Source organism: Pholcus phalangioides, unplaced genomic scaffold, assembly GCF_987345545.1.
Source record: "Pholcus phalangioides strain wild (caught in Gottingen) unplaced genomic scaffold, Ppha-v1.0 ptg000004l_1, whole genome shotgun sequence".
NCBI classification, from domain to species: domain Eukaryota; kingdom Metazoa; phylum Arthropoda; class Arachnida; order Araneae; family Pholcidae; genus Pholcus; species Pholcus phalangioides.
In genome coordinates, this window is record NW_028301597.1 from 22,483,926 (window position 1) to 22,610,501 (window position 126,576).

At 35.5% G+C, this 126,576-nt stretch overlaps 4 protein-coding genes across 4 annotated transcripts; 1 reads left to right on the forward strand and 3 right to left on the reverse strand.

The window, feature by feature from the left end:
• Window positions 1-1,320: 1,320 nt before the first annotated feature.
• Window positions 1,321-31,783, forward strand: Sec8 (exocyst complex component secretory 8). The gene is made up of 27 exons (XM_089231136.1): window positions 1,321-1,452; window positions 2,599-2,639; window positions 2,781-2,869; window positions 5,252-5,314; window positions 6,928-7,066; window positions 9,457-9,545; window positions 9,914-9,990; window positions 11,743-11,845; window positions 12,627-12,757; window positions 12,950-13,183; window positions 13,400-13,468; window positions 14,268-14,408; window positions 17,952-18,038; window positions 19,473-19,542; window positions 19,807-19,870; window positions 20,107-20,207; window positions 21,108-21,181; window positions 22,050-22,188; window positions 23,371-23,452; window positions 24,447-24,645; window positions 24,792-24,890; window positions 26,385-26,422; window positions 26,619-26,733; window positions 27,901-28,019; window positions 29,461-29,556; window positions 29,740-29,851; window positions 31,486-31,783. Exons 1-27 carry the CDS (start codon window positions 1,393-1,395, stop codon window positions 31,651-31,653), a joined length of 2,799 nt encoding a protein of 932 aa, XP_089087262.1. The 5' UTR covers window positions 1,321-1,392; the 3' UTR covers window positions 31,654-31,783.
• A 2,511-nt stretch (window positions 31,784-34,294) lies between these two features.
• Window positions 34,295-45,105, reverse strand: LOC149086766 (EEIG family member 2). The gene is made up of 9 exons (XM_089231138.1): window positions 44,781-45,105; window positions 41,568-41,722; window positions 41,340-41,460; window positions 41,028-41,218; window positions 38,662-38,825; window positions 38,062-38,245; window positions 37,653-37,734; window positions 36,922-37,030; window positions 34,295-34,742 (listed from the first exon to the last, which is right to left on the reverse strand). The coding sequence occupies exons 2-9, from the start codon at window positions 41,711-41,713 to the stop codon at window positions 34,621-34,623; spliced, it is 1,119 nt and encodes a 372-aa protein (XP_089087264.1). The 5' UTR covers window positions 41,714-41,722; window positions 44,781-45,105; the 3' UTR covers window positions 34,295-34,620.
• Window positions 45,106-48,102: 2,997 nt separating this feature from the next.
• LOC149086767 (negative elongation factor A-like) lies at window positions 48,103-69,640 on the reverse strand. Its single transcript, XM_089231139.1, has 11 exons — window positions 69,398-69,640; window positions 67,692-67,863; window positions 62,216-62,377; window positions 60,728-60,820; window positions 59,410-59,543; window positions 56,958-57,024; window positions 56,019-56,122; window positions 54,967-55,072; window positions 52,369-52,751; window positions 49,645-49,744; window positions 48,103-48,413 (listed from the first exon to the last, which is right to left on the reverse strand). Exons 1-11 carry the CDS (start codon window positions 69,605-69,607, stop codon window positions 48,250-48,252), a joined length of 1,695 nt encoding a protein of 564 aa, XP_089087265.1. The 5' UTR covers window positions 69,608-69,640; the 3' UTR covers window positions 48,103-48,249.
• A 5,915-nt stretch (window positions 69,641-75,555) lies between these two features.
• Window positions 75,556-96,326, reverse strand: lqfR (clathrin interactor lqfR). Its single transcript, XM_089231140.1, has 11 exons — window positions 95,969-96,326; window positions 87,676-87,874; window positions 87,261-87,399; window positions 86,861-86,987; window positions 84,382-84,486; window positions 83,780-83,942; window positions 82,346-82,451; window positions 81,065-81,116; window positions 78,770-79,121; window positions 77,661-77,784; window positions 75,556-75,903 (listed from the first exon to the last, which is right to left on the reverse strand). Exons 1-11 carry the CDS (start codon window positions 95,998-96,000, stop codon window positions 75,812-75,814), a joined length of 1,491 nt encoding a protein of 496 aa, XP_089087266.1. The 5' UTR covers window positions 96,001-96,326; the 3' UTR covers window positions 75,556-75,811.
• Window positions 96,327-126,576: the final 30,250 nt, after the last annotated feature.

Genomic DNA, 126,576 nt, shown 5'->3' on the forward strand with positions numbered 1-126,576 from the left:
AGTAACGTTTGTTTTGTTTCTGGACCTTTATTTGCCGGAGCTGGCATTATCCTTAATTTATGGACATGAGTGTATATAAAGAACTTGTTAAAAAAAAAAGAATTGTGGAAAACCTGAATTGAAATATTGTCTGAGGCTTTCATGGCCGGCATTAAATGAATTGCAAACGGTTTCCGGGTTATTAGGCCATGGTCTAGGAGATTTTCTTCCTGACGTTTCGCCCACATTTGTGGCAAGCATCATCTGAGGTTATTTGGACGTAAGTCTCCGCGGCAAGCGAGAAAGGCCTCGTACATCTACTGTCATCGACTTGTTCTCTATATGCATTTCTGAGACTTGATCGGCCGCAGGAGAACCGCATTGGTTGGCTTGTGTGGATGTGTTGTGCGCCGATTGGCTGCAAGTGGTGTCTAGCGACGATTTTTCTCTCAGACCAAATGACCATGACGTTTGCAAGTAATGTAACCTGAATTGAATTTTCTATTTTCGAAATATTGACTTCTCTTAGAGCAGTGATTCCCAACGTGGGCGTTAACACCCCCTGGGAGGCAATGGAATGTTCCAGAGGGGCGGTAGAAGCTACGGGTATAGCATAGGATTCTATGGGTTAGATTGCGTTGGGGGGCGCTGGGAGAAAAAAATTTCTTAAGAGGGGGGGCGATGGGACAAAAAAGGTAGGGGAACTATGTCTTAGAGCTTGGAAGCGCAGAAAATTAAACATAAAATAATTAGCCAGACCTATTTTTGAATTGGGTATGTATATATGTAATAACATTGATTTTAACTTTTTATTTATATAGTTTTATTCATAGTGTGAGCGTGCATCGTCTCATCTTTTCGGAGTTTCCGATTCCTGGTGACTACAATTCCCACTGCTGTACTATAGCAGTACGTTCCTGCTGCCATCTATGACACAAAATGTCAAACACGCAATCAACTAACTTCTATTTCTCGTTCTTATAAAAGACAAAACAAACGGGCTTTTTAGTGCAACAGAGAGTGAAAAATTTGAAAAAAAGAGATGCCACAATATTTTTTTTCCACTCTGTATACTATCGATTCGAAAAGAAATGCTCTTCGTTCTCAAATGATGGCAGCAGTTGCCCTCTTCGTCCACACAGTGAAACAACAACAAAATTTAATTTAAAATTTTCAAGCCTTTTCGTTTTGTTTTGATGGCAGTGAATTTAAATAATTGAGGAAAGAGAAATCATACATCCTTTGACAAAACTGTTTGACATTCTTTTATGAAATGCATTTCTTAACAACAACAACTACTACTACGAAGTTTTTGTTTATCTCTCCTCGGTGGTCCACGCCGTCTTGACTTGACATTGAATCGAGAATGTAAACAAAGCGAGGGTGTTGCGTGTTTGCATCTGTCATTCGATCATGAGAGCCCACAGTAAGCCGACTCGTCCCCCTCGGACTGCGAGGACCCCTAAAGAAACCGTAAGCGTTTCGTTTCTTCTCTTATAATGTGTCTGTTTTTGTCGCTTACTGTTTATTTACAAATCGTAGAGGGCGGGTCTGATCTGTGACCCGATTTCTGTAAGACAAGATGAACAGGGCCTGATAATTGGGGGGGGGGGGAAATTTGCAATTGGGTTTGCCAACCAATCAAACATTTTGAGAATTACGCCTTAGTGCAGTATTTTTCAACCTATGGTCCATGGGCTTTGCTGGGGGGAGGGGGGGATATAATCGATCGTCGATCACTTGAGTGGTCAACGATCGATTATGAAATCTCTTCAGTGGCTCGCTGCGCATTTCTGACTCGTTTGAGCTGCCAATGGCTCATATCCAGATCACTTGGGCGACCCCTCAAGCACATTTCCCAAAATCCCTAATATAAAAGAAGTGACTCGCGGCGCACCTCCAGTTCAATAAGGGGGGGGGGGCACATGGTACATTCGCCGATTACTTAACTGGCTGGCACATTTCCAAATTACCTAAGTGAATTGTGGCACATTTCCAGGCAACTCAAGTTGCCCGCTGCACATTTTCGAATCACCTGAGGAGCTTGAGACACATTTCCATGTAACTCAAGTGACCCGTTGAACATTATCACGTCATCTGAGTGACTTTAGGTACATGTCCACATAACTCAAGTGGAAATGTACCACCAAATGTACCTCAACTCCACGGGGGCGGATTATCAGATCACCTTAGTGACTTGCTGCATATTTACAAATAACTCAAGTTTCCCACGACACTTTTCAATAGCAATAATTGGAGAGTGCAGTCCCACTGCACTCTACAAAAAGACCACCCTTGTTGTAGGGGGTACTGTAGGGTCTGTTGATGAATTACACATTGATACGTTATGAATAGGAGGGAAGGGGTGCTTGTAATTGACCTTTGGTACAGGGTGTCCACAGAGCATTGACCTTCACCACAGGAGGGGGGAAGAGTTCGCTGTGTATAGAATTTCACTAAAGGTGGCCAACAGCATCAAAAAAGTTGAACGCTTATTCCTCATCAGTGGGTTTTACAAAAAGTTTTATGTTGACGATTTTGAGCTTTTTTCCACCATTATTTATCATGATCTACTGATTAATTCTGTTTTCATAAAAATGGCCATATTCTATTTTGCAGACTGGACATTTGATGAAAATTATCAGTACTTTATCCAACAGGTAAACTTTACTTTTTTGTAAAATTTATGTTGGCACTGCATGACAAATCAATCAATTTTGCTCTTACTGTTGATCACTGAATACCTTGTTCCGAAAAAAATGCTAATGTATCTATCGCGTTGTATGTTTTCCTGATTCTAGCCAAGACAATGTGGACAGAGACAAGGAAATGGAAAAATTGGGACGAAGTTATGTCGAAAGTGACAAGAAACTTGCCCATTTGGTCAAAGGTTATTATATTGTTACATATTTTTATTAATTCCTTTTTCTTTTTTCAGTGCTTATACAGGGTGCGTAGCAGATATGGCATTTTACTGGCAACCGTTGATCCTAGAGGTACACTTCCAATTAGAAAAAGTTTCCGAATAATGTGTAGTACTCAGCTATGTCATTCATGTTTCAAGGTTTCATGTAGTTATTAAAATAAATATATTTACTTTATACCATCCTTGTGTGCTCACAAAATACAATTATAAAGTTGTTGCCCAATCTCTCCTGATGCCAAAAATATATATATTTAATGTTTCTAAGTGCACTGCTACTGAGATATACCAGTTAGACAAACAGAGGAAAGTTTAGGAAAAGAAAAACCATCTCTAAATGTGAAAAAACTCAGCAGTTACCCACATTTTACGCTTCCCCCCCCCCCAAATTTCCTCTGTTTTTCGAATTTAAATATCTCAGTGAATGAACGTGGAAACATTGAATTTTTTTTTTTTTTTTTTTTTTGCTGCCATCAAGAGAGACAGGGCAACAAATTTCTAATTGGGTTTTAGGGCACACTGGGACTGTACGAAAAGTTATTTTTTTCATTTTAATAACTTCACAACCCCTTGAAATATGAATGGCATAACTGAGTACTACACGTTATTCAGAAACTGTTTCTAATTGGAAGTATAACTCTAGGATCAATAGTTTGCCAGTGAAATGCCATACTCCATGTTTGCTATGCATCCTGTAGGTATTTGGCTGCTTTGATAAACACTTCAACCAAAACTATTTACAAGAAAATCATTTTAAAGTATGATTATATTAATAGTAGTTCAAGAATATGATTTTTTTTTTAGTTTGAAACAACATTCAAACTGTGTGTGAATGCAAGTCAGTCTTCCATTCGAATAAGTCTCTCCACAGAAAACAAGCAGATATTCGAACACCATACTTACATAAACATGAAAATACTGGTGATTGGGACTTTAATTTCTAATACAGAAAACGGATAGGCCTATTAATATTTCTCTATCACAAAACATGCATATCTCTTCACATCTTAAATTTGTTAGGGCGACACGAACAAAATTTTTCGGTGTGCATCAGTTGTTCATAAATTCTTCAGAGGAATGTTTATGCAGAGCATATTCAGTTTAGTCATGGTAGTTGGAGCCAACTGTACTTGCCAGATATCAAGATAACCATTTGTGTGCTTTTTCTCTAATTGGTGCAATTTAGAATGAATAATGGAAATGTGGTTGAGAATGGGGTTCCTATTTGTGGTTTTGATTAAAACTGAAACTTTTTTTTTTTTAACTTTAAATTTTTAACTCTTCCTGAGTAGTGGGAACTGAAATCTGTGGTATATTGTACAAGAAAAATGATTGTTTTCTTTCCATAAAGGCCAGAATGACACTTCTAATGGATACAGTATGAGATTTCTCTAGATATTATAAAGATGAGCATTTTGATATGTAATGTGTGTGAGGTCTCTATATAGAGGGTGTCTCTGTAAATAGAGGTACAAACTTTAATGGGAGGTAGAAAACACCAAAAGAGGATTGAGAATTGCTTAGGAATCTATGACCAAACATGTCATTGTACGTGGCTGGACTGCTGTTCGTGTGACATTGCTGAAGGGGAAATATGAAGTTTTTCCTCTTTTTTTTTCTTTTCTGCCAACTCCCTGTTTGTATATCATTGCATGCTTTTCCTACGGCGAATAATGCTAGAATGATAAAAATTCACACATTTCCACTCCAGTGCTGTCATGAACAGCACTGCTTAACTATGTACGATGACGTTTCCGGTCATGGGTTCCTATGCAATTCTCAGTCCTTTTGGTATTCTTTACCTTCCTTCAAAGTTTGTATCTCTATTTACTAGATGCCCTTTATATAAAAAAAATCAGAGTTGTACAATTTTAAGATAATTGTATAGTTAGTCCAGCCATCTTCATCCTGTTGCTCCTTAAAGAACCAATAATGAGCACTTCATCAGCACCTTGTGAAAATTGCATTCATTTCAATTATGCAGATTTCAGACATAAGTATATAATAGTTGCTGTGAGGGGTGCTCTTCGTTTGATGATAGGCAGTGCTTGCAACCCGAGAAAGGTAGAAATTAGACTATGATGCTATATTCAACTGCCACCCCTCCTGTTACATATCAAATTGCTCGTCTCAATGATCTCTTTCTCAGAATCTGAAGAAATCTGACCATGTTTATCCATTGGGACCTCTTATAGTTATTTTATCTAAAATTTTGTGGGTTTTTATGAAATAACTATTTTGTAACCTTTTAAGATGAGTGGGCCGCATATAGGCCCTCTTATAACCCCTACCTCTGTGTATGTATCTTTTGATAATCTTTCATCAGAGAGATTTTGTTTGTTCTTACAGCTCATCAGAATGACCTTATGCAGACAATGCAAGATTTTAGCAAGATATCGTTGAAAGTAAAATGTAATTATTTCCTCAATTTTTCCTCCAGTTCTGCTGTTTTCAGAAAAGTTCTATTCATAGAGATATAAAAAAGGGCAACGCTAATATGCAGGGTGAATGTGACCTAATCTGTCAAAAGAAAGGGGTGATAAACGAGCCTAAGTGAAACATAAAACATCCTGCCAACACCCTATCCTTTCTCGAACCTTTTCAAGTTACGGTGGTTAATGGATTATGGGGATAAAATGTTTTAAGTCTGAAAAAGCCATAATTTGTTGAGTTTCTAAAAGACATACTCCCAAACTAAGCACATATTTGGAAAGAGCAGAAAAAATCCTATGAGGCGACACCATTTTCATCAAAATAGTTGGATTTATTGGTGAGCTACAGGGGGATGAAAGATTTTCAAAGTCCAAAATTGAATTTTTATCAAATTCTGTAACTTCCCATTCCACAGACACCCTCCCAGCTAAAATCTGTAAAATTTATGAAAAACTTCTCCATTGCAACAGCTTTTGGAAGAGCCTGCCATAAACCATATCATAGTTCAAAGAAAATGTAGCCTTTTGTTCGTAGTACATCACTGAAATTGGTGTTCATTGAAGTAGATGTTCGACGAAAAATCAGAATTGGTGGTTACAGATTTTTGTCACAATATGATTTTGCAGAAAAAATCATTTAAGGTAACACCACCTCTATTATGATTTCTGGATTTAGTGGCTGACTACAATACATTGGTAAAGTGCAAAATAAATTGTCTCCAAAATATGTACTTTGATGAACCCTGATTTCAGTGATGTATTGCGAATAAAATGCTAAATTTCTCCTGAACTGTAACACCGATATAGCTCATTGTAGGCCATAGGTGGAGATAGACTTGGAAGTCTGTGGGGCACGATGATGATAATGTCAATTCATATATAGATTCGATTAGTCGACTCCACCTTTGATGCTGGGGGGCCCTGTATCTCTGTCCATGTCGTAGGCTCTTTCAAAATTGCAATGGATAAGTTTTTGATAAATTTGACCAATTGTAGCGAGTAGGGTGTTTGCAAAATTGGTAGCGACAGAATTTGGCAACAATTTGATTTTGAATTTTGCCAGTTTTTCAGCACTTATACCTCACCAATAAATCCAAATATTTTGATGAAAATGGTGTCACCTTATAGGATTTTTCTGCTCTTTCCAACTATGTGCTTAGTTTGGGTGTAGGTTCTTCAGAAACGTCACAAATTAGGGTTATTCAGACTTGACACATTATTCTTCCACAATCCATTATCCACCATAATTTGAAAATAGTTTGAGATAGAACAAGGCTGGTAGGGTGTTTTATAAACACCTTAGGCTTGTGTCAATCACCCCCTTTTGTTTGGCAGAATAGGTCACATCCGTGGTGTATATATAATATTTATGTATCTTTCGTATACATAGTCATGTCAAATAATACTGATGTAATGTGGAATTGCAGTTAGGTTTTTTCTGTTCATTAATGATTGAAAACGTGAGAAATCCTGATTTTTGTATTAAAAATTAAACTTAAAACTCAATCCCGCCTCCATGGACTTCTCTGCTTAATCTTTATTATTATCTACCGGTCTTTTAGTTTATATTTCGGTTTTTTTATTCATTTGTAGCTTCAAAAGAGGAGTGTGAAGATATTGAAGATAAGCTGGTGAAATGCAAGGCTTTGTTGCATTGTAGAAGAGATGAGCTGAAAAGATTGTGGATGGAGGTTTTCGAGCATAAAAGAGTTTTACACATGCTGAAAGAAATGTGAGTTTTTTAATGCTCTCACATTGAAAAATATATTTTTTCATAGCAGCTCCATAAACCTACTCTCACATTCCTACCTCCTGAACATGGGCATGTCTCTTCCGCGCCCCCCCCCCCCCCCCCTCCATTTCTATCAGAATAATACTTGAAAAAGCTCATTAGTTTTGAAAAATTTGAAGTCCTCGAAACTCCCAGGTACACCTCACAGTCTGAAACTATTCATCAATATTTTGAATAAAACTTCTGTTTATTCTGTGGCCAAAAACAAAATGAGCAAAGAAACTGATTGAATAACTCTGTGCCTCTTGCCGAACCACAGTGAATCCACATTATAACGATATGCTGTGGACCAAGAAAAAATACTGTAGAGGGATTATCGTTATATCGAGATGCAACATTATCATCATGTGTCATCAAATTTATGCTATTGTTGTCAGCTTTCTAAATCAGCATTATTAGTACCACCAGAAAATGTGCTTTTATGTGTTTATTCATCGTGAAAAATTATGATTGATTAGTTGATCAATAAAATTCAGATAGATGCATTGCTACTTTAAAGTTGTTTACCATATTGTACTTTTGTGTCTTATACGGAAAGTAGCAACAACAATAATTTCCTTAATGCTTTTGGTGATCCTGTGGTGCAAATTGCCAATGTTATTAGATTGCCTTCAGAAGAACAGAAACAAGTGACGATTAATTAAGTTCAAAACAAATTTGAAAAATATAAGAAAATGTTGTTTTAGTCGTTTTTCATAATTCTCCTAAAAATATTATCATAGAGGATTATGATAAGAATATCATGGTATCAAGAGGAGTTTAACATTAGACTATGGGCAATGCCAAATCAGGTTTGAAAAAATATCATTGTGTGTAAATGTATTTATTGTTACATTGAGGTTTCACTGTATATTTGTCTATATTCACAAATGTTCTTCGTGAGACATCATATCGAGTCCACAAGGACTAATCATCACAAAAAAGCTCCTGATAAGGCAAAACATTAAGTATGTGCTCTGCAATAGTTAGAATTCAGTCAGCCTGGTGTTGAAAATTCTTAGACTTATAGCTAGCAACAAATCTAATTTAGTAGTCAGTTATATAACTTACACACCTGCTAAAGATGCTGACCGCTGATGTTGTGCTCAGCTGAAGTTGGTATTCTGTGATTTCCAACTTTGAGGCGTGGATGGGAGTCGATCTCCCCATTAAAAGTCTCGGGACAAAGAGTAACAGGCTTACAACAATACAATTATTCAATCATTACACTTCACTCATAGTTAGAAAAATCCATGGCAGATGGAAGCACTATACTCAACAAGCATTACACAGAAACAAACTTCACGTCAGGTTCACTACACACATTCCAACATGCATTGGCGTACGCAAAGGGGGGTTTGAGATTCTAATCCCCCCAAGCCGAGATTATAGTGTTATTTTGCAGGAAAGACATAACCCCCCCCCCCTTCCTTGCAAAGAAAAAAACTTGAACCCCCCCCCCCCCCTCCCCCAAGAAAATTCTGCGTACGCCTATGCCAACATGTACCAATTCATTAGAAGTTCCACAGAGGAATATGGACTAGGTGCATGTGGAGTCCAGTAATAGTGGTGTTGTGGAAACATTGAGAAGAAAATTAACTACTACTACTAATGGCAGCCTTATGCCCAATTTATGACAACCACAAAAACCTCATTTATGCCTGTTTACATGAGTTAAGTGATTAAGTTGTTAACTAAATTCAAGTTGTCAAGCTTTTTAGATTGTATGACAACATTAATGCTTGTTTAGTGGTTGAGTAGATATAAGTAGAATTTTTAATAACCCCATTCTATTTTTTTGATCATGTAGGCACTATGCTCATGCGTCAGTAGCCTCACATATCATGTAATGATCATTCACTACTACTTGATTACTTACGTTGGGACAGATTTTAGAATAGTTGGTTACTTAAAATTTAGTTGACTATTTACTTATTTGACTCTTGTAAACAAGCCTTTCTTTAGATGCAACAGTATTTTATGGACACGGTAGCCCAGGTTGATAAGATACCCGGTTCGTCCTTGTCAGAAAACTTTCCAGACATAGGGGTACAACAGAAACGGCAACATGACCGCAGAAAAAATTGCTACCTAAGGGAGTCCCCATCAATTGGGGTTAGAACATCAACCTCTCGACAAGTGTAAAAAAAAAAGCCTGCCATTCGGATTTGGCAATAAATTGTAGGTCCCAGTCTAATTAGCCCTCATGTGCAGAAAAATGGCCGTGGTGTGACAAAAATGATCAATGATCACAGTATTTTATTTCTATACAAGTTGTGATGGGGGTTTTTAGAGCATTATGTTTTATAAATACATATAAGTATCAATGTATATTAATTTTTTTTTTACAGAGAAAATTTAGTTGAAGCTCTTGAAAAAATTGAATTGTTTCTCAAAGAAGGAAAATACCTGGATGCGACAAGTCTTCTTGTGTCATCAAGTTGGTCTTTTCTTTTATTCTAATCTTACTATGAGTGAATTTTTTAATTTTTCCTGTGTATACCAATATACTGTAGATCGGGGAGTTCTCAACTTTTTTCACCCACCAAACCCTTTTTCCTCTAATCAACTCTTATCTGCAGCTCCTCAAAGCAGTTTAACAAAGAATCATTCTGAGAAACCTTTTTGCCTCTGTGGAATGGCACCTCAGACAAAGGCTGATGGTGCACAGTTTGAGAACCCCTGGTATAGATAGATAATAATTATCATAAAGCCGTTGTTCACATTTTTTAATTAGCCTATTATTATGGTCGTCTTCTGACATTTTTGTGAAGTCACTTCATTGTGACATTGTGTTTTTTTTTGCAGTTGAACTTCTAGAAGGTAGTTTAGATGGAATCGATGCTTTGAAAGAATTGAAAGGAGAGCTTTATACAAAAAGACAGGTAATACTTTCTTTTCTGCTCTATGTACAGCTAAACATTTATTATGGGGTTGCAGGGCTACTATGAGCATTTTTAAAATCATAAAATTTTGTTTTGTTTGCCATTTCATTGCATTACGAATTTCATGTATTTTATGAACAGTCATATAAGAAAATTTGGGTAGAAGTTTACAAGCACTAAAATCTAAAACATAATAATAAACAATAAAAAACCAGTGATTTTTTTTCTCAAAAAGTTTTATGTTAGGTATATACTAGGGTATATACTCTTAATACAAATACAAATACAACGCCACAACAGGCGAAATGCCCAACGATGTGGCTGAGAAAAAGATGCCCCTAAAAATATGGATGTCATATATTTAAAAAAAAAACAGCAACCCAATTAAAAATGCAATTCACAAAAATTATAAACAATATATACACATGATAAAATATTATACAATGCCCATAAAGAATACTTATGGTTGTCTTATTCTAAGAATGGATAGCTTCTCAATTTACCCCAACATGTTTATCGTATTTCTTTTTAAACGTGTCAATTGTGTTACAATTTACTACCTCCGGGGGTAAGCTATTCCATTTATTAACAACCCTATTAGAGAAAAATTCCCTGCGACACCATAACCTTGCATTGTCCCTCACCAATCGATACTGGTGTCCCCTTGTAAAGGCAGTCGATTGGCGGTGTACTAAAAGTTCATGGTCCATCCTATCCATCCCATTGAAAATTTTGAACAATTCGATCATATCTCCTCGACACCTGCGTTCATCCAATGTAAACATATTCAAAAAATGAAGTCTCTCTTCATAACTCAAGCCCTGTGTGCCAATAAGGACACGCATGGCTCTTATCTGCACCCCTTCAACCAAGTCTATGTCCCTCTGTAGGTATGGTCTCCAAAACCTTACAGCATACTCCAGTCCAGGACGAACTAAGCCTCGAAAAAGCAGAAGAATGACTTTAGGAGAAATGACTTAGGAGAATACATTAATTATACCTTTTATACTTTTGTTTTCTTCAAAATTTGGTTTGTGATATGATTGTTAAGAGGCTGCCCAAGCTTTATTTGAAACTTTGCAACAGGCAAAAGAGAACCTAAACATCAATGCATGATTATTATAAAAATTGCTGTTCCTCAATATATTTGGGAACAAACCAGTTTTGCTGGTAAAAGGGAAGGCACGTCTTCTAGCAATACTGTATCACATAGTGCAGGGGTCCTCAATTCACTTGCTGTACAACCAAGATGGTCTTCGGTGTGCACTAATTGTCAAATATATTACATTACCGTATAGTTTCATAAAAATCGGGGGACACTGTGTTAGAGTGGTTTATAATTTAGCTATTTCCAATTAACACAATGTTACTTATTAATTTTGTCATGGACATAATGAGTCATGCTTAATACAAGTAAATGCTTGGTTTTTTTCACTGCTGGTATTAATGAAGTTCAATTGAGATTTCTTCATTGGTTATTATGATCACTTGATGTTTTGTCATTTATTCACAAATATTTAAGTGGATATAAAATCTCAATTTCCTTATTCATGTGTCATTGTGTATGTTAAATCTAAGTAAACCGAGTAATGTTTGCACTGAGATTATGTATACTTCTTTTTATAAACATAAATGGTAACTTTATGTACATAATGGAAAACTGTTTTGTGTGAATGTCTATACTAAATAAGTTGTGACAGTATATGTAATTATTTTTTAACCCTAATTTTGATTTAAGAAACTTTTTTCCAGGAATTGCATAATATTTTAGTGAAGGAACTTCTCAAACTATTGTATCTATTCACGTGCCATGACTTACTAGAAGGGTTGGATGACACAAATACAGAAGTAGTTGGTGAGCTCAACTTTTCACACTCATCAATTAAGATTTTATGTACTGTGTGGCAAAAACAAAATTGTGATATATTGTACTGTACCAATTTTCAAATGATGTTGTTAGGAACCATTGAGTTGATTCCGACTTCTAGTGACTCTATAGATCATGGCTCTCCAAGCTGGTCCAAATGATACAAGCCTAAAAAAAGAATGCCATGGTCTGGGACAGTTTCTGTTGGGCTGATCTAGTGTTGGGGATATTGTGCAGAAACGAAGTCACAGACTGAGTGTCTAAGGATATTCAGCAACTTTGTTGATGAATGATTATTTGATTTTTGGAGATGATAGCATGTTTAAAATTGATTTATTGATCTCTAGTTGTTAAATATTGACTGGAAGAGTAATTGGGATACTTGGTTTGACCACTGCCAAGTCCATACCTATATCCAGTTTAGAGTCTTTGGGACTTGTTTGAGAGGAATCAGGATTATGTCTGTCTTGCACCACAAGATTATTAGTGAAATATTGATGCATATTTGGCTAAAAATAAATGTTGAGGAATTTCATGATCTCATTATATTATTCTCATGACTAATTTGTGCTGAAAGTGATTCAACAAAGATTTAGAATATGATGCCCTATTTAATTATATTAATTGCATTGCTGTTACTCTTCTTCTCTTCAGATTAATATTTTGTATTAATTTTTTTTACTTGGATATTTTGCTAAACTAGCCTTAAAATATCCTGTTCCTTCGTGTTTATTTGATGGCTCACTTTTTAAAAATTTCTGCTCTGTAGGCAATGTATCCAGAAACACTACCCAGAAATATTGGGACAACTTGACAATGGATGAAAGTAGTTTACTAAAGAAAGAAAAAGATCTGGTTGAATGTGTGGCTCTCTTGAATTGCATTCCTGAAACTGTTGAAGTAAGTCTTTGTCTAATCGGTTTAAATATACCCGTGTAGACATTTGAATAGAAACGTTAGGAATAGGACATGCTATAATGTGAAGTCACTATAATTTAATCCTATCTGTGCCATTGTGCATCATCAAATTTAATGTCTCAAAACTACTTTTTACTAATCATTTAGCGTTTCTATTTTTTTTATTGCATTCAGATTTTAAAAGAGACCTGTCATCAAGAGCTAATGAATATTATGAAACGCTGTGCAAAGCACATTGCTGACCGTTCACAGAATATGCTGTATTCTTCACAGCAGTCATACTTGGGCTTCACACAGAACAAAGAGCAGCAAAGCCTGCTACTTGGTTTGTTGCAATTGATCTTCCAGCAATTCAAAAATGTCATACATAGACATAAAGCTTTGCTGCAAAATCTAAACATGAGAAAGGTAAATTTCAGATGGTTCTGTTTTAAATTTGATTTTTTTTTACCATACATACTTATATAATCTGTATATTTCTATGCTGTTTCAGAAGTGTGCATGTAAATTTAAATGATTTTGGGAGATGTACGAGATCAAACTGGTTGAATGTAGTTTTAATGCTATGCACTTGTAATTTTCATTGCTTTCCATAACATAATTTTTATGATTGTCATGTTGCAGCCAAAGGAAGATGAAGAGCCTATCAGAACTTATGAGATAGCAGACATATGGTCAAAAATGCAAGGTGTGGTATGTATCTATCAGCATTTTGAATTTTTAAACTATAATATTTGATATGGAATAATATTTTGAATTCCAAATGATGCATAAAACACTATTTTTCCTAGCATGTGTCATCATAAGTGGTAAAAAATATCTTGAAAATGAATCAAAGTATGAATAATCTTATGTATTATTAAACTATCATCTATTAAATAATAATCGATATATCTATTAAACTATTAATAGTTTTTTGTGTCTTTATAAAAAAATGGCAGTCACTGAAATATTACTTTATATTAGATCAATTTTTCCAATTCATATCTCTTCCAAGTTGAAGAAAGTCTTAACCTGGGTGTAAAAGTTTTATTACAGTTCTTTTACAAAACTTGAAAAATGTAACCAATAGCTGATTGCTTGTATTTGCTCAAATGCAATCAGCTTATTGGTTGTATTTTCAAAATTTTATAAAATAACTTTTACAAAAACTTTTATAGTATGATCCCAGTCTTATACAAGTGGTTAAAAAGTTATCCATAATCCTGACTACAATTTAAAAAAATTGAAAAAAAATCATTCAGTTTTCTTCTAGTGGAGAACCAAACTGGCCAATACCTTTCTTTCTAAAAAAAATTTTGAATACACATGTGTACAGTTGTTAAGTTAAAAACAATTCATAAATATATTAATATTTAATTTTTCTGTGACAAGTTTCTATGATTAATAATGGCATAGTTAGAATTGAAATTTCCATTCCTTTTAACTCATGTTTTTTGTAATAAGAAAACTTGTTGTTATTAATAACATCATTTTTCCTCCATGTGATTAGTTGGAGGTCTTTGTTGGAGAGTATGTGGACATACATAACACATCAACCAATCAACCCCCTGCACCATCTTTCACAAAGATACCTTCTTCTATTGATATATCCAGTTTTTTCCTCAGAAAGCGCAATCCAAAACCAAAGAATGTGAGTATTTTAAATTCAGTATTAGGAGTTATAGTAGAATAAGCTATATTAACCTTTTACCAGTGAAGAGACTAATGAGAAGGTTCCTTCAAATTTTCGTAAAAATTATTTCATTAAATTAACAGTTATATGTCGCTCTTAGATTCATTTATATGAAACAATTCTCTTCCATTTTTGTTCTTTTTGAATTTGGTTTCAATTTTTCCCTCTCAGTGGGTGAGTGTAATTTTATGATATTATAAGTACAGTAGACTCTGTTACTCAACACGTGGATAACTCGACATCTATTATTCCCTTGGTTAGCACAATACTAATTTCAATGTAAGGAAACCTCTCTAACTCGACACATGTTTGGCTTAACTCCGCTTAAGTCGACTCTACGATTTTTGTCCCTTCACCACGACTGGTTTTTACAATTGGCCTTCTGTTACCAGTTCTAAGGATTTTTTGACATTGTTCATGGGTACTTTGACAATCCTTTGTTTCTTTGTTCTCTATGATGGGTCCCCTTTTTTGCATTGGGGGCGGGGCGTGTATGTGAAGAATAAATGTTTGAAACCTGTTGGCCGGCTTATCATTTTAGTGGAGTTTCCAAAAAAGCTCTCATTCTTTTCATGGTCAAAAAAAGTGTGGATATTGTCAACATCCAATAGGGATAAAAATCTTATCTATTGTGAGTTTTGATATCATCTGTTGTAAAGAATGTTTTCGGTGGAACTCAGTTTTACGATTTTTTGGAAAAGGAGTAAAAGAAAAAGGGCTAAAGCCTGGTTAGACGCTGAATATGTCATTTGGTTTTCATCTTAAGTATCGACGGCCGTGAATACAATGGCTCCACGCAAACTTCACACTTTAAGTTTAAAATCAAAAGTTTAAATTTTGAAAAAACTAGAATCGGTTAAAACTCAGAGTGAACTCGCCAAAGAATATGGAGTTGCACGGAACACTGTTTCAACATTTGCCAAAAATAAGGAAAAAATTTTGTCAGCATTTGAATCTTCTTATGAACTAAGCAGAAAACGCATAAGAAAATCAGACTTCAGTGACGTAGCAGAAGCAACTCTTTTGTGGTTCAAATTCGCTCGATCTCACTCAATCCCATTATCATGACAAATAATTCAAGAGAAAGCAAAGGATTTTGCAAAAAGTTTCGATCAAGCTGATTTTACTGCGAGCAGTGGATGGTTGACCCGATTCAAAGAGCGCCATGACATTGTTTTTAGGAAAGTTTGTGGAGAGAGCATATCTGCATCTCAAGAAACTGTTGAAAATTGAAGGAATGATATTCTGAGACCAATGATAGAAGGGTATAAAGATGCAGATGTGTTTAATTGTGATGAAACAGGCTTATTTTTTCGCCTTTTACCTAACCAAACGCTTGCCTTCAAAGGCGAAAAATGTGAAGGAGGTAAAAAACACAAAGATCGTTTGACAGTTCTTTTGGCTGCAAACTCAGACGGTTCTGAAAAATGGAAACCGTTAGTTATCGGAAAATCAAAAAACCCGCAGTGCTTTAAAAAAGTTAAAACTCTTCCTGTGGACTATGATGGCAACAAAAAGGCATGGATGACATCAGATATTTTCGAATAATGGTTGAGGAAGTTAGATAGAAAATTTTCAAGTGAGAGAGAAAAGAAAGCTTTTATTTATTTTGGATAATTGCACCTCTCATCCAAAAATAACGGACCTTTCTGCAATAAAATTATGCTTTTTACCACCTAATTCAACAGCAATTTCACAACCACTGGATCAAGGAATTATCCTAAGTATGAAAACTTTTTACAGAAAATTACAGACCAAAAAAATTTGTGGATGTTGGAATAGACACAAAAATTTCTGTTTTAGATGCTATTGAAATGATTGATTCTGCGTGGAAGTTAGTCACGAGTGCCACGATTCGGAACTGCTTTCGTCATGTTGGTTTTTGTTCCGAGTCGTTGGAAAACGAAAATTTAACCGAAGATTCCTCTCAAATTACGTGAATAATGCTACGGGTGATTTCATGGAGGATGAATTTGTGAACATTGACTCTGATCTTGTAACTTCAGGACTTTTAGAAGACGACGATATTCTAGAATCAATCAATCAAAGAGGAAGTGCTTCATGTTCCGAAGAAATAGAATCAGAAAGTTCAGATGAAGAAGTATCTGCACCATCTCGCCATGATGCATTAAACGCTGTAGATGTGATACGTCGATTCCTACGCGCTCAGGAAAAAGCCGAACAATTGCGGGATAAACTGAACAGTATAGAAGAATTTTTGTTTTCTCTGCAGAAAGAAAAACAAACATATATACTTGATTATTTTTCATGAGGTAAATTTTTTTATATGTTTTGATTCTATTATGAAACAACCCTGAATTAAAATTAATGAGAGAATTAGCATTTTATTTAATCGAATTGTTTAAATGTATATAATTAAGTACACAATAACGATCAGACAAAAATTTAGAGCGAAACCCTGCTAACTCGACATCCGCTTAAGTCGACATGTTTGTCTATACTTTTAGGGTGTCGAGTTACCGAGAGTCTACTGTATTTAAAAATTGTTGTGTTTTTGGCCATACTCACTTTTGATTCTCATCAAGTTTTTACAATTTTTTATAATTTTAATAAATATTTTTGGGCGTACACAAAATTGTCAATAGAAGGCATTTCTTTGCAAAGTTGCCAAAATGTTGATTCACACATAGTTTAAATTGTTACTCAGCACGATTTGGATAGAAGTTTCTGGAAAATCGTTGGAAGGAAGAAAAGGATAAGATAAAAAATTTTATGAAAAACTATGTTTTAAATTTAAGCAGTGATGTAAATTTCTTTTGATTATTTCTCAAAAATACTTGTGCTTTCCTCAGATTTTGTAGCGAGAAATTGTTTAATAAATTAAACAATGTTTTCTGTTTACTTACACTGTTAAATGTTCCTGTTTAATTACAATGTTTGTTTATTCAGGAATTGTTTTTTTTTTCATCCCTGTTTTAAACCTCTAAAAATGTTGATTCTGTTCAGATTAAAATCTGCAAAAATGTCATGAATTTTAAGCAAAATGTCACCTTTCTGTGATGTATTATTGATTGATTATGATTTTATACATATATATATAAATCAATTTATTAAAAAATTTTTTATAAACTATTTGTAAAAGTGGGTAAGTTTTTACATCTTAATTTCTCATTCTGTATATGATATTTATTACTGTTTCACTTCAAAATAACAATAAGATTGAATTCTCTCAGCTTTCTCATGCACAAGTTTTTTCATTCATTTATTCAAATTATATTGAAGCATCATATATTTATTGCACCAACTTCTGATGTTTCAAACAGTTTCCAGAACTGATTTGGTGTTGTTGGGTCAGGAGAACATGCAAACATAACTTTTAATTATGCCTTAATAATTGTTATCAAAGAAATTTTATGTCCTAACATGAAGATGACGTGCATGTCAGGGTTAATAGGACTTTTTTTATTCCTCAAGATATTCTACTACAAACGTTTTTAGCTTCTTGTTTTGTGGCATTAATGTTACATAAAACTGTTTCAGTTTGCTCTGTTCAAGTTTGATAGTTCATCTCATGCTATGAGTATGAAAACATATTTGCAAGAACAAAAAGAAGCTCTAAGAGAAAAGGTATGTCTTCAATACTATATTTTTGAGAGCAACTGTACTTTTGATTATTTTGTTTCGGTATTTTATTTAAAGGCTTTTGAACTTGACGTGATAGAAAACAAGCACATGTGATCACTCTTTTTATCATGATGGAAGTTTTTTATTGTTAATGTTTTCAGAGACGTATGCATGGGTTGGGGGGAGGGGAAGGTTGATGCTGCATATGCCCCCCCCCACCCTCCCCCTGCTTATTTTTATGCTTGTTAGGTAGCATATCTGCATTCATAAGAAGCCTCTTGCTATTCAATATTTAAATAAAAATACAAATCTGTTTAATATTAATCCAAAAAAAGAGTAGTTATGAATATTTACAATTAATTTAACATTTGTTTCTGGATATAAAATTTTGTGTTATTCTGTTTCAATTTTCCATATTTGAAACTTTTAAAGTATCATTGTGTGCAATATTTTCCCCCTCTTGGATTCCCTTTGCCAAAAAAAAAAAAAAAATTGTTGAACATAAGTATTTCTTGGATAAGATTAAATTTTCTATGTAATTACTGTCTTCATCTTCCAAAAACAAAAAAATTTTTTTTTAATTATTAATAAATTTGTTCAAAACTAATCCTAAGTAGGTGAGATGCAATTAATTAAGTGACGTTCCAGTATCAGATAAAAATGTTCTGAACCAGTTTCTTGTCATAAAAATTAACGTTGGTGCTTCAAACCTTCAAAATTATGTTTTTAAAAATGCAGACACGGATAGATTTGTCAAAAAATACAGTGCTACTCAAAATACAGCTTTTTCCTATGCATTGTGTGCACATGCAATGTGGGCATTAAAATACCATGTTTTCCTGCGCATAATCCATGGTGGCACATAATCTGCATACTAAATTTGACGAAAAAACAATGTATTATCCATGGCAGCATATTATCACAGGATTTAAAAAGTAATACAGTTGAATCCTGTTATAACGAACTCCGAGAGACCCGAGAAATCACTTTGTTATGAAAACATTTCGTTATAAAGGAATTCCAGGTTTTTGCATTGTTCCTTTGTAAACTTATCTGAGAGATCAGAAACGTGTTCGTTAAAACGAGATTTTCATTATAACAGTATTCGTTAAAACCGGATCCGACTGTAATAATAAAAATGTGTTTCAATAATCAATCCACTGCTACACTAATTCATGAAATTTATTTATGAAACAATAGCATTATTTACACATGAAACAAAATTTTCAGTTTAATCAAAAACCTTCAAATTCAGATTCATCAGACTGATAACATTTTCTGCAGATTGTCTGGTAGATAATCCGCATTTTTTAATGTTTAACCACTTTTTTAACCGATAATCTGTGGATTATACACAGGAAAATACAGTAATTTTTTTCTATACACATTATTATGAAGTATAGTTGTAATGAATTTTTAATTACTTTTAATTTTTAGGGTGATATGGGGTCATTTGATTCTGAGAGTCACATGTTCATTTGCGTACCTGCAAACAAGAATATAACAAGTAAGAATATGGTTTGAAATTTTCAATTTATTAGTAATAATGTAATTTAATTTAGAGGACCCTGGCTCCTGTACATGCAATTAATTGTACATCATCATGGTGTGATTCAAAATCCTGACTAAAAATGCCAATCTTCAACTTATCTATTCTAAATTATTTGGAGCATTTGAAAATTCAAAATCAGCTCTTATAACTATATTTAATGTGAAACAAAAATCTATTAAAAGTTCTAAATTAATTTTGTTTTTATTTATTTACATACAGCTATATTTGAGCCTCTTGCAAAATTCATTACTGAAATGAACGAGAACTTGCAACTTGAAAACAGGTAAGATCTTGTTAAACACTTTTTTGAAGAGCATTCGTATATTCATTTAAAATTGAATTAAAGCCACGAAAATAACTATGGAAAAATGTCTTTCTCTACCATTTTTTATGAACGCATAAAGCATGTTTATGGGTTTTTAGTTTTGTGAATGCCTTTATTCACATATACCATTTAGTAACCAAACGCTCGTGTATGGATAGTGCACTTCTTATGATTTTTATGCTATTCCTTTTCAGCTCTGACTGTCCTTTGCACATGTTTCTTAATGGGTGTGTTAAAGTTTTCCTTGGACGTGTCACAATGGAAGTTAATCATGTGATAGAAGAAGCTTCTAAAAGTATGTGTGCTAATTATTTTTCTGTGTTATCGGAAGTAGCAATTGATAAAGAAATGTTTATTTTGGAAGTGAATCTCTACCCATCAAACTGGAAACATAATTTTAATTTTCATGGGCCAGACTTCTCATGCATTTTCAGCTCCACTGATAAAGATAAGATACAGTAAATTCTTGATTATTCAGCACTCATAGGACCAGAGATAGATCGGACAACGGAAGGATATGTCAGTGGCATGTTTTAAATGTGTAAATAGATTACAATAGATTAGAGTACAATAGATTTCGTCAAATACCCTTTAATTTTGCACATAATAGGCGAGAGGAGGGTGTTGGATAATCAAGATTCTACTGTATATTTAAATTGAAAAGATAATTAAGTGAAGATATGTGCATGTTACCATTTTTTTTATATTTGAATTTTTTTATTTCCTGAAGTGAAAATAAATTAATTCAAAATTTAAAAAATTTAATTCTTAATTCAAAACTAAAAAAAAAACAATTCTCTGGCCATGCAGAGAAATGGTGACATGCAGAAGTTACATAAAATATTTCTTATACTTTTTACATGCGTTTAAAATGTCCTTTAAAAAGTTTATACGAGCAAATTATTGGACAGGAGAAACTTGCATGAATGATTATTTTTCTAAATATTATTTAATATCTGTGGTGAGGTTTTAGTGTAAAATTAAACTGAATGTTGACTTGTTGAATGACTTTGTGGCTGTGAATCTTCTTTGAAGTTTTTTTTCCTGTAGCATGTTCTTTCTTTTTCATTTGTGGCAAAAAAAATTGGAAGTGAGTTAAAATTTAGAGGCTGAAAACTAAAAAACTGATAGTTCTAGTTAGGATAAATTACTGAAGCATTTCCCGATCAAAGGGTATAATTAATTTTTTTTTCAGGCTTGAAAACTTGGAGGACTGAAGTGAATCCAGAAGAATTAAAGCGAGTTAATGCTAGCACTCATATCCTTCACGTATGTTTCTTGCTGTGTTGTTGTTTTTCTCATACATAGGCTCATGGGCAGAGATACGGGGAGATTGGGGGGGTCCCCCCCCCCCATCGTCAATGATTTAGCCGACTGATCTAATGTATATGCATGTATACGAATTGGCATCATCATCATCATTGCCCCCCTCCAGCCTTTCATGTCTATCTCCGTCTATCCATAGTCTACTTATCCTAGTGATATTATCATTTCTATCTAAATGATGCATATATTATGGCCAAATCCCAAAATCAGCCAGTTCACACATTGGCAAATTTTGTTGTAAATTGACCCGGTCAATGTCCAAATTTCAGGCTTTGGCCAGCCAGTATGCAAAGTGACTGGAGATCCCTGGCCAAAATCTGAAATGAGAGGGCATGATTTGGGGTCCACACCAAGTTGGTGTATTTTTTCGTGATAATTATGTCCACGTTGGCTATGGCAACCCATCATATCCTGATCACAATGTGGTAATTTTTTTTTTCAAAGTCTGACAGAAATTTTTTTTTTTATTGTATAATTTTTTCTCTCAAATTTCTTTTTTTCCTGTTTCTCTCATCACCTGGAGCTAATCCAATAGAGCTACTATATATAGCCACGTATCACACGTTAGCTATGGAAAAAATGGATTTTGTACCTACAGGACCATCTCACATCAGCACATCGAACTTTGGCCAGGGATCTCCATCCACTGAATTGGCTGGTCAAAGCCCAAAAAAATCACTCGTTATTTATAAAAATCAAACTTTGTCACTTCGTGAACTGGCCGCACTTCAGACTTTGGTTGTAACATATACAATTTGATTATATTCATTTTGCTAGAGTTGTTCTACATTTATTTTTTATTTTTTTGTAGAGTGCTTTATGCGTATACAGTTGCATGATGGAACTTAAAGAACTAATCGAGGCACTGCCTCAATATTCCAGTCACTTTCTTCATATTATTTGCAACATGCTCCTCAACTACAGGGAATCATGCCAGAGCTCTTACAATAGTAAGTTTTCATTTTTGATTCTTGAACCATTTAGATTGATATGAATCGATGAAACCTCTATTCTTCAAGTTATCTAAATAATAGCTTTCTCTGCAAAAAATAAACTATTTTAAAATTCTCACCTTCAATTTTATTCAATTTGAGTTCATGCACACCCTCACATACATTAATTACAGTAAAAATTGGAAATATCCTAGTTGTGTAATATGCTTGATCTATCGATCTACAGGGTTATTATTTAATTCCCCTTTCTGCATTTTACAAATCATTGATTCTGATTCTGGAAGCATGCTTCCAATTACAAAAGGTATTAAAAAGTAAGGGAGTTGTACTGTGTTATTAAAATAAAAAAATAAACTTTTTATAGGGGCATCCTGTCCTCAACATCCCAATTAGAATGTTGATGCTCTCTTTCTTGCGTGCGTGCGTTCGTGTGTGTGTGGGGGGGGGGGGGCAAAAAAACTTCCTCGTTTCCAAGTGCAACATTTGTAGCGATATTTGAATTCAAAAATTAGAAGAAAGTTGGGTAAGAGAACAGCATAAACTAATATAAAGCTTCTTTCCTTGATTTATGATGTTCTTTCCCTTTATGATTTTTGAATTCAAATATCTCTACGAATATTGCACTTAAAAACATGGAATTTTTTTTTTTTTTTTGGCCTCAGGAGAGACTGAAATAATTTTCTAATTGGGTTTATGAGGACATTGTGACCGCATAAAAAAAGTTAATTTTTTTTATTTTAGTAAAACTGGGGCTTGGATTTTTATACCCATAAAGATGAAATGTCATTGCTGATCAGTAAATTCAGGTTTTTTTTAACCTATCAGCACTGACGTTTCATCTTTAGGACATAAAAATCTGAGCTCTATAATAACTATATAACCCCTTCCAAAATGAACGACTTATCTGGATTCTATATGTTATTTGGATACTTTTTCTAATTGGAAGTATGCCTCTAGGATCAAATAGCAATAAAATGTGGCAAGAGAAATGAAGTAATCACCCTGTATGTAGAGACAAATATAATGGTATGAGAAATAAATTTGATTTAATGTGTTAAAAAACTTATAAAAGTTGAAATTGTACATGTAAATTTCATTGAAGTGTGTGAAATTTTTTGAATGTGTAAAATTGTAGATGGCATATATGTGAAAGTAAATGTTTATTGGTTTTCTTTAAAGTTCTGATACAACCTCATGCAGAGGATAAACGTGTGATTAGCTCATCGTGGGCAAGAGATAAGGACATCAGCAGGTTATTGAGGTTAGTTTTTCTCCCTCTGTTTTAAATTTTGCCAGGCCATATAGATGCCTCATAAAAATTCAAATGTGCTTGACGTTAAAAGACATAAGCACCAGTATAAGGAGGTTAAGTCTTGCCACAGAGAGCAACAAGCCTACAGTGGCACAAATATTGTCATTACACTTCATTCACAATTTGAAATATAGATGGCAGCTCTAAAAATTTACACACAGTACTATATACACACACTTAGACTATTAGGTACACACACACTGACACAACTCAATCGGTAATAAATTGTCCATGGCAATAGCCTGGGGTTGTGCTTGACTTGAAAGAAAGTATAAGGAAGTCATTCTTTTTTTAACTGGCAACTCTGTTGGAATTAGGCAATATATTGTTTTTATGACAGGAGATGTTTCTTTGTCCAAAGTGTTTGGTTATGGATTGTAGAAATAATTCACACTTTAATCTTAAATTAGTGCTTTGTTTAGTGCATAGTTTCCCAACCTTTTTTGTCCCATCGCCCCCTTAAGAATTTTTTTTCTCTCAGCGCCCCCCAACGCAATCTAACCCATAGGATCCTATGCTATACCCGTAGCTTCTACCGCCCCCCAGGGGGCATTAATGCCCACGTTGGGAATCACTGGTTTAGTGAGTCATTTCTATTCAACTTCATGATGTGAATAGTAAATAGTAGTCATTGTGTAGTAAAAATCATTGTAACTGAAGTCATATGCAGAAAGAACATGAAGGTGAGGGGGAAACGTGCTCACCCAAAGAGATGAATGTATTGTTTTAATCAATTTCTTTCAACTTAAAATTAAATTTTTTGAAGATTAGTAACTTAATCTTTAAGAGATTCTCTGTACTCTCTCTCCAATTTATAATTTATCAGTGTGTTCCACTCCAGAAAGATTGGTCTTGTTTGTTATGAAAGTAGAATAGTAGTCTATGAATGTTATGAAAGTAGACCTATTTAAATACATTCTCATCCATTAACTTTTTTATTTAGATCTCTACCCAACTGGACTAATCTAGAACAGAAGGGTTGTGTTGATTTTGAGGAATCACCTGAGGAAATTCGTCTTCGTAACAAACCAGAGTCAGAAATCCTGATCACTAATTTATATGGAGATACCATGATATCTCAACATGAAATTTTGTCTGATCCTGATCATCTACATGATTTGGCTCTTCTTCATGAAAGCATGGTGTGCATGTATTTGTATTTCCTCAAAAATTCAAATGTTATCAAACAACATAATATCAAAAAACAAGTTTTTATTAAGTTGATACAATCTTGATCGTAAGTATAAATATGGCTTGATTGATACTTTTTTTCCTTCACCATCATTAGGATTGGTTGAGGTCGCGAATAATGACATTGATCAACAGCCTTCCAAAGCAGCAGTTTGATAGCCATATCGTTTCTAAAGATCAAGATGCTGAGGATGGTGTAAGTCTTGTTTAATGTTGATGTGTCACAAAAGTTAAATTACTGGGTCTTTGTGTGTAAATACTCACAACAGTCATGGCCAGTCTCAGTTTAAAAAAATATATATCCTCCTTCCCTTTACTAGCTCATTTATTTACAGTCATAATGTAATTTATGACGTATTTTTAATGTATGGCGCAGTTCAGAATATTCTTTTATCCTTTGTTCAGAATGATATCCTTTATTACGATAAATCTCTCAATTTTTTTGAAAAGATTTTGCAAGTGCTACAACGGTATATTTTTAATATTTCATTCAAAATTGTCTTGAATTCAATGTTAACTTCACCACTTGTTTTTGTTCTACAATGGTATTTTATAAATTGGTATTTAGCATCATCTAATTAACTAAAGTATTTATAAACTTGTTGATATTGCTACTTTTTGTGCAAGACACAAAAGTGCAATGTGGTAAACACTTCACAAGGGTGATCCATCTAACTGAAGTTTATTAATCAACTAATCAATTATAATTTTTTGCTGTGGATAAATACTTGAAACTCATTTTCTGGTGGTACTAACAACACTGATTTAGAAAATATGTCAACAAAAACAAATTTTGTAACACATGGTGATAGGCTTTAAAATTGCCTCTCGACATAATGATAAATGATATTTTTCTTGGTCCGCAGCATATCGTTATATCAAAGTTTCATTGTACATATATACTGTATATATACATTCTTATGCCACTATATTCTAGTGGCATAAGAATGAAATCCTACACACATACAGTAAAACCTCACTATAACAGACAGCTAAAAAAGTTGTACAACTTTTATCAGTCGAGTTTAAATATTTAAAAAAGTATTAACTCGTTTTAAAAGCATTTCCAAGCAAGCAATTAAACATCGATCATTGTTTTGTGTAAACCTTGATGCGCTGTTTGACTCATCCCACTTGCCAGCTAGAAAAATTAAGATTAATGCAGTATATACATCTTTTTCAATTTTACCTATATTGAAGACTGTTTTTTAATTGACGTATAATAAACACTTTTTACTGATAACTATCGTACTTTCATTGGTGTATACAGGGCCGCAACTAGATACTTCATCACCTGGGGCAAACCGGCATTTTGGCGCCTCTTGCCATGTAGAAGATGCAGTTAAAGGGTGAATTCTGTGTCCCCTTCTGGTCCAGCGCCCGGGGCACCAGACCCGCCTGCTCCCCCTTAAAGGGTGAATTTGGTGCCCCCTTCCGGTCCAGCGCCCGGGGCACCAGACCCCGCCTGCTCCCCCCTAGTTGCGGCCCTGGGTGTATACCCTGCAGCATTACACCCCTATATATAAGAGTTATCTGTTATAAACCAGACTTTCATTATAATGGGCAACCTTCAGGCCCTATTAGTCTGTTATAATGAGGGTCTACTGTATTTCAAAATTTTTCATTTCATTTTTGGCTGCCTAATTCCACTCATTTACATTTTTCTGATAATTTCTCAAATTTGCAACAGGATGATGCTGAAGCTGGCGCTGCTGATGGTACCTCTGAGTAAGTGCATATTTTGAACGTTTGCAAAACTAATGGTTAGGTTTTATAGAAATATGAGTGTAATGAAAACTTCTTTATATTTATCTTTATTATCTTCTTTCATACTTTACATTGCAGATGTGATAATTTTAACAAAGTAGTTAATCCTCAATAATCATAGTCATATTTGTTTATACAAACTGTTTTCTTTTTGTAGGTCACTTGTGAAAATTGCTAAGGATTTGGGTAATTTGTCAGATACCTGCCTACTAGTCTTGCACCTGGAAGTCAGAGTTCACTGCTTCTATTATCTACAACCACTTACTGTCCAAGTAATATTACAATTTCGTTCAATAGCATTTAAAAATTGCTTATTATTATAGATATAATTTTTTATTAATTTTTTTTCAGAGTATATATGTTTTGGTAAAAATGTGATAAATCTCTCTTATTATACATAATAACTGGAGAAACCGCGAGACAAATAACTGGTTGACATAATAACTGGTTATTATGCATCATCACCGAGCATTTTGGTAAATTTGATAAATTTTCCTAAATTTATCACTCTTACCAGTGATTATGCATTGTACCCAAGCGTCGTTGGTAAATTTAATAAGTACTAAGAACTTATCACTTTTTTAACAGTGATTATGCATAATATCCAAATGTCGAATTTTTGGTAACCATGATAAATCATATGATGTACTATATATGCCCAAACCAAAATATATGATGAAAACTATGATTGCATAATAATTTCGGGAAAAATTTGAAGAAAAGAACTCTCCTGAATAGAAAAACACTGTAAGGGAACTTTTACTGCAGAACATTTTCAGTCAGCTTAGATCTTTTCATTGCAGAACGATGCAAAACATTCTTCTTTGAGGCTATACATGATAATTCATACATGTATCATTATATCGGTGCCTGACTATATTCATCACACATACTAGACTCATTTCGAATTTTTTTCATATTTATCAAATTCACCAATTACATTAGGGTAGGCTATTATGCATAATCACAGATAAATGTGATAAATGTATCAAACTTACCAAGATAATTGGTAAGTATGCATAATAACCTATTTATCACATTTACCGTAACTTATATATAAAATTAAAAGAAATAAAGCAATAAAATACTAAATAAAATAAAGAAATAAAATTAAAAATAATTTTTCTGTTTGCCAAAAAGTATGACAGATAAAATAAAATAAAAAAATTGACAGTTTATGTTCCATAAGGAAATAGGTTTTTACATAACATAGGAGTGGATTATTCTACTCTTTGTGATATGTGAAACTCACAATTCATTCACTTATGGATGCAAATGAATTTTCATTTGTCATGTGAGTTTGAAAATGACATAGAAACTTGATTCTATTTTAGATAATGACCTACATAATTGAAGCCGTTTTATGGCATTGCACAGTCAAATGCTGATCCTTTTACTAGAACTGTTTTTTTACTTTCTCTGTGCGTGTGTGTGTGTAGGGCAGTTACGCTACCAGGTTGGACAACCAGGAACCAGATGTTGAAATAATCAAATTGAATAATGATCTGTCAAAAGTTGATGAATCACTTCAGTCGGTATTAAAACCTTGTAACATCAAGTAAGTTTTATTGTTGGTTAATATCAATGAAATTATTGCAGCTTTTATTATATTTAAACACATTTGTTAAGCTGACAATATTCTTGAAGCATGCATATCTTGTTTTTCATGTTTATACAGTGCATGTTGCTTAAAGTGATCACGTTGGGGCTTCTGATAAAAGCTATATAACCAAAAAAAAATCTTGGTTGTAAGTGCAATGACTATGTGTCCCGTTCAACCAAACAGGACAACTACGTTTTTTTTCCAACAGGCTTTAAATTCTCTTTTTTTTAATTGTTCCAAAACTGGATTTTTTCCTTTTTCAATCTAAAATCTTTTTGTTAATTCAGAAATTGTGAAGAGTTTGTGTGTAATGGTCGAATGTATTACGAATTGCGGTACTTTTTATAATGTGTGGTACGTTCCATAGATTCCCTTGTGGAAGGTCTTTTGGTGGAGTAACTGAATGTGATCAGTTGAAACAAACTGATCTTAAGTTGAACTTTATCTTGCACTCCCCTTCACTATTGGAAAGAAATTGCAAAAGAAGCACTGCACATACATGGTTCAAAGCAGCTATTATTGCCCAATTAAGACGTGAACTGAATATGGAAATTTTTGTCAATCGGGAAGCCTTCCTACCACAGTCTTGCAGATTGGTAAGGATAACTTGGAGGGAAAAAGTGAGTCTGTTTCAACCTGAAGTTCAAAATATGCAAAAAGAAAAAACCTTAGACAAAAAGAAATGAACAACACAAAGTCCTGATAACTATAAATAAAATTTTTCCCATGTTATGAGATATGGATTCATTCCATACATAGCGAAACTAACAATACCCAAACATTTGGGTAACATTTTCCGTGATTCTGATAAGGGCCGTCTCTACTGTATAAATATAAGTACTGTAGGACCTTTTGATTATCCAACCAGCCTAACGTCAGTAAATCAATATTTCCAGATAATTGAACATTCAACTTACTTATACACAATTTTGTAACCCTTTGCTTTGTATGGAATTGTTTTTAGTTACATTATTTCTGATGGATTGCAATGTGTTCTTGCTATCCAATCATGAACAATGCCTTGTTGAGAGATGCTCAAAAGCATCGTTGTTGTTTGTTTGCATATGTAAAGTGGTGTTTGTCTCAATTAACATGTTAATTTTTATCAGTTAGAGGATTTCAGACTTTTCATCAACACTAATGAGAAAGTTATCATTGAAAAATTCTATGGCAGTTAACAGAATTCCTAATAAAAGAACTTTAGATAATGGGAGTTTTACTGTATAGGAAAAAAAATCATGTTTTTTTTTATATGCTTTTTTTCATTGTCAACCTATATGTTCAATTACATACTAATTTAATTATGGGGGAAAAAGATTCCCTTATATTTTTAAATTTTATCCTTAGGTATAAAAACTTGTCATGCTTAGGTTTTCAATATTTTTTTATTCGGTAGGTACGTGTTTGAAGGCTTAGGTGAACTCATTTCGACAATACTCATCAACAGCACCGGTAAAATAAAAAGAATAAACGAAAATGGAGTGAAGAAAATGTAAGTTTTCCTTGTGTGAAGATAACTTTAAACAAGGTTTTCTGTGCCAAAATATAACATTATATGCAGAGAGAAAATCTTTATAGTCATTTCAATTCTCCAGTACAATCTGCATTTTTTTTTTCTTTCATTTGTAAGAGATTGTTACCTTTTTGTTATTGAAATGATCATATTAATTTACAGGGTCCGAAATATATTTGCACTTCAGCAGAATCTGACAGGCATCACTATGTTCAGAGAAGTGGCTTTAGATAGAGCCAGGCAATATTTTGATCTTCTGAATCACACTCCAGAGGTAAATGATAAGCAGATTTTTAGTAATTCAGTCAACTCTTGTTATAATGACCATATAGCCCAGCCAAATTATATAGTTTTTTGCAAAAGGTATAGTATTTCTAATTTTTGGATGTGTTGTAGGGGCCAAAGCCACTAGTAAAAAACCAAGTTTGCAGAAACAAAAGCCTTGTGCAAACTGAGCTATACTGAAAAAACGTCAAAATATTTTTACTTTTTTGGTTTTTGCTCAATATATCTGTTCCTATGCACACACACATCAGAGAGCAAAAATGTAAATTACAATATTGTAGAAGATAAAATTTGCTACTACTATTGTAGAAACAAATTCTGTCTTCTACAATAATGTAATTTATATTTTTGCACTCTAATGTGAATAGAAACCAAAATATAAAGCAAAAACTGAAAAAATCCAAAAATTTGCTTTTTAATTCTGCTTTAACAAGGCTTTCGTTTCTGCAAATTTGGTTTTTATTAGTGGCCTTGTCCCTATAACATATCTAAAAAATAGAGATGCTCGACCCTTTTGCAAGGAAAGCCATTCTTTTGGTACATATTGACTAGGCTAATATATATATATATATATATATATATATATATATATATAATGTTATTCTATCATTTCATTACAATGACCAGTATGTGAAGTCCAAAATTTTTGCATATAAAGACTATCCTATATATTTTCCTTTCAATGTAACATCAGTTTTCAACTGAACGATATTATAATGAGTGCTAACTGCACTTGTTATGCAGACCAGGATGCACACACGTTTTACGTCTGTGGGCCAGAAACATTGTTTTATATACATATATGGGATGGCCATATGACTGGTATTTTATTATGACTATTGTAATCTGTTATTGTCACAAATATATTCATCTCGCATGTTTGTCAAATACTGTACATATTTTTGTTGAATTACATTTTCACTCACTCTGATGTGCAGTAGTCCTCTATCATCGCTATTTGCAATTTTTCGTGATGGTTTGCAAATTTATTGACCTTTAATAATTTTGTTGGCTATAATTGGGCAACTTTGCTTGCTTTTCACAAATTTTTTTGGTTTTCTTTGGCAACTTTACTTGTCTTTGACAATTTTTTTAGATGTAATTGAACACTTGTCTTTGATAATTTTTTTTGACTTTAATTGGGCAATTTTATGTGCCTTTAAAATCTTTTTGGGCTGGAATTGCATGGCAAATTTTGGTGATATTTGTATGGCTCCTGATTTCCCGCATTTTTATGAAAGAAATATTGTCAGAAATAGGGGATTTATACTTTTTTACTCGGACACCTTTTTTAGGTCCAGAGGTTGTGCACTCCTTCAGTAGACTCTCTAAAATACGGTCATGTGCTAGAATAGCTTATTCAGTAATTTGACATTTTCAGGAAAGCAGCTTCCTTCTAAACATTGTGATTGAGAAAAAAAAATGTTTTTTTGTCCTGTGTGTAGAGGTTTATATAACTTATTTTTTTAAACCGCCTATATACCAGTAATGTAGTGCAATTTTGGTCTGTGGATTAGCTCGAGCCTACTGATTTCAGTTTTTTCTTCACTTAAATTTGTACTTTTTAGTGAGTACAAGTATTTGACAATAAAAAAAATTACTGTTTTACAAAATATTTAATAGGAAATTCTGAATTCCATTGTTGAAAGTGGGCCACAATTCCAAGAGCAGGAGTATTCATCTGCTTTTCATCTGTTGCATCGAAGCCATCCTGGTAGTGAAATGGGTGAACTTAAAAACTATTTAGAAAGATTACATCAAATATTAAATGAAGTGGCTGTCAGTGTTTAATCTTTGTTATAAACGAATGAATATATGCTTGCAGGAAGAGACATTGTAATTGACCATAATGTCTGTAATTTATAATTGAATTACAATTATTTTGTATAGTTTTTTTTAATAAAGCTTATTGAATTATCAGTTTTTATCCCTCAGCAGTCCAAAGATTATAACCAGGCTAATATAATGAGAGATAACTTTGTGTCATGGCTCAACTCATTAGAAGTAAAAAAAAAATAAAACATGATACAGTAGAACCTCTCAAATCTGGACACTTCTGCCGAGAATGTTTTTCTCCCTCATCTAAATTCTGTTTCAGCTTTTTTTATTACACCAGCCATTTTCTTCCTTTTATAGACCTTATTGTTTGTGTCTGCTCTGATTTTTTGGGAAACAATGATGGCACCTGCGTGTCTCAGTATGTGATTAGTCAGACACACAGCTAGCTTTTATCAAAAGAAAACTTTCCTTTCCTCAGCCAGCACCTAGAGATAGGCCACTGCACTGTTTGCCATAAACGTCATTCAGATTACCTAGCAAGTTTGCCACATTTTGAAACACAACATCCTATTCTGTTTCTTATTTTGGCGTAGAAACTTCCTGATTGGCTCACAAATACTGCATAGTGATTGAATGTGGGGCATAGAAATCTCCAATTCTGAGCCCGATCATTTCTTTTCCTCACAACGATGATACTACTACTTCATCAAACACCAACTCTGGCCATATCCCTATAGTGCAATTTACTGCCATTAGTGAGATGGGTTGGAAGTGAAGGCGCTGTCTATCGATGGTCGCTTCAAGTTCGTTAGGGAAAATATCTTATCAATATCCTCCTTTGGGTTCGAACCCGGGACCCTGATAACAACCTTCACGATGGTAGACGAGCATCTTACCACCATGCCACTCGGGCACACAACGATGATACTGGCACGAGCAGGGAATTTTTTTCCCCTCAATATATTCTGAGGGAAAATGGACTACTTAATGACGTCACAAGCAGACTGCGGAGGCGCTGCCTCAGCACTATACACTTAGCCTTAGTGTATACTGTATAACAACTTATTATACAGGCATTTCGGCAACCAAGGTCATGCCCCTGATAAATGCTACGAAAACGAAGTCACGTCTTTACCAGTTGCTTAAATGCGGTCACAGAGACTTTTTTACGGCTGTTCTCCCTAACGACGATGGTAATTATTGACGCCACGACAACGTGAAAGCTCGCGTAAAATCTAATTTTCTGCCAAAATCCAGAGAGCAGGAGGGAGGATGAAAAATCCGGAGTCTCCCGCCTAAATCGGGAGAGTTGGCAGGTCTGCAGTTGTATAGAACAATTATGCCACAATTGCAATTTATCAAGGAAACAACAAAAGTTTATTACTCAGCACGCTTCATTTGGCAGCCAATATTGGCAGTAGCAGTCCCAAAAAGCTTCCCCACACAGAAACTATTGCACACTACAATTCAGCAAAGTGTAACGATCGTAGTTGTAGCGATTAAATGCCCAGAAAATATTCGGTGAAGGTGACATCACAGACGTTTTCTACAACATCCTGGACCTCACTATAAACATATTCCTGTATTTTATATAGAGCAGTACAGAAGGCCAGAATTAGTTTTTGGAAAGCAGTTCCTCTAAAATCTTATTGAAGAGCTGCGTTCATCATACTTTTGCACAAGGGCAACACCTATAAGTTAATAAATTATTAATGGTAATAAATAAAAATAAACTATCTGATGTGTCAGGTAACATAAAAATGTAGAAACAAAACTGTTAATTTTTGCATGGGATGTGCAACGAATGTGCAAGAATAATATAAAAAAAATTTGCTCAAATGCTCATCATAAATTCCACTTATTAGTAAAAAATCAATACTTATTTGACAGAATCATATTATAGACTTTCTCATATTCAATTTGACACGCTTATTTTACATCTTTGTCATATTATGGGATTACTGAAAAATGTTTTTGGACTGAATATAGTAAATAATGTATACTAAGTCTTATTTTTACTGAATTACATCATTTTTTAGCTAATTTTGAAGCCCATTATATATTCATAAAAAAATATAATTTTCCATTATGAATACGCAATTAAACAACATTGAATAAGAGTAAGGAAAACCCCAGGAACCAAAAATAAATTCCTGTTTTTTTGCAGTTTGGGTCAATTTGGCCCAGTCCGCGGTTCTAGTGTTAAATATGAAAACTTGGGAAATAAAAAAAAATCACCTAGGTCCTGACAGACATTTTTTTTGAATGGAACCAAAAAATTCCTTCGATAATTAGTGCACCTGTATAAAATGAAAAATTATTTTGGTTCCCTGGAAGTTCAATTTCATACCAGTTTCCCTGTATATGGATAGGGTGTGCACATAAAAACAAAAGTTCAGCAGAAAAATAGAGTGGACCAAATAAAGATCCATGTGACTACTACTTGTCTGGATCACTGTTTCTCAACCATCGAATCCCGACATCAGACTGGTGTTTTCCCATTCATTTCACATTGACCGTGTGTACATATGACTGGGCTTTCACTTACTAAAATTAATCAGGCCTCCAAAGATTGAGAACCCATTGTTCTAAGTAGCTGTTACTGTAACAGATTTTACACACCACACATACAGCTTCCAATTAATTCATCACAGAAGTTTCAAATCATTTTTTTTATTCATGTTTGCAAATGAAGGAATGATTATAGATCAAGACAAGGCATTTTATGTTCCAGCATAAAATATCAAGCTTTCAGATTTTGAACACATACATGAGCCATGTTAAATGTTTTCATCAAAAAACAGCATTAAAAAAAATATATGTGCTGTTCAGCATTCCCTTAAATAATAATACAGTTAGACATATAATATTGAGAACATTGTCGAGTAAGTACAACATACATATATATATTTTTAAAAAAGGGGTAATTTTTTTCTTAATTAATTTACAAAAAGATTTTTTTTAATTATGTACAATGTGCTACCTCTGTATGCTACTAACTGTTTTAAAGTCAGTGGCATCAAAGTCTGTGCTTTCTTGACTCCTTGTGATCATTGTTGAGCCTGTGTCCCTGATTAAACTTGACAAACTCAGTCCAGTGGCTATTAGAAAGAAAGGCATGATTAAAACACAATATATCAAATATTTTCAACCAAGCTACAAATCAAGACATCTATTTCAGTTTCATGAGAGGAATTCCTGTAAGCTTTGGGCCGCTCAACCAAGCTGCAGTCACCCTTGATTTTGCAAATTCACACATTTTTATCAACCGAAATTCCTTTGATCTCAAATACTGTGATTTTTTTTAATGCTTTTTCATTCCCAAACTTTCTATTTCACGAACTGATTCTTCAAGTCTGTGTTTGTAAAAAACAAGGGTCAATTGTATTTCTTTTAACATGTTGTCAACAGGAAAAGACATTCCTTAGCACAGATGGCGGCAAACAAAGTCAGGGGCATGATTAAACTAGTGTAATAATCTGACTAACAAAATGGGATGTATAACAATGATTTTTATTCAACCCTACAATGTTTGCGTGGCGTTTCTGGGATGCCATGTGCCTTGTTATTTCAACGGAACAATATGCTGCCCGAGCACTGCATGGTTGATGATGTACATGGTGGTAAATGAAGGACTGGTTCAGTGGTGCAGATGCTATTTAATGCATCTACAGACTTGCCAATTCTCTGGATTAGGCCGGCGACTCCAGATTTTTTGTCCTTTCTCTGGATTTAGCAGAAAATTAGATTTGGAAGAAAAATTTTTAGATTTCTTTTAGATCTCTCGAAATTTTTTAGATTTTCCCTAAGCTTTCATAATGTCATAACTTCAATAACTGTTGGGAAAAACACTTATAGAAGACAGCCATAGTTCGAAGAACCTTCCTACCCGGTTGAAGACATCACTTTCGTCGAGTAGCCATCAAAAAATGTCTTGGTAACCGTATTTAAGCAAACTGGTAACGACATGACTTTTTTTACTTAGCAATTTTATCCGTAACCATTTATCAAGGGATGGTCTCAGTTACCGACATCCCTGTATAATTATTATTGTATTCTATCAACCACAATAACACTGGCAAACACAATAACAGAGAAAGATTGATTCTACACCACGTGATATGTGAGACCACCGAAGCTTTTTTGATCAGCAGCCTTATATTTTGAAGTTTTTTTTTTATTTGCTCTGATCAAATGTTTTTAAAAAGAAAATATACCACTGCTTTTGAAAATTTGTATACCCAAGATTATATACCATTCAGAATTATATTCTGCTCAGGGGCTACCCAGGACCTGCTGGGGGGGGGACACTTTTTCTCAATTGATTAAAAAAAATCATAATTATATATGATCGGGTCCGGTGGGAGTGGCCTTGGGAGAATCTCTGGACTTCTAGATTCCAAAAGTTGACACGTCTGTGTGTAGATTCTTATGGCAATGAAATGACAAATATGCAACATGCAAAAATATGCTTCCCAGATTTTCTAGTAAATTGCAGGATTTTTACCTTTTGAATGTTGGCAGGTCAAGATTACATTTAGAGTTTGATAACTATATCCAAAAAATCACAGTTATATGATGTTCCATTCGGTAGAATGAGATGTATACGGAAATACGACAACTCAGTTTTTCTTTCCCCACATAAGCAGGTTTCAAAATGTTAAATTGTGCTCTTTCTTTTCAATTTTTCTAAAACAGGATTCCCCCCCACCCCCAAAAGCTAAAATCATTTTTTTTATGGTCAGTACATTCAATTGTGAAAGTCTTCCAACCAAGGAATTGAGAATCATACCATTGACAATGTGTCGATATAAGAAACGATATGTGGAAATCTTTTGACACATGCTATGGTAATTACCTTGGATACATGGAGATACAAGGATTTGTCTAAAAGATAAAAAATGTTTCCTTTGAATAGAAAAGGTGTTTCAGATTTCTGGGCACTTTCGCTTATATGCATTTAATTTTCTCTCTTGAAGTTACTCCAATTATGAAAATGTTGTATTCAACACAAAATGTTTTTAAAGTAACTCAGTTTATACAATGCACATCTAAGTCAAACCCCACAAAACTGCTGGTTCGAAATTGTTCAATGCGCCTGAGCTTTTCATGACTTTAGACATTTTGAAATGAAAAAAGTAAATAACTTCAAACTAATTTTATATTTTTCCCTACTCTTCTTGTAAAAGATATAAAAGACATTCATTCTACTCTCAAAAGATACATCACCATGTTTTCTCAAAAGAAAAATATTGCTAGTGAAAAAAAAAGGAAACTAACTTTCACTATTTTCATCTTGATCTAAGCTTATAGCTTCCATAACTTCGTTGATAACTTCATTCGCACTAACTCTAGTGGAATCCATCCTTGTATCTTCTGAACTTTGTTTCTAGATTCAGGAATGAAACACAAATCACATTACATGTTTCTCATATCATTTCGACAAAATTAAGCACATAATTTTGTTCTTAATTTTCTCATCTCAGAAACTTTAACTCTGCTGCTTAAGATGACGGCACCTCAGGTGCTTTCTCATGCAACCACATTTTTGTCACTCTTCAGTTTTTCTCTAACAACGATGAAGGTGTTGCTTAATTCAACAGAACTCTTATTATCGATGTGGAAGTGAAGTGTCAACCAAAGGTGTATTATCTTTAACACAGCTTTCATTTCAGTGGTGTTGGTTTACATTCAGAGATATTCTGATAAATTCTGTTTATTATGTTCTTGCTAAATATTGTGCCAAGATGCCTAAATATCACATCAACAAGCCTAGTATCACACCAAAGGCGTGTGGAAAGAACCAAGTCAAAATGCACCAAATTGGTCTTGAAAATGTGTGAATAGTTATAACGGAAAAGTACCTTTTTAGATATTTTAAAACACACGAAGGTTAAATAAGATATTTGTAAAAAACGAATGGAACACTAGAGATTAAAACAAATATGGCACATCAACAAGAAAAATAGTTTTTGCTTCTTTTAAAAACAAGATATTTCACTATTACTTACTTTTGATGGTCTCTTCCTGTCAAGGGCTTTCGATGATCCTGAGAGCAATATTTCACTCAAGGTTGAACTAGAGCTCAAATTTCTGATTCAAAGGAAATGAATGCAAAATATATTTAGTATTTTTTTTTTTTCCAACTTATATTTTCAAAGACATGTATTCAAATTCAAACGTAGAAGATTTTTGAGCATTTAATCGCCAGTTTTTAGTGTGCTAGTGGTTCGACTACTTTATCGGTTCAATTGTAACACCTCTTAGAAAATACACTCATTTTAAGGTTTTAAACTTAGCAGCTTTTTTTACTTTGGTACTCTTATAATGCTATCAAATCTGTTGGACAGCACAACACAGATTAAAGCAAAAAATGAGGAAAACTGATCAAGCAGTTAAGTTATGTATAACAGTCTATACCTTCTATGACCTGACTCTGCACTTCCTTGGCGTGAATGAGACGTCAGGCTTCCATAGCCAGAGAGCTTCGACTGTTCACTTGTATTACTATTATTCCTAGAGTGACACAGTTCGAAGTTACCACTCTTGTGTTCTTCGCTTTCGAACCTTTCTTCAGCAGATTCTAAATCAACATTCGGATTATCTGAAAGAATAATATATATAAAAATAATAATTTAAACTTGAAATTTTAATTTCACAGCTTGACAAAATGAAATAGGCATGCTATTACAGCCAGACCTTAGTTATCAGAATGAATCATCCATATTTTCTATAAATTTATTCTTAAAAAGTAGGTGTAGTAAAACGAAACGCAAAACACTTTATGTCACAACAAACTGATTCAAATTTAACTGAAACGCATAGCAAAAGCTTTAAGAGTTATGTAAAACTAGAGCAAGGAAGGGTGCACAACCTCCGACCCACAAAAAGAGTTCCAAAAGAAAAGTATTGATGCACACAACACAATATATATCTAAGTAAACTATATTTCTTTAAAAAAAAAATTTAATAGAGATCTTTAGGCAAGATAGGGATATCCTAAAATTAAGAAATATATACCGCTGGCCGCTTCGTTTGACTTTTGCTTTCTAGGCAGACTCCCAAAGCCACTGCTGTTGCTTGCTAAACTGTCACCACTGTAATCGCCGGACTGCTTAGGAAGTGTAGAGCTTTGACTATCTGGTTTATCGCCGAGAAGAGCTGGTGGATAGTTACAGGCTGGTCTGTGTGGTGGAAAACATACGTATAACATTTATTATTATCCAATAATAAACAAGCAAACAAAATAATGTGTACGGATTTTTTAAATAGACATATACGAGGCGCGGTTAAAAATTAAGGGCCGATCACACGTATAAAAAACGAATGGCAATACTGATTGGTTTGCACATGTGCAGTAGCATTACTTGGTCTGTTGGGAATGTAACCGCCATATTAGCATAACTTGATTGGCGTCTGCCTTCACAAGACAGTGTGTTAAAATGAGTGCAGTAGTAACAAATCCTGCCAGTTGTGAAATTCCATCAGTGATTAGATTTCTAAATGCAACAGGACATGATGCAGCTCAAATTCACCGTCAATTGTGTGAAACATATGGACCTACCACAATTAATGAAGGAAGAGTGAGACAATGGTGTCGTGAGTTTAAGGAAGGCCGTTCAAATGTTCATGATGAGCAGAGGAGTGGCAGACCTAGTGTCCGGACTGATGATCTCGTTGAGTGTGTGAATGCAAAAGTGAAAGAAAATCGTCACTTTACAATAAGCAATCTTTCTCTATAATTTCCAGAAGTTTCTAGGACAACATTGTTCAGAATCGTGACTGAAACTCTAAGTTATCAGAAACTGTGTGCACGGTGGATATCGAAAATGCTCACAGATGCTCACACAGATGAATGACATCTGCACGTGCTTTTCTCGACCACTTTAACCACGATGGAGACAAATTCCTTTCCCATATCGTCACTGGTGATGAAACATGGATTTCATATGTCAATACTGAGATGAAACAACAATCCATGCAGTGCCGTCATTCCAGTTCACCTAAACCAAAAAAATTCAAACAAATCCAGTCTCAAAGTAAAATCATGGCAACTGTATTCTGGGATCAAAAGGGTGTGCTTTTGATTGATTTTATGAAACCTGGTACAACCATTACATCACAAGTTTATTGTGAAACACTTTCTAAACTGTGCTGTGCCATTTAAAACAGGCAACAGGGAATGCTAAACTCAGGAATTGTTCTCCTTCATGATAATGCACGCACTACGAAAGCAATTCAAAAATTTAGATGGGGAATTTTTGATCATCCCCCCTATAGTCCTGATCACGTCCTTGGTGACTACCATTTCTTCCGACATCGCAAAAACTGGCTTGCGTTTGTACGTTTTGAGGAAAGTGAGGGATCAAAAATCTTAGTGCAGAACTGGCTGAAATCCCAGGCGGCAGAATTTGATGCAAAAGGTTTGAAGAAGCTTGTTTCACGATATCAAAAGTGTTTGGAACAACATGGTGATTATGTAGAAAAGTAAAGTAATCATGTACATTTTTAAAACCATTAATAAATTTGCCATTTTTTCAATTGTTTTCATTTCATTACTGATTGCCCCTTAATTTTGAATCACGCCTTGTACATTGATATGCAATAAAAATACCAATTATACATGCATTTCATGTTTATAAAATAACCACTATTTTATCAAAAGTAACAAAAACACATTAACCTATACAAACTATGCAATAATATAATAATAATAAGAAGAAAACATAGGATATATTCATGTCCACTTATCGAATTATATAGGCCTATACAATGATCCTCGAGGGACTGGAGAAACACATCTTTATAAAGGAGTTTTGTTATGGGTGGAATATATCAACACTATAACAAAGTGCATGAGGGCCAGATAGCAATATCATTATACTGGCGATTATCTTTACAGAGAGTACTGTTATTTCGTAGGAGTGCACAAAAACCTTCAGCCTGCAAAAAAGTGTTCCCAATAGAAAATTACAATTGATAATTATCAATACACATAACATGATAAAAGCTTACGCTAACCATATTTCCTTCATAGGCCCCTAAAAAATATGGGAAATCAATCCATTCAGGATGCCACCAATTGTCGCAAAAAAGTTTTTGAAATACAAGGTTAGGTTGATACTTACAGCCAAAAAAATTGTCAAAACATTAATTTACATCGTGAAATTAATCTCCATTCTTGATTTAAAAATTCAAGTATACCTCATTGATAATTAGGGAAAGGACAGGTGAAAAGGTTGGGAAAACCGAAATTACTGTGCGCCCTATAAATGCAAGTTTCTGGCCCCCAAGTGGCAGAATAATCGAATATCTGACCCATAGACTGAAAAGGCTGTATACCCCACCCCATTGTAAATGATTTTATTATGAATTATTTCGCTCACGTTTTGAAAAGAGGATCGCCAGACTGCAGCACCATCTTGAGCGAAACATGAAGCATAGAATTATCTTGGCGGTGCTTGGCATCATAGCCTTCCAGAAGGTATTTCTTAATTGTGACTCCAGCTCCAGCATATTCAGCCAGATTAAAGTTCTTAAAACCTAGTTTTTCTGAAGACCTGCCGCCTCTAATTTCCTGCAGAAATATTAAAAATAGCAATAATATAACTAATTCAAACTTTTTTCCTTATCTCTAATAAGTAATATTGATGATGATGATATTTTATCAGAAATTAGAATTTAGCGAACCAACTCACTTTTCTGACAGACACTTTACAAATGCAAGGCTCCAGGACTCCGGTGTTGGCATTGGCTGTCATTTTGCAAACGAACTGGAAGCCGCAATTCCATTTCACGCAGTTGTTCTTGACTTCTCGTCTAGTATTTAAGAAAACGAAATTCAACACCTCACAAATTACATCACCTAGAATAGTGAATGTTAATTTTAACAATCCACAAGTACTATCAAACAAAAAAAAACTTACCTTGGCGATATCTCTTGGAAGGTGCCGCCATCTACTAGCCGGACTTTCGCAAATAGTATCCCGTTGACGAAAGGCACTGCAGACAGCTCTTGAAGACCAAGGTGTACTTCGAATTTATATTTCTTCTTTTTCAGCATGAAAGACATCTTGGCATGCTTGGTGACAATTCAAAAATAATTTTTACCGAGAATTATTTACCAACAAATGAAATTTGTTCTAAAATTGGTGAAAATTTTTTTTTTCAATATCTTTTTATAGACATTAGAATTTTTTACTTAGCGCTACATTCGAGATACTCATGCTAACAATCAAACAAATAATTCAATTTGAGACTGGAACTTGTAGTGTTTCAGCTTTAATTATTACTATAGCAGTTCTTTTTTACAAAGTTGTAAAAACTCACATCATTCAGATAGCAAATAATTGTGTTACATTTTGACGTGAATACATCTTTTAAATCATCTGACGATACCTGGTGCATCACCAAAAAGTTGCATAACAAAATGTGTTGAATGCTCATACCTTAGAAAGTAAGCAAATCATAATCAATGGTGTCATCAGATAACAATTGCAAATACCAATCCAATGCCACTCCTCCGGGTTTAATACCTGTTTCCTATACAGGTGGCCCTTATTTGTAACAAATTGCTTTATGTCTTGGGATGTATTTTATTACATAGATCTTGTTCAGAAAAAATTACACAATGCCCTATGCAAGCAAAGGCAAGTTTAATTACCAGGCTAAATGTATCTCACTGCACTATGTAAAAAAGATGTATTCACGTTTAAACTTGCGGCTGTGCTACCAATTTTTTTCTAAGCAGATAACCCGCAATTACAGCTTGAATCAATGAGTATACAGCTTTTTTAAATACTGCTATGTTTGAAAACTTCCAGGACTTATTTCATCACAGAAGAATGAATACAGATGTAACCTATTTATTTGCTTTTTCTTTCAAAGTAACTACACCCTGTGCTATTATGCATTTTTTACCATCATTCGTACAGAGATGTAAATGAGGATTATAAGCCTTTTTGTTGTCACACCCTCCAGTGCCTTCATTGCTCAGTGCACTTTTTCAGAATCTGAGAACAGTTACCCCTTAAGCAAATTCTTTATCAGAGGAAAAAGTCACACAGGGCAAGATCGGAAAAATAAGCTGGTTGTAGGCATATTTGGCATGCAATGTTTTGACAAGTAATGTAACACTGGGAGAGACCTGTGAGCCTGCGCACTGTCAAGATGGAGGACCCATGACTTGCCCTTCCAAAGATCTGGTTGCTTACGCCTCACTGAATCATACAAAGGCTAAGGACTTCTTTTTTCCAAGGCATTTTTTTTTCAGATAAAGAATTAGCTTAATGGACAATGATACTCAGGTACCAAAGAAGTCACTACTACTACTACACCACACATGCACTTCGTCCATATTGCTCTACGGAACTTCTAAAGAATTTAAAGAGTTGGTACATGTTGGAGTGTACGTGTAATGAATTTCATGTGAAGTTTTTTTCTGTGTAACGCTTCTTATGTGTAGTTCTGCCATCAATTTTTCTAACCATGAGTGAAATTTAATGATTTAATAATTGCATTGTGGTAAGCCTGTTTCTCTCTGTGGCGAAACTTTTTAACAGGGAAATTGGCTCGAATTTACACCAAGTTTGGAATCACAGAAAACCAACTTCAGCCGATCACCACTGTGGCGACAGTAGGATTCAAACCCGGGTACTCATGATGCGAGTCCATCACTATGACCACTCGAAGAAGACACTGGAGGACGAGGTGTAACAAAGGCTTACAATCCACATTTACATCTTGTGTATGAACAATGGCAAAAAATACATTGCACAGGGTAGTTACTTCGAATTAAACACCAAATAAGCATGTTCTATCTGTATTCATTCTTCACAGAATTAGTTGCAGAACTTTTTGAACAAAGTAGCACATTTCCACACGAATGATACTACTACTAAAAACCACACATGTACTTCGTCCATCCATATTCCTCCGCGGAACTTCTAACGAATTGGTACATGTTGGAATGCGTGTGTCCGTGCTTTAAACCTAATGGGAAGCTTGTTTCTGTGTAATGCTTGTCATAGTTGGCCGCTGTGGTGGTCGAGTGGTTATAGTGACGGACTCGCGATGCGAGGATCCGGGTTCGAACCCCACAGTGGTGGTCGGCTGAAGTTGGTTTTCTGTGGTTCCCAACTTCAAGGTGCAAATGCGAGCCGATCTCCCCGTTAAAAAGTCTTGCCACAGAGAGCAACAGTCCTACAATGATAAATCATTCAATCATAACACTTCACTCATAGTTAGAAAAACTAGTGGCAGATGGCAGCACTACACATAACAAGCATTACAGAGAAACAACAAAACTTCACGTCAGGTTTCACTACACGTACACGCACATTCCCGCATGTACCGATTCGTTGGGGGGTTCCGCGGGGGGCGGGGTGCATATGTGGTGTAGTAGTAGTAGGTAGGGCCTCCAAAAAATGGCTCGGGGGATCCATGATGTTCTTAAGTCAGCCCCCTCGTTGGGCAATTTGCCTGTTGTGGCGTTGTATTTGTATAGTGCTGTCATCTACCACATATTTTTCGAACTACCATTGTGGACCTGTTGCTCTCTGTGGAGAGACTTTTTAATGGGGAGAGATCGCTGGGAAAAATTTCATAACTTTCCCACACGAACGCTGCATAATTTGACATATAAACTAACATCAAGCACACACAGAAAAATATGTTTTAAACAGTTGTGACCTGAAATCTGATATAACTCGCATAATAAATCATTGTTTCCCCTTTCTTTTTGTATCAAATCTATAACAATGTATTGCAGTTCAAATCAATGACTACACCATTTTCGGCTATCACATGTTTTAGCTGACATATCAATAACAAAATTTCATATTACATCGGTAAAAATAAATATCTATCATTAATGTCACAAAAGCACATTAATTAATATATATATTATTAATATGCCTACGAGTATATTTGAAAAGATAAATACCAAATCCCTTTCCAATTACGATTTTAAAAGACTTCTCTGTACATACGAGGATCTTCCTAATTTATTTATGACCTTCGCCGGTAAGTCGTGAAATATTTCGAGGAAACTTACGGTTGATTGATCGGTCAAGGAAAAAAAAATACGACTTTTTCTTTTAAAGGAAATCATTCTCATCACACAAACACCTTACACTTACCTTCAATAGCCACTTGCGTAGTGGATAATAAGCAATAAATTACAGATAATAAGTAAACAAATTGGAACAAATGACAGCAAAAAAGATGTGATCCCTCCCTTTATGGGGACTTGTCATTTTTTCTTTTCAATATCGGGACATTTTATACACAACTGGCAACAGGAAGCAGACGATGATTCGGGATCAAAAAAATTGAAAAATTCGGGAGATAAAAAATTTTTTAAAATCGGAAGAGAGTTTCCAATCGACTAATTTAAAAAAAAAAAAAATTCTTGATCAACAACTCCCTTTTTCCAGTTATATAGGAAATTATCCAAGGATGTATAGGACGGCTTTGACTGCATTTTGTTTTTCTGTGATAAACTTTTGTGGGATTTGGGTTTGAGATTATTACTTGATGTCGTAGCCGCTGCAGATTAGCGGCTGAAACTTGAAACTATATTGTGGTTAATTTGAAGTTTTGATATTAAATTTCTCGATCGTCGATAGATGACACTACAGGTTCAACTTTGGTGACAGAGGTTACGATTTTAACGCGCCAATTTCAAACCGCATAATTTTGCGTCGATGTTTTAATGGGTTCGATTTTTCTTTGGTAGCCTCAGAGACGTACGCAGTATAAGTATAAGGGGTCCATGCGCTCCCAAGACAATCAAATATTAAATGTATTTTTGTGAATAAATTAAAATATCGAAAGAAAATACCTTTGCTTCATTCTATCTTATAATTACTTTAATTTTAAATAACTTTTAAGCTTATTAGCTCAAATTTTCGGGAAAAAAAATTCTTGTCAACAGGGGAGCGGCTTGAGAAAAAAATTTCACCATGTGGGATCTATATTTTTGGTACCCCTGCCTTTTTTTTTTCTTTGTCGACAAAGCTTCTTTTCGTCATTTCAAGCCAGATGTGCCCCCTTGCAGGGTCTGTTCCTCAAATATTTAGGCCCTGAAAAAAAAATGAAATTTCTCTGCCCGTTATATAGTCTTTGACGCATGCGTATGTAGGTGGGCTGTGCCTAAAATATACACAATACAGCCATTTTCAGGGCCCTGGACAGGTACCCCCGTTTCCCTATGAGAGAAACAGGCACTGGCCCAGTGCGGCAGCAGGGTTCAAGAGCCGCTCCTGCTTGTGCCCCCTTCAAATGTCTAACTAGCGTACAACCCACCCCCCCCCCTTCCAATTCCTGAGCAACTATGAGTGGTTCGCCTTTATATGTGCGGGTCTACAGGCAGGGCGATTTTTTGGCTGCGAGGTTACATGGCGTTCCACTCTAGGAAAGGCGCCAAATTGAAGTTAATAGGTTCCTGACGGGTAGAGATTTTTCTCAAACCGGTTTTTTTAGAGGAACGTCGGAAGTGAATCGGTTATGAATCTGTGGGTGCTTAAGCAGCCTAAGTGAACAGCAACCCCGATTCCTCCACACCATTGTTGGCAGGGCCGCAACTAGAGAAAGGCAGGAAGGATGTAGTGCTCCGGTTCATGCTGAGTTTACTCTTTTGCGGTTCAAAATAACAGAAAGGGGGAGCCAAAATGTATAGTTTCATTCATTTGCAAACAAAGAACCATTTCAGTTTTTGTTAATAATGTATTTACAGTTTCAACAGGACCCCTTCCCCCACATAATGCAGTCAATGTCCCAATAGTGTCAGCAAAAAAAAAAAAGAAAGAAAGAAGAAAAAGAGGGGTTTACTGTAATTCATAACTTACAGGTTGAGTTTGTATAAGTAGTAGTGTATTAACAAGAGGTGAGCCAAATAGAGCCCCCCCCCCCCCAATGAATGAACGCCAGGGTCTCTGCCACCAGACTTATTCCCGTCGCCAAGATCTCTTCCAGCCCAGCTTCGTGGCAGAGTCTGGAACAAAGTGAGTGCACCTAACAGTCTGAGTGTGTAGCTAGTGTTGTGTATGATATTTCAGTGCTGCCATCTATACTTCAAATTGTGAGTGAAGTGTAATGATTGAATATTTTTAACGTTGTAGGCCTGTTACTCTCTGTGGCGAGACTTTTTAACAGGGAGATCGGCTCGCATTCGCGCCTTGAAGTTGGGAACCACAGAAAACCAACTTCAACCGACCACCACTGTGGCGCCCGAACCCGGATCCTCGCATCGCGAGTCCGTCACTATGACCACTCGACCACCACAGCGGCTAGTGTGAATCAAAGAATATTATTCATTTCAAATTTTTATTTCTTACTTACCAAGCATTTCACTTTATTTTGTAACTGAAAATTCAATTCAGTGTTTTACCAGCTGAAAGAAATTCCCTGGAAGATGAAAAGGTGCCCCACAAACCACACACCCAGTGTCGTATTTACAGGGCGGCAAGTTCAGAGGAGCGGCAGATTTCAGGAAATGTTTGGCCAAGAAAATTAGTAGAATGGAAGGACAACAAAATTTGACCAAAATGAATGACCTAGAGTGTGTTGAAGCATGTGAATGAGCAAGAGTGACCTACAGTGCCCTGGGCCAGGTCAGTGAGTGACCTAGAGCATGTGTAAACATATAATTTATCAAAAGAGACTTATAAAGCAAGGAACCACCTCAGTGAGCAACCAAAAGAGTGACCTAGAGTATGTGAGTTACCAAAACAATGTTCAAGATTGTGAGTTACCAAAACAATGTTCAAGATTGTGAGTTACCAAAACAATGTTCAAGATTGTTAGTGACCAAAATAGTGTGCATATGAGCAGGGCAGTAACTAGAGGGGGGGGGGGAACAACAGTTTTAGGTGGGAACAACGAATACTGTTATAGAATTATCAAATTTTAAAGTTGTAGGAGCGGCAAAAACCTTAGTTACGGCCCTGAATGTGTGTGAACAGGCATGTGAGTAACCAAAACAGTGTGCGATCATGTGAGTGACTAAAACCGTGTGCGCGCATGTGAGTGACCAGAACAGTGTGCAAGCATATGAATGAATAAAAAAGCAATTTAGAGAGTATATGAGCATGGGAGTAACCAAGACTTAGAGAGAGACAAGTGTACTAGCAGGAGTGGGGGAAGGGAGTACAAGAGGGTTATAGCATAGGTTGACGAAATCGAGGAAAAAGTGGTCAAGAAAATTAGACTAGAATAGGAAAAGGGCAGAAAAATCATAAATGCACCTCTGCTCACACCTTAGATTTTGCATTAATTAATTACATAATGCAAAGTGCCTTTTTTATTTGTTGAAACTTAATTAATGTGAAATAGTTTTTTTTTTCATCACTCCCCTCCCACCAATAATGACTTATGATCATGTTTTTCACCACTAAAAATGTAAAAATTTTGATACCTTAATTGAATGAGACACGGATTATCAGAGATTCCACACGTGAACAGTTTTTTTCATTTCATTTATTATTCAACAAATATACCTGTACCAATCTGGACACAGATGAAAAAAATATTTTTAACAACATTAATTTCTTTAAAATTAAAAACTACGTACATATAATGAATATGGTGTTAGAATTCCACACACAGTCACCTGTATTTTTTAACTCGTTTCCATTCGCCCGTCGTATAGTTCATTTGGAAATGTGTCTCAACAATCATGGTCTGAATGGTTCCATCAGCCTGCTGAACTTTCTCTTCGTTTTCACTCAGCATGATAGTGACTATTTGGCCAAGGTGAGGACATGGGTTATCTACAGATCAGAAAAGAAAAGAACAAATTGGGCGATTAAGAAACACAAATTTGTTTCAGATTCAAAATTCTCATACAAACTATATTCAGATGAAGGAAATTGTAGCTTTCCTGGGATATTATGACCAAGGTTCTCTTGCAAACCAGACAACTGAGAAAAAGCTGTCTCACTCTCTGTGTTCAGGCGGTTTGAGTTTTATGCTTGCTTAGTAAATGCTATATACTAAGTAAATTTGTTCACACAGAATAGATCAGTAAATTAATCCTTGATCACAGAAGATACCTTGATTCTGCAAAACATGGTGCAATGCACAAGCAACTACATATTTCTTTCAATTTATTACACTATGACATTGCAGGGTAAACCACATTTGCTGCAGTGAAAAGCCATTATTTTATTCTGATTTACCTGTTTATTCAGTACCTAATCACAAAGGGTGAGTTTACTAGCTATTCTTCGACAAATGGGCTGACTGTTCACTGGCGAGTGAACAGGTTCCATCTAGCCCAGTGAGTTTCAACAGCTAGTAAAACCAGTTAGTTAAATTACTAAAAGATATTGAAAATTTGAGTAATAGAGATTTTATTGTATTTATTCAAATCTAACCTAAACCTTTATATACAAATACAACACCAAAACAGGCTAAATGCCCAACGAGGCGGCAGAGAAAAAGTTGCACATAACAAATATGGATATCATATACTTCAAAATTATACAGCAACTTTAATAAAAAGGCAATAATAAAAACCAGAAACAGTAAATATACATGATAAAATATTATACAATGCCCATAAAGAATACTTATGGTTGTCTTATTCTAAGTGTGGATAGCTTCTCAATTTACCCCAACATGCTTATCGTATTTCTTTTTAAATATGTCAATTGTGTTAGAATTTACTACCTCTGGGGGTAAGCTATTCTATTTATTAACAACCCTATTAGAGAAAACTCCCTGCAACACCATAACCTAGAATTGTGAACCCGGTTCAATTGAGTTGGGCGAGGGGAGAAAAATTAGGAAATTTTTTTTTGAAGAGAGCAATGAAACAAAAAGTTTGGAAAACTATGCCTTAGACTATAAACATACTGTTATTCACATCAATATGGGCCTTTTTGAAAGAACTTAATGATCCCATTCAAAGCTTGCCTATGGAAACGCATTCAATTCGAGGAAATACAGTATTTTTCTCAGTAGTGGTTATATATTTTAAAATATATACATTATACTCACCCCTGGATCCAGCAATAAACCCCAATATCAGCGCCTTCTCAGGTCGAGTAACCCTATTTGAATTTTCAAACATGTCTTGCGCTTCTTGCATTTGTTCTTTCTGAATACAGGAATGCATTAAGAAGAAAAAGACATTAATATCAGAAAAACAGTAAGAATTCAACTATAATGAGGAAACAGAGTTTATTTATGATCTGCAATTTTATAGAGCTTGATATAGGGTTACCTAAAGGAGGATGTGTCTCCCCTCCTTTTTGATTTCATTTCAAACATCCCTCCTATGTTTCAGAAAATGCCCTTTTTTCAGGTTTACGTAATTTTCTTTTCTTTTTTTCTGGGGAATTTATTTTTCCCCACATTGGAACATCCATCTCATCTCTTCTGTGACATGAGTGTTTTTATGGTTTATCAACACACATTGGTCAATAGCCGCCGAAATTCCCAAAAAAATTTCAGTTTATGCTTCTTTTAACGGTTCTGTTTTAGTTGACAAAATTTGTTGTGGCCAGTTTAATTGGTCAGGATTTGAGATTAGAGGTGAGAATATTCTCCTGGATGTAAAAATTAGACAATAATCGAGAATATTCATTTTTCTTTCGAATAAAAATATTTTATCAATTTTGTTTATATTATGAAATATTATCCAGCTTTCATTGCCGGAAACACTTAAAACAATTTTTGACATAATCACCTCATAGTGACAACTTCTAGTTCGAGAATATTCTTAGAATTTCTGAGAACATTCTTGGTTATAGTGAGAGGTTTCAAAACTTTTTATTAGGATTCTGAAAACCTTTAAAGATTAAAAAAATTCCTTTTAAAATTAGATAAATTTTGAGAAATGAGTTTGAAGCAAAAAATAAAAACCAAAGTTGACTGACAAAGAGAGCCATTCTTATGATCACCTTCATTCTAAAGAAGATAAAGAACTGTTATTTTTTTCAATAAACTCAATGAACATACACTCAAATTTTTTATTACTCTTATTTGCATTGAACATCACAAGTTGTTCAATTCATCCATGTTGCTTTCATTTCCTTGCTTTAAAAGTTTAGTATTGTAGGATGCAAACTTTAATTTTCCTCTTTTTTCTATTGGCAATTCCTTTATGCAGTATAATTATGAGGTTCTGAAAGCTCTTGCAGAAATTTTAGAATGCATCTTCTCTCAAACTCCACGTTCCTTTCCATCACATAGCAGCACCAATGTTTTCTGCCAAGTTTCTAAAACATCACAGAAAAGTCCTATTTTTCTGGGTATTTGGGTAGTTTTAAAAGAATGCCCTTTAATAGAATACCTTCTGCAGTTGCCAAATGATGAATAAATTCTTATACAAGGTCATGTCAGGCAAAATGCCCAATGAGGTGGCTGAGATCTTCAGCTTCGCTTAACTCTTCATCTACTGATGCTACTTTGAAGTACCAGGTTAGGTAATTTGTTATGTACCAACATAATAGGAATACAAGGTTTTCCTCATTTGTTTTTATCATTGCTTTTTCTTTACTCTATTCAATTTCAAAAGTATCGTAAATAATCAGTCTGAATACCCGTTTTGAACAGTTCTGTATCATCTGAGAATGGGGATATTTTTTTAAGTTACTTTTCTCAGGAAAATAAACAATACAGCATTCCTCTTTCACACATTCAAATATAATCAATTTACCATTATTTGCTATTATATATATATTTCTTAATTATTTATAAACATGCAGCATATTATAAACATATGTATTATTTTTTAATTTTGGAAACATTACCAAATCAAAATTGTTACCAAGTCAAAATAAAGTGAAGTTACCTATAGTAACTTCAAGAATATTCTCAAGAATCGTTCAAAAGATTATTACAGAGAATTTTACATCTATAAAAATATCTGGAGAATATTCTTATTGAGAAGTTCTTAAGTTATTTAAATAACAGTCACCTTCCAAAGAATTTTTTCTAGTATTACCTTCCATGAGAATATTCTTCTCCAGCATTCTTCTGGATGAGAATATTCTCAAGTTATTTATAATAGCAGTCCTTCCAGAGAATATTCTCAAGTATTTACCTAGATGAGAATATTCTTAAGTATTTACCTAGATGAGAATATTCTCAAGTATTTACCTAGATGAGAATATTCTCAAGTATTTACCTAGATGAGAATATTCTCAAGTATTTACCTAGATGAGAATATTCTCAAGTATTTACCTAGATGAGAATATTCTCAAGTATTTACCTAGATGAGAATATTCTCAAGTATTTACCTAGATGAGAATATTCTCAAGTATTTACCTAGATGAGAATATTCTCAAGTATTTACCTAGATGAGAATATTCTCAAGTATTTACCTAGATGAGAATATTCTCAAGAATATGCTCCTAAAGATTATTCCAGAGAATTTTCCACCTCTAGTCAAGATAGTGGCACCATCTGCTGTGAAAATTAGGAAAAGTGACATTACTAAGCGTGGGTGCACAGGCATCCTCCTTTCTCAGTATTTGCATCTGGGAACCCTACTTGATAGCTAAGTATAGTTGTGAATTCTCAAATAAAATATTCCAATCCAGCAATCTTGAAATAATTCAAACATAATGTTTATCCAACCTAAAACCTCAACTGATTTCAGTCACGTAAAAACAAAAAAAACCATGATGTTGAAAGCTGAAAAAAACTTTTAATCATTTTTTTTTTTTTTTTTTTTGTAGTCAAATTTTTTGAAAAAACTGAATACGTTATGCTCACAGTCAAAAGTAATTTCTTGACCATTGGCTGCGTAGCAGGTTTCTGGACAACCGTAGGCATTTGCTGCTGCTGCTGCGTCGTTATTTGGTGCAACTGTTGTTGTTGTGTACTGGCAACTGTGTTTTGGACAATTTGTTGCTGTGGTTGTTGAACTTGCGGTGCCTGTTGAATGACTTGTTGATTTGGTGGCATTTGAATAGCCGTGCCACCTAAAGAAGCGATAGTACCAATCGTTGCAGCATGTATAACTGTCGAATGTTGTTGTTGCTGCTGCTGTTGAGGCTGTTGTGTTGGCTCTTGGAAGTTACTAGTGACATCAGCATTGAAAGATTCGGGCGTTGACTGTGTTTGCTGTTCCCTCGCCGATATTGATGATAAACCTCCTATAAAATACCAGACACATGACTGACTAAAAAAACATAATTTAGAGTAATTTTTAAAAAAATGCAACCATGATGTATTGAATAAATAAATAATGATCAAATAGTCTAAGTGACAGTAAGCTTATGAAGCTAAAGGTCCCTAAACACACACAGTTATAGGTTATAGATTCCAAAGTCATGCAGATGTCAGACCACACTTTGATACTATTGAATTGTTTACTTTTTGTGATAAGTTATTTTGGTGATCTTGGGAATGGAATACCCCCTCTTCTTCTTGAAAAATGGTGAATAAATCAAGCGTTCTTGAGTCTGCACACAACCAATGCTTGGGGATACTCTACTACAGGGGTGTATAACCTCTGGCCTGCCATAGTGTTCCATCCAGCCTGCGAAAGGTTTACTGGTATAAAACTTTAAATACATTCCAAGTCCAACGTATCAATACATACCATGATAAGTACCTTGGCTACCCATATTTTCATGAAGGAAATATAAATATGGTCAATGGGGATCCATACAAGACCACAAATTATCACCAAAAACATTGTCAAGTTGCAAGTAAAAAACCATTGGCAAGTGAAGCTGCATATTATAGCCATAAAATTGTCAATGAATTTGTTGCCAATTACAGCTGAAAAATTGTCAAAAGTTTCCAAATTTTTCATATATTTCTAAAATAGCTGAGAAATCGTGAATGACTAGAAATAGATGGCTACTGCAAATGGCAGTGTGTGGATCAATACGTAATTCACCAAAAAGCACATATGTATGATACGAATATGTGACAAATATATTTATGTGTGTGACTATATAACTAATTAGGATAGTCATAATTATCATATTAATCACATGGAAACAGTAAAATTTTTTTATTTCAAAAGTGAATAAAAATTCAAGCAAGCATTTTTGAAAATCTGGGACATTTCATAAAAATCTCTGGAAGGCCAAAACCAAAATTGGGAGGGGGGGGGGGGGGGGGGGAGATCAAAATTATGGCTCATAAAATACAGGTCTTGTGGTCAGGCCATATGCAATTTTTGGCACACAAGTAGCAGAAAAATTGGTCCCGCGGACAGACAAAAAATTGTGCACCCCTGTTCTATTAGGTCCAAGGCTAACCATTACCTCACCTCCCGTCAGTGGTATGCATGTAAATATTCCATAGCTCTCTCTCACAAAGTTGAATAAAACCCATCTCACTGAAGGGGTTAAAAGAGTCAATAAAGTCCTTTCACATAATTTCCGTCAAACCACAGAAATTTCATTGCGATTGCTTGTGTTGTTATGAACAGAAGTGTTTTTGTGTTGATACAGGAAAAGCCCTATTTCCAAATTACTGCCGCAGTGCGAGAAACACATCATCATCTTCGTTTCATCATTTTTGCACATGCCACAGTTCATGTTCCCACTATTCACCTGACATCTGCTGAGTGAACGTGCAAATTCATCCAGACGTCTACAAGTCACTCTATATCCAAAATGACGTTGAACTTTAACCTTTAATGTTCAGTATTAACTTATTACTTACTAAATTAGTGAATGTTATTAGATGCTTGGTGCATTCCACTCCAGACAAACAATCCACAAAGTTTCTGTATCTGAACTGGAAAAAAGTCTTTCTCAATTTATTTCGTAAGAATGCCTAACAGTTTTTTTTTTCACTATGCTTCAGTTTTCATGTCCCAATCAGTTTGTGTTCATTATACAAATGCTAAGACAACGCCACCAAATTTTACATTGTGCAAAGATTTCTCACAATCTGGTTTTAAGGCCTTTTCATCAGAATTGGATAAAAAATTTTGAAACGAAAAAATTGTTTATAATTTTCTTTTTCAAAACGAAGTTCAAAATTGAAGTCCAGAAATGGTAAATGCAATAATTGCCAAATCAAAAATTTTACAGGAGAGAGAAAAATATGTTTCAGGTGCCGTAGACCAATGCATTAAGTTTCATCTACTAATGCGTGTTTCAACAACTTAGAGGGAGTTAAACACTCACACCATTTCGCAGGTTGAAAACCTTGATATATAAATTTACTATGTTTTGATGAAAAATATTTTGGCACTTACTACATTCCTCATTTCCAGTCTTTAATTCAAGTTGGCTCAAATAAAACTGATGAGCAAATGCTTACAATGAATTGTTATCTCGAATAATTTTATGCAAAAATGAAAATTATAGGTATCAAACTATTATAAACATATAACTCTATTACCTGTGACAACTGTGTTTGTGTCTAATGAAGAAGTAGAAATATTTGCAACAGTTGTCGCTGGATAAGTGATTGAAGTAGTTATTGCAGGTAAATTCGAGCTTGGGAGCTAAATAAATTTGAAAAAGTATACATGAATAGAATATTCACACAGAAGACGAACATAAAAATACATACAGGGTGATCATAAGATAACTTTCGAAAAACTAAATGGCAACACTTGCTTTAATCCATTGCTAAGTGATCTGTGTAGTGAAAAACCATGATGAACGGTGTTGGTACAATACCCGTAGCATCATAAATTCTGCCGTAGGATGCAAAGAAAGATCACACCAAAGGATTGGTGTACTAACTCCTATGCAGGGAGACTTCCTGCAGCATTAATATGATCTCTATTACTGTATACACTTGTTTCTTTGCCCATGCCTAGCACCAACATTCATCATGCTTTGGATACCATTCCAACATCATTTATGATTATTTACTGTACCAGATCACTTTGAAAGGCACAAAAATGAGTGCTGGTGTTTGAATTTTTCCAAATTTTGTTGCTGCAACAAAACCATGCAGAGAGCTAGATATTTATTTTTCTTTCATTCTGGAGTCCATACTCTGAAAATCTACACCTCAAATTTCATTTGCATTTGTTGATGTTTGCAGCGGCTAGAGAGAGAGGTTTTGTATATTCGAAAAGTTATTTTACAACCACTGTGTATATGATGTAAAATTACTATAGCAAAAAATTTCATTGAATAAGATACTCTCTGGGGGTGGGAACATTTGAAAGTTCATTTTTAGTGGTTTAAAAGATGCTGAAAATCTTTTATAAAATAATACATTATATTACTGATATTAGTTTCTCCATATTGAGATTATGTGAAATATGTATTTTTGCTGATAGCTACCAAAGCTTCCTATGTGTTTTAATATCTTTATCATTAGAAATATTTTATGGCTTTTATAATGAATAGCAAATTAATATTGAATGAAAGGAATTAATCATTTATTGAAAAGAGGGTGGAAAAAATAACATAACATATAACCAAATTACATACTTCAGCAGAGGACATAAGGCCAACAGCATAATCTGGTGTCGTCACCACTTGACTAACAACAGGAACATTGGCCTCTTTCTCTTTTCTTGATTCAGCTGTTTCCTCTGAAATTCAGAAAGAAAAAAAACCAAGAGACAGTATAGACAATATTCTTTCGAAATTGATTTCCTCATATAAGTTATCAACATTGTTTAATATCTAAAAATTGATACACAAAATAGTAGTAAGTGCTCACAAATACACATATAGTCAGTTCAAAATGGTGTATGTAAGAAATTGTAAGAGGTTGATAAATCAAGAATGGTTGTTATATTGAAAATAGTGATTATTAACCCCTTCCATGATGAACAACGTTTGGGTGCATTTTACAAAACATGGTTGCTAACAGCCTAGCACCATTTGCACAATTTTTGTGTTTCAACAAGCCCAATTCAAAAAATTTTACAGGTAGATAATGGTTCTGTTCTGTAAAATAACAACCTTCATTACCATTAAGATGCCAGTCACCATGACACATCAACCTGGGTCCCTGTCTGTGAAACCCTTCAGTATCATTACATTTCTGTTTCCTCAAAGGTTGACACACTAATAGTACCAACATTCTTTGTTTACTATTATGTTTCTAGTTTGTATTAAAAAACTTCCACAAACCCAATTTCTGCATTCAAAACAGACATAACTTTAAATATTATTAATATTTCTAAATCACAGATTGCATTAGTGCCATACTAGTGCATTGTCCTGAGCATAAAACATAGCAATCCCACACAGTTATTGGTCAAATAAAATAGGAAGTAATGTTTTAGCGGGTTATATATAAAAATTAAAAAAAAAAAAAACCCATATGCACATTTAAATATATATAATTAATATTCAAAGTTCAGTTTAATAATTATCAGAATGAACTTTCAAATACAAAACACAATAAAATTACTTTACCTGCAATTTTCTTTCTCCTTTTGGCATCTCTTCCATAACCAATGGGCTGTTCATCTATTTCAAGCAGCTGCAAATCACGGACTCAGAATTAATAAAGTCAAAAATATCAATAAAAAATAATATACCATTCTGGTACAATATTTTAAAACAGATTTTCAAACCTAATTTGGTTCTTCAATATAAAACTATAAATTATTTTATGGATCCTATATGGATTATTTTATGGCTTAAAAAATGAGAAACAAAAATAATCGTATTAACAAAAAAGAATTTTCGGGACAATATATAAACAAATTCTCGAATAGTATGGATATTTTTGGCTCTTTGCACAAATTAGGAAAAGATCCATACATGCATTATGAACTTCCACAAAAGTTAATATAAATTTTAAAAAAATGTATATAATTTTTTTTAAAATTAGATAATTCTTCCTATTCTGTAGCAAAATATAATGCTAAGTCATACAAAAAAATTGCTTTATTTTAACGTGCACAGCACGGTCTTAAAAATCTTAGCCCTGAAAGTTCGAGTTTCCAGATAATCGGAGGCAAAGGAAGAGTTTATGAATTTCCTTTCAAGACCTTCTTTTCTTGGTTTCCCCTCCCCGAAGAATTCAATTTTTTAATTTCTTCTTCCAATAGTACTTACTTGCGTATTGTACAGTAGTTTCAGTTTGAAATGAACTAGGCAGCTTCCAGCCCTATAACGGATATAGCTGGTGTAATAGAACATTATCCTTAATTGCTCAGATAAATTCATTACAAAAGGTAGTTAAAAGCTATCAGTATCCCAGCGTCATTCATTCCCAAATTCTTCTCAGACTCAATCACTCCCTCATCTTCGCTCCCTTTTCACATTCTTCATTTTTTGAAACACATTGTCTGGCATTTATATTTTATTAAAGAATAAAAATACAGTAAGCATGGTAGTACTGTATTTTTTTTTTAAGTAAAACCAATATTTAAAGCATTTTTTATTGTTTTTCCAGATAATTAGTTTCTCGATAATTTGAGGTGGCCCTGGTCCCATCCACATCGGATTATCGAAGCCCTACTGCAGTGTTTCCCAAAGTGGGCGATGGAATGGGCCAGGGGGGCGATAGAAGTTACAGATTTAACGTAGGATCCTATGGGTTTCATTGAGTTGGGGGCGATGAGAGGAAAAGATTTCTGAAGGGGGCGATGGAACGAAAAGTTTGGGAAACTATGCTCTGCTGTATATGGAAAGGAACCTATTTTTGCCAAAAATTGGATTCCAAAAATGGGGGCGGTCTTACACATGAATAATATTATAGATATTAACAAATTACTCAATTTGTCAAAACTTAAATCTTCATACTTCATAACTTACAACACCATAAGCCACACATTCATCAAGTAACGGTGCATGCATAAAAAAGATATACATGGAAACTTCTTTTTCAGAAAACCAGCTATACTGGTGATAGATCAGTACAGGGCCCACTTAACGGATGAAACAAAGTCGTCTGCAAAAAAATCAGAAACCCAGTTGGCAGTTATTCCTGGTGGCCTTACAAGCCAACTACAACCTCTGGAATATGGGCAGAATAGGCAGAGTTGACTGCTGGTGTAATATGTTATGTATATATGCATCGCCATCATCATTATCATGCCCCTCTCCCAGACTTTCAAGTCTATATCCATCTATGTTCTGGACGTCAGTATCAACAAACACTTCAAAGCACTGATGAGGGATTAGAGCAAATAGGTGCAAGATGTTGACTCTAACCTAACACCATTAACCCTCTGGCTGCTCATCCCGCGGGCCTCTGTTTTTCTTCCTTTATTGAGAAGCGCATCCCGTTTTCCCCCATTTAACCACTGAAATAAATTATATACAGTATTAGACGTTTCAGCCAACAGATGTCGTTAGTTGTCCACTAAATTGCGGCATTTGAAGACATGTGGTATTACCGCTCAAACTTCACTTTTTGAGTGAAAAAAATTACACAATTTTTGAAGCAATTTCGGTGCACAAATTGAGCAGTCAGAGGGTTAAGAAAAGTTGGAAAGCCAATAATTAGTGAATTTTGCAACTGGGTGAAGAAGCCATGGAATGGTGTGAAAAAAGAAGTGATTGTAAATGCCTTTAAAAAAAGGATGACATAAGCAACAACATGGGTGGCACTGAGGATGATGCAGTTTTGCAATTTACGATGAGGATGACTCTGATGATGATAATGAACTAGATGAAGTAGCTGATTGAGACGTATCAGACGAGCCTGATGAAGTTTATATGATGCAAGTGCAAAATATCTTTTTTGTGAAGATGTTGAAATAAAAAAATATCTTTGAAGAAAACATTTTCCAAATTTCAAGCCCAAAAAAATCGAGGGTTCCCTATACACGTTAAAATACAGTAACTAGAATAAGTCTTTGAGCAACCTTCAAAAGTATCAAATACATAAAATGGTATATTCTCCAAAACTTACTTTAATGCCACCATCTTTACGCCCAGGGACAGGACGTGGGAAGACTTTTGCTGATGTGTTAAGTCGACTCAAAGGAGCGATGCGGGACTTGCTCATGTTTATATTCATCCGACTAGGTATTCCTTTCAAAGGTGCTGAACGGGGAAATTACAGAATAATTCATTAGTCAATGGTTTTGATGTAAATCAATGACATATTAATTCAAACTAATAAGAATATAGATAATTTTGAGTCAATAAAAGATACTGAATTTTTCTGGTATTTTTCAAATTAAAAATATATATACCACTCAAAAATATAATACACAATAAGAAACAATTTTTTTTCCCACGAGAACTAATTGAAAATGATTTTTAAAAAAATTATATTCTTCAAGACAAATTGAATTTTCTGGATGTTATGCGGAAACTGATATTTGGAAAGAAAAGTGATTTGTCTCCTCCAGGAATCAACCTGGTTCCCCTTGCATACCGGGCAAGTGTGCTAACCAATACATCAGAGAGACACTTTTCAATTCCTTATAACATGCATTAGTAGTGTGAAGCGCTGAGTAGAGTCATAGCAGCCTCCCATAACTACAGCAATTTTCGTCCCAGTTGGCGTTTTCATTGAACCAGGGGACCCGGGTTCAATTCCCGGAGGAGACAAATCACTTTTCTTTCCAAATATCAGTTCCAGCATAACATCCAGAAAATTCAATTTCGCAGTATATTTTAGGTAAAAAAAATACCATCTTTTCATATATTATTCAACTTCTATCTCGTAAGTTCTTTGCAATAGAGCCAAACAATCACATCATTTTGATGCACAAATCAATAAAAATGAATTTTGTGGAAAGTTTTGTTTTTCGTAGTTGGATTATTTAAGAAAACCACCCACTCAAAATATTTTCTATAATCATGCATTAAAATAAAAATCATTAATGCTAGTTTTTTAACCTGCTGTTAATTCAAATATTTTCTCTACATAACATTTAAAATTCAAGGAAAAGCGAAATGCCACATATTATTTTAAATTTTACCGTCAAAATATACCTGTGTGCAAACTACTTACCATTCCGTATATTGCAGCCAAATGGTCATCAAACCTCTATAATCCCATGTCGCTTCTGGAATGTGAGCTGAAGTTTTATCCTTTTATATGTGTTGCATAGTATATAGCTCACCTTGTATGGAAATTACCAAATGTTGTGCCTTTCGAAACGCCATGTCTTTATACACACATTTTTTTTTAAATATACATTTTTATGGTAAAAAATTAGATGTGAAGCCTACAGCTCCGTATAAAATTTGAAGGTGGATGTGCACCATACACATACCTGCATCGCTCACAGGTTTGATTAAGCCTCGACATCGAATGGGTACAGATGAAACAGTGGTACTTTTCCTTATGTTTGCAACCGCATCCAATGCTGGAAAGAAAAATTAACAATATAGACTTTAACAATGGCCAATGAAAATATCCAGAATAATTGCTGAAATAAATATCAAATTTTGGCGTGAACCACAAAGTTTAATTGCTAACACTACAAAGAATTAGCAACACTTTGGCAGGCACGTATGAGAGTCATGCAGATATGAGTGAACAAGAACTGCACCCTTTTTTTTTCACCCGGGGGCCTAAACCGACTTCAATCCACCACTAGCCACAGGTGAAAATAAAATTGAAGGGCAGCCATGAAAGACTGATGGAGGGCACAAAGCACTGTGAAACAAAATTTTCAGATTAAATGAAGCTTTAAGTGAAATATGGTGCAAGGAAAAGTGTAACTACTTTCAGAATGAAGCAGAACTACCCATAGAGCCAAGGCCATTTTAACACATGGGCTCACCCAGATACAGTCCAAGACCTTGAATGCACAAGAGGGTGCAAATAATGAAATTTGATACAATTTTTATTTCAAGAATATGTGAATTTGTGTACAGGTAGGCTATTCCCAAACAAGTATACAAATACAACGCCACAACAGGCAAATTGCCCAACGAGGTGGCTGACTTAAGAACATCATGGATCCCCGAGCCCCTACCTACTACTGCTACACCACACATGCACCCCCCCCCCCCGCGGAACCACCCCCCCCCCCAACGAATCGGTACATGCGGGAATGTGCGTGTAGTGCAACCTGACGTAAAGTTTGTTTCTGTGTAATGCTTGTTATGTGTAGTGCTGTCATCTGCCCCCCAGTTTTACTAACTATGAGTGAAGTGTTATGGTTGAATGATTTACCGTTGTAGGACTGTTGCTCTCTGTGGCGAGACTTTTTAACGGGCAGATCGGCTCGCATTTGCGCCTTGAAGTTGGGAACCACAGAAAACCAACTTCAGCCGACCACTGTATGTGCCGACCGAAGTATGGGGTCCCTGATGCTGCTAAAATGGCCCTCCATAAAACCAGGGCAATATTAACATAAGTGCCCCTTCCAGGCATGGCCCTGAGGCTGATGTCAATGGCTGGTCCTACATGGCAAGATAGGGGGGGGAGAGTAGGAGGCCCTGGATAAGACAGGTGGCCACAAGAAAAAAAATATGATCCAAAGGGGGCCATGGGTGAAAAAGGTAAAAAAAACACTAGTACAACCTATTGACGAATATATATATGTAAAAGAATTTCTGGAAGTGTGTGTGCGCGCGCGCAACTATTTGCACAAGTTGAATTGCAATCACCATAAAAAGCTATGTTGTTGCAGCTAAATAGTGGATCATAACGAGTCCACATATCCCCCTTCCCACACATGTTCAATTCTGTAGCTTACATTTGATTCTCACTAAAAAATAAATAAACTGTAAAGTAAAAAACAATAACTCACATTTTTGAAGTAGTTCAGCTCTGAGTGTTGCAGACTTCGGTTTCTGCTTCAGTGTGAAGTGTTTCGCTGTTGGAGGCAGCTGACCAACAACAGCTGTAAGTGCACTGCGATTTAAATATAGGCATTCTAGTGGCAACAGTCCTTGATCACTGTGCTTTCTGACTGTAGAGAAATTTGAGACATTTCAATAGTTATTCTAAACTTGTTAAAACTGTTGTCTAAACTTGTAAAAAAATAAGTTAAAAAAACAAGATGTGACTGGAGGTGAATAATTTCACCTCTGGTACAAGATTGCTTCACTATCACCATTCATAAATATAAAATAATGAGTGCTACTTGTGCTACCATGTTTCCGGGAAAATAAGACCCGGTCTTATATTAATTTTTGCTCCAAAAAATGCACTAGGGCTTATATTAGGAGAATCCTGAGAAACCACCCTAAGGCATTTTTTGGCAGAACATATTTTTCCTTTTTTTTAAATACATTTTGAATGATGGTTACACAAAAATCAACAAAAGATTGCAAACGCTCAACTTTTTAAAACTTTAGGGTGTCTTCGTTTGACGTAAATAAGAAGTTCAAGTTTCAGAACCAACCGAGGTGATATGTTGATTCAGTCCTCAACATTGAACTGCACTGGTTATGTACTTATGACAACTGCATTCACTGGATAGCCAAAATAGGTCATACATATATTGCTTTTCATTTATTGTTAGAAACGATGTGGCAGTAAATCACTGTTAGCAAGCGATTATCCGTAATTTAATGACACCCCGAAGAAATGTTCAAAATCTTCAGCAGTGCTCAAGAGTGAATTAGACTGGGTGGATTGAACCATCCGAGCAGAATGGGTTGCTCCTCTCTTCTGTCTATACAATACTTGATTGATCAAACTTCTGTGCCTTTTGTGAAATGATTTTATACAACTTTCTATAATTGCTTATAATAGGTGCCTGTTGCACTTTGACTTTCAATTGATACTTTGATTTACATAATTTTAATTACAATGCACTATACGTAATCTTTGACACATCAATAAATTCTGGTTTTCCAGAGAAGTCTGGGCCACCCTTAGGGGGTCGAAGTGCTTTTGTTCCTTCTTCCAACAGAGCCTGTGTGTCACGTGGTTTCTCCAAAAATTTTCTTCATTTTGCTTTGATAGCAGTCAAAGTCTCAAATTTGTCAATTTATGTAGGCGTTCATCTCTAGTCCAAGGATGTCTGATTGGGTATTAACAATTTAATTATAGTTTATATTGTAATTTATTTCAAGTACAATAAAACTCCTTTTGATGGCCAGCCCTTAGATGCGGTCACCCTTCTTTTCAAAATAATGATTTCCCCGTATAATAAAAGCATACATTTCAAATCCCTCATTAATGGTCACCACTGTTTCATAGACAAATATTTTTGTCCTGCCAGTGTTCACAAAAGAGAGATTTTACTGAATTAATTTGTATGAAATCATTCGTTAGCATTTTTTTTTGTTTGAGATAATAAATAATAAAACCCCCATTTTTTGTGGTTCAATAAATCCATCGTGTGTTGCAATGATTGACGATTATAACTAGGGCTTATTTTTGGGGTATGGCTTATATTAGGAGAATCCAGAAAAATCATGCTAGGGCTTATTTTCGGGGAAATATGGTACTACTTAACCGTACATGCACCTCGTACACATTCCTCTACAGAATTTCTAAAGAATCGCCACATGCCTGAGAATGTATATTCTGAGTGTATGTGTAGCCCTAATGTATTTAAGTTGTCGAGTTTCTTGTTTCGTGTTCATGCTGCCACCTTTTATCACTTTCTGAAGTAAAGATGGAAATGCTTGAATTTTCATTTTATGTCAATATCAATGTTGGTGCTGTCTGCAATCAGTGGTCTGCCTGCACTCTGCGGAGAGACTTTTTCAAATGGGAGATCAGCTTGCATTTGCACCTCAAAGCTGAAAAACCGCAGAAAACCAACTTCAACCGACCACCACTGTGCTGTCAACAGGGTTCAAACCTGGATCCTCAGGACAAGCCAGCACGACCGCAAATAATGAGTGCTATAAAACCACTTTCTTGAATTACAAAAATTGATTAGTTCTGATGAAAACAAGTAAAAATATCCAGTTAGCATAATGAGCAATATAAACTGAGTAAGATTCAATTACTTCCCAAAAATAAGTTGTACTTGCAGCAGAAGAAGAAAAAAAAGCAGGTGTCATGAAACCAGGCCATACATGCATTAAAAATAAATCTAACTTTAATTAATTCAAACATTCAAAACAATCAAGCAAACCCAAAATTTGAAAACCAATTGAGTTACAACCTGACTCTGATCAAGTTACGCCAATTAAAAAAAGTTTATTCAAATTTATAAAAAAAAATTGATTTGGAAAGCCAACCACTAAAAATGTAATTATAAAACAAGCTGTCAACATACAAAGAGACCAGACCTCCCTACCAAAAATTTTACAGCCCCGAAGTAATTCTAGATTGTGAGCACTTTGTCTTAAAAATGTTCTTTCCAATTAGTGAAATATGATCGCGTGATGACTTTTAGAATTCTGTAGACAGTGTGTGAACTAGACAGAAGATTATGCATACTATTTTTGTATGTTTGTACATGTTACTGCCAAAGCCTGAAGTGTGGCCAATTGGCAATAGGGCCAACCAATCCGCAAATTGGCCAAAGTCAGAATTGCATAAACAATTCAGACTTTGACCAGAGATCCCTGACCAAAGCTTGATGTGCTGATGCAAGACTTCCGGCACAACTCAATCGGTAGTAAATTCCTATGGCGATAGACCAGAGTTGTGCCTGGTTTGAATGAATGAATGAATGATGCAAGATGGCTCGGCAGAAGCCAAATACATTTTTAAATCGAAAAAGTGTGATATATGTCTATATATAGCAGCTATATTGCATCCATGTGACGAGAAAAATTGAAATTTGAGAGGAAAAACTATAAAAATATTTATATAAACAGTGTTTTTTTCTGCCAAATTTTGGAGAGAGAGAAAAAATTATTACCACATTGCGACAGCAGTTTGATGGGTTGTGACGACTGTGAACAAAATTATCACGAAAAAATATGCCAACTTGATGATGATCCTGAATCGTGTCTTTTGTTTCGAACTTTGGCCAGTAATCACTGCCACTTTGCAAATTGGTTGTGGCTGGGTTGATATTTAATGAAATTGGCCAATTCCCGAAGTGGCTGGCCCTGTCAAGAGTTGATATATTTCGGGTTTTGGCAGTAACATATACATGCTTATGATTTAGTAGCAGCCATAGAGTAAAAGTGCCACTATGTGTGAACAAAAATCTTTCACAAAAGTTAACCAGCCTGTTGAGTTGACAAAAAAGCATTTGATTCTATTGATTCAATATAAGAAATTAAAAATAAAATAATACCTCGGTTATCATTGATTTTTTCAGAGAAAAATCTGTCTCGTTTTCATTGGTTGCCTCTGATTTCGTCTGTGTGCTCATGTGACCTTGCTGCTAATTTTCATTCTCCTGCTTAGTGTGCCGTTGTTTCTCCTTGTGTGAACATCACCCTGTGCATCTAGCCAAACAATTCCATGGGACAAAAGAAAGTTCCAAAGCAAACAGCCATTCAAAGAAGGCCAGGAACACAATTGAGTTGAAGAAGGAAATCATTGAAAAATACGAGAGTGGCATCAAGATTGCTGAAATCTGCAGCATGTATGGGAAGTCGTCATCCACAATAAGTTCCATTATGGCAAGAAAGGAGGCTAATGTAGCGAAAGGCATGAATGTGCTCATGTGTGAGATCACAAGCAATTGCAGATGTCAAACAGGTATTATTAATTTCTCTATCAAAAACAGTTAGATGGCGATTTTGTTTCGAAGACCATTATATGTGAAAAGGTCAGACTTGTATGCCGATCTTGAGAAAATGCATGGGACGAGTGCTAGTGTACTTAATGATTTCAAAGCCAGCAGAGGCTGGTTCAAAAAAATTAAGAGGCGTACTGATATACAGTGTTGCCAGGCATGGAAAAAAAAAAAAGTGCAATTTTTAATATTAAAAACTATATTCAGACGTGCCAACTTTTAAAACCCAGAAATCCAGAGATTCTCCCGAGGGGGGTACCCCCCCCCCCCGACACTCATAGACTCGATCAAAACAAAAAAAACAAAAGTTCATTAAAAAAAAAATATTCTAAAATTTTTTTATTTAATAAATTAAGAAAAAGTTATAGTTCCCCCCCCCCCAAGGCAGGTTCAGCATTACCCCCAAGAAGAATATAATTCCATGCCAGTCTTTCCATGCAGAATAGAGAAATCACATCTACATACTGTTTATAAAGTATGAGTTTCTTTTCGTGGATGCTATCAGTGACTGATAATCTTGGGTATATGAATTCTTAAAAGCTTTATATTCAGCTGTATATAGCTTAAAGTTTTGTATTTTCTTTCTGAAGATGTTTAATCGGAAGAAACAATTTAAAAAAATTCAAATTACAAAGCTGCGGATGAAAAAATGTGTTTACCGCACGGCTGTTAATGGAATACAATAACGATTATACAGGAATTTCGGCAACCAAGGTCATGCCCCTGATTAATGATTGCCAATAAATGCTACGAAAACAAAGTCGCGTCTTTGCCAGTTGCTTAAATGCGGTCACAGAGACCTTTTTTACGGCTGCTCGATGGAAATGACTACGACTGTCCTTTATGGGTGTTTTCCCTAACGACGACAGTAACTATTGACGCCATGACAACGTGAAAGCTCGCGTAAAATCTAATTTTCTGCCAAAATCCTGAGAAATTTTAACAAATCCGGAGAGTGGGAGGAAGGAGGAAAAATCCAGAGTCTCCCGCCTAAATCGGGAGAGTTGGCAGATCCGTATATTTATTCTCTGTAAAATGTGTTTTTGGGGTGTCTAAAATGAATTGATTCATATGGAAATAATTACCTCAGTTTTCATCAGTTTTTTATTTCGCTGATTGTTTTTGGATGGATTATCGACAGAACTTCGAGGTATCACTGTATGTCAAAAGAAAGTTCTCATGGAATATATATGTACTAAGCCTATTAAGGATGAAATATCATTTTTACATAAATTAATGCTGCTTCCTTGTATTTCTACAAACATATTTACTGGAGGAAATACCATTATTGAGTAGATTAAATAATTTTTTATTAGAAAGTAACAGTGTGATATCGAGCATGGGGGTCAACCAAAAAAAAAATTAATATAACACGCCTTCATCTAGTTTCTAATGCCACTGACCTCCTTTTACAGCTGTTCTGATAAAACATGAAAAATATCTGGATGTGCGTTATAATGAGGGGCTAACATCAATTGTAAACTCATCTATGTGCATGTGTGTTGTGATTAGGTTTTCTTTTAAACGAAATAGTAATGTATGCATCACAAGCCTCCGAAATAGTGTCTACAAAACACTACAGCACACACTTCAAGCAATACAGTGATAATTTTTATCTTACCTGCTTTCCTTAGATCGTTCACAACATCGGTGAAAACAGATGCATTTTCCTCGATCTGGAAGTTCAGCAATCCAGAACTCGGATAAGTTTTCAACAGTTCAGCCAACATTGAAACCCATTGGTCACTGTCCACAAGAGCTACTTCTAGAATTTCCTCCAATTCAACTTTCCACTGGTAAAATAAATTTGAATATAAATCTTGGTAGCTCAGATATCGATAATCACAACTGTAACAAGCATGATCAATAACAGGAAAAAAGCAATACTAATCTTGCATGTGTTATTTGAGACTTTTAGGCTGGTCGTCTACTGGAAACAAAAACAGGTCACTGAACAAAGCTGAGTATATGTGCAAGACTGCTTAGTATTCTTGTATATACATTCTTAGTATACCATGACTTCTTTTTGCTCCTAGTAGCTTCCAGTGGATGACAAGCCTCATGTGCTTAGGAAGAACACATGAAATTTTTGGCTCTACTCACTAAAATGGCTATTTCCCAAACTAAAGTCAAATCCTGCTCATAACAAACCTCTAAATATAGCATCTGAAATTTTAGTCATATCTCACTGAAATCTAAAAAATGTCTGTTAATGTAACAGGACACGGAAGGGACGTATCAGGTAACAGACATGCCCCATTACCTGTCCATTATGGAAGATTGAACTGTACTGATAATTACATTAGATCAAAAGGTCATGTAGTTATCATCCCTAGCCGTTTAAACTACCACCAAGAAATGCACAGACCACAAGCATATCCCCTAGAAATGTGTAGAAGACTTGTACAATCCCAGCGGAGAAATATACGTGTGTACCACTTGAAATGCGAAGGTGACCTGCTCGCTTCCAGAATTACATACTAAGCATTTGCATTTGTAGAATCATAGATATGCTTATAGGATGTGTGTGTGTGCTCCTAGAACATAGGCGGCAATACACATGAAAGGCTTGGGTAGAGCATGATGATACCAATTCATATATATATGTATATACCAGCTTTGTCATTGACATGGCAAATTTTCAAAAAATTTCAACCAGTTCTGATTCTTGAGGCCGCATCCCCCCCCCCCCCAAGTATGGGAGGTAATATGTGTTAAAAATCTGTCTCATCTTGAAATGCACAAGAGGCAGCCGTAGCTTTCGAAATTTGTATAGGAATGATGTGTGTGTATACTCTTATTTGGCATTACGTCGCAGCCAATAATGTTTCACTTTTTTTTTTCCACCATTGTTAATTTCTCCTGTAACCCTGAATAACAGATCGCGCCGCCCGGGGTTCCGCGTGCAACAGGTTGGGAACCACTCCACAAAATCATCTTATTGAATCTTATCACGCATAACCACTAAGCTGTAAATATAGTTCTCGATATATCAGCTTAAATAAAAACTATATAGGGCCAAATAAATTGTTTCTTTCACTCACGATCTCGTAATAACTTCAGCGCCGAGAGTGAGCGAGAAACGAGAAAAAAAATTTCACTGTTGATCCGGAGAGGCTGTGATCAGCAAAAAAATTCCCGCGGTAGGAGCTGATTATTGAATAAACAGCTGATTGATTTAACGATATCCTATCTATTAGCAGGACAATTGCTCGTGTATATCTCTCCCATTAACTGCTTCAACTTCATGTTCTCAAATGTTAAAAAAAAAGTAAAAACATATTGCGCGCTTTTCTCCCCCAAAACATTCAATACTGTATACATTACCTCGTCAACATTACGTCTGGGTATATGCAGGAATGACAACAACAGTTTTAGCTTCACTTGAGGCTGCAGTTCTATGAAACATTCTCGGATGTTGCGCAGAACTTCTTGATTCAATTGCGAGCAGATTGATCCGCCTATCCACAGTTCATTATTTGATCCTAGCTTGTTATGCAGCCATAACGATGTGTCACTATCGCGAACATGCGCCATATTGCAAACACCGCCATTTTATGTTTTTTTCTCCCCCCCTCCACATACGAGTTTGTTTTTCTACGTCCGGACGACTGTGACCTAAACAAACGAACACTAGAGACACACTGCGGCTCTCAATTTTGACCAATGAGAATTCATCTTTATTACAAATTGGCTTTGTTGACAGATAAAAGCTAAAATATGATTGATTCGTTTGCTTTGTCATCTTTATCACAGGGCTCCCAAAAGCTGTTATAAAAAAAATTAGGAAATTAAAAATATAAAATTGTGTAGTTCTTTTTTTGGCGAGAGCTTCCTCAGCCAGAAACCGAGTAACTTGCGAATTTCACATTCTAATGTTTGCTTTTTAATTTTTATTGGAATGTTTTATTGTAAAATTATATTTTTGGTTCAGACGTTTCTAGCTCGAGGTTTCCTTTCTTTAGTCTAGAAAATATAAAAAGCACAATGACAATAAAAGGAATCATCTTAGAACTGAAAAAGTAATGAAACATTTCCTGTTGTTTTGACTGTATTAGGCAACGGGTTGGACTTTCATCGCGAGTATCCAGGTTCGATCCCCGTTGGTGATCGGCTGAAGTTGGTTTTCCAACTTTGAGAAGCAAATGCGAGCCAACGTCACCCATTTGAAAGTCTCTCCACAGCATTGACGGATTAAAGAAATATGAAACGGTAGACACCCCCAACCCATTTCCATGGGGGAAAAAAATAGAATAAAATATTCTCTGTGAGGTTCATGCCCCCCCCCGAGATCTTTTGCAGGCCTCTTGACAAGACTTTCACCGGCCCCCTTATGATGAATTTGCAGCGTGAAAAAAAAAAAAAAAAAAATTACTAGAGAATCGTTTTGGTCCTGTCAGCGCCACCCTCTTGGGGGTTTGTGCCGGGACCGCAACAAGATGCTTGGTCACCCGGGGCAAGCGCGCATTTTGACGCCCCCTTGTAATGTTGAAATAGAGGTTTCAGAATGAAATTTGAGCCCCTTCGGGTCTAGCGCCCGGGGCACAAGACCCGCCTGCTCCCCCCTAGTTGCGGCCCTGGTCCATGCTATGCGAAGGTTATCCAAAAGCCACTCGTTTGTTGAATTTTCTAACCACAACTGACCTTTCCCTACCCCCCACCACGAAAATTGCATTAATCTGTCACTGTTCCAGAGAGAGATCATATTTCCCAATCTTTTTGTTCTATCCTCCCCTTTCTTCACATTTTTTTCTCATTGCCCCACTCGAGTCAACATATATATAGGATTGTACACTGTTGACTGTGGTAGACGCCATGGCATCCTACACCATTCTATTGTCTCTCCCCCCCCCCCCGTACCCAATGGGCGAATGAAAGATTCTAGGCTTGGTAGGTAAAGATTATTTTCCCCCGGATCGACCCGTGGACCCTGACGGTAACCTTCATGGTGAAAGACGAGCATCTTACCACTCGGACGCTACGTTTTTTCCACCTGGAATTTCCATAATCAAGGGCAGAATAATCTGGATTCTTTCTTTCGAAACCCCCCAAGATGATTGATTTGAAGTTGGTTTCCCGGCAACTATGGTGGGAGGATGGTTGGGGGAGCGACAAAACATTATATAGATCATGATATGAACTTCGACGCCATTCGTGGAGGGCAGAATCTCGCTAAAGAGGAGTGCAAGAAAGAACGTGAAATTTCGCTAAACGATTTGAAGTATTGATTGTAAACCAGTACCCGGTGTTAGACTTGCGCTAACAATGTGCGCACTGAAGTGCAAGCCCGACATTTCTAAGAATCGTAACGAAAGCGGCCGTCCTGGCATATACAGTCAAACCTCGTTAGTGTACAGACAGAAAATGGTTTTTTGTCCAGACCCTTCAGACTCTTATTACGTATTTCAAAATCGGAAACCAACTCCAGTTTCTCTACTGCAGCAAATTATTAGTTAACGTGGGGCTTCGTTTCTTTGAATTTATGCGAAGTTTTTGTCGCCCCCCCCCCCAACCTAAAAAAATTGGTTTGAAGTTGGCTTCTTGGCAACTATGGTGGGAAGATGGTGGAAGAGAAGCAGAGAAGTATTTCGAAGATCATATGAATTTCGAAACTAGTTATGAAGTCAATGAAGGAGAGTACGAGATAGCGTGCAAAATTGCCCTAAGTGATTTGAAGTTGTCGATGTAGTACACACACACTCACCATTGTTAGACTTGCGTTAACAATGCGCTTGATGAACTGAAAATGCAAGCGCAGCACTTCAAAGAATCCGAACGAAAGTGGCCGCAAGCAAGAGTAAAAACTACCGTTCGTGTCCTTCAAATTAGTATGCGGGTTCGAAAACTGCACGCCAATTTAAATTTCGCTGCTGCCGCAAATTATTGGTTACCGTGGGGCTTCGTTTCTTTAAATTTAAACGACTATGTCTACGAACTTCTAAGCATGGGCGTAGATACAAGGGGAGGGGTGCAAGTGGAGGGGACAGATCTAATGTATATATCTATATGAACTGAAGAACCAAAAAAAACTGGTACAGGCATGCGCATGCAAATAAAGAGATATGGAACCAATCAGAGTACGGCGCTGCGGTCGGCAACGCCTATATAACGCAAAAAGTGTCTGGCATAGTTGTTAGATCGGTTACTGCTGCTACAATGGCAGGTTATCGAGATTTAAGTGAATTTGAACGTGGTGTTATAGTCGGCGCACGAGAGATGGGACATAGCATCTCCGAGGTAGAGATGAAATTAGGATTTTCACGTACGACCATTTCACGAGTGTACCGTGAATATCGGGAACCCGGTAAAAAATTAAATCTACGACATCGCTGCGGCAGGAAAAAGATCATGCAAGAACGGGACTGACGAGAATCATTAAACGTGCAACCCTTCCGCAAATTGCTGCAGATTTCAATGCTGGGCCGTCAACAAGTGTCAGCGTGCAAACCATTGAACGAAACATCATCGATACGGGCTTTCGGAGCCGAAGGCCCACTCGTGTGATGACTGCACGACACAAAGCTTTACGCCTCGTCTGGGCCCGACAACACCGACATTGGACTGTTGAGGACTGGCAACATGTTGCCTGGTCTGACGAGTCTCGGTTCCAATTGTTTCGAGCTGATGGACGGGTATGGAGACAACCTCATGAATCCATGGACCCTACATGTCAACAGGGGACTGTTCAAGCTGGTGGAGGCTCTGTGATGGTATGGGGCATGTGCACTTGGCGTGATATGGGGACCCTCTGATACGACTCTGACAGGTCAGTAAGCATCCTGTCTGATCACCTGCACCCATTCATGTCCATTCCGACGGACTTGGACAATTTCAGCAGGACAATGCGACACCCCACACGTCCAGAATTATTACAAAGTGGCTCCAGGAACACTCTTCTGACTTATGACACTTCCGCTGGCCACCTAAATCCCCAGACCTGAACATTATTGAACATGTCTGGGATGCCTTGCAACGTGCTGTTCAGAAGAGATCTCCACCCCCTCTTACTCCTACGGATTTATGGACAGCCCTGTAGGATTCATGGTGTCAATTACCTCCAGCACTACTTCAGACATTAGTCGAGTCCATGCCACGTCGTGTTGCGGCACTTCTATGGGCTCGCGGGGCCCTACACGATATTAGGGAGGTGAACCAGTTTTTTTTGGCTCTTCAGTGTATGAATTGACATCATCATCGTGCCCCCCCCCCCTTCAGACTTCCAAGTCTATCTCCGCCTATGCTTCTAAACCAGTTGATCCGCTTTTCTATGGCAGCTAGTTGTATATGAGAACATTTAATTTTTTAATTACAAAGCCTTGCGAGAATCAGAATAAATAATGGCCCATTTGTTAAATATTATTTCGGTTCCTGTGGGGGAAGAGGTATCACCGAGTTTCAAGATATGTTCGCGTTTGGGAAAAATAAAAGGTGATTGATCAATTTACTTTTCTTTGCATTGCACGATCACGATTTTAGATTATTGTGAATCCTCTCACAAAGTATAAATTGTTAATCATTGCGTGTAAAAGAAACATGCCATTTCAGTCTAAATTAAAAATCGAAAAAAAAAAGATTGTTTTGCTCGACTTAAAGCTTAGATGTCAAAGTATTAAGTTTGAAATCAACCACGACCACGGGAATGGTGATCAAAGTATATGAGAATCGTAATAAAGGAATTATATTCTAGGAAAGCCATTATATGCGTGTGTGCCAGGCAGTAGCGTCGCAGCCGGGTACCTATGGGTGCCTGAGCACTCACAGTAATTTATAGCATGGTCTGAGCACCCACTGAATTGATACCGAAATCAAAATTTCCTGCGTAAAGATCAACATGGGCACTCACAATTTCTGACGCACCTCGGGCAATGCCTATGTTTATCGTCAAACGAAAAAGCACATTACGTACGTGTTCCTGAAATCTGCATTTTTAAAGGTAATTCTTGAATGAAATTTTTAGTGTTCAATTGAAGCGTTGATCAAGCGCTCAAGTGAACCCATAGGATCCTATATAATACATGATGCACAGTTAACACCTGACACAGAAACTTACTGGTGAACAGCTGATCCTATAGAGGCATACTTCCAATTACAAAAAGAATCTAAATAAAGTGTAGATAAATAACCAGCTCAGATACACTATTCATGTTGCACAGATTTGTATAGTTATTAAAATATAAAAATTAACTATTTATGCGAACTTTCTGTGATCAAAAACCGAAATAAGAAAGTTGTTGCCCTGTCTTTCCCGAGGCAAAAAAAAAAAAAAAAAAATCATCTACGTTTCTGAGTGCATTATTTGCAGAGATATTCGAATTCAAAAATTAGGTGAAAGATGGCAAAGAAGCACCGTTGCCCATTAGTGGTTTATATATGCTGTTTTCCCCTATAATTTTTTCTCTTTTTTTAAAATTGAAATATCTCAGCGAATATTGAACTTGGAAACGTGACGAGACAGGGTAACAGCTTTCTAATTGGATTTTTGAAGACAGGGTGACCGTGTATAAATAGTTCATTTTACACTTCAATAACTATACAACCCCTTGCAATGTGAATGAAGAATCTGAGGTCTACATGTTATTTGGATACTTATTCTAATTGCAAATATGCCTCTCTGGGATCAATAGTTCGCCAGTAATTTGCGGTGCCAAGTGTTAGCTATGCACCCTGTATATTCAGTTTCTATTGCTTCCTGGACTATTTCATCATCCCCTAGATTGCTCATTTTGGAAAACACTGATCATATGCAGTGCCATCTTAACGCATGAGCCCACCCGGCGTCTCAAGAGAAGAGGGGCCTCACAAAAATGAGATCCAGTCAAAATTTTCTAGAACTTACCGTGTAAGGCCTCAAAAAAAGAGCCAAAAAAAAAAAAATTTGATCCGGGGGCCCTGCTCCTATGGCGATATGGCCAGAGTTGGTGTTTGGTGAAGTAGTAGTAGAAAGTGTTTCAGATGTAGAAAAATTAATGAAAATTTGTGCATCCTCATAAAAATGTTATTGTACAGAATTTTTTTTTACATAGAAGTTTATAAAAAAGAAGCTGCACTGGATTTTTGATTTATATTCTACATCTCCGTAGATAAAACAAATTTAAAACCCTTGAAAATTTCGATAAATGCATGTGTATCTTATTTCCCGGGGAAAAAAAAACCAATAATCTACAATTAACCAACTAACTGATCTTTGAAAAGAATTCGTAGCTGGCTAGAAGAGAGTCAGATGTGGAACGAATCATTTTAGTTTCTATTACTATTATGGGGAAAACCGCTTTGACATACGAGTGTTTTGGAGGATTATGAGCATGTGTATGGAAAAAATTGTGCTTCGTAAAAAAACATATACATTCATTTTACACATATATATGCCACATTATAACTTTTGAATAAACAAAAAATGATTGCATATGGCACTAGTTGATTTTGCCGGACAAAATAAAATGAAATTCCCAACTTGTTCTTGACGCCAAAGAAAATAACTTTTAATATGCTATGGACAGCTTAAACAGAATACATGATTTATTGAAACTCCTTAAATTTTTGAATCTACAAAAAAACCTATATTTACAGAGATTTTCACAAAATCAGAATGCTTTTGCTGCATTTTATTATTATTTTCCTTTCTCCTGATTGTTATTTGACACATTTCTAAAGATAATCAAATATACTGCACTGTTCCCAGATGTTGTGACAATTTTGTAGATGATTTTTCTCGGTTATTTGAATGCTAGAAAATTACATATGTCAACCTTTATGAGCAGTAGCGTCCATCCACAGTGGCTTTGCACTTGACCAAGGTACACTAGCGCCTGCTGAAGTACTAGAAACTTTGTGACCTGCATCAAAATCATTTCAAGAGACATATAATTAATCACTCCACACAAAGAATTCATATATTTGCTGGTATTTAAAACTGACATAACCAACCAACAATCATGAAATAATCAATAACCTGATATGTTATAGAATCAATAATTTATCTGAAAAAAAAAAAATCCATACATCAAATAGGTCACAATTTGATACAATGAAATCTGTATACAATGATACACTGCAGACCAAATAAAAAAAAAAAAATTATTAAAGAGGGGTTATCGTTAAATCAAAAGGCAGCAGTCTAACATTACAGGGTTTCCAGCAAATCTGCTTGATCATTTCCCTGACCAGAACTCTTGAAGTGTTGAAATATAATTCAAAATCTTAACTTTTTAAATTTTGAATTTGTTTCTCCCCTACAAAACTTTTCCTTAAATTTTATCAAATATTTGCCCTTTTCTCTGACTTCTGACAAATACAGTCAATGCTGCTTATTAAAATCGTGGATAATGTTATAATTTGGGCATTGTTATCACTTTCGCAAGGAATGGACCAATACCACAACATGGGAAAAAATTTGTTTTTTATTATCAAGATTTATATAGGTTTATGTTATCAACTCTTTTTTCCAACCCAAGTGTTTTTGCGCTTTTGAAGCTGAGGTTGAACCACAATTTTCACCCCTCAAAAGTTATCTTTGTTAGCCAGCAGGCTATGTAAGAGGGTGGTGCACCCCTTTCCTTGTGGAAAAACATTTCCATACTCTCTTATCAGACCATACATACTGTAGTTAAAATGCTTGCAAAAAAATAAAACAAAACCTTTGGTTCTTCATCAGTTCAACAGAATTGAGTTCTTTGTGCAAGACTTCAATGGATCTATGGTATGTGTGGATATTTGTTTACAATAATAACCCCAGAAGGGATGAAATGCACTTACACTGGGAAAGTGATAATAAATATGAATAAAATAATAATAAAAAATAAAAATAATCAGATATAATAGTCAAAATTCCCTTCTAACTATTTGCATATGGAGCCATGTAGAAATTTAGTAGAGAAAAAAAAAATCTTGCGTCGGAGGCTCATACAAGTTCTGATGGCAGACTGCTCCATATTCTCACCACACCCCATCTGTATCCTGGGAAAAAGCAATCTCTTCTGGCCGTTGGTAATCTTATTTGAAAGCGATGCCTCCATAGGTTAGCTTGTATGCCCATGATCTCAAAGATAGGTTCTCCTGATGATAAATAAACCATTTGGTGGACTAGTTTGTGGCACATCTTCAGATGTGCAGCAATTCTATACCATTCCAGTGAGTGCAAACATAGAAATTGAAGCCTCTCACATTAAGGCCAGCCCCTAATGCTAGCTATTCGTTTGGTAGAGAATTTCAGTGGATTCTCAAGGAGCTTCATGTTGTTAATTTTAATATTTAATTTTCAAACAATAATTAAAGAAGTGATTATACTTTGAATTTAATGGGTAAATATTTCAGACTTGCCCATACAATAATGAAATATTCAATACACTGGAAAATAGGGGGGGGGGGAGAAGATGTAACAAATTGAAATATTAACCTTTTTTTGGGGGTGTAAAATTTACACACTCCCTCAGAAAATACCATGCACTAATGAATTAAAAAAAGAATTCTAATATTCTAAAGGGTGAAAAGGTGAAACTAATATTCTAAATTGCATATAATGAGGTATTCATAAGAAAAAGGTTCAAAAAATCAATGAATATTTGTTTTATAGCACATCAAAATAAAAACCTACCCGCTAGTTCATTCATACTTGGAGCTGGAGATTTTGCATTTTTGTTGGACAAACTTAAGTTATCTAAGCTAATGTTAATATTATTGATGTTCCATGGTGTATTATTCCAGGAATTAATCTCATTCTGAAGAAGAAAAAAAAAAGAATCCATAGTTAAAAAACACAAACCACAGGATAAGAAGAATCACTGAAATATGAATCCTGCAATGCATGGCACATGGGTATTTTGCATTGAATGATTGCATATAATGAGGCACAAATCATAAATGCATTAATTCAGAGAATAAATTTTAAAATCAAGTTCAGCCAACCTACTCTGATTTTTTTTTTTAAATCTCCACAGAACTTTTCACAGTTTAACACATGGCCAACATTTTCTTTCCAAGCTGTGCCACAATCAGTATTGTGTTCAATACACACATACATGCCCTTTTAATAATTTCAACACACAGACTATATGTTGAGTTTTTACAGGACACAAGCATTCTTTCCATTCCTGAAAATACTGTTCAGCTGCCCTTTTATTTTCATAAAAATGTTCAGTTTATCACGAGTTTTCAGTTTTCAAGTCTCTTGAGTTTTAAATTGTTTCATTATTGATTCATAAATTTGATTATCACAATGCAAGATTGTGTATGTAAGCATATTGGTATAAGTTTGTCTTATCTAAACCATGTTGGGCATATGCACCTCAATCTGAAAGCTGATGGTGTTTGAGCATGCATTGTCCTCCATGTTAACGAACTTGAATCTTGTAAACATAGGATACACAGCAACTATGCCCAAAGATGAAAAACCGAACAGAAATGCATAGAGTCTCACACACACACCATTATTATTTTAAGAGTGCTTACCATACTAAATATGGATTTATAGGGAAATATACAAAACATAAGCAAGATTATCATTGATACGAAAAGGATTGTTTAAAAGTTGGAGAGAATTTCTTTGATTGAAAAATGGAATAGAATTTTTCTAATTTTTGAGCCTGTATCTACTTAAGCACTCGAATACCAAGCATTTATGATACATAATAAAATTAATAACATTCAAAATAGCAAATGAATAGTAACGATGATGCACGAATAGACCAAATAAAAAATGCTCACCTTAGCTGCAGTCGTAGGCATCATAGGATTATGCAATTGGTTGTTTTGAATAATGGAAGCATCCATAGAATTCAGTCCCCCAAAACCGCCTACAACCGGAGTGTTATTAAAAGAAATTGAGCTCAATTCACTTGATGGACTTGCATATGAAGGGGATGACAGGGAAGAATTCAAGGCACTGACAGGAAGTACTGATGACGGCGACAGTGGTGTAAGTGGAGCGACAGTTGGAAGAACTCCCGTTGGCGGCAGCGGAAAAGTGCCTATCGGTTGAACTGGTGCAGGAATCCTGGGTATTTCAGGTGGTGGGAATGTTGCTTGTGCTGATGTGAAATCTGTGAATTCCTCTTGACTGAAAAGGGGGGGGGGAGGTGGGGGAAAAATACATGTCAATAAAATTTTTTTAATTTTATAGGTAGAAATCATTTTATGAAAATTGATGAGCAAATTTAGTTAGAATGATCCTAGTCTAAATGAGGGATTTCAACCATTTTTTGCATCATGAGCACTGTGATTACTTATCATAACAAGAGCAGCACAGATATAGCAATTTCAATTTATTCTAAAATTCATTATGCTCCCTCACATGAGCATAATGAAGATACTAGAATGGTCTAATTGGGGTCTTAATCAATACTTTACTTGAACAATCAAGCACAATTGGTTGCTTCAGTCAGCAGTTGAATACCAGCAGGTAAAAAATTGAAGATGCCCGGTCTCGACTAATGGTTACAACCCATCAATAGTGACATCTTAATGAATCCAACCATTTTATGATTAAAAAAATTGTTTTTATAGAATATCAATTGTATGAAGATCACTGTTGAAGTTCATGGTGGCCGCGGTCACCATGAGATGGTGCTATCCTTGCCGTAAAGAGAGAAGCGCCTACACAGATTCAAGAGGCCATGCGTGTTCTACCTGTTGGACCTTATTCTTGTAGGTTTTGTATCATCAATGGTTAATAAATGTATTTAATGTTGCCTGGCAGTCCAACGGGGACAGTCCCCCCCTGTAAATACATCAATCACTGTTGGGTGGTGGTAGAAAAACACCGATTTAGGTAATATAAACTACTGCACAAAGAAATGCAGTAACATACTTTCCTCTTCTGAGCTCCAAGAAAACCTGCCCAAAAACACCATATTACGGGATAGGCCAGAGCAGGGCTGGATCATCAAGAGTCAACTGGATAGTTTGATATGACATGCTTTGAGACAACCACATGCTCCTGCATATGGTTTTAATGCAGTGGAACCTCCCTCAGACGCTTCATATTAAGGAACACTTTTTTGAGTAATATACATGGCTTGAATGTATTTTACTAATTATTGACTGACACTACTAGGCATCACAGAAAAATTTTCAGTCTCAAGAATGTCCATTATTGAGAGGTTCTGCTGTATTGAAAAATTTCTCCAGTTTCAGTATGAGCCATAGATATTTTCTTTCGTAGTTGGACAAGGATTCAAAATTCCCTAAATTAAAAGCTCACATACAGTATTTAATACCTGTTGCGTAGAGTTGCCACTATTTTCTTTAAACAATTGGTTGTACGTGACTTGCAAACGGTTTCCGGGTTATTAGGCCATGGTCTAGGAGATTTTCTTCCTGACGTTTCGCCCACATCTGTGGCAGGCATCATCTGAGGTTAATTCGACGTAAGTCTCCGCGGCAAGCGAGAAAGGCTTCGTACATCTACTGTCATCGACTTGTTCTCTATATGCATTTCTGAGACTTGATCGGCCGCAGAAGAACCGCATTGGTTCGTTCGCGCTGAAGTACCGAGACCCGGTACTTCAGCGCAGCAGAGAGTTGAGATGTGCCCCCGATGAATGCCAGAGAGAAAATGACCTCGACAGCCAATCGTCGCCAGACACCACTTGCAGCCAATCGGCGTACAACACATCCACACAAGCCAACCAATGCGGTTCTTCTGCGGCCGATCAAGTCTCAGAAATGCATATAGAGAACAAGTCGATGACAGTAGATGTACGAAGCCTTTCTCGCTTGCCGCGGAGACTTATGTCGAATTAACCTCAGATGATGCCTGCAACAGATGTGGGCGAAACGTCAGGAAGAAAATCTCCTAGACCATGGCCTAATAACCCGGAAACCGTTTGCAAGTCATTTAACGCCGGCCATGAAAGCCTCAGATAATATTTCAATTGGTTGTACCACTGTTTACTCACTTTGATTTTTTTTGCACAGCAAAACAGAACATTTTAAGTATGGAAGCAAAACTCAATAAGTCATTTCACAAGATCATTTCAAAGAGAATGAGTGCTATCTTACCCATTATCTGTTGCAGTCTTGAATTCAGAAAAATTAGCAAAATCGTCGGAATCTGCAATGATGATATATGTATTTGTTAAACTATAAGAAAAACAATAGCAAAATGCACTAATAAAAAGGTCATTAAATATTTTTGTTGCACCACAATCATTTTCTGCACACAAGGACTAATACAGGGACCTACAATTTATTGCAGGTTTCAAATAGCAGTGCTTGACATTTTTGCCTTTTTTTACACTCACCAAGAGGTTGGTGTGCTAACCCCTTGGTGTGAGATTCCCTGCGGTAGCAATCTTTTTCTGTGGTCATGTTATCACTGTTTAGCCCCAATCCCACGATTATTTGGTAAGAGCCGCAGGGTAAGATAATTAAAATAAAAGATAATAAAAAGTCTTTGTTGGACATAAACCACAAAAATCACAGCCGGCGTGAAGGAAATCCCTTACTTGTTGGGATTTCCTTCATGCCGGCTGTGGTTTTTGTGGTTTATGTCCAATAAAGACTTTTTATTATCTTTTACTTTAATTATCTTACCCTGTGTCGCATACCAAGTAATCGTGGGATTGGGGCTTTTCTGTTGTATTTCCATGTCTGGAAAGTTTCTGACAAGAAAAAATCAAGTATTGTCACCTCTAAACATCTTTGGGTGACTTTAGACAAGTATCTTATCAACCTGGTATCCCAGATTGATAAGATCACAGCACCCTAAAATGGTCATAGATTTTGCATTATATAGTTGGTAGAACACACTCAAAATTCTTAAAGGATGAAACTATGCTCCTAGAATTAAGATGTGCCAAGAACAACACGATATAGGTTTTGTTATCCTTTAACCCCCCCCCCCCCACATGTAATAGTTGTAAATGGTCATAACATTCACGCATTTTCCCAGACCGGTTTTTCCTTTCTTTGACTTTCCGGGTCACAGGAAATCGTGCAGTATGATAGCAATTATGGGTTATGGGGGGGGGGGGAGATATTTGTTGTGAATTTTTTTTTTTTAATGATGGGTTCATGACGTCAAACACATCAATAACTTATGAGTACAAATAAAGGTAGTCATTTATTGCAGCTTATGGTTTAGAGTGACCAGAAATTTGAAAGAATATTTATAAAAACGTAATGCAATCATAACGTGAAAATCAAAAATGGCAGATTAACATTTTATGTTGATTGATTACAATGTTAATATATAATATTTTAATATTTAATTAATTACAATTATTAAAAAAATGCACATTAAAATGTAATGGAACTAATATACAGCAGGTGAAAACTTACTTTGAGATGTATTTTCTGATTCGCCAAAGGTTATGAGCAGATCTTTTGCCTCTTTCGAAGAAACACCAGAGTGGACATTGTTTGTAGATGGTTTCTCTAGTTTTACCTAATTGAAAATAAATTTAAGTAATATCATAATTTTTTAAATGCCACAAACTTAAAAGAAAAATTGTATGATTATGTTTATATAACATAAAACTATATTAATTACAGTTTAAATGCAAAACCATAGTACATTATATAAATTAAAATTTAGATTGTTAATACATGATCAGAAAAAAGGTTTCATACATGATTATACAAAAATGAAGCACAGATATTTAAGCATGGAAGCATTTTAGATAATGTGATTTGACTACTTTTTTTAATTATTATAATAAATTAATATCAAATATTTATGATACATATATAACAATTTTATGACATAGTTTCCATATTGATTTAGTAATTTTTTCAATAATACAACAAACATTTCAATTACAAGTTGGAAAAAGAATCACATATTTGTGCTACTGCAGCCATGCTATATGGCAGTGTTTCTCAACCTATGGTCCGTGGACAATGGCATAGGTGATCTTAAATACAGGATATCACTAAATTTTTCGCCAAAAAATGCAATTTATTGTCTTAAATGTGATTCGATAATTACTATTGCTAAAATTCCCAAAAAGAGTGGGGAAATAAAGGACTCACAAATTGCAATCATGAAAAATATATTTAAATGATCAGATGACCATATTTCATTGAGAAAAATATGGTAAACTGGGATCTTAAAATAGCATAAACTTCAGGAAATTGTCGGACAATAATTAAATATGTTGCCAGAAGTAGGCACAATCACCAACTTTTTCATTGAAATTACTGAATTTCGAAAAAACCATTGGATCTGACAAATATCTGAGATAAATTATATGGCAAAAAATGTATTCATCATAATATAATTTATATAGTATGAAAACGCTTTGTATTCATTATCAAAAAAATCTAAACAACCAAAATTACAGGAATGCCCTATAATACGGGATACAAGTGGTCCATCAATTTGCTTCAGACTTTTTACCGATATTTGGGCTCAGAAAAGTTGATAAATGCTGTGTTAAAATATGAGAAAGTATGGTCATATCACTCGTGCTGTAAATTAGTCTCTGTCAAATTGTTTCAGACATTTTAGAAAGGTTGAGAAACGCTGCTGTATGGTAATTATTTACATATGTGAATAAATGTTTTATAATACACAATCTGTCCCTCTGTGTTAGTGATCTTTAACAAGGTGAAATAAGACCACACCATCGAATAGTAGGTTGGTTTTTGGCAAAAGAAATAAAGGCAAGAGAAATGGCCATCAGTATGAAAAACAATCACAAATATACATTTTTACCACAGGTCGTCAAATTTTTCTAGAAATAAATCATTAAAATTAAGAGAATGCATTACCACAGAATTGTGAATTACACCAAAATGGGCTGATTTAGAAGGTGTATCAGATTTCTTGTCTCTTTCCACTTTATCATTCTTTTTTACACTCGGACTTTCGAAATCATATTTTTCATCTTCATAATCCTGACTATCTGGTTCAGATTTCCTGTCATCATCAGTACTGTAAAAAATCATCAAGTTATTCAAAATGCTCCTGCACTTATGCACAAAAAGAGAAAAATGTATACATTTTATTAAATCAATAATTTTAATACCATTGAGTTCTATCTTCTACGATGCTGAATAAAGATGAATAGCTCCTATATTCTGTATAATTTTCATAATTTGCATTGTAAATAAATTTCTATCACTAATTATTATTAAAATCACAACCTGTTCCAATGAACAAAGCAATAACACGAAAATGGGAAGTTGCGTTCATAAAACCACATCAGCTCAATTGTCGCATAATTTGTTTAATAAAAAATGGACTTATTTTGAGTGAAATTTTTTTAATACACAAGGTTCAAGTCTTTCTGTGTATGTATAACCATAACATGCTAACTTACATTGTGACTATTTCATTCGCACATAACTAAAACAGAAAATAAGCAATTAACCTCTGCTCTGGAGAATCTTCAAAACCTTTGCTTCTTCCAAGGCCAAATGATGGAAGACTCCTTGTACCGGACGATTCTTTAAAATCATTCATATATCTATGAGAACTGCAATAAAAGAAAAAAACAACAAATGTTTTTAGAGAAAAGTATATATTTGAACAAAAACGATAAAAAATTTTCTGCATAAAAAACCTGATATGTCAATTCCAGAAAATTTAATATGGATTTGTGGTTCAAAAATATTCAATGAACGTTCCAATATTCCATCATCTCTTTCCTTCCTCCAAGTCGTTGAAACATTAATTATACTAGCAATGTTAATTGACAGCTCAATATTTAAATAATACTTATACACAAGTATCAAATGTATTTGATTAAACTAAAAGCCTACAATTGTTTTCTCCAGTAATGCCAACACTTTTGTTCATTTCTGCATTTCCCAAAAACTCATGGGGATTGAGAACAAAACATAAATAAAGGCCAAATGAAGAAATTAATGAAGAGTTACACTATAAAGAAAAGGGGAAGGAGAGGCAGCACCAGCAGCCACAGGTACAATATACAGTAAAACCTGTTTTCAATGGAATCGCAAGAAACAGATTTTTTTTCCGTTGAACACAGGTTTCCACTTAATAGAGGTTCAATTGACATAATGAGTGAAATTATGTAACAATCTGTAAGTAATTGAAGTACAGTATAATAAAAAATAAACCACTTGAAAATAAACTAATTAATCTAAATGCACACATTATTTACTCTATAATTACTAAATATAGGTTTTCACAGCATCTGTATGAAACTTTATCTTACACTATTCTTCATCTGAAATGACTACATTAAAGTTCTCTTTGATTTTCTTTGCAATTTTCAATGAGGGTGTCAATGTCTATCGTGCCAGGTTCAGTTTGCACATTGCCGCCTATAGCTGCGATCACAGAAAGCAGCTTGTATACAATTTTGGATGCCACTGTATATCATTTGGAAATCTAACCATTACACTGATTTCTTCTGTAGAAAAGCCTGCTTTACCGAAAAATTTGGTTACAATTTCAGAAAGAAACTGTTTCACTACATGTGGTTTTTCAACAAACCACAGTATCAAGTATGGTAACAGGTTTTACAAATCTAAGGGTGGGTGAAGTAGAACTCACATTGGCAAGCAGTCATTGCATTCCCCAATGATCGCTGCAGCTGTGATGAACTTGGCACAAAACTCCATTACGCCACATCTTGTCGACACACCAAAGAGGTCCATCTAAGAGCTCCCTTGGAAACCATGGAAGTAACATAGATGGCCAATGCCTTAAAAAGACCAGAGCTGAGAAGAAAACTGATTGGGCTTGTCAGATTCCTACAAGAATACCCGGACAAGGCTAAGATGATTGGACAGAACTAGGATGAGGAGAGGCCCAGCACCATTGCTGTGGAGCCAAGACGCTGGGCCAGGCTGGCAGGAAGACATCAGTGATACGTCAAAGACTCAGACTCATCAGACTAGGTCTGACTTACCGCCTGACCAAGCTGGACCCAAGCAAGTCCTGCGCTGAAGGCCCTCTGCGAAAATTCACTGTACATTCGGCTTTCGCCTCTTTTTTTTCTGTCATCATGATTTGTATATATTGTAATTAATCTAGGATTTTCCTTTGTCTGTTTTTTTAAACTTTTTTTAATGTATGTATTCTATGTACATGGAAAATAAAGTGCCCTGACACCATCAGCCCCTTAACTGGAACAAGGGCTGAAATTGACAAATGTTGACAGAGCCTGGGTAGTGTACGGTTTAAAAGTAAAAAAAGTAAGTCATTGTATTAAAAATTTCGATAGAACTAATATTTTGTATGAACCTTTGGTCAATTGGTCGTGAAACAGTTTAAGTGTGTGTGTGTGAAATTTTCTGTTAAAGGGTAAAATTTTCCTTTTCGTGTCCACACTAGACGGGTTCAGTTTAATCCAGGATTTTTAATGTGTATTTTTAGCATTGAAATCAAAGGACCACAATTTTTTTCCATTAAAGAGAGGTTTCTGCTTAATACAGGTTCCGTTGAAAACAGGTTTTACTGTATTAGCCATGGATTCACAGAAAGAAGATACTATATGTTTCAAGTTCAGAAAGCATGGGGTGTTGATTAATGCTAGGTAATTCAAAATGAATGTTAAAGTTACCCATGGAAACTGCAATGAGTTTATTTCACAAACATTTAACATAATAATTTGCAATTAGAAGTTTTCCACTCTGACCAATGGGCAAGAAGGGAAAAAAACCTGGGCAAGGATTTTCTGGGCTGAACACATGTATACCTTGTTGAAACATATTTCTTTTATAAAAAAGCCATATTTCAGATTAAAAATATCTTGGATTTCTTTCACATCAAAAATCTTTCAATAGTATACAGAAAAAAAAGTAAAAAAAGACACGTTCCATTGATATCAGATAATTTTTTTGATTAATAGAAATCTCAAAAAGTGATAAAATACTGACCTAATTCCTAAAGAGTCTGAAGACATTCCAATGTACTTATCCTTGGACTTCTTTGCTTTCTTCCTCTCTTCTCTAAGTTTATCATCATCCTGGATGAACTCAATCAAATCTTTAACTCTCTGTCTCACTGCAAAACAAAAATCAAACGAAAATAATGATTTAAAATAATATGATTGAGCTGATTTAAAAAAAAAAAAAATCAACATTTGAAATTTTTTAAACATACCAATTTTTCATGTATATCAAGATAAAAGACTCTATGATAGGTGTTTGAAGATAAAATAAGGGAAGTGGAAAAAAAGGAACAGAAATTTCAAATTTTTAGAATGGAAACTTTTCCCACAGTTATTTAGTATAATTACGCTTTGCGTTTTAGGATGGGAAAAGTAATAACACCCACCATTCACTCCTTGGTCACGACCCAACTCATCGATAAATGAAAAACTTTCTAGACTACGTAGATCATATATATGTTCTCTTGCACTGGTTACTACTCTCTCAGAACCATTACGTACCAGATAACCCAAAAGCAAGAGTGACTGTAAAAAAAAGACAAGATCATCATGAGAAACATCAGAATGTAGCTTTAGTTATTTACAATTTTCATCTGTAACTTATGAAATTTCAATGCAGCATGAAAATGTTCTTTTCTTGATGATAATGTCATACTAAGTAGAGGAAAGATTGAAAATAGTTTGAAAATAACACCAACAGCAATATTGCAACAAACTTTGATATGAATTTCTGATTTATTTCCAAATAAGTAATTTGAAGCGTTTGTGATGTATCAAGAGTTTTTTTAAATGCATTCTCACCTTATAAATTCTTCGCCAATTCTTCCTGTCATGTAACATGCGCTTCCAAAGCATACCCATAACTTCAGGAAAATGTTCATATGTGAAAGTACTGGCGGCGATTTCTTGCATGAGCTGTCCAGTTGGGCCCCATGAGTCATCGTTAGTGGCTTCCCTAACTTTTGCTTCAACTTCTGTGTAGTTCATAACTACGTTGGTTCTATGAGCAAAAGAAACAAGAATTCATTACAATGTTTTACATACTACATAGACCAAACATTAAAATAATGAGCTGAAAGATGAATTGAAATATTTAAAATGTAATAATGATCTACAAAGTAGTTTAGCAAATTTTGAGATTAGAGAAGAAGTGAAGAATAACTGAACCCTTTCCATAGTTATCAAGATACTACTACTACGTAACCATACACGCATCTTGTACCAATTCTTCTGCGGAACTTAGTTATCAAGAGACTGTAGGTTGTATGATGATAACTCCGTAATTTCCTGTAATAACTTAAAGCTAAGGATTATATGGCTTTTAAAGTGAATGTTTACATCTTGCAGCTAATTTAACGAAACAGCCTATACATAGGGATTCCAATGAACTTTCATAAATATTTTTACTTCAGAAAAATGTTCAATCACCAATGTTGTAAAATTCTGAAAGAAATTAGAAGGCAAACTGAACATATAAATTGAGATTAAACCAAATTTTTCTATTTTCATAGTACAATAGACTCTCGCTAATCTAGCACAAAAAGATCATTTAAATAATGTAAACTTCTGCACATGGATGTGCAGGGACACGCATTCCTCATCCATGCTCGAAGAAAAAACCTAGGAGATGACTGGATGGGTAAAACTAGAGCACGGCCGGGCTTCATCAAGAGTCTATTGTACTTGAGTGAAAATTATGAGCAGCTTATGTGAAGCTGTGACAAGTAAAAAGGGCAGAAATTTTAAGAGAACTTTCCCCCCCCCCCTCTGGTAATTTTTTTAAATGAAGCTTATTTACTAGAAATGATAATTATAATTTTTAGAAGAAAATTTACTTAATACAAATACAAGGCCACAACAGGAAAAATGCTCAATGAGGTGGCTGAAAAAAAGATGCCCATAAAAGCTATGGATGCCATGTTTCTAAAATACAGCAACCCAATTAAAAAAATAAAACTATACATGCATGGTAAATATGATACAATGCCATAGAAAATATTTATGGTCATCTTATCTGATAGATAGCTTCTCAATTTAGCCTAACATGTTTATCATATTCCTTTTTTAATGTGTCAATTGTGTTAGAATTCATTACCCCTGGAGGTAAGCTATTTCATTTATTCACAGCCCTATTAGAGAAATATTGCCTGTGACACATACAACAACCTGGAATTGTCCCTTACCAATCAATAATAGTGTCCCCTTGTCGAAGCAGTCAATTCATGGTTCACCCCATTCAAAATTTTAAACACTTCGATCATGTCCCCCCCAACTTCTGCATTCTTCCAATGTAAACATATTCAGGAAATCAAGTCTCCCTTCGTAGCTCAAGCTTTGTGTACCAACAAGAAAATGTGTAGCTCTTTTCTGCACCCCTCAACCATGTCGATATCCCTCTGTAGGTAAGGTCTCCGCAACATACCAGCATACTCTAGTCCAGGACGAACTAAGTCCCAGAAAAGTGGAAGAATCACTATAGGAGAATGCACAAAGACACCTTCTTTAGAATGAAAGTGAGCATTGTTTCCCTTTTTTCATTACTGCTGAACAGTGTTCAGAAAACCTAAGCCGCTCATCAAAAAGAATACCCAAATCTGTGATCCTAGTTGCATCTGGAATAATAACAAAACTCAAATCATAAGTTTGCAAGATACATCCTGAAAAATGGCAGATGAAAATATTTTTTGAATGTTAAGCTGAACCTTCATGTATGGCATAAATTTGAACTGTTAATTCAGAAGCTGAAACACTAACAAAACTGTATCTTGATCTTATACAGGGTGCATAGCTAACAGTAGGAAACACAATTTACTGGCAAACTGTTGATCCTAGAGGCAAACTTCAAATTAGAAAAAAATATCCAAATAACATGCAGAACTCAGATACATCATTCATATTGCAAGGGGGTTGTATAGTTATTAAATAAAATTTTTTTATATGGACACCCACCCTGTCCTCAAAAACCCAATTAGAGAGTTATCACTGTCTTATTTGAGGCCAACCAAAAAAAACTTCCATGTTTGAAAGTGCAATATTCGCAGAGATAGTATACTTCAAAAATTTGAAAAAGAGTTAGGAAAGAATAGCATAAATAAGCAGCTTTATCCATTAGTTTTTGCTGTTCAATTCAAATGTTCCTCTGATTTGTTAATTGCAGCGAATATTCAACTTAGAAAAGTGGAATTGCTTTTGTTGACCTCAGGCAACAAAAGCTTTTAACTTCCTAACAGGGCAACAGCTTTTTGTGTTTTTGAGCACAAGATGTCTGTATAAAAAGTCAATTTTTTTTATTTTAATAACTATAGCCTATCCCTTGCAATATGAATGCCATATATCTGAAGTACACACATTATCTGAATATTTTTTCTAATTGGAGGTATGCCTATATAATCAATAGTTCACCAGTAAATTGCAGTGCAACTCTAAGTTTAATTCAAAAATTTCAACATAAGTTTTGATACTGAAATTTGAGTAAGTGTTGTTTAGGGAAATATAACTCTCTTCAAAATAACTTTTTTATTGATCTAAAATTAAACTCAAACTACTAAACGATTTATTAATTAAAAAAAAATTTGAAAATTTGAAATGAATTAGGAAAATTCTCTCAAATGAATAACAAAACTTTAATTTTTTCAAATAAGTCTCTTACAGTCACACACACTTATATTATAGAATGAATCGATGAACCCCTCCACTAATTATACAAAGCACAGATGACTGGATACCAAGATAATTGGAAAAAAACGTCACATTCCTCTGTAGGGAATAAAACCACCAACCTCACACTTTCCGGGCATGTGCCCTCACATTAAGCTACAGAGGACAGACACTTTCTTTCCTGAGAACACTGTATTCCTTTGGGCTGAACGGGACTGTGCAACAGACAGGCTTCTAACTCAGCAACAGACTTTAGCTTGACAGTAGAGCACGAGCCCAGAAAAAACGAGGTTGGTGGTTTGATTCCTCACAGAGGATTGTGACTATTCTTCCAAATTATCTTTGCTTGGTTTCCAGTTATCTGTACTTCACACAGTATTATAATCTTCATTATGAAAACTATATATTACAAGTAACTTATGTGATGAATGTGAATAACAATGAAGAGTATAATGCAGCGGTTCTCAGCTGGTGCTCCCCAGTATGCACTTCGCAAGGGCTCGGCAGCCACTCAAAGAAAATACAGTAAATCAGTAAATTCGATACATAAATAAAAGAGAGGAGCCTACGGGCCTTCAGCCACAGAAATTATATACTAAAAAAAACTCCAGAACCGACAAAAGTTGAAAACTGCTGGTATAATGAATGCGAGGGAAAATAGACTACAATATTTGCTCTATCGAATTTTACTTTATTGTTCTAAACTATTTAGATAGATAGGCCTACAACTGAACCTTACATATGATATCAGCAAAGATTCCAGTAGAAAAAAAAAGTTATCTCTGTAATGGATTCAGATATGTTTATTTGACCTTTGAGTGAGAAAAACTAAACAAATACAAGCTTTCAATAGTATATATATAATAAAAAAAACACACACACAACTAGTAGTATGATAAGATAACAACACTTCTCCCTTTACGTTATTGTTTCATATGCTATGCTAGCACTTCTAAAGATATGAATATTCAGCAAGATATCATTCAACTCTCACTTCAGCAATTGGAGAACAAGCTAAAAGTTGTAATTAACACGATTTGAACACATTATTTTCAAATTAGATCATGATTTGACTGATTAACACATTTTGATATTAATGCAGTGAATCCTGTGCCCTAAGACATTTTATTAGAAAGCCATACTTCAGACGTCAAAATTCATTTCACTATATCAAAATATTTCCCGCTGAGGTTTTTTGTGCACAGTACAGTTTTAGTACTTTGTTTTGCATGGTTCTCAGGGGTGGCTTAAGTGAGAGTGCAACCTGCCGCCCAGTAGTGTACCTGGGTGGCAGGTTGTAAGGGGCCGCAGCTTGGGGGGGGGGGTTTCAATTGACAAAATTTTTTTTTTAAATTTCCAACAGTTAAAATTCCAACATTTTGAGCCAAACATTGACAACGAAGGCATTGAGCAAACTTGAGGAAAAAGACAAAGCCTAGGATGGCAATATCAGAAATTAAAATGTATTCTACCGCAGGGGGCAAATGTGGTGTGCATTTTGGTGCTCTCAAACAGTAATTTTTTTGAAACAGTCAAATAAAAGTAAAGGAAATAATTAAGGTCGTCACATGCCGGTCCTTGAAGCATTAGGAACGCCTTTGAAATAAATTTCTTAATAAAAATCGCCCCATTATACAATATCTTTATAGGATAAGTATAAGTAATGATGGCTCATCAATAAGTGCTGTTTTGTGGATTATCTGGTACAATCAAGAATGGTAAAATAACGAGGAAAAAACAAATCTGCTTTGAAAATGAAATATTTTCTTTAAAAGCGGTACATAATAACAATCATTTCTCTCTGTGAAGAATGGTGTGCAGCTTTCTTCTAAAAAACAAAATAGGTTTATCTAAGGGTCTCCTATGACATAGCTCACCATTGTTAATGTGGCGATTAACCTGTGTAATTATCTCTTTTGATTATTAACGTGTTTGAACACACTTTTGGTCTATCACGTACTTGCACATACTCCAAGTCACTCTTTTGGTCATTCACTGACTTTATTCCTAGGTCAGTCCCATGCTTAAATATTCTTTTGGGCACTCCTATGCATGCACATTATCCACGTTATACTTTTGGTTGCTCATGATCTGGTTCCTCATTCCAGTGGTTCTCAACTTTTTTAGACCATGGTACCCCTTGGACCATATTTTCTTCTCGTGGTCCCCTCATGCTACGCAGCTCCCTCCACTCTGATATAGGAGCGAGACTCTTTCTACTTATTGAATCAAATTAAGTCAAAACTAAATTTATAATGAACAAAATATTTATAAATAAGATCAATCTCTGGACCCAGATTCAGGCATCCAGAAGAGGGACGGGGTGATCATCCTTCTCAAGAGCTGAATTAAGCCCTATATGACAAAAATAAGTGTGTGTAAAATGCAGGAAGATCCAATAAACTTACACAACAAATTGCCCTTCCTGACTCATCACTATGGGTCTGTACTCTCACCCTGGGCTAGAGTTCAGTGATTCCCAGGGCAAAATGATGTTCTGGGGCCCTATACTTAGCTGAAAGTAACCATAACAGTTTATGTATTTACACTCAAAAAGCATATAGTATCAGCTCTTATCATATAGGCTCCCTATAGACATGAGAACCTGAAGCCATCCCCACAGGATTGGAAGCTCTGCTGAATTCTGAAAATAGTCATATTTTTCCCAACAAATTTGACTTGAAAACAATTCTCACGTCTCTCCCTCTCTTCACCATTTGTCCTGCCACTCATTCCATTTCATTTTCACATGTAGCTCCCTTAGAGTATCACAGTACCGCAAGGGGGCCATATAGTCCCAGGTTGAGAGCCACTGCCTCACTGTACAGGTCACTCTTTTGGTTATTTGCATGATCGCACACAGTTTTGGTTACTCACATTCTTACTGTTTTGATCGCTCAGAGGCTTGTACACTTTTTTGATTGATCATATATGCTTGCATATACTCCAGGTCACTCTTTCAGTCGGTTGACATCATCCTGTGGTCCCTAGCTTTCTAGATCAATATTTAATTCACTAACATGCTTTCACACTATTTTCGCCACTCACATGCTTGAACGCTTTCTTGGTCACTCAATCTTTTGGCAGAGGTAGACTTGTGGTTTTATCACCCGTGACCTATAAAAAAATTGCTGCTTTTCTCTCATTCTATTAGTTATCTTGACCACTTATTTCTCAAATTTGCTGTCTTTCCAAACTTACTGGCATCAGCTGCTAAATCCCCTGTAAATATGCTACCAACTTTTATGGTTGCGTGCTCTCTATCATGAGAATGAGCCGTTCAGTCCAGAAAATGCCACAAGAAACTGTCTCGAGATGTGCCATGATTGGCTCATAAGAAATTCGGCTGGCACTTATTTTTGATTCATTATGCCCCGATATATAAAAACTGATTCAATCAAGTAAATGTTTTTCCATAATCTCATTATTTGTGCATAATTTCAAGTAAATTTTCACTGCTTTTGATTTCACACCATATTGATAAGCAATATGCAGGGTTGATAAGTGCCAGATTGCCATAGCTACTGAAAAATTTGTATTGCCGCCTAAAACTTTGTGTGCAGTTATTGAATTGAAACCTGAGGACAACACAAAATTTTTGGAATTTATATCAGCTTATCCATCAATACCAAAAAAGATCATCAGGGCTGGAAAATCGCAAAAAATTCTACGCGCTAAAAAAATTCTTAACTGAAGATAAAGGTCCGAAGTAGTGCTTCTTTTGACTTTTTTCAGGGCATAGTGACCCTCTTTCAGGTTGGAAAATATGCTCTTATAAATTCCAAACATTTTGTGCTGCTGTCAGGCTGCAATTTAGTAACTACATTCAGAAAATTTTAGGTGCAAATATGATTTTTTAAGTCGCCACGGTGACCTACCACTACTACTTAACTGTACATGCATCGTGTAAAAATTCCTCTACAGAATTTCTAATGAATCTGCACATGCTGGGAATGTGTGCTCTGAGTGTATATGTGGCCCTAATGTATTTATGTTGTTGGTTGCACTTATTTTGTGTTCGTGCTGTCATCTGCTATGGCGACCTGGGATTTTTCCACCCCTGGCAGTCACTATGACCTGGAAAAGTTAAAATATTATTTTTGAACTGTTAAAAAATTATTCTGGCACCTAGATCATTTTGCAATTTGTCAAGCCTTGGCGATATGGTTGAATGTAAAAAAAAAATAGTGTACAAGAGATGAATATTTAGATTCTAATGAATTCAAAGCTATCAATGAATTTAATTATAGTCATGCGTCCCCCCTCCACACATCATGCAACTAGGGCCCTAGGCTGGGACAGTGAATTTATAGTGTGAAAAAACAAGGAAAATGATACAAATTGCCACGGCCCTGTCAGAGCTGACCTTGTGTGCATGTGTGTGTGGGGGGCATGATAGCAGTTCACTAAAAAATACATAACCAGGGCCACAACTGGAAGAGAAAAATGGAGGTCTGGTAGCCTGGACCAGAAGGGGACCGCTTTTATCCTTTCACCTCTCTTTCAACATTATAAATGGGGAGATGGGGAGTTGCAAAACTTGTTTGATCTGGCTGACTTAAGCATCTGGTTGTAGCCCTGTTTGTAACTTTAAGGTGACCTTTAGTATAATGTTACCCATAGGTGTAAGCAAAATTTTCTCGAGGGGGGGGGGGACGCTTGAGTTTAAGTTTTTTCCTGCAAAATAACACTATAATCTTGGCTCGGGGGGGGGGGGGGCATTGCCCCAAAGTAGAATGTTTTGCATTGTTCTGTCTGCAATGAGCCCTCGGCTGACTGGAAATGTTCTGAGGTAAAAGTTCGCATAATAGCGTTTTTTACATAGTAGTGTTTTCTTAAAATTCTTTCAGATTGTTCTGCAGTAAAACTGATTGTTCCGTGATGTATGTCGTAGATTTCGACATATTCTGCTTTTTTTTGGGGGGGGGGGAGTGTTGGAACCCCAAAACTCCCTTTGCGTACACCAATGATATTACCACAAAAATATATCCGATTAATTATTTTTTCCGATCTAAAAAGTCCCGTCATTGTCAACTGATCTTCCTTGAATGACTGTTATGATCAGCAATGACTTTGATGATGTCATGGTGATTATAAGCATCAATATACATTTACCAATAACTTCAACTGATATCAATGAAGCACGAGCTCAATAATATATGGGATTGATAATTTCCAGTAAAGCATAGATTAAAACAAAATTAGAAGAAAAAAAGAAGATCATATTGCTTGCAACACGTTTATTGCGATCAATTTATATTAAAGAATAGCAATGACATTGCATTTAAGCATTACGCAAAGAAATTAGGGAATTTTTTTTGCCATTAATCGCTGAAACTTTCGATGACCTCGATTCTAGAACGGGACATTTCGAACATTTCTAAAAAAACATGATTGGGGAAAAAAAATAAAAATAATAATTGTGTTTTAGACTCACACTTTATCGGCGAGTTCCCTAACTTTCCACATGTTGGACGGATTTTGTAGTAAAATATGTGATGGAGCTGCTGCGTTAAAACGTTTGTTTATTAAGTCGAAGCCCCGGACAGCAACGTCACCCCTTCGAGCTTTCCCTTTATGTAAAGACTTTTAACAACACAAATACAGACATTTCAGCAGCTGCATTGCAACAACAACCTGTTTGTAATATTGCAATTTTATGATTACGTCTCCTTTCTATCGGAAACAGGTAAGGATCCGTTCCGTTCGTGTTGACACACGAACTCTACCAGCTAACCAATCACGCGCAATTTCTTATTTAACAACTACTTCTACAGTTATAAGAAACGTTCTGTCATTGAACAAAATAGCCATGAGGTTTTATGAGCGTGTTTGTGAAAGCGACTATAGGTGTCGCTCATTGTAACTAATGGAACTCCTGCACTCGTCTCTGATGATATTATTTTTGGCTGACCATACTTTTTCAAGAAAATACGGACAATCGAGTTGAGTCAATGAAATACGAGCCATCGCGGATTGTCACCAAAACAACCGCTAAATTGCTGCAAAGTTGCCAATTACGGCACAGAAACAATTAAAATTTTAGAAAATACATCAAGTAGCCATTTTGAATCACTACAATCATGGCCCCCACAAGGGGTGGGCTGACAAGGCTCCAGCCCTGGGTCCCGGGAGGATTTTAATTTTTAATTTTTTTTTTCACGCTATAAATTCATCATAAAGGGGGCCCCATGAAAGTCTAGTCGGGGGGGCCCGTAAAAGATCCCAGCCTGGGGGCCCTGCTTCAGGATGTGGGGGCCATGACCACAATATACGGCTATTTCGTTTCTTATTCATCAATCTCACTTTTTTTGTCCCTCTACCCCAAAGACGGAATTAGAGGGAGGCAAGGGGAGCAACTGCCTCGAGTGGCAAATTTTAGATGGGAACAAAGAACACAATTGTAAAATTATCGAATTTTAGAGTGATTGGGGGAAGCAAAATAACATAAAAATCCCAATTACGGACCTGTCCCCAACCTTTCCCCCCTCAAGTGAAGGGGAAAAATCTGATACCAGATATAATTTCATATTTCAAGGAAACATATTTTCTAGATTTTATTCCTAGGTGAATTCCGAAAGCAAAGTCATCTGGTCTCCGCCATTTCCATATTTGTTTGTATTTTGTGCTCTGACTGTTTTACTCCTGCAAAATAAATAAGAGGAAAAAGGGATTCCTGGTGAAATTCACAGACCACATGTTCCGTTTTATTTAAAAAAATGCATCTTACTCTCAACGCAATAATTTCAGCTAGTCAACTCTGGCTACATGAACACTGTTCCAGATTCTGCCACGAAGCTGGGCTGGAAGAGATCTCGGCAACGGGATAAGTCCAGTGGCAAAGTTCTGGCGTTCATTCATTCATTGGCTATATGAACAGTAAGTCCTTCACAGAATATATAGATTGCTTCAAATAAAAAGGTTTTTTTTATTGTGCATTTGCCAACTTATCGCCAAACAACAAGGTTTAAAAAATGATTAATTAACGATTTAGCTTTTATTTCGTCACGATGGTTTGTTGCTCGCTCTAACACGGCGAGTTTCACGTGTTGATCCGCCATCCCACGCAACAAGCACATCATGACCCCGCATCCTTTTGGATCACCCGAAGTAACTCTCCGGGTTACACGATTTTTGAACATTGATTGCAGTTGAGTTGGTGAGAAGACTAAAAAAGTACTAGTTCTCGAAATTCTCAATTCGTGATAATCAAGTTTTAAGTTTTCTTTTCTGTACAGTTGTTCCACTAATTCAAATTAAAAGCATGTCTGGAACCAATGTGAAAGGAAGTTGTATAGTACACTCAATGTTTATCGACATTTACCGAACCGATTCATGAGAACAAAAAGACGAAATTTAGACTTCTGTTTTTCTTCTCACTCTGATTCAGTTGTGGTTAAATACAAAAATATTGAAACATCGGCTAGTTTACAGAAGTGTTGTCGCTAATTGACAGGGGCCAACATCTTTTTCTTTCTAAAATACTGCTCACGCACATTCCGATAGGGTTAATCCTGCCGTAAGCTCCTTCTAATATGTATATAATCATGGGTGAGATTGTGACAATTTTTTAAGTGCGCGCGAGGAGGGGGGGGGGGGGTGATGAAACTATCGCCTTCCCCGTACTTGCATTTTGTAACCATTCCTCTGCCTTCATTCCAAAATATAGATGACAGATGACCGCGCCAGCAGGAACACGAAACAAACACAACTTTGACAACATAAATACGTTAGGGCCACACATACACATCTCTGAGACCCACATTTCAGCTTGTACTGACTCATTAGAAATTCAGCAGAGGAGTGTGTACGAGGTGCATGTACGATTGAGAAAAGAAGAACCATTCCTCTGAGGAATTTGAACGGTTAATATCACAAAATTTTGCGAGATTTAAGTAAACATTAGTTTCAGATTAACAGTGACCGAAGAAAATCAAATTTTCTTTTATCTGAATTAAACAACTTAAATTAATAGATTTTCTGAAGGAAAAAAAAATAAAGACACGATCAACGCAAACCCATGACTTAATAGTTTAGCATAGATTGCTTCCAGAGGACAGCCTCTGTTACAGTTTATTAAAGCTTAAGTTTTTTAATTCCTGAATATATTTACATTTAAAATATATTACATACAAATCAAAAGACTGAATTTCATGCAAATTCGAATGTACTACAGCAGCGGTTCTCAACCTTTTTTGATTCGCGGAGCCCTTTTCAGTATATAATTTTTATGGCGGAGCCCTGTTTGACTCGAGGAGCCCTTTTACATGATTTTTTTTATTTATTTATCTAACACACAAATTTGCTGATTTATTTTATTTTCCTTGAGTCGCCGCGGAGCCCCTAGGAAGTGCACACGGAGCCCCAAAGGCTCCGCGGAGCACCGGTTGAGAACCGCAGAACTAGAGAGAAATCACATAGTATTTTAAGTATTTTTAATGTCAAGGAGTATTTCATTATCCATAAAAAAACTCAAACTTTATAATTGTAATTATTAAGTAATTAAAATTACATATGTCGATAAATACAGAGAAGACAACGAATTAGGGAAGGTTTTTTTTGGATAAATGAGACATTTCTCATAAAAAGGACATGAATGAATGAACGCCAGGGTCTCTGCCACCGGACTTTTCCCGTTGCCGAGATCTCTTCCAGCCCAGCTTCGTGGCAGAGTCTGGAACAAAGTGAGTGCACCTAGCAGTCTGAGTGTGTAGCTAGTGTTGTGTCTGATATTTCAGTGCTGCCATCTATACTTCAAATTATGAGTGAAGTGTAATGATTGAATATTTGTAATGTTGCAGGCCTGTTGCTCTCTGTGGCGAAATTTTTTAACGGGGAGATCGGCTCGCATTCGCGCCTTGAATTTGGGAACCACAGAAAACCAACTTCAGCCGACCACCACTGTGGTTCGAACCCGGATTTTCGCGATGCGAGTCCGTCACTATGACCACTCGACCACCACAGCGACTCATAAAAAAGGACAGAGACAAGCGACATTTGAAAAGTTTCCTGACTTATAAACCTGCCAGGTTTGACATTCATATTTTAGGTTGACTTCTCGTTGAGAAAATCTTGTTCCTTATTATAATTTTTGAAACCTGCCAGCTTCACCTATGTGACTTGTACTATACAACTATGAAAGGAATTCTTCAAAATCACGACGACACTAATTTTTATTCAAGAAATATGAAACATCCAAATCCTTGTAAAATTTTGCTCATCGTTTCTTAAACATTGTTTCGTAAAAAGTTTTCGACATCTTAGTTCTTGAAATACTCTATTAACTTTAATCCGGGGTTTAGTTCGTCCTGGATTGGAATATGCCGTCATGTTTTACTTACAGAGGGACATTGACTTGGTCGAAGGGGTTGCAGAGAAGAACCACGCGTGCTCTTGATGGCACACCGGGCTTAAGCTATGAAGAAAGACGTGATTTCTTGAAAAAGTTTTACATTGGAAAGGGGCAGATGTCGGGGGGGGGGGGGGATATGATTTAAGCGTTTACAATTTTCAAGAGATGGATGAAATGAACCATGAGTTATTGATATATCCTAAATCAACTGCTTCGACAAGGGGACACCAGTATCGTTTAGTGAGGGACAATGCCAGGTTGTGGTGTCTCAGGGAGTTTTTCCTCTACTAAAGTGATAATTAAATGGAATATCTTACCTCCAGGGGTCGTGAATTCTAACACAACCGACACGTTTAAAAAGAAGTACGATAAACATATTTTAATAAATCAAGAAGCTATTCATACTTAAATAAGACTACCATAACTCTGGGTCTAGGTCAATTCGTCGCGATCAACTTGTCGCACGACAATTCGTCGCAATCAATTTGTCGCAGCGTCAATTCGTCGCGCTACAAACTCGTCGCGGTACAAATTTGTCGCAGAGTCAGTTCGTCGCGGTACAAATTTGTCGCAGAGTCAGTTCGTCGCGGTGAAAATTTGTCGCAGACTCATTTCGTCGCGGTACAAATTTGTCGCAGAGTCAGTTCGTCGCGGTACAAATTTGTCGCAGAATCAGTTCGTCGCGGTACGAATTTGTCGCAGAATCAGTTCGTCGCGGTACAAATTTGTCGCAGAGTCAGTACGCCGATCAAATAAATTTTCAAAATTAAATTTTCACCGTATAAGCCGCACTCCCGCTTTCTGGCGGGATCTCCATTTCTCGCAGCGAGGGGCGTTGGGCGAACACACCAAGATGATAAATTACGATAAAATAAATTTTCAAAATTAAATTTTCACCGTATAAGCCGCACTCCCGCTTTCTGGCGGGATCTCCATTTCTCGCAGCGAGGGGCGTTGGGCGAACACACCAAGATGATAAATTACGATAAAATAAATTTTCAAAATTAAATTTTCACCGTATAAGCCGCACTCCCGCTTTCTGGCGGGAACTCCATTTCTCACAGCGAGTGGCGTTGGGCGAACACACCAAGATGATAAATTACGATAAAATAAATTTTCAAAATTAAATTTTCACCGTATAAGCCGCACTCCCGCTTTCTGGCGGGATCTCCATTTCTCGCAGCGAGTGGCGTTGGGCGAACACACCAAGATGATAAATTACGATAAAATAAATTTTCAAAATTAAATTTTCACCGTATAAGCCGCACTCCCGCTTTCTGGCGGGATCTCCATTTCTCACAGCGAGTGGCGTTGGGCGAACACACCAAGATGATAAATTACGATAAAATAAATTTTCAAAATTAAATTTTCACCGTATAAGCCGCACTCCCGCTTTCTGGCGGGATCTCCATTTCTCGCAGCGAGTGGCGTTGGGCGAACACACCAAGATGATAAATTACGATAAAATAAATTTTCAAAATTAAATTTTCACCGTATAAGCCGCACTCCCGCTTTCTGGCGGGATCTCCATTTCTCGCAGCGAGTGGCGTTGGGCGAACACACCAAGATGATAAATTACGATAAAATAAATTTTCAAAATTAAATTTTCACCGTATAAGCCGCACTCCCGCTTTCTGGCGGGATCTCCATTTCTCGCAGCGAGGGGTGTTGCGGGAACACACCAAGATGATAAATTAGGATCAATGCCCATCCCAAAGCACAATTTGCCTAAGGGGTCATTCAAGTATTACGTCAGGATCGGGGAGGGAGTTTCGGATTTGTTGACTTTTGATGGCGGGGGGGGGGGGGGTTGAAGGTCGCTTACGTCATCAAACACCCCTTTTTGAAGATATGAAATATTCTAAGCTTCTGGTGAAATTTTGCTGACGGGGGAGGGGATGGGGGTCAGTGTTTTGCTGATTTTTGCTGACAAGGGGGAGGGGGTCAAAAATGGCTGAAAATCTGCTCACGTAATACTTGAATGGCCCTAATTCACTATTGAATATGTATCTGTCATGTAGGGAATACATCTTTGAGGAATTTTTTACCGACAATATATCTAAGGCTAGCATTACACTATGAAAGTGTTCTAAAAGTCCTTTTATAAAACTTGAAAAATTCAACCAATAAGATTATCGGTTGCATTTGCTCGAATGTAACCTATGAACTTTATTGGTTGGATTTTTTGAGTTTTTAACTTGAGCAACTTATCCGGTGCAAATTAAATTTTGAAAATGTATGTGATCGCAATTTATCATCTCGGTGTGCGCCCCAACTCCCCTCGCTACGAGTAATGCAAATCTCGAGAGAAAGCGACAAGTGTGGCTTATCCGGTGAAAATGAAATATTAATTAAATTAAATTATTAATTATTTCAGGTTCTTGTGGAGATACTGTAGTGGTTAATGTTGGTGGGAGTCTCGATTCCACATGGGACAGATACAAGTTTACACTTAAAGACAGCCTCCGCTGTACTGTAATTTGGGGAATATCATAAACACCGACATTTTTTTACAGAATTTTAAAATTTTATCATAGAAAAAATGATTTTTTTAACATTTACAATAATTAAATAATAAAACATTAATATCAATTGTAATTTTAATTTCGATGTAATTTCGATGATTTTTTTCGAAATGACAAAAAAAAAAATTTAGTAAACTGTGTGCATTTCTTGATGGAAAAAAACTTTTCTTCATGTTTATTTTTTCACGTATGAGACAAAAAAACCTACATACAGATCGCGTGACGAGTTGACTCTGCGATAAATTGACGTCCCGACGAATTGGTTACACGACAAATTGTCACTGCGACGAATTTGTACCGCGACGAATTGGCTCTGCGACGAATTTGTACCGCGACGAATTGGCTCTGCGACGAATTTGTACCGCGACGAATTTGTATCGCGACGAATTTGTACCGCGACGAATTTGTATCGCGACGAATTGGCTCTGCGACGAATTTGTACCGCGACGAATTGGCACTGCGACAAATTGATGCGCGACGAGTTGAGCGCGACAAGTTGATTGCGACAAATTGACCGGCTACGCCATAACTCTTATAGGCAATATTTATATTTTGTCATAATTATTGGTTTATTATTGCTCTTATTGGGTAGCTGAATTTTTGATATATTTCAGATATTAAGTCAACATCCATGTTTTTTATGGGCAACTTTTTCCGCCACCTGGTTAGGAATTTTGTCTGTTGTGGCTTTTGTATTTGTATTTAAAATACAAACTTGACAATGTCATGACTACAAGCTGGTGAAATTCTTAAAACGAATAAAATTATCACAAATTAGGTCAGTTGCTTAGACGAATGATTAAATATTTTCCTTTGGGGCAAAAATTAACTTTTCATGATTACAGCAAATAGGATATAGTCATGGAATGTTTCCATATCATAACCAAAGGAAGGAGGTTTATAGTAGTGAGTCATCAAGGTAAAAGCCAAACAAAAAAAATTATCGAAGCATAACGTTCGTATTATTCATCAACATCACTGATCCGTGGCCTCTACAAAAGTATAATAACTAACGCATAATAACCTACGAGTATAATAGAATCCCAACTTGTTTCGTGAGATTGGGCCAAGATAAAATTTAATAGCCATAGTTGGACATTTATCTGTGATGCCATTTTGTGGGCTGAATATAAAGCTTAAATACTGTACAGCTTGCCCAGATAGTGCTTTCCGAGGCCTTTTTTGCTTCTAAGACATCCAATGGCAAAAATGTTTTAAATGAAGTAAATATTTCTATCATGAAACTTTCACTTAAACAAATTGATTGTTGAAAAAAATTACAATATTTGAATTTTTATATTTTCCCTTAGGCTTTGCAGTACAGACAAATTTGGAAAAAAAGCTGGTCCTTGCATGAAATGACAAACAAAATAAGTTTCAACACCATCCGACAAAAATTAGGTGAGATAATTAATTTCAAAATCTGCGATTTTTTAGGTTTTTTACAGGGGTCTGTACAACTGGAATTTCTAGAAATTTGATATGCTGAAATCTATATATATAAAATTGATTGCTAGTTATGTGTTTGCACACAAGTCATTTATCAAATTTCATGTGGATAATTTTTTTTCCATAAACACAGTGGGATATCAATAATAATAATCATTCAATGTATTGCATCAAAGACCTGTTTGAAACCTATAATAGCATTTGGTAAGTAAAAATTTAGTTTTTTTGGTGTTTAATTTGTGAACGATCAGTGAATCCCCTCTCAAAATTTAAAATTTGGAACCTCGGTCAATATATATCTTACGGCAATGAAACTTGTTTTGTTTCAGTATTTCTGAACGGACAAGCCTTTTCCAGACATAATATAGGGATTAGAAGCTAGCTATATAAGAAAGTTAAATTTCGTTATTTTTTTCAAAAATTGATTTTTTAATGGAAAAGTGTCATAATGTGAATTACCCTAATTAACATTTAATCCTATTTACCCTAATAAAAACATTTTTGCGATTGAAAGTTCTTGTCCACGACCAACGGTCGAGAAGAAGAAAGATTAGGTAAGACTTTTCTGTCTCTGGACACGCTTATACATTATATACATACATTGTATAATATTCAAAATGAATATGAATTTGTTCTTTCAAGCAGATTACATTAAGTTCAATTTCAGAGACTGTGAATTTAATATAATTGGATGTTATCCCCGAAACTGTATATACTTTCCATTTATTTTTCGGTTCGTTAAAATGAATTCGAATAAAGAAGTGATGACGAAAACCTGAAAAAAATGAAAGAAAATAAAATAATATAAAAATACGAGAAAAAAAACCATGGGAAAAAATAAGTGTAAAAAAAAAAAAAAATAGTTAGGATTAAAAGATGAATAAAGAGAAAGACCCGAGAAAAAAAAAAGGAAGAAAGAAAAGTATGTATATTAAGCTAATTTAATGATGTATTTTTCTGCATTTCGCTTGAAGTGAATTATCTAATGTTAATTTTATTATGTTAACTTTTTTCCCTAAGTTTTTCGATAACCTTTATAAGTAAGCGGTTTTTTTTCCTCACTTATTTTTGTCCCCCTTTTTTTCCTCCTATTTTTATACATATTTTTAAAAATATTTCATGCCCTTTTGCTTTAAGGCATACCTTTGACTATTTCTTTCTGCCGACATCTTATTGCTCTAAGCACATATTCTATAATAATTTTTATTCTGTTTCCTTCCAGGACAGGCAGTTGTTCGGATTTCACATGTCTACATGGGCATCAACTTGTCGCAACCTTGTCCTCGATAGAGTACATCTACCGACTTATTTGTGCTGCTTCGTCGGATCTATTGCGTCGGATATGGGTCCCCCTAATAGATAAGATATTTTAGCGTGAAGTTCGGAAACTCATTTTATATGAAATATTAAATATCTTGTCAAATGGTTTGTGGGGGGGGGCAAAAAACCCAATATATTCTGTCAAACTATCGAGAAAATAGGAATAAAAATAGTTTGAATTGAACTCTCGTAAAATGTTTCAGTAAATACATCTCCAGAAAACCCCAACTAATTCAAATGTCGGCAAGATATTTCAAAATCGAAACTGTCTAATGAACTTGTCCTTTTGAGTTTAGCGTGTATGTTATTAAAAGATTACCACGGTGGCATTCGGGACATCTTGATCAGAAATCCAAAATTATTTAAAGTGGTGTCACCGAGAAGAAATTATGATTCTCGAACTGACGTTTTTCTCATACGTGAATGTTACCGTAAAGGATTGCATGACATAATATTCCGTTGGCAAAGTTCGAACTGCTTAGAGTTGGCATTAGAGTTTTCTGCGTTTATATAATAAATTGCTTAGTGAATGGATTTGTAACTGAAGTGAAGCAGTTTTTGGTTGTTTTTGTCTTTTTTTTCAGGCTTTGATGCAAGTCATTATTTTTCTTATGGCGAACGGCCAGTCTTTTAGATCTGCCGTCGACAAAAATAACTATAGCAAAAATAAGTTTCATGTATGTATATATTTCAGAGAAATGTCTCAGTCCATGAAATGTCTCCAATAAATGATTACATTTGTTTCTTAAGAATGCCATTGAAAATTCGAATATAAAGGCAATATTTTCCAACATCTTCAGCAAATCATTTCACATTTTCACAGCGGGAAAAAAAAGTTATTATTTTTTTCACTTTTCATTGCATTAATTACATGAATTGGAGAATCGCCAATGCAAGCCCTGTTCAAACATATATGGAAAAGAAAAAATAAAACCTTCAAGTTTTATAAAAACCTAAATTTTGCCAATTTTTTCTAATCGATTATCCTATCATTTCTTTCTCAGTTTTTCACAGCATAAATCAATATGTACAAAGGGCATTAAGAAAATACTTGTGTGTTCTTGTTACACATGCTTTGCTGTTGGTACTCAGCAGTAAACCATTTGCAGTGAGGAAAGCGGAACACTGAAATAGATTCATTGTACATTGAGGAGAAACAAAACAGTACACTGTGTGTCTAGTGCGGTAGCTCTTAATTAACTAAATTAACTAGAGATATACGTATCTTTGAGGGGTGAGATAATAAACTCAAGAGAGTTGTAGATATATGTGTCAATAGAACACATTATTTTACGTAAAAAAAAGAAAAAGAAAAGAAAAAAAACATTCAAAATTTTTACAATATATTTTCTCCGGATAATTGTCGCGATTAAGAAATTTTGTGGTGATAACAGACGAGCTGAGGGTCGAAAGGTGGAGAAAAGTTATAGGATTTCGTTAAAAAGAATGAATGCGCATCTTAGAATGAAGGTATATTTTAGAAGCAATTGGGGCATCTCATCTATCTTACACTTGTCATATCATATATGTTACTGTCAAAGCCCGAAGATGGCCACTTCGCGAACTGTCCAGCCCAATTGATCCAGCAAAATGCCCTGGTGATGCAAACGCAAAATCTGGGTTCGAACCCGAAATCATCTACACGTTTTATTTTGTGTCATTCCCCCACGAATGCGAGTAATTCGAGTTAGAAGGAGGACTTGATTTCTAGACTCCTGTCTCCAGGCTAAAATTTTTCTCAGGTGTCTCAAAAGTAAACTTACAGCTTGAAAACATTAAAAAAAAAAATTTCATTCCTATCGCCTCCCCCCAAGCTTGGAGCCTCTGTCAGCCTTCTTTATGATGAATCCATGAGTCTTATGCAAAGTGCATTGGCAGTTGTGCTATGGATTAAGGGCAAAGAATGTAGGAGCAGGTGCTCCTCCCCACTTAAAAAGTCGTTTCTATTACTTTCGGATAATCCGAGGTGGTTTCGGTGCCAGTTTACTTCGTATTATCGAGACTACTGTACAAGCAAACCTGTCCAGAAGAATAAAGAAATAACACTTTAATACAAAAATAACACTAATAATAAAAAAACAAACTATTCTATATATATACTTTGTTTTTTATTACTTCCACTTTCACCAAGAAGATTCCATTCGGCCCATGAATGTTGTTCCGGAAGAAAAGTATCAAAATATACAACACGATAAATACATAGGCTGACCATTTTTTTCCCATAAAAATACGGGATATCACCAAAAAACATCTCAAGGCAAGTTAAGGTGCCAATTACAGCCAAAAGATTTGCCAAAGGCGAGTAAAGTAGTCGTTTACAGCCAAACAAATTGTCGTCGAAGGCACGTTGAGTTGCCAGTTACAGCCGAACAAATTTTCAAAGCCACGTAAAGTTGCCATTTACAGCCGAAAAAATTTGTGAAAGGCAAGTAAAGTTGCAATTTCTGACAAAAAAAAAATCATCAACGGCAAGTAAAGTTGCAATTTCTGACAAAAAAAAATCATCAAAGGCAAGTAAGGCCGTTTTTAACCGAAAAAAAACTGCAAAGACGAAAAGTTATTTACAGTTGAAAAAATTGTCAAATTCAAGTAAAGTCGTCATTTACACCCTCAACTTGTCAAAGGCAAGTAAAGTTGAAAGAGTCAAAATTATCATAATGGAATTTATAAAGTCATGAAAATAATCTTAATTCTTGATTTCAAAAATTTAACTAAGCCATGTTGAAAATAGGGAAAATACGGGACATTTTATATAAAAACAAGTTAGGAAGCGGCCAAAATCGCGAGAATATCCCGTAAAAACGGATCATATGGTCACTCTTTATATACAATTTTCTGACCCGTGAACTTAAAAGGTTTAGAAAGTCTGCCTGCTTTCATAACAGGTGACTGAAAAATAAGTATATTTCACACAATTTGTGTTTTTAAATTCTAATCGAATTCTCTTTCGAATAGAAATTCTATTTTCTTTTGTTTTGCCATTTATCAAACAGTCATCACGATATGAGTAATGACGAGACACCTTTTTAAAAATTTTAATAGCGGTTGGAACGTATCAGCTCGTATTCATCTTGTCCTGTGATCAAAGAACAGAAATAAAGGATTTTTCTTTTCTTAAATCTATGTTTTGTTTCAATTTTTCTTTTTATCTTCTCCTTATCTTTCTGAGGCCCCCCCTCTTTTGTTCTGAAAAGAATTAAGGGAATTTTCTAATTCGTAGCATCCGCTTGTTCGATTCCACCTGTCGTCTTAAACTAGAAAAAAGAAAAAAAAAATGGGGAAAAGATGTCCGTGAAAAGAATAAATCATTCTTCTATTCATGTCATTCGAAAAGCATGAGATCCCTCTTCACTCTCGTATATTCTTCTTCTTCTTATTATTTTTATCTTTTCTATACTCATCCGTCAATTTTTTTCTTATTCTGTGATGTCATCCATGTTATTTTCCCTCATTATTCCAGATCCTTCTTTTTCCTGGATTCGGATGGGAATGGGAAAATATACTGAACTAGAGAATGAACGTAGTGGTCTGGGGCTTTATCTTATAAGTGGGCGAGAAGTCTCTAAAATGAAGAAGGACACTTCAAATATCACCAAATTCCTTTTAAGTCGGAAACAATAAACGGGTAGAATATTTTTTAATTAATTTGAAGAAGTTATTGAATTGAAAAAAAAAAAAAAAATCGACAAAAACGGCTTGTTTTGAGGAACTGGTTTGATAGTCATGCTTTATAAAAACTGAATAGTAAAATGAAATGAATTTTTTTTGGAAATGGAATGGAGAAACAGAAAATAACACTGAAAACTGAAGCTTAACTGATGCTTCAGTGAAGGGGTTCTTAACTTTTCATGTTCGTCGGACCCATTGTGCCAATAAGGAGCCAAGGACCGCCCTTCCAGTAAGATGAAGTCTACGAAATCTCTTTATCAAGGGGGTTGCAGAATCTCCGACCCGCGAAAGGTATGTGTTCCCCAGTAGAAAGTATCAATATAAATGTTACTGCCAAAGCCCGAAATTAGCCAATTTGTGACGGGGCCCACAACTTCGCGATCTGGCCAATTTCGTTAAATTTTGACCCAGGACAACAAAATTATGCCCAGTTCGAGAAATGGCCTGTGATCATTGGCCAAAGTCCGATAACAAAAGACGTGATTCAGAATCATCGTCAAATCGGCGTGTTTTTTCGTGATAATTATGCCCAGTTAGTTATGGTAACCCACCAAATCGCAGTAATTATGTAGTAATCATCCCCCGAAAATTGAATATTTTGCAAAAACCTACATGTTTACATAATTATTTTTATAGTTTTTTTCCTCTCAATTTTTTTTTTTCGTCACATGGAGCTAATCTCATGCAGCTGCTATGTATAAGCATGTATCACACGGTGGTGGTAAAAAAAAAAAGAGTTTGGCTCATACCGGGCCGTCTTACATCGGTACATCGAGATTTGGCCAGAGATCTCCTGCCAATTCGCAAAGTGGCCAGCCCCATCGCGATTCGGCTGCACTTCGGGCTTTGGCAGTAGCATATACAACACGATAAAAATACATGGTTGACCACATTTTCTTCATAAAAAATGTGGAAATCGGGATTCATACGGGATATCAGTAATTATCGCCGCCAAAAAAATTGTCAATAAAAAGTAAACTTGCCATATAGAAGTGAAGTTGTCGTTACAGCCAAAAAATTGTCAAAGGTAAGTAAAGTTGCAATTTTGGCCAAAAGAATTGCCAAAGGCATTAATTCCTAAAATAAACAAACACCCCCCCCCTATAAATTTGTCAAATAAGTGAAATAAATGTATATCCAGTCTTTATCTAAAATATATGCATATATATATATATTTTTAAATATAGTTATAAGACAATAATTAATTGTGATGGAGTCATAATTTTTTCAACATATAATTTATAAGTTACGAAAAAAAATCTTGGTTGTTGATTTCAAAAATTCAACGTAAGCTTCGTTGACAATAAGGGGAGGGGGGAAACGGGACATTTTATATAAAAAAAGGGTTTGGGTGGCTGAAATTACGGAAATGTGCAGTAAAATACGGGCCACATGGTCACCCTTTTTTATGCAAGATTCTTGCCCGTTGCCCGTGAGCGGGAGAAATACCGCATATCGGGTCCCGCGGAGTGTAAAGGTTGTGCACTCCTCTTCTTTACATAATAATATTCAGCAGATGGTAATGTAAAACAATAACTTAATCGTTTTCATATTCAAGCTCATGGAACTTCCCCCTACCCACCCAAAACGTTTCCAAAGGAGTCCTGGTTAAGGGGTCACTCAAGTATTACGTCAGCATCGATGGGGGGGGGGGGTTTCGATTTGCGGACTTTTGATGACGGGAGGGTTTGGATGATACGTCATCAACCACCCTTTATAAAAATATGAAATATTCTTAATGGCATCCTGAACTGTGGTTTGTGGGCACCTGAACTAACAATCTCCCCAATGATAAGTCTCCTAGTGATCACTTTAGTGATCTCTAAATGTTTGTGGATCCTTCAAGTGATCTAGAAATGTGTTTGGGCCGCTTAAGTACTCTCGAACTGTGCCACGCATCATTCAAGTGATCCGTAATTATGCGGCGGATCACTCAAGTAATCTGGGAATGTGCCGGGGTAACTTGAGTGATGTAGAGCCACACTGGGGGTCGCTTAAGTGCTCTAAAACAGTGCCAACCATCACTCAAGGGATTTCTAAATGTGCCATCCATCGGTTAAGTGTTCCGGGTCACTTAAGTAATCTGTGAATATGCTATGGGTCTACTTGAGTGATCTGAAAATGTGCCACGGCTCACCTAAGCGATCTATAAATATGCCGCTTAGTTCATTTTTACGAAATTAGGTTTGAAGTGGCAGGCCATATCAGATAACCCCCCCCCCCCCCGGGTCACATTCGGTTCAGGGCCAAGGATTTATCATTATACGGCTTAAAGGGCAGGTCACAATGAATTTCTTAAAAGGAAATTTTTTGAGTTCTTAGCCTTCGAATAGCATTGAAATTAACAAAAATCGATTATGATAACATATAAAGGTATTTTCTTCCACAATGTTGATAAAAAAAAACATATTTTTTGCATTTAAAAAAAATGATTTTTTTTGATCGTTGGAAGGGGGGGGGGCAGGAGCCCTCTTATGCACCCCCCCCCCTTGCGTACACTGTCTAATCCCACCAATATGTAATAAGAGGTAGGGGGCAGAGATGATGAAATTTTGCTGATAAGAGGGGAGGGGAGTCAGAGTTTTGCTTTTAAAAATGTGGAATTTTTTTTATGGTCTTCAAGAAAGACGGCCACAGTTTTGTAATTGGGCTTTTTGGGAACATGGGGACGGTATGAAAAGTTTTTTTAATAACTGCACCACCTCTTGCAACATGAATGACATATATCCGCATTATTTAGATAGTTATTCTAATAGAAATATGCCTCTAGGATCAACGGTCCACTTGTAAAATGCGGTAAGGGGAATTAAGTATATTAGTAATATGCATATTTTATACATTTCCTTCAATTATTTTAAGAATATGACACTTCATAGCTGATCTTTTTTATCCGATTGATATTTTTCATGTTTTATTTTAAATTCTAGAATAAACCTCAAATTTTCTTTCCTTTTGGACACTCTTCATAAAAAACACCCGTATATATACTGATTTCATGAATGGCCTCCATCCATATTTGGTCCTCGAAGAAGTAATCTGTCTCTCATATGGAGATAGATAATTTCTTCGAGGACTACTGCTCTCGTATGGACAGTAAAATTTATCCTGGACAAAATATGGCAACGACTTTTGGCCGGCTTTCATGCTGGTATTTCTCACGGGGCTCTTCTACAGGAAATTGATCGCATAAAAGACCAGAAAATAATTCAATTATTTCATGTTCTTTTACATTCTGGGGCCACGAGCCGGATCCCAGAGAATAACTGTAATTTAACGTGCGTAAGGAACCCCCCTTTGTGCGAAAAATTGTGTCCCCAAAAATTAGGGAGGGTTTCTTTGGATGGTACTGAGGGTTATGCAATTTACGATGAGAATGACTCTAATGACGATAATGAACTAGTTGATGTGTATCAGATGAGAGTGATGGGGAATTTAATGGTTTTTATGATGAATAAAAAAAATATTTTTTATGCTTTAAGGGTAAAAAAATTCTTTGATGAAACTTTTTTTTCCAAATTTCAAGTCCAAAAAATCAGGGGGGGGGGGAGTGGGTTTCTTACTCCCGTTAAAATACGGTAATTAACCTCCGGTGCATCAAATGGATTTCTTCACGGGAGGGTCTGAGCAGCCACATGGAAAGTTCAAAACATAAAAATACCAATTCAAGCACCTTCACCACTTTCACTTAAAATCATGGAAGACATAACAGCTCGAGCAGAACCAGAACTAGCACGTCTCTGACAGCATGTAAATCTGTCAAGGGCCCATACACTTCGGCATCATTAGCGGAGATACGGGGGGAAGGGGGCGTGGAGGACCCCCACCTTTGACACTGGAGGGGGGCAATGCCCCCCTCCAGTGTCAAAGGTGGAGTCGACTGATCAAATGTATATATGTATATGTGAATTGGCATCACCATCATCGTGCCCCCCAGCAATAATGACCTTGTCCCCCCCAGACTTCCGGCATGCACCGATTCGTTACTAACTCCGCAGAGGAATGTGTACGAGGTGCATGTACATCTTATGTAGTAGCTTTATGTAGTAGCACAAAAAAGACGAATGGATATCAGGTTTGCGTGTGCCGCGGTGTGGTCATATGATAATAGTGACGGACTCGCATCGCTAGCACAGTTGGAGGTCGGCTGAAGTATATGGTCCATCAGGGGATGCTTTCTGCTTAAAATTCGTATCATTTTGCTTGTCACTTCTTGTAATCTTTCATATTTATTTTTGTTTCAATATTTTTTTTTCTTTTGTGAGCAACGAAAAAATGATATCAATTTTTGATGTAACACTCAGGGAGGTGTGTCATATTGGATACGTATTGTTCAGGGTTATGCCACCCTTATGAAAAAGGTATATTGTATCTTAATAAAATTGTATTTAATGGTTTCTGTGGTTCCCAATTTCAAGGTTTGAATACAAGCCGATCTAATTAACGGTGAGATCTCACCGTTAATTAGACTTAATTTCCTTAAAATAAATTCCATTATTGCACATTTCTTTTTCTCAGCCACCTCGTTGTAGTACGTATTGTTTTGCCTGTTGTGACTTTGCATATGTATTTGTATAACTCTGTTAATTTTTGAGCAGCTCTGGGTTCCAAAGCTCGTTATCGCATAAATGGAACGAATTCCTAGTCCGTAGGGGCTTCGATTACAGTGACATCCAGTTCGGAAGGAAGCTACTTACACATTCAGCAGAACTTTATTTTTCAGCGAGGAATATTTTGTGTTTTCTTTAATTTCCTAAAGAAGATGATTAAGTAATCACATTATTTTGTTTCCTGAAAGGCAAATAATTAGTATGACTAACTTATGATTAAAAAATTGTCAGGAGATTATAGCTTAGGTAAAAATAATTTTTTTTCCCTCCGGTTTATATCGGAGTACAAGATGCTCTGCGTAATGCGTTTCAAAATACATACATAAACGTGTCACTTCTCCGTTATTTTTCCTTGAGAATGTGTGTGTGACATTCCAAAATTAAAAAATGTGTTTATTCTTCTGGGAGAAACTTACGCGTTATATGGATAGTTTTACGCAATTAGTATTTTATTTTTGCATTTTATTCGAGTAATAGTCTTTGCTATTATCGCTCCGGGGTATTATCAAGAATGAAAAATGCACGCTTCGTTGACGTTCTTGACGCTGGAATTCGAGTTACGAATCGGTTTCTTTCAACCGAATAGCCCTTTTCACGGTTTTTCATACTTTAGTACTAATATTTTCCTTTATTTTAGTTCGATTTTAAAGAAAAAACTTCCCTTAAAAATTCGAGATTTTCTTCTTTTATTAGATTTTATTCTTTTACTTAATGAACTTTAATTACTTCGCCCCGGATCGAAATCCAATATGTATTAATGAGTGTCTGAAAATAAGGAAGAAAAGACAGATAGACTGCTTCTCAATTATTTGTTTCACGTTAAATTAGGTCAGATAGTTAGATCTTTTTCCTTTTTTTTCGTATTTTGTGACGGAAAACGAGATGTGTTATGCAAGGCGTAATTGATAACGCCCAAGTCAACGATTATGTAATGTATTCGTGACAGGGCCGGTTTGTCCTATATTTCGGATTGCAATGAGTTTTCGTGGCCTTCGAAACATGTAAATGAAGGTTGAAGCTTGGTATTGACAAAAAAATTGAAGCATTGAGAGATTTTCTTCGCATAAAAGAAATATATCTCTTTAAAAACCCACGTGAGACTTTTGAAGTTAATTTAAATTTATTATTTTAGCACTTTATCTACCACATTATAAAAAAAATTAAATAATTATGGTGTGCATTTTTTGGTAGGTCATTCCAATCGTAATTACAGCCTAAAAACAATTTTTTTTTCAAAAAAATTAGTTAGCACACAGCGCATTGATTAGCTTTGCACAGCACTTTAAATTACGCGCAGCACTTTACTGTTACAATTAAAATATAAAAAAACACCAAAAACAATTAAAATGTGTTGCATATTCAATAATAAAGTTACATGAATAATTATTTATTTCACCATAAAGGAAATCATAATTTGTTTCGTACATTTGTTGGGGAACCTGTAGGGTGTAGTATATATACAAAAGCGTAATGCGGTGAACACTTTCTGTTTTGCAGGAACAAAACATCTAACTGAATTTTATTAATTAGTAACTTATTGATTTTTTTGCGGTGAATACGTAACAAAGGTGGCACTAACAACGTGGATTTAGAAAATATCCGTCATCCGGAAAACATGGTGGTGCATTATGATGATGCTCTGCCTCACGATACAACGATAATCCCTATAATAATTTTTTTTTCCGGGATTTTCTCTTATTCAGCAGAGTATCGTAAAATCGAGATTTCATTTACTAGTTCTGCAAACCGAAAAAACACCCCGCACATTCAAATTATAATAGAATTGCCTTTCACTATTGTTTTCATACAATCTACATCTCACAATGACCGTACTTATATAAGTACCAGTGACAAATTCGCTTGGCATTTGAAACAAAGGTGTTATTTTACAGAAATGCTTACACAAACCAAAATTTGGATCGATAATGAGCAAGGGGAGAAAAAATATCCCATGCATTCAACCTCAACTATTTCTTTACTATTACACCTCTGTAAATTTGCAGCAAAACTGCTTACAGTGGCGATCACGAAAGTAAATCCTCTTGCAGAAATCTTAAGGTATATTCAAAAAAATCTAGTTGTTCCATACTTTGCTGTCTTCTGATAATCTTAAAATTGTTATACAGTCTTTATATTTAATGCACCGATGCCCAACAACGTACGTAAGGTACTATGTTACGGGGTTAGGAAGAAAGTGGTACTTTGAAGTACCATCAGTAGATAAAAGGTTAAAACACGTGACTGATCAACATTCCTTACGTCACTGATAAACACTTCTAAGTTTACACAGATTTCTACTACTCACTTTTATTCGAGCGTAAATAGTTATATTCAAAATTCTTCCCCTCGCAATTTACATATAATTTAAGATTGCATTAAATGAGAAACTTCTGCTGTATCAGCAAATCGTTCTCGACACTTGTGCTTCCTCCGGAGGACCTGAAAGTGCGGTCAGAAATGATACTCAAATGAAGAACATGGGAAATGACATGTTAATGAGATGATGAAGTGTATTTTAAATAGTTTTCAAATGCTTAGTTATGGAACGAGTTCTTCGAGCGTGATTTCTGTGCCAGTTATAATTGTTTTGACGGAAAAAGAAAATTCGACTCATATCACCAGCCGCCCTTACCAGACGCAGGGTTCAAAGGCAGAAAAGGCACGGGATGAATAACTTTTTTTTCTAATTTTTATTTTCTTTTTTACGTGCAAATTTTCATAAACATTTTAACTGTTGAACCGCAGTCACTTTATTTTATTACAAATAAAAAGTCTTTGAATGATGTGCCCTTTTTTATGTTTATTGCCATGAATGTTTTACTCGCCCAAATGGGGAGCCAAGTGCTTCCTCACCTCCCACATTTCCGAAATGACTTTTTTGAAGGGTAGAAGATTCCGGGCTAAAGAAGAAAAGGACGTGGTCCAGACGTTTCGTCTACATCCTCAGTGGAGACGAGGTCAATGAGTCCTCGACTGTCCAGGGATGACTATAACTCAGCCGAGAAGATTTCATCGGCTCTACTACCGTTTCTACTGAGTATCTCCACCGTAGTCTTGGAAGAAGCCTGGAAATGATCTCGTAATAATGCAATTACGGATATTTAGCTGGGAATCTTCTGAACTTGAAGCCATCCGGAAAAAAAATTTCATTCTTCATCTGGTAAAAATTTGATTTTTACTTTAGTAGTATTTTCCATGATTTTTTCTTCCATTGTTTAAAAAAATGCGAAATGATTTTTTTCCCTTTCAATTTTCTTGTAAATTTAAGGTGTTGGTTAATGAAACCTGAGAAACTCAGGATGCGCGCCACAGACAGCCAACTTATTTAGCAAGTGAAATATCGTGACTTTTTATCCTATCCGACGATTATACCTGTTCGGAACTAAATCAGACAATAACTTTTTAACTTATCCATGCTCGTCTCGGAAAATACAGGTGCAAATGAAAGAAAGTTTAATCCCAGCATTAGTATTATTTTTTTTACGGCAGACTGTTTGGGACCATGGCGCAATTGATTCTCTGGTTCCCCGTTTAATACTGTAAATAAATAAATACTATAAATAAATGAAATAAATATTTAGACGCTGATTTTCAGACCTGAAAAATGTGTACTTTTTCATGTGAGAGGAAACATTTCGTTCCGGAAAAAAATGTTTTTTAAATGAAAAAGAAAACAGGGGAATTTGTTTTTTGGTAATTGTATAGGGTAACTATATATGCGACCAATTTTCCTTATACGTTCCCGTATTTTTCGCAGTACCGAATTTTTTCATAAAAATGTGACGTTTTTTCCGTATTTTCAACAAAGCCTACTTGAACTCTTTATTCTTCACTGGGAAAAAAGTAACTGAAATCAAGGATTAAAACTATTTGCCAACTTATAGAATAACTGTAAATATGAATATTTCATCCAACAAATAATGACCACATGATAAAGGTTTTTTTGTAGAATTCAATTTAATCCACTAGGATTCACCGTAGCGCTTTATTTCCCACTATTGGCAATTTCAGCAACAATCGGAAACTTTTCTCATTTTTGGCATAATGTTTGTCAACAATTGCTGATTTCTCGTACTTGAAATCTTACGTTATCATTTGATATAATTTAATATTAATGAATATTTTTCTGAGGTAACATGTAGGATTCCAACTAGAAATGATAATTTATTCTGTCGCACGAGATCAGTATTCATATTTTGCCCCTTCCCTTCCCCGTAATTTTTAACGGGAAAAGATTAAACGCAGCTCCCCCGGAGCACCAGACAACTTTCCGTCAGCTGGGGCCCTTAAAAAATGGTCAGCCTGAGAAAGGATTGAAAGAGTATTTCTTTAAGGGAATTTTTATTCAAACGAAGCACAAATTTAAGGAGTTTTAGGGATTTTTCTATTAAGAGACGAAAAAATCTGAAGAATCTGGTTTCTGTCTGGAAGATTTTAATATTGCTAAAAAATCAGAAGGCTTCTGAGAGAATAGGAAGTATTTGCATATGCAATGGCGTTTCATCACTGACTCTTAATTCGTTCACTATACTAGGTGTCCTGTAAGTACTGATTTGGCCTTTATCTCATCAACCATTCGTCGTGAAATGTTCAAAATGTGTTCAGAAATCACTCTGTACTAATTCCGGGAGTGGAAATACAGTGTGTCATAATATGCAAAAATATAAATTTTTTAACGGTCCCCTTGTACTCTAACTTTCAATTAGTAAGTTGTTGTGCTGACTCTCTTGATGTGAACTAAAACGTCCTCTGTCTCTGAGTACAACATTCGTTGAGATATTTCAATTCATAATTTGAGAAAAAAAAAGGGAAAGACAGGAGAGCAACTATTTAATTGAAAGTTAGATGACAGGGGACCGCATAATTTTTCTTATTTTTTTATTTCACGACGCACTACATTTTCACTCTCGAAACTGGTACAGAGTGATTTCTGAATACATTTTGAGAATTTTTTTTTCAAATTAGAACTATACCTATACGACGAACGGGTGATGAGATAAAAGCTGAAGTAGGATTCACACAAGGCACATTTACAGTTCCCCTGCCTCTTCTGAGCTTCCCAAAAAAAATCCCATGATTTTTAACAGCAATATTCGCTGAGACATTTGAATTGAAAAATCGGAGAAAAGTTGGAAAAGAATGCCATAAACTAAAGGACAACGTTATTTTCCATCATTTATGCGTTTTCTTTCTAACTTTTCTCTGTTTTTTGAAGCAAAGTATTTCAGCGAATATTGCTGTTAAAAACATGAATTTTTTTGGTTAGGCTCAAAAGAGACTGGGCAACAAGTTTCTAATTGTAAGTTAAAGGACGGGGGGGGGGGGGTCACCAATAAAAAATGCAGATTTTTTATTTCGTTGCATACTATATTTTCATTCTCAAAACTGGTACAGGGTGATTTCTGAACATATTTTGAGCATTTTTTGAATTGGAACTCCACCTCTAAGACGAACGGTTGATGAGATAAAGGCCGAATTAGTACTTGCAGGACACATTGATCTAATCTCTCAGCACATCGTACTTGTAAAGATTGCAATCAATTATTTTCTCAATTGGTAACAGAAAAAAAAACAACTATTCTTATGTGTGTTCTAGTACGTGGAAACGAAGGGTAAATTTTAAATTAGAAATATTTTTAAAAAAAGCAGTAACGTATCATGTGAAAATATGGTTGAACATGATAAAGTTCTGATAATAAAATGAAAATCACCAGTAAATGACAAAACATAATAATTTTAAAACCGATGGGAATCAGAAAATATCCTTAAAGTAATACAAATACCTTTGAATGCATAATTTTGAAACGAAATCGAAGGTTTGGATTATTATTTATCATACGAGGAGCTTATTTTCAAAATGGAACATTCCAACAATTACTAAATTTCAGCAGAAGTAGAAAACCCCCGAGAATGGGCTGCTTTACAAAAGTTGAAAACAGCTCAACAGGTAGCATACGAGAATGGTATAAGAGTATTTAAATACTATGTTTCTTGATCAACATTCAAGGGAGTTATCTACATTTAAATCGTGAAAATGTTCCGGTTTGAGAGAAAATTAGTGGAAATGTTACCTTTTGATCAAAATTGGAGCTGGTTCAGTCTGAAAAATCAGAAATTTCTACGCCACCTGTCGACTCCAGAAGGTTTCACCTACTCAAGGTATGTACCCTTGCTACTCTCTAGTGAGTAACATAAGAAACACGATCATCCTACAGAAGAACCTCCCATAACAGACACTTCTGTTACACTTCCACTGACCGACACTTTCTTGAATTAAATCGACGGGACTCAATGTATTTAACTACCTATTAACTAATACGCTTCGTTAGCGGACAAAATTTTCGGTCCCATGTATGTCCGTTATCAAGAGGTTCTAATGTAAAAAGCGACTTTTAAAGCGCATATGAAAAATGTGCCGTTTTGAAAAAAAATCACTAGGTACGGTGTCCTCAAAGGCAGGACAACCTCTTTGTTACGTTCCCTTTTGAATGAAAATACTGAAGTGAATGAACAAGCTGGACATGTTCCCTTTTGGTAGAAACGACTAACACATCACATTTTAATTTCTACCAAAACTATTCCTGTTCGAATAAATTCTGTTACCTAATCTGACACAGCTCATCCCAAAGATTCAGGAAAGTGAATTTCGTAAAACCAAAAAAATAGAAATGTTTCCTTTTGAAAATGAGCTTCTCGTACGAAAGTTAGAAAGGATTGAGGAACGATATTGAGTCAATTATACATGTAGATTGACTAACCTTAAACCGTAAATTTCTTAAATAGATAGAACTTGTGTTTCTTGCCCGAAAAGAAGTAGCAACAAATACAACTGAGCAACAATTAAACCTAAATTGTGAGTCTTTAACCGTTGTTTATTTGCTAAAGGGCTTGATTTTATTTCTTTGGTACTCTTTTTTAGACTTAATGAAAAGCCGTTTTCATTTTCTCGTTTAGTTCTGGTTTACACGAGAATGTATTCAAATATTTTGTTATATGTTGGAGTATACATAGGAATGCATCGCTCGTAGATACTCCGACACGGCTATTTATATTTATCTAAGCACGCGCAGAAATGAAACCGTCTACCAGAAGTGAATAAATTCCTCGTCTTTTGTTAAACTGGTAAATATTCAACCAGTGTAATTATATTTTGAGAGAGAGACTGAGCAGTTTTAATTAAAGATTCTCCGTTATTTTATTTATTTTTTTTCAATTTGGTGACAATTTCACGCTTTAATCAATGAGAGTGTATTATTATTAAAGACTAGCAGAAAATTGAATTATAGGTAATTTTTTTTTGCCTGCGATCCTCTGTTTACTGCAGCTGCAGGAAAATAGTCGATAAATGATCGATTTCTCTTATTAGTCTGCCATCTCTGCCCCCTCTCAGTCGATTTTTATTAATGATTTCTCAAAGTCTGAGATTGAGCGGTTTTAATTTTGGTCTTGTTTCTGTGTCTAAAATAATCCGTAATGGTGTTTGTGTGCGATGGAGGTTCGAAAACTTTCCCGAGAACTTTCCATTCGGAAATAGTTAGCGAAGTTTTAGTTTCCACGTTGTTTTAATTGAACGGTGTTCAATTGTTACGGAACAATTTCCACCGTTAGACTGACTGATTGATTACTTTCACAAATTCTGAGACTTTTTCTTTTATTCTTTTTTTTTCTCCTATTTATTTCATTTGCGAGGAGTGGATACTGAAGAAGTTTGATTTGTTGATCAAGGACAATCGTTTTAAGTATTTAAAGAGGATAAAAAGAGATATTTAAGGGAATGAGATAGAAAGCAATTTGGCGATTGAGGAAGTCACTGTACACGTGATTATTTGAAAGTAGAATATTTTTTTACAAACAAAATATTACTGGAATGAATAATCTACTAGTGTGCAGCAGATATAGGCTCAGTAATATCTTGTTTATACAAAATCTCTCAATTTTGAAACGATTAAATCCTTAATAGACATATGGAAAAATCACAAAATAAATCAATCAAATAAAAATAAGTAAATAAAACTTTTCAAAAAACAAATATACTGGATATACTACTGACAAATCGGCCAATTCACGAACTGACCAATTTCGTTGTTAACTGACCCGGCCAATGCCCGAATTCAGGGCTTTAGCTAGCCAGTTCACGAAACGGCTGGAGAACCCTGGCCAAATTCCGAAAAGAAAAGATATCAATCAGAATCATCGCCGTTTGGCGCATTTTTCGGTGATAATTATGTCTACGTTAGCTATGGCAACCGATCCCAGTAGCGATGCGGAAATATATATATATATATATATATATATATATACACACATTTTAATTATCACACTATATTAATATATAAAAATTTTTTCCTTTTAATTTTTCTTTCTCTCGTTACATGGTGCTTATCCAATATATATAGCCATGCATCACATGTTGGCGATGAGAAAAAAATGGATTTGCCTGCCGGACCGTCTTACATCAGCACATGAAACATTGACCAGGGATCTCCAGCCACTTTGCGAACTGGCCGGCAAAAGCCCGAATCATTTCTGCAAATCGGACTGTGAACAAAACTCTCAACCAATTCGCGAATTGGCCGCACTTCGGACTTCGGCCTTTTAATTTGAAAAAAACATTTCACTTGATCACCCATATACAAAGTTCCCTTACCGTTTCATCTTCTAAGACTTTATTGGAATTAGTTATTATGTGGGAACCCCCCCCCCCCCTACTGCGCAAATTTATGTAAGCTACGTGCATGTATGTGTATTTTGTAGCTGTTATTTATTTTATCTTCTAAAGGCAATGAAAAAAAATTTTATGAGTGCAATTTATAAAGGTTTTAAGGGCTGTTACTCGCTATGCAGATTTTTTTCAAAGGGTAGAACTGTGCACATTTGCGCCTTGAAGCTGGAAACCAACCTCAGTCAATTTCCACTGTGCTGCCTGCGGTAATCGAACACGAGTCCGCACGATTTGAGTCCACCACGATGTCTACACGACAGCAGAGTGGGGCTAATTTGAAATATAGATAATGACATCTCCCAATATGCATGATTGTGATCATCAGTCCTCGAATTTGAAAATAATTCTCTTGCAAGTCTTCACAAGAGATGTGGTGCCAAAAAATACCTAAACTTCACTGCAGTTACGGGGCTAAGATTATTTCTTCCTGATATAACAATATTTTCCTATTTAACCAGTGACATACGAGTATATAGCATAACAGGTTTGCACTTTTCTCTAAGCTGTCAACAATGATTAAAAATCTCATCTTCTCTCTCTCTCCTCTAAACATCAAAATACACTATCAATAAGCATCTAGGGAAAAGTTTTTCCCAAGACGTTGGGACATTTTTTTTCTTTCAAATACATGACAATCAAATAAACAGGACACCTGTCAACTCCAGATATATGTAGCCTCGTTCAAAAATATCAAGAAGATATGAGGAAGTGATTTTTAATTAGCGCTCAACAACGAACGATATGTCGGGCGTCTCACTATATTTTCATTCTAATTTCTTCTTTGTTCTTTTATACCTATCGCGGAGCCTTTAGCAATCTTTCATGGGTTTTGCGAGGACCATATTTTAATCCCTTTACTCGCGGGATTTTGGCACGAAATCTGAAAGATGAATATTATAAGCTGGTACTGTACAGGTACTGTCTTGTTTGCACAGCAGTTATCTCTACAACCGTTGACTTTAGAAACATAATTTTAATTATGAAAATTTCTCAAATGACGCGCACAGTTACTTAAAAACTTGTTTTACGGGTCGTATACATATACAAATAATGAAATCAACTTTTCATACAGTCCCCGTGAGCTAAAAGTTCTCATTATTATGAAATGTAGACCCCCAACCTGAAAAATGATTCACAAAAAAAATTGCATATTTTAAATGCTAATATTTATCGAGATATTAAATACATAAAATGACAATAGAGTGAGATAGATGGCTTTTTTCTCAGCTCGAGATATCAAGGAAACTTTCCGGATATTTTTGCTGAGGCGAACTCGGAAAGAAAAGTCATCACGTCTCCGCGGGACTCGAACACAGGTCCTCTTGCATACCGGGCAAGCATGCTACCATCTACACTACTGGAGACATGACCCTGCCTTCCTTATTTCACGCACTGTGGCGTGAGGCGCTGAAGTAGAGACATTAATGGCCTCTCTTAAGGGGGGGGGGCGGCTACCTCTTTCTAAGGTAGCCTCTCTCTATTGGGTTGCTGTATTTTTGAAATATATGACATCCATATTTTTATGGGCATCTTTTTCTCAGCCACCTCGTTGGGCATTTTCCCTGTTGTGGCGTTGTATTTGTATTTAACTTCAAGAATTTGCCCGAGAGAGGTTACTAATGCCTCTACTTCAGGAACTGGCCTGAGAGAGGAAGGCAGGGCCATGTCTCCAGTGGTGTAGATGGTAGCATCCTTGCCCGGTATGCAAGAGGGCCAGGGTTCGAGTCCCGGCGGAGACGTGATGGCTTTTCTTTCAGAGTTCGCCTCAGCAAAAATATCCGGAAAATAACATTTTCAAAATGATGTTTTGGCAACTTATCACTGCGTTGGCAAGCTTTCATTAGTTCAAAAGTTGCTAACGCCAGACGAATTTTCTCCAACGTTATGATGTTGGTCCACTACGTACTTTGTGAAAGTGACAACAATATCCGAATGATAACATTATCAGTAATTATAATAAGCGGCGTCTATTTCATTTCAAATTGCTTTTCGAAAATATGTATTCATCACCATGTGATATTGATTCCGTGTTTATTCACTTCTTGATAATAATTACTGCCTGGTTTTTGCCATTTCTCGGAAACGAGAGTTTCGCCACCGAAATTGCAATTTGTATATTCCAAACGATGTTGTGTGTGAGTGTGTTGATTACGCGCGTTGCCGAATATGAAGCACTTATCTGTCTCGCTCTCTTTTAATGTAACGTCGGGGAAAACGTGCCGGCAACGAGACCATCCGAAAATTCTAAAAATGGGTTGCTTATGATCGTTGCAGCACATCGACGTGCTTTTCAATCGAACGTTACTTATTCATCTAAGTATGGTTTGAGAGTGTATGAGAGAAAGAGAGAGGGAAGAGAGGAGTGAAAACGCCTCAGAGCGAATTCGAGCAAGATTGTCATAAATGACGCCGATAATGGGAATGAAGAGGGTGAATGAAGTTTTGCGGTGACGAGAGACTGGCAAATCTTTTATGCGGAAGTCGTTATTACGACATCATTCGGGAAAAGGACGAGGAGTGGCAAAAAGGAGCTCCAGAGAGCATTTGCAATGGAGTACTTATAAAAATATATAAAATTGCAGAATATATGGTATCAGACGCTTATATTATTATTATTATCATTATTTTTAATTCGTTTATTTGACATACCGCCTTGCCATGTCTAAAATATTTTCACCGACTGGTAATAACTAATTTAGATTCTCAATTTTTCAAGGGGAAATTTTTTTATAGGATTTGGCAAAAAGAAAAGAAAAATAGAGCATTTATATCTAGGGTCTTCAACCTTTCAGACTTTCCCCCGATGCCCGCGGGCCACCAAGTCATCATACAGCGATATTCATGTTATTCAAATTTATTGAACACTTTTATTTATTCTGAATTTATTTTTTCATTAAATTTGAATTATTTATTTTCAAACGACTTCCTTTCATTAATTACTTATTTTTTTATTAAATCTGAAATTTGCTCTACTGAAATTACTTTTAATTTTTCATTAATTATATAATTATTTTTCATTAATTTTAATTTTTCAGTAATTATGACATGAATGTCGCTCTCCACTTGTCAATACAAGATATACAGAAGACTAGATGTTGTGAAGATATTTATTATTTGAGATGTTAAATTTTTAAGGAAGGAAAAAACTCATCTCTGCCTCTACCGGGAGTCGAACCCGGGTCTCCTCTGTAGCTTAGTGGTCAGAGCACTCGTCCGGCAATCGAGGGACCCGGGTTCGACTCCCGGTAGAGGCAGAGATGAGTTTTTTCCTTCCTTAAAAATTTAACATCTCAAATAATAAATATCTTCACAACATCCAGTCTTCTGTATATCTTGTATTTTCAGTAATTATGAAATCATTTTTCGTTAGTTTTAATTTTTCAGTAATTATGGAACTATTTTTCATTAATTTAAAATTTTCATTAATTATGAAATTATTTTTGATTAATTTAAAATTTTCATTAGTTATGGAATTATTTCTTTCAAAAATTCTTTTTTTTTCGTGAATTATTACACTTAACAATTCTGAAATTTGCTTTTAACCCATTAACGACGACTTTGATGTTTTTTAAAACAAAAAATAATGAGTGGAACCACTTCCACCATTTATTGGCAAAGAAAAAACTTAAAATTTAGAATGGCACAAATTTTGTTGCCAACCTTCATTAATGGGTTAAGAATTATGAAAGTTTCTCTTAACAACACCTAAAAATTCTGAAAGTTGTTCTAAACAATTCTGAAATTACTCTCATTAATTTCGAAATTATTTCTATTCTATTTCTCTGTAATTATTTCGTTCAACAGTTCTGTAACTACTTTTTTTTATTAATTATAGGTTTTTATCAATCATGAAATCTTTTTCCAATAACTCTAAAATTATTTTTTCCATTAAGAGTTTTTTAGGATTTGTGTAAATTATGCAACTATGTATACCTTTTGAATGACGAATTTCGTCTCTCGAAGTATGAAGCCTGTGTGAAAACATAGGACTCAAAAACTGTTTTTACTCCGGGTGCTTCGAATTCGTTATGGCGGTCGTTTTAATGAATCAAATGCACAGCATTAATGTTGAATCTAGAAAGCATCTCCCAGTTCTACATGCAGCAGCTCAGATTCCAGTGGCCAGAGCTCTCGAATGATTTATTTTTGGAATTAAATCGCTTTTCTATGCAAAGTAGCTATTTTCTAAAAATGGTCAGCGGGCCACAGCAAAAAGATCGGAAAGCCGCATTTGGCCCGCTGGCCATGGGTTGAAGACCCCTGATTTATGGCTACATGATACAAAGGTTTTCAACGTTTTTGTTTGCACGAAACCAGCGATAGCTGCGAAGAAAATGTTTCTTGGATATTGAACAAACATGCATATTTCTCCAACACACAGATATGTTTATTGTAACCCTA

What these genes read in the sequence shown, in the direction of transcription:
- lqfR (XM_089231140.1), bottom strand. Translation starts at nt 96,000, where the DNA reads ATGTGGAAAGTTAGGGAACTCGCCGATAAAGT. An exon ending in TCGTGACCAAGGAGTGAATG is followed by an intron (nt 86,988 to 87,260) that starts GTGGGTGTTATT and finishes TTTGTTTTGCAG; the next exon opens with TGAGACAGAGAGTTAAAGAT. An exon ending in TCAGACTCTTTAGGAATTAG is followed by an intron (nt 84,487 to 86,860) that starts GTCAGTATTTTA and finishes CTTTTATTGCAG; the next exon opens with TTCTCATAGATATATGAATG.
- LOC149086766 (XM_089231138.1), bottom strand. Translation starts at nt 41,713, where the DNA reads ATGTCTTTCATGCTGAAAAAGAAGAAATATAAATTCGAAGTACACCTT. An exon ending in GTAAAGTGTCTGTCAGAAAA is followed by an intron (nt 41,219 to 41,339) that starts GTGAGTTGGTTC and finishes ATATTTCTGCAG; the next exon opens with GAAATTAGAGGCGGCAGGTC. An exon ending in GTCAAACGAAGCGGCCAGCG is followed by an intron (nt 38,246 to 38,661) that starts GTATATATTTCT and finishes TTATTCTTTCAG; the next exon opens with ATAATCCGAATGTTGATTTA.
- LOC149086767 (XM_089231139.1), bottom strand. Translation starts at nt 69,607, where the DNA reads ATGGCGCATGTTCGCGATAGTGACACATCGTTATGGCTGCATAACAAG. An exon ending in CCAGACGTAATGTTGACGAG is followed by an intron (nt 67,864 to 69,397) that starts GTAATGTATACA and finishes TTATTTTACCAG; the next exon opens with TGGAAAGTTGAATTGGAGGA. An exon ending in AGCTGAACTACTTCAAAAAT is followed by an intron (nt 60,821 to 62,215) that starts GTGAGTTATTGT and finishes TTTTCTTTCCAG; the next exon opens with CATTGGATGCGGTTGCAAAC.
- Sec8 (XM_089231136.1), top strand. Translation starts at nt 1,393, where the DNA reads ATGAGAGCCCACAGTAAGCCGACTCGTCCCCCTCGGACTGCGAGGACC. An exon ending in AAGAAGCTCTAAGAGAAAAG is followed by an intron (nt 18,039 to 19,472) that starts GTATGTCTTCAA and finishes TTTAATTTTTAG; the next exon opens with GGTGATATGGGGTCATTTGA. An exon ending in GAAAATGGAGTGAAGAAAAT is followed by an intron (nt 29,557 to 29,739) that starts GTAAGTTTTCCT and finishes ATTAATTTACAG; the next exon opens with GGTCCGAAATATATTTGCAC.